Source organism: Pelmatolapia mariae, linkage group LG3_W (assembly GCF_036321145.2).
Source record: "Pelmatolapia mariae isolate MD_Pm_ZW linkage group LG3_W, Pm_UMD_F_2, whole genome shotgun sequence".
Lineage (NCBI taxonomy): Eukaryota > Metazoa > Chordata > Actinopteri > Cichliformes > Cichlidae > Pelmatolapia > Pelmatolapia mariae.
The window spans coordinates 26,339,236-26,483,414 of NC_086229.1; the positions used below are offsets into that span (position 1 = coordinate 26,339,236).

At 41.8% G+C, this 144,179-nt stretch overlaps 4 protein-coding genes across 7 annotated transcripts in view; 1 reads left to right on the forward strand and 3 right to left on the reverse strand.

The window, feature by feature from the left end:
- Window positions 1-624: 624 nt before the first annotated feature.
- LOC134624310 (protein NLRC3-like) lies at window positions 625-73,299 on the reverse strand. 3 transcript variants are annotated; one of them, XM_063469280.1, is made up of 14 exons: window positions 73,166-73,299; window positions 71,624-71,755; window positions 71,420-71,539; window positions 70,849-70,968; window positions 64,647-64,787; window positions 64,290-64,391; window positions 61,125-61,360; window positions 59,163-61,017; window positions 54,375-54,548; window positions 32,171-32,347; window positions 25,375-25,548; window positions 24,360-24,527; window positions 10,914-11,087; window positions 625-1,597 (listed from the first exon to the last, which is right to left on the reverse strand). In XM_063469280.1, exons 2-14 carry the CDS (start codon window positions 71,710-71,712, stop codon window positions 1,456-1,458), a joined length of 3,672 nt encoding a protein of 1,223 aa, XP_063325350.1. In that variant the 5' UTR covers window positions 71,713-71,755; window positions 73,166-73,299; the 3' UTR covers window positions 625-1,455. The 3 variants fall into 3 exon arrangements, with proteins under 3 accessions (XP_063325350.1, XP_063325349.1, XP_063325353.1); XM_063469279.1 differs by having other exon boundaries at window positions 59,163-61,020; XM_063469283.1 differs by lacking the exon at window positions 32,171-32,347 and having other exon boundaries at window positions 59,163-61,020; window positions 73,166-73,297.
- Window positions 73,300-89,291: 15,992 nt separating this feature from the next.
- LOC134624314 (protein NLRC3-like) overlaps window positions 89,292-144,179 on the reverse strand; it is a 55,911-nt gene continuing 1,023 nt past the window's right edge. Inside the window, exons 2-10 of one of the 2 annotated variants that reach the window (XM_063469289.1) lie at window positions 135,280-135,406; window positions 135,094-135,195; window positions 132,669-132,747; window positions 112,011-112,239; window positions 110,053-111,862; window positions 109,340-109,513; window positions 98,990-99,163; window positions 90,542-90,588; window positions 89,292-90,366 (exon numbers count right to left, since the gene is read on the reverse strand). In XM_063469289.1, coding sequence (XP_063325359.1) covers window positions 89,828-90,366; window positions 90,542-90,588; window positions 98,990-99,163; window positions 109,340-109,513; window positions 110,053-111,862; window positions 112,011-112,239; window positions 132,669-132,747; window positions 135,094-135,195; window positions 135,280-135,368 — 3,243 coding nt within the window. In that variant the 5' untranslated portion in view covers window positions 135,369-135,406 and the 3' untranslated portion in view covers window positions 89,292-89,827. The remainder of the gene's footprint in view (window positions 90,367-90,541; window positions 90,589-98,989; window positions 99,164-109,339; window positions 109,514-110,052; window positions 111,863-112,010; window positions 112,240-132,668; window positions 132,748-135,093; window positions 135,196-135,279; window positions 135,407-144,179) is intronic. The other variant, XM_063469290.1, reaches the window with a different exon arrangement.
- LOC134624333 (uncharacterized) lies at window positions 122,750-125,472 on the forward strand. The gene is made up of 6 exons (XM_063469315.1): window positions 122,750-123,237; window positions 123,500-123,628; window positions 123,835-124,028; window positions 124,525-124,672; window positions 124,768-124,972; window positions 125,054-125,472. Exons 1-6 carry the CDS (start codon window positions 123,028-123,030, stop codon window positions 125,356-125,358), a joined length of 1,191 nt encoding a protein of 396 aa, XP_063325385.1. The 5' UTR covers window positions 122,750-123,027; the 3' UTR covers window positions 125,359-125,472.
- Window positions 125,344-130,031, reverse strand: LOC134624336 (uncharacterized). The gene is made up of 6 exons (XM_063469318.1): window positions 127,805-130,031; window positions 127,233-127,495; window positions 126,847-127,037; window positions 126,620-126,713; window positions 126,245-126,438; window positions 125,344-125,624 (listed from the first exon to the last, which is right to left on the reverse strand). Exons 1-6 carry the CDS (start codon window positions 128,000-128,002, stop codon window positions 125,437-125,439), a joined length of 1,128 nt encoding a protein of 375 aa, XP_063325388.1. The 5' UTR covers window positions 128,003-130,031; the 3' UTR covers window positions 125,344-125,436.

Genomic DNA, 144,179 nt, shown 5'->3' on the forward strand with positions numbered 1-144,179 from the left:
ATTTAGGTCACCAGTTTAGCGGCTACATTTAACACATTCACTGTGGACTCTGATGTTTGCAGACAACACTGTGATCTGTAGTGAGAGTAGGGAGCAGGTGAAGCACAGCCTGCAAAGGTGGAGGTATGCTCTGGTGATAAGAAAAATGAACATCACTAGAAGTAAGACCGAACACACGTGTGAATGAGAGTTTGACCCCAGGTAAACTCATCCACCTTCACTGTTACACATTGAAAGCAACAGACAGTGCACAAGAGAGGTGGAGATGCTGGCAGGGTGGAGCGGGTGGAGGCGAGTGTCAAGGGTGTTTTTTTCACAGAAGGATAACAGTGAGAGTGAGACCTCCTATGATCTGTGGTTTGGAGACGGTGGCACTGACAAAAAGACAGAAAGCTGAGCTGAAGACCTGCAGATTTTTACTGGGAGTGACCAGGATGGACACAATTACAGCTCAGGTTTTACTGGTTTGGACAAAGTTAGAGAGGTGAGGCTCAGATGCTTTGGACATGTGCAGATATACTGGACACAGAATGATGAAGATGAAGCTACAAGACAGGAGGAAAAGAGGAAGACCACAGAAAAGATCCATAATGTAGTGAAGAAGGAGATGACAGTTTCTGTTTGTTAGTTTGTTTTTTATTTATTTGGAAAAAGATTCAGAAATAAAGACAGTGGCCACAACATTGGTCAAATCACATATCCTGTTATGTTTGATCATAATTTTAATGTTCTGTAAATATGTGGCGTAGCATAACTTAAGCAGCAAGGAAGGTGATAAGTAAATAGCATTAGCAGACGATTGAAGTTCTTTTAAGCATACTTCATTGCTGGCATCTCCATTTTACCATAAAATATTCAACCAGGTATGCAAAAATCCCACTTGCTTTATACAGGACTTTGCCCACACCTGACCTCGTTAGTCTCTACCATTGAAACAAATAGGTTAGACCAAACAATACAATTCTAAACAAAGAACAGGAATAAGATTATGCATGAAACTGACAAACCCATTTACTCAGCTAAATGTTTTGAAAAGTAAAATACTGCATACAATACAACTACTGCTACCACAAACAAAACCCAGGATAGTGTGTGTTAAGCAAAGTTACACCAGCAATGTCTAAATTAAAGCATTATGGCTGACTGTAAAATAACAAGGAAATAAATCATCAATTTGGTTAAGGGACAAGTGGTAAATGAGTTCATGCCTAACCACTTTGTCACAAAATACATGAAAAACCGAAGTAAAATATTTACAATGTCAGACAGAGACTGTGCAGAGACTGTAGAAGGACAGAGCAGCAGCAGAGCAGTCCAGATACACTGATGATCCTCTGTCAGATCCAGAGGGACACACAGGGATGATGCTGGACTCTACACGGTGTCTGACAGTGGACATGTTCTCAGAGCAGTTCTCTCTGCAGCACTGACAGTCATCTGCACTTCATTCCTCTGTCAGTCACTGCTGGATGAAGCTCTCCTCTCCACCTCCCAGTAACATGGCCCAGTCAGAGCATCTCTACACACAAGCTGCTGCTGCTTCAACCTCTCTGGATCATCAGGACACAGCTGCTCCTCTCTCAGCAAGCACACCGTCCTGTTTACCAAGGATTGGAAAAGCAGAGGAGACAAACGAGTGTTTCCAGAGACTCTTCTGCAAAAATACCATTTGGTTCCTCGTGGTTCAGTTAAATACAGGGTTCATACACATTTTTCAGGGTCAAATTCAAGCACTTTTTAAGCACTTTCAAGGTCCATTTTCATTAGATTAGAGAATTGTGGATCAATATGATTGTCATTGTGCAAGATGATCGGATCTTTAGCAAGAATGCTCACCTCTGTTTTCTACACAGACACACATACACATATCACTGAACACTAGGGCTGCCACAAACGATTATTTTGATAGCCGACTAGTCACTGATTATTTTTGTGATTAGTCCACTAATCAGATCATCATCCATTGGACATAAAACGTACAGCTTATTGGCACCAGCTCTTATATAACTATCGTTAGCTTACAGCTTTAAGTGTTTATGTGCTAACTAAAAATAAAGAAAAGGTGATAGTTTATTACATTTTAATGAAATTTGCAGATTGTTTCGGTGGACATTAATAATCTCAGCCGTCTGCTCCTTGCTATCTAAAATATAACAGGACACTGGAGTAAATTATCCAGCATCTCACACTTCTGCTAATCAGGTGTCTGCTTGACGTTTATTCGGCTGTGTAAAAACTTTAACTTCAATCTCAGCCAAACCGATTTACTCAGGAACAAATAAAATACTGGAAAAAGCCAAACAATAACATTTTCAAGTTATCTAAGTGACTTATTACGGAGCCCCGCAGGGGACATGGGAAAAAAAAAATTATGATGAACTTTGGCGAGATCTCGCAAAACTAACTCGGGATCTCGCAAAACTTTTGTGAGATCTTGCAAAACAAACTCGCGATGTCACAAAACTATTGCGAGATCTCGCAAAACAAACTCGGGATCTCGGAAAAGTTGAATTCCAACAATGGCGGCAGCTACTTAGTTGTAAATATTACTCTTTCTGGGTCACAAAATATTTTGAGGTGTGAATGTGAATGTATAAACGTCAAACATCTGCTCGGTTTACAAGACATCACATATTTGCAAAAGTGCTCCGACGTTTTCGGAGATCTGACACCCACCATCTCGAAGCTAACGGGAGGTCAAGACCTACTACAGCCGGGAGGAACACCGCTCTCCCGGCACATCGTGCCTCGACCTCCCAGTCGGCTTCGAGCTGGCGGCCTCCGAAGAATGCTGCTAAAACTTTTGCAAGATCTCGCAAAAGTTTTGCGAGATCCCGAGTTAGTTTTGCGAGATCTCACAAGTTTTGCGCGATCCCGAGTTAGTTTTGTGAGATCTCGCAAAAGTTCATCGTAATTTTTTTTTTCCCATGTCCCCTGCGGGGCTCCGTAACTTATATATCATGTTTAACCGGAGTAGCGAAAGACGGCGGTGGGTTTGAAAATGATTCCGGTGTCCGGTGTTCTCACCGGTTACAGTAAAGCCTTGAACAGAGGTCTCTGAAAACGTCGGAGCGCTTTTGAAAATATGTGGTGTCTTGATAAACTGAGCAGATATTTGAGGTTTACACAGCTACGTTTATTTTGTGACCCAGAAAGATTAATATGAGTAATATTAAAACTAACTAGCTGCCGCCATTGTTGGAAACTGAGCTGGGCTGCGCTATGAATTCTGGGACAGAGCTGCTACTTCTTCTTCTTCGGGGTTTAACGGCAGCTGGCATCCTTGTACATGCAGTGCTGCCATCTTCTGTTTCAGTCCGTTACTACACTCTTAAATCGTACTACTTATTCGTGCGTCTTTTGGGATCTTACAAAGCTTCAAACGATGCGTCGACTATTAAACCAGTCGTTGACGATTTTAATAGTCGACGTAATCATGACTAGGAACCCACCCGAGGGATTAATAAAGTTTCATCTAATCTAATCATGGCAGCCCTACTGAACACACACACGCATCACATGTTCACTGTTGTAGACAGACACGACACATGTTCACATGTGAGTGTTTTATCTGTTGCATGATTAATGAGATGTTTGTGTAAACTACTTAAGTTAATAAAAGGACTGTGAGAGGGGACCGGAGTTTGGAGTTGGCTGGGATCAGGTGCAGAACTTACAACTCTGAGACCCTGACCTATGGAACGCCAGGACTGCCATAATGAATTAATTAAATACACCATTAAATAATTAATTAAATGTGGCAATAATTACAAATCGGAAATAATTAATTACATAAATATTTACGACACGTGTAATTAATTATTGACATATTTAATCAATTAATGACACATTTAATTAATTATTGCCACATTTAAATAATGATTTAATGGTGTATTTAATTAATTCATTTTGGCACAGTTGACTCCTTCAGGTCTCACCATGAAATAATTTTATCTGTCAACCTCACCCATCAAACTCAGGGGACGGGGTTAATGCTGATCGAGTCAAAACCATTGCTTTGGCCTGGTGGCCACTGTTTTTAGCACACAACAACCGGCATGTGGAAACTAACAGAACTGAACTTTGAAAAAACCCTGTTTGTGTGTCACCAAATACCGTTTTAATATTTTTTTAGCCGAGAATGTAGCAGTTTAATCTTCATATGTCTGGTCGGTTTGTCAAGATACAGCCTCTTTACAAAAGTGCTTCGATGATTTCGGAGATGTCTGTCCAGTCTCACGGCAAAGCGTGGGATAGACCCGCTCGCCTCGCAAGCGATCAAGCTGTTATTACCACCGACAAAGCGCAGGCCCCGGTACACAGCTGTAATAACCCCCGCTGACACGGACTTCTTTTACTGAGGTTATATTTATCAGGGTTTTATTTCCTGATGTTCGTATGTGTCCTACGTGTTTCAGTCGCCAATTCTGAATTATAACAAACATTAAAAACACATTTAAGGAGGAGAGAGAGTAAATAAATTCGATTAACAGCTGATCTTTGGGTTTTTGTTAAATAATCAGCGTGACCTGTGTATAAACCCCATAAAAGAGATAACATTGGTGTTTCCGTCATGTAGTAGCTGCTGGCTTTAACTGTACAAAGGTTGTTCAACACTATGAAACACATACAGACTTCATGATGTTCGGCTAATATCTTTATTGTGAATATTAATCATGAGGGTAAACGGCCCTGTGCACCACGGAGCGAGGTCAGCATCTCCACGATATCTTCAGCTCTATGAGTTAACACAGAGTTTCCCAGCTGACTAATCAAATGGTCATCTACGAATATGTCACAGGTCATATCAATATGATTTTACAGAAAATCATCCTTATTACTGCCAACTATTCCAGAGACGTGAAAATCTACAGCATAAAGAACACAAAAATACAGCAGTCTAACGCAACAATGTAAAAGAGATGAACGTCCGTTTGTCGCAGATCAAAGTGGAATGAAAGTTGTAAATAAAACAGCGAAGTAAACGTGACCCGACAGACAGAACCTGAGTGAATTAAGTCCAGCGTTTAACCACTGAGAGCTAAAACTCAGGTGAGGTTTCAAAGCTGTGCGCCGGTGATTGGACATCAGCTGCTGATAAAGTGGGTTCGCCTATAAAGTGCTCTGTTGGGAAACAAGCTCCAGAAGCTCTGCGCTCGGGAAAAAAACTATATTTACTTATCTTGTGCAGAAAAATGCGCTGACATTGCGTTATATCGAGCACCGGCTGCCCAGTTAAACTGTGACTATCACCAGGTAACGTGGGCGTGTTTCTTGAATTAGCAGCAGGTGTTAAACAGCTGTCAGGTGAGGAGGAGGATGCATGCAGGTAAACTGAGGGCCTGTTGAGCTGATCGCTGGTGTCGTGGGAAACATGTCAGCTCGTTCTTTATGTTACAGAAGCACAGAGACACAAGACCAGGCGGAAAGAGACAATCGTTCGGTGAAAATGAGAATCTGCGAATGCAACATGTGGAACGTCTGGACTTCTTTAAGTTGCTTGAAGACGTTTCACCTCTCATCCGAGAAGCTTCTTCAGTTCTAAGGTCAAATGGCCGAGAGTCCCAGATTTAAACCCAGTGGGAGTATCCCCCCAAGGAGGGACAAAGGACCCCCTGGTGATCCTCTAATCACATGCGCCAAGATTAGAGGATCACCAGGGGGTCCTTTGTCCCTCCTTGGGGGGAAACTCCCACTGGGTTTAAATCTGGGACTCTCGGCCATTTGACCTTAGAACTGAAGAAGCTTCTCGGATGAGAGGTGAAACGTCTTCAAGCAACTTAAAGAAGTCCAGACGCTTTTCTTTGCAAACTCCTTTGACTACGATGACCTGGATGACTGAGAACCTTCACAGACAACATGTGGAACACAGAGAGTGGAATATGTAAACCAACCGGTTAACCCCCCTTTCCCCCCAAAGAAACCAAACAAACAAACAAACAAATAAACAGTTAAGGTGGAACACCGGGGCTGTGAGCTCGGTGCACTCTGTCAGCTGACTGTTAGCAGAGCGAGTGACATCTCTGAAAACATCTGAGCACTTTTGTAAACACGTTCTATGTTGACAACCTGACCAGACATGTGAAGATTACGGCGCGACATTCGCAGCTAAAACACTGTTAAAAGTGTAGTGTTTCAATAATTAATTAAATGTGTCAATAATTAATTAATTACATGTGACAGAAAAACGGGGTATTTTAAAACTACACCACCACCATTGCTGCCTGTGATTTGAAATGCATTCTGGGATACCTGGCTGCCCCAAGTCTACACAAGCAATCCATTATCTAGGATCGACCTGTCTTAACTTACTTTGCACGGCAACCAATCAAATGTTAGAGAAGTTGCATGGCAGCGTTAACCCCGCCCAATTAGTTTTACGGATAAAATGATTTCAAGGAGAGAGATGAAGGGCACAAAAGTGCCAAAATGAATTAAATAAATAAATCATTAAATAATTAATTAAAACTGTCAATAATTATTTAAATGTGTTATTAATTAATTAAATATGTCAAGAATTAATTAAATGTGTCAAGAATTAATTAAATATGTTAATAATTAATTAAATGTGTTGTAAATATTTATGTAATTAATTAATTTGGATTTCAATTGTTAATTATTTTTTTAATTAAATTATTATAATTTTTATATTTTAATTAATTTTAATTATTTTAATTCAATTCAATTCAATTCAATTTTATTTATATAGCGCCAAATCACAACAAAAGTCGCCTCAAGGCGCTTTATATTGTACAGTAGATAGCACAATAATAAATACAGAGAAAAACCCAACAATCATATCGTATGACCCCCTATGAGCAAGCACTTTGGCGACAGTGGGAAGGAAAAACTCCCTTTTAACAGGAAGAAACCTCCGGCAGAACCAGGCTCAGGGAGGGGCGGCCATCTGCTGCGACCGGTTGGGGTGAGAGAAGGAAAACAGGATGAAAGACATGCTGTGGACGAGAGACAGAGATTAATAACAGATATGATTCGATGCAGAGAGGTCTATTAACACATAGTGAGTGAGAAGGTGACTGGAAAGGAAAAACTCAATGCATCATGGGAATCCCCGGCAGCCTACGTCTATTGCAGCATAACTAAGGGAGGATTCAGGGTCACCTGGTCCAGCCCTAACTATATGCTTTAGCAAAAAGGAAAGTTTGAAGCCTAATCTTAAAAGTAGAGATAGTGTCTGTCTCCCGAATCCAAACTGGAAGCTGGTTCCACAGAAGAGGGGCCTGAAAACTGAAGGCTCTCCCTCCCATTCTACTTTTAAATACTCTAGGAACAACAAGTAAGCCTGCAGAGCGAGAGCGAAGTGCTCTAATAGGGTGATATGGCACTACAAGGTCATTAAGATAAGATGGGGCCTGATTATTTAAGACCTTGTAAGTGAGGAGCAGGATTTTGAATTCAATTCTGGATTTAACAGGAAGCCAATGAAGGGAAGCCAAAACAGGAGAAATATGCTCTCTCTTCCTAGTCCCTGTCAGGACTCTTGCTGCAGCATTTTGGATTAACTGAAGACTTTTCAGCGAGTTTTTAGGACATCCTGATAATAATGAATTACAGTAGTCCAGCCTGGAAGTAATGAAGGCATGAACTAGTTTTTCAGCATCACTCTGAGACAGGATATTTCTAATTTTAGAGATGTTGCGCAAATGGAAGAAAGCAGTCTTACATATTTGTTTAATATGTGCCTTGAAGGACATGTCCTGGTCAAAAATGACTCCAAGGTTCCTCACAGCATTACTGGAGGCCAAGGTAATGCCATCCAGAGTAAGGATCTGCTTAGATACCATATTTCTAAGATTTTCAGGGCCGAGTACAATAACCTCAGTTTTATCTGAATTAAGAAGCAGGAAGTTAGCGGCCATCCAGGTCTTTATGTCTTTAAGACATTCCTGCAGTTTAACTAATTGGTGTGTGTTACCTGGCTTCATGGATAGATAGAGCTGCGTATCATCTGCATAGCAGTGAAAATTTATGCTATGTCTTCTAATGATGCTGCCTAGGGGAAGCATGTATAATGTAAATAGAATTGGTCCTAGCACTGAACCCTGTGGAACACCATAATTGACCTTAGTGGGTGAAGAGGACTCTCCATTTACTTGAACAAATTGGAGTCTATTAGATAGATATGATACAAACCACTGCAGCACAGTACCTGTAATACCTACAGCGTTCTCTAATCGCTCTAATAGGATATTATGGTCAACAGTATCGAACGCTGCACTAAGGTCTAGCAGGACAAGCACAGAGATGAGTCCACTGTCAGAGGCCATAAGAAGATCATTTGTAACCTTCACTAAAGCTGTTTCTGTGCTGTGATGAGCTCTGAAACCTGACTGAAACTCTTCAAATAAGCCATTCCTCTGCAGATGATCTGTTAGCTGTTTGACAACTACTCTTTCAAGGATTTTTGATATGAAAGGAAGGTTGGAGATTGGCCTATAATTAGCTAAGACAGCTGGGTCTAGAGATTGCTTTTTAAGTAAGGGTTTAACTACAGCCACCTTGAAGGCCTGTGGTACATAGCCAATTATTAGAGATAGATTGATCATATTTAAGATTGAAGAATTAATTAATGGCAGGACTTCTTTGAGCAGTTTTGTAGGAATGGGGTCTAAAAGACACGTTGATGGTTTGGAGGAAGTAATTATTGAAGTTAACTCAGAAAGATCGATTGGAGAAAAAGAGTCTAACTTAACATCAATGGTACTAAAAGTAGCTGTAGATAATATTACATCTGTGGGATGATTATTGGTAATTTTTTCTCTAATGATAAAAATTTTATTTCTGAAGAAGTTCATGAAGTCATTACTAGTTAACGTTAAAGGGATGGTTGGCTCAGTAGAGCTCTGACTTTTTGTCAGCCTGGCTACAGTGCTGAAGAGAAACCTGGGGTTGTTCTTATTTTCTTCAATCAGTGACGAATAGTAAGATGTTCTGGCTTTGCGGAGGGCTTTCTTATAAAGCAGCAAACTATTTCTCCAGGCTAAATGATGATCCTCTAAATTTGTGACACGCCATTTCCTCTCCAGTTTACGAGTTATCTGCTTTAGGCTACGTGTTTGAGAATTATACCACGGAGTCAGGGACTTCGGATTTGAGGCCTTAGTTTTCACTGGAGCTACAGTATCCAGAGTCGTACGTAGTGAGGAGGTAAAATTATTAACAAGATAATCGACCTCTGTTGGAGTAGCGTTCAGATAGCTGCCCTGCTCTATGTTGGTACAGGGCATTGAAGATGATAACAGTGGGTGGATTATATTCTTAAACTTAGTTACAGCACTTTCAGAAAGACATCTACTTTGATAAAGTCTACTCTCCATTGCTGTGTAATCAATCATTGTAAATGTAAATGTTATCAGGAAATGATCAGACAGCAGAGGGTTTTCAGGAAACACTGTTAAATGTTCAGTTTCTATGCCATATGTTAAAACAAGATCTAGAGTGTGATTAAAGTGGTGGGTGGGTTCTTTTACATTTTGAGAGAAGCCAATTGAGTCTAATAACAGATTAAATGCAATGTTGAGGCTGTCATTTTTAGCATCTACATGGATGTTAAAATCACCCACAATAATTATTTTATCTGAGCTGAGCACTAAATCAGATAAAAAGTCTGAGAAATCAGAGAGAAACTCTGTGTAAGGCCCAGGTGGACGATAGATGATAACAAGTAAGGCTGGTTTCTGAGTTTTACAGCTGGGGTGGACAAGGCTAAGCATCAGGCTTTCAAATGAATTAAAAGTCTGTCTTGGTCTTTCGTTAATTAATAGACTGGTGTGAAAAATTGTTGCCACACCGCCCCCTCGGCCTGTGCTTCGAGGTTTCTGGTAGTTAGAATGATTTGGGGGTGTTGATTCATTTAAACTAACATAATCATCCTGCTGCAACCAGGTTTCTGTAAGGCAGAGTAAATCGATTTGTTGGTCAATTATTAAGTCATGTACTAACAGAGACTTGGAGGAGAGAGACCTAATATTTAATAATCCACATTTCACTGTTTTACTCTTTGGTTCAGATGTGGATTCTGTATTGTTCTTTCTTTTTGATTTTTTATGTTTAAGTTTTTTATTGCTGGTTTTTGGTTTGTTTTTTGTCTGTTTGGGAGCTGACACAGTCTCAATGGAGATGGGTTTTTGGGGGGGTAGCAGGAGGAGAGAAGCTGCAGAGAGGCGTGTAAGACTGCAACTCTGCTTCCTGGTCCCAACTCTGGATAGTCAGATTTTGGGGGGTTTAATAAATTGGTCCATATTTCTAGATTTTAACTATTTTAATTAATTAAATTATAATTAAATTATTTTAATTAAATAATTAAAACTCTTCATTTTATTTCTCTATCTAATAAGAAAACTATTCAATCAGATAGTTATTTGTAGTGAATAAAATACAGTTAAAGTTTCAAGCAGTTTCAAGCACTACATCTGAAATTCAAGCACTTTTACAAGAATTTCAAGCACCCATACGAACCCTGTAAATAACAGCCACTGCTTTGAATGCTTCAGTCAGGATGATCTCAGTGCTGTGACAAAGATGAAACCGATCAGCTGTTTAGATGAGTGGATAAAAGACTCTGAGATCAGCTTGATTTAATGTTTCCACAGTTGATGAATTAGGACCATGATCTATATATCTTGTAACACTCAGAAATAATCCAGCTTTATTTCCTGTAGACACGAACGTGACAGACATCATCACATCAGCTCAAACACATGATCGCAATCAGCTTCTAACTCATCTGATTGGTTGCCTGTGGTTGTGCCCAAGCCTGTTACCATTCTCCTCTCACAGCTTCACTGAGAAGCTGCAGCTTTACAGGAAACACTGGATCTTCGTTTCATACTGACTGTGTTTAGTACAATACTGCTGACAGCACCACCCACTCACTCCATCACTCTACTGACCTCAGAGTCTCCAGTCTGTAGTCTGGACTTTGCTGAAGATCAGACAGCTGCTCCACATCTGGATCAAGCAGGTTGTTTCCCCACAGGTCCAGCGCTCTCAGATGGGAGGGGTTGGACTTCAGCGCTGCTGCCAGATAATCACAGCTGATCTTTGACAAACCACAGCTCCACAATCTGTATAAAGAATGAAATGTGTAAGTTTATTAGACAAAGTGTATGCTTGAAATCATTCAGTGTTTCATAATCTGTTCAGAGCTGAAGAAGGTTCAGAATGTAGAAGTTTAGAAAATGGAAACTCCAAACAGCTGAAGCCAACAGGAAGCAGCTTCAAACAGGAAACTGTGCAGAGTTTTCAGACTATATGTCCTGATGCAGCCAGTTGGATTTTGGAGATTTGAATCTCTGTTCTGTGACTAAGTCCTTGAATCATTTCTTCCAGTTGGTCCAACAAGACAGACTAAGTATTGGACATGTGTTGTGGCTCCATTAGGGGAGCTTCTAAATGTGATGTGATGGCCCCTCTGGGCCTGTCAGGTATCAGGACTGAAGAGAGCTCAAATTGGGCACACAGTTGTTCCAGTCTGGACCAAAGACTCTATACTGGGACTGAGGGACTGCTTTGACTGCACCCACTGGGACTTTTTAAAGGCTCATGTTCTCACTTAGATCATCTGTTTCTACTTACATTTCTTTCTGGGAAAAATGGGGATTACTTTGGAAACAACAATTATTTTCCCCAATAAGCAGCCCTGGATTAGTAAATCACTCCAACATGTTCTCAGGCAGAAGAAGCTGTCTTCTTATGAGGGAGAGAAGAAAAAGATTGAGGCACATAAACTTGTTCAAAGAGAGATAAAGCAGCTAAAATAAGGTCTAAAAGTAAAGCAGAGGATGAGCTGAATAAAGGACAATGACCGTTTGTTTATATAGCAGTTTCATTACACAAAACACTGCCAGTGGCCAAGAGACTCAAGGAACCCCCACCCCCAGCAAAGGCCCGACAGAGCCAGGGGTCCAAGCCTTGCCTGTGTGTGAAGAGTGAGCCAGTACACAACTGAGCACCCAGTTCGAGAACCACCAATGCACCGGCGGGTGGGCACCAGAGCTTGTTACTGTTTGTCTCACTTCATAAGGGAATTTATAAGGGAAACAGTTCCTGAACTGTGTTTCAGAGAAGTGGTTGGGAAAAATGAACAGATTTTCTGTCTCAGAGTTTTTGGACCAACAAGTATTTCTGTCTTGTCTCTTTGATTTTAAAAAATCAAAGGAAAGTGAGAATTAGAAATGTTAGGATATGTCATGATTCTAAATGTCAGTACCAAGTAGGAGCATGTAAAGGTTAAACCAGACTGAGGACTGACCCTTGATTTTATCTTTATTTTTGCGGCTCTAAAGTTCTTAATTAAAAAATAAAATTCAATTAAAAATCCAGGAGATAAGCCAGGCAAGAGATATAACCTCTCCAGCATGTCCTGTGTCTGCCAACTGGCTCCTTTAGAGCCCCTCCTGGATGGCTAAACTTCTCACCCCATCTTTAAGGGAGAGGCCAGCCACCATCTGGAGGACGCACATTTCCGCCATTTGTATCCACGATCTCGTTCTTTCGGTCACTACCCACAGCTCGTTACCATCTGTGAGGGCAGGGACGTAGATAAACCGGTAAATTTAATGCTTAGCTTTTACACTCTTCACCACGATGGACCAGTACAGCGGCCGCATCACTGCAGCCACAGCACCGATCCGTCTGTCGATCTCCCGCTTCCTTCTCCCGTCACTCGTGAACAAGACCCTGAGATAACTAAACTCCTCCACTTGGAGCAGGAACTTTTCCCTGACCCGGAGTGGGCACTCCACCCTTTTCCAGCTGAGGACTATGGCCTCAGATTTGGAGGTGCTCATTCTAATTCCCACCACTTCACACTCAGCTGCGAACCATTGAGAGTTGAAGGCCATCACCCGATGAAGCCAACAGAACCACATCATCCATGAAAAGCAGACCAAGCCCTATAGGACTCCTTCTTCAGCCTGGTGGCTCATTTCTTCCTTTGGTGTCCACCATTTGAATGTTCCCAGTCTCCCTCCGAATGCTGTTCCCAGCGCACCCTCGCTATAAATTTAGGTGCGCCAGTTCTGTTCAGCATCCTCTCCGCCACCTATTCCAACTCACCACCAGGTGTTGATCAGTTGACAGCTCAGCCCCTCTCTTTACCTAAGTGTTCAGAACATATGGCTGCAGGTCTGGTGATATGATTACAAAATGGATCATCGACCTGCGGCCTAGAGCGTCCTGGTGCCACGTCCACTTATGGACAATCTCATGTTCAAACATGGTGCTTGTTATGGGCAAACTGTGGTTTGCACAGAAGTCCAACAACAAAACACTGCTCAGGTTCAGATTCGGGAGGCCGTTCCTCCCAATCGCGCCCCTCCAGGTCTCGCTGTCATTGCCCACGTGAGAATTAAAGTCTCCCAGTAGGACAACAAAAGTCCCCAGACAGAGCACCCTCAAGCACCCTGCCCAGGGACTCTAAGAAGGCTGGGTACTCTGAAGCACCACTCGGCGCATAAGCACAGATGACAGTCAGGACCTGTTCCCCAACTGGAAGGCGCAAGGAACAAACCCTCTGGTTCACCAAGAGAAACCCCAACGTACAGGCAGCAAGCCAAGAGGATACTAGGATACCCACCCCAGCTCGCCGCCTCTCACCAAGGGCAACTCCAGACTGAGACAGAGTCCAGCCCCTCTCCAGGAGACTGGTTCCAGAGCCCAAGCTGTGCATTGAGGTGAGTCCGACTATATCTAGCATGTACCTCTCAACCTCATGCACTAACTCAGGCTCCTTCCATCACACTTATTTGTTGAAAGAAATTCAGTCAGTGGTTTTTGAAGGATTAAACAGTTTATCAATGGATGAAAATAAAAAAGCAGAATTTGACTGTTTATTGTTGACCAGCTGAGAGATGTAGGATTGTCTGGCTGATTTGACTTCATTGTTGTAACATGTTACGATATAAATATTCTTAATGCTTATTTTCTGTTTATATTGTTTTATAGAGCCAAGTGTAGGAAAACGCCCTTGTGAGTTAGAACGTAGGCCAAAAGTCACAGAGTAGACTGCACGTCTTGTGCAGAAAACAGGAAGTATAGAAAAAGCGGAACTAAGTAAACTGAGTGTGTGTGTGACGTGCAGCAGAACTATATAACCATGCTGGCTTCTAATGCTTTCACACCTGAGTGTGTGTGTTCAGGCCTCCATTTCCAGAAATGTAAAATAAAGATCATTTTTTGAGCTTGACCAGTCTTTCTCGGTCGCCAAAAGAATTCAAAAGAACGGAATTTAATAAACAGTAGAGTGCATTATTGTTGCTTTCAAAATTAATTTGTAGTTAATTTTTTCGATATTTTCTCTCAGTTCTCCTGCCGTGTCTCTATGCCATCTTTACCTTTTCACTTTTTCTCCAGGGTGCTTTTGGTGGACTGCGTACATTGATATTTTGACAGGAACAATGTGGTCAATACTTTGAGAAATTACACTGGAGAAGTTGTGCATCATTTGATCTTCGATAACACTCACTGATTTATGTATCAGCCATAAATTTGTTTCTATTTGTTTTGACAGATGAAAATATGCAGTAATGATCAGACACAGCAACAACTAAAAGGTTTGTAATTATGACATCGAGGCCATAAAAAAGGTAAACTGTTTGTTGTCGGGAGTTTCTGCTGTTGTGAACGTGAATATTAAAATCCCCTGAAATGATTATACGGTCAAATGCTTTTGTAATTTTGGAAAAAATTCACCAATTTCTTCCAGTAAGCCATGTCTCAGTCTGGGAAGATGATATATAGTGAGTACTAACACAAGAGGAGAAATGAAGAATTAGAATTAATTACTAAACCTAAATATTGGAAACACACATAGTTCTCAAATAGCAAAGTTTTACAGTTAAAAATGTTTTTATATATCACAGTGATCCCACCACCCCTCCTGTGTTTACGGGTGCAAAATTATAATGAGTGGATGATGCTTTGACCAACTGTGTGTTTGTGTGTTTGCTGATGTTTGCTGAGTTGATAAAAACGCTGCATTTCAAATTACACTTAAAAAAAATGCTCCCTTTATGCTTGCTCATCTTAAGTACGGCTAGCTAGATGCTTCAGTACCGCAACCACGATTTAGACTTGCTACAAAAAATAAATTAATAAAAAAATTAAATAAACATTAGAGCACTTCACTCTCACACTGCAGGCTTACTTGTTGTTCCTAGAGTATTTAAAAGTAGAATGGGAGGCAGAGCCTTCAGTTTTCAGGCCCCTCTTCTGTGGAACCAGCTTCCAGTTTGGATTCAGGAGACAGACACTATCTCTACTTTTAAGATTAGGCTTTAAACTTTTCTTTTTGCTCAAGCATACAGTTAGGGCTGGGTCATGTAACCTGGGTTGTATTCAGTGGTTGAGAGGAGGCTGCAGAAACACTCAGGAGGACAGTCAAAAACTCACAACCACACTGGTACAGGGAATTCCACACTGCTTGTCCTTTAATAAACACCAACCTTACAAGGCCCGGTGGAACGGCTGCGGTCTTATGATACATTAAGCGAGCAGTGTTCATATAACCCGTAAGGTTACTTTGAGTCAGGGAGGTGAAGAGATGAGGTCCATCTCAGTCCATACATCCATGTGCAAGCATGGATTTTTTCCCCACACTCTACAGAATCAGGGGCGCATACGTGTGACATCATTAACCCTTTAAAGCCGGTCGGAGCGGGCACGCTCCGTTTTGCGTAACTATTTTTAAATCCCGGTAGCACTGCAACCACATAAGCTAGCGCAATAATTTTTTTTGCATATGAAACCGGAGGAGTTGTACTTACATCTTATGCCATCAGCTTGCCCTAGGTCACGGTTTCCTTCCACATATAGCTTTGCAAAAATTGCATAAAAAGCGCTTGCAGCAACAAAAACAAAATATTCCAGAAACACACTTTGCCGATCCGATCAGCTGTTCATAACACTTCCTACGCTGGAATAGACATCAGCGCGAACTATCGCATGTCCGCCATTACCTGTTCCAAACCGGAAGTGACGTCATATTCGCAGAAATGTAGTTTTTTACCATCATAGCCTTGTAAGCCTATACTGGTGTTTTTAAAAGTTATGTTTGACTTTATAACTTTCTGTGTGGTTTCTGGGATGCTTAGAAGTCAAATTGCACTGCTGGAAATAGTTTATTTTGATGCATATGCTGTTTTTTTGCAAATTTGCACTATAATATTTATTTTCGTTTTTCCTGCAGTATATAAAAATTGGTGTATTTCAAAAATAAAACTATGAAGACACTCAAAATAAATTTCCTGTGGTGGGAAACTATTTTGTGCAAACTACACGCCTTTGGAGCAGAGGATCGCAAGTTCGATTCCTGCCTGGGGCGTCGGTATCCAGTAAGGGTCCTAAGGCTAAACCGCCTATGCTAAGCGAGCCTACCGCAGACATGAGCGAGACAGATAAATATGAAGGCATGCCGGCTCGGACGTCGCCCGGATCAACAAGGTCCGCCTCAGGTGTTGAGGAACCAGGGCACCCTGACGACAAGTGGGCTACTGGAACAAGAAGGCATCGGTGGGCAAGAGACGAAAACAGGGCGTTGTTGGAATGCTACTACGCAAGTAACCCTGGCGGAAGGGGCTACATGAATAGGATGAGGGACCTATGGATTCTTCGATACCCAACATCCACAATGACGGTGAAACAACTAGTAGCTCAGTGTTCCAACATTTGAAAGAAGGGACTGCTCTCACAGCTAGAGATTGACGAGGTACAACATAAATACTACAGCAAGGAGGAGTCAGGACGCCAGGTCATCACCCCCACCCGAGATTGGGTACATAGCCCCAAGTGCAATAGGAGAAGGATCGTTGAGTGCGAGAGGAACTGACCTGAAAGATAGGATCATGGCCAAACTTGAAACCAAGCTAGCTGGTTACCAAGATTACGTGGAGTACCCCCAGAAGGTCTGCTAGATGATGTTAATGCAGCACTACGGACGATACCTACAACCACGATTACCGACACTAACAAGCTGATCTACACTACAGCAGCAGTGATCAGTGAGATGCTTGGCTACAAGTTGAACAGCCACAAGGGGCAGTACCCTCCATGGAGAAGGAGGCTAGAGGGCAAGATCAAAGTAGCACGAAGGGAGGTTAGCCAACTAACGGAGTTGCAGAAAGGTGCGACAAAGAAGGTGCATAAGAAATACAGCAAGCAGTCCATACCTGAGGCCTTGGAAACTGCCAAGCAACGACTTGGCCAGCCGCTTGAGGAGGTACACCAAAGAGATAGAAGGCAGGAGAACTCCACAGAACCAGCAAAGGTGTACTCTCAGTGGCAAGGGAACAATAAGAGAACAGCACCACCAAGGCTGGAGACGGAGCAATACTGGAAGAGCATATGGGAGAAGGACGCAACCCATAACGGCAATGCTCAGTGGCTAGTGGATCTGAGGGCAGACCATAGCGACCTCCCTGAACAGGGTCCAGTAACCATCACAGTGGCAGATATCCAAGAAAGGGTCTCCAGTATGAAGAGTTGGACAGCACCAGGGCCCGACATGGTTCACGCCTACTGGCTGAAGAAGCTGACTGCACTCCACGAGCGTCTGGCAGGACAAATGAACCAGCTGCTAGTTAACGAGAGACACCCGGAATGGCTAACTGAAGGTCGGACGGTCCTGATCCCCAAGGACCCCAAGAAGGGACCGGTCCCATCCAACTACCGACCAATAACCTGCCTCAGTACTACATGGAAGCTCCTGTCAGGCATCATATCGGCACATGGGTCAATACATGAGCGGGGTACAGAAAGGGATTGGCAAGAATACCAGAGGCGCAAAACACCAGCTACTGGTAAACAGAACAGTCAGCTGAGACTGCAAGACCAGACTGACCAACCTGTGCACTGCCTGGATTGATTACAAGAAGGCCTATGACTCAATGCCCCACAGCTGGATACTGGAATGCCTAGAATTGTACAGCATCAACAGGACCCTAAGAGCCTTCATCAGGAACTCAATGGGGATGTGGCGTACAACACTAGAGGGCAACTCTAAGCCCATAGCACAAGTCACCATCAAGTGCGGGATCTGCCAAGGAGATGCTCTGTCCCTACTGCTGTTCTGCATAGGCCTGAACCCCCTCAGTGAGATCATTAACAAGACTGGCTACGGATACCGACTACGGAACGGAGCAGTTGTCAGCCACCTCCTGTACATGGATGACATCAAGCTTTATGCCAAGAGTGAACGAGACATCGATTCACTGATCCACACTACCAGGCTATACAGCAATGACATTGGAATGTCGGATGGTAACAAAGAGAGGGAAGGTAGTCAGAACTGAGGGGATTGAACTACCAGAAGGCAACATTGCAGACATAGAGGACAGTTACAAGTACCTGGGGATCCTGCAGGCGAATGGGAACTATGAAGAGGCTGCTAGAAAAGCTGCAACCACCAAGTACCTGCAGAGGGTCAGGCAAGTCCTGAGGAGTCAGCTGAACAGTAATAACAAGATCCGGGCTATCAACACCTACGCCCTGCCCGTGATCAGGTACCCTGCTGGGGTAATAGGCTGGCCAAAGGAGGAGATAGAAGCCACCGACATAAAGACAAGAAAGCTCCTTACCATGGTAAGGAGCATGGAGGGTTTCACCCCAAGTCCAGCACCCTGAGGCTGTACGCTAAGCGGAAGGAAGGGGGCCGGGGACTGGTGAGTATCAGCACCACAGTCCAGGATGAGACAACGAACATCCAAGAATACATTGGGAAGATGGCCCCAACTGACCGAGTGCTCAGTGAATACCTCAGGCAGCAGAAACCCAAGAAAGAGGAGGGAGATGAGGAACCATCATGGAAGGACAGGCCCCTGCACGGTATGTACCACTGGCAGATAGAGGAGGTGGCTGAAAGAAGGAACACGAGAAGCTGGAGAAATACCAAGGGCTCAGAGAAGAGCTCGAGAGGATGTGGAGGGTGAAGGTAACGGTGGTCCCCGTGGTAATCGGAGCACTAGGTGCGGTGACTCCCAAGCTAGGCAAGTGGCTCCAGCAGATCCCGGGACGGGAACAACATCGGAGATCTCTGTCCAGAAGATGGCAGTCCTGGGAACAGCTAAGATACTGCGCAGGACCCTCAAGCTCCCAGGCCTCTGGTAGAGGACCCGAGCTTGAAGGATAAACCGCCCGCAGGGGCGAGATGGGTGTTTTTATATATATATATATATATATATATATATATATACATATATATATATATATATACATATATATACACATACATACATATATATATATATATTTGAGACACTGGAAATATTGCAGATTACTGCATTCTGTTTTTATTGGCATTTCAAGCCAGTTTTTAATTTAGGGCTTGTATGTTTTGTGTTGTACTGCTGTCTTTAAAGCACATCATATTCATCTCAGCACAACTAAATAATGACTTACGATAGGAGATCTAGTTGGCATTGTGGACTCTCCAGAAAACCACACTGATGCTTGTCAAAGGAGTTTGCAAAGAAAAGCGTCTGGACTTCTTTAAGTTGCTTGAAGACGTTTCATCTCTCATCCGAGAAGCTTCTTCAGTTCTAAGGTCAAATGGCCGAGAGTCCCAGATTTAAACCCAGACATTTGTCCCCCCAAAGAGGGACAAATGTCCACTGTGAGCGACCATCTTTGAACAGAGGCGGTGGTTTACGACACCAACTGTCTGCCATCTATAATCCAGTTTTGAGTTCCCTCCCCAGACGCTTTAACACCCACTCACATCCTGGGCCATCTGACCTCAGGAATTCACATGACAAGGTGGGGCCAGGTTTCACAATGAGCTCACCCGAAACCCTGGCTGATTAGGTCCCGCTTTCACACTTTGGATCATGTGATTAGAGGATCATCAGGGGGTCCTTTGTCCCTCTTTGGGGGGATACTTCCACTGGGTTTAAATCTGGGACTCTCGGCCATTTGACCTTAGAACTGAAGAAGCTTCTCGAATGAGAGGTGAAACGTCTTCAAGCAACTTAAAGAAGTCCAGACGCTTTTCTTTGCAAACTCCTTTGACTACGATGACCTGGATGACTGAGAACCTTCACAGACACACACAGATGCTTCACTCCTGAATCTTTCAGGTCATTACAGTCCAAGAACAGCGCTTGGAGCAGAGGATGAGCTGAATAAAGGACACTCAAGGCTGGGTTGGAAATGAATGAAGTCCATGGTGGGGATGCAGAACAAGGACCAAAGATGAATGTGATGCTGAATCAGCAGAAGACGTGGACTCATTTGATTCCAGCTTTGATATCATTGATTTCAATGAAGAGTTTTGTGATTGTAGCAAAGGGCTGGTAGCTCTGAGAGTCCCACTGATGAGGTGTTTGTGTGGAAATCTCTTAGTGGGACCAAAGAGAGAAAAAGCCCTGGTCCTAATGCTGTGGGAGGGAAATGATTAAAGTGTGCTGTGAGGAACTGACTGGGAGATTTTCACCCATTATCCAGTCCTCCTTGGAACAACAGGAAGTTCCCAGCATATGGAAACAAAGGTTAAGTGCAGAGGTGGGTAGTAACGAGTTACATTTACTCCGTTACATTTACTTAAATTTTTGGAAAAAAATGTACTTTTAAAGTACCTTTTTTGCACGATACTTCTTACTTTTACTTGAGTACATTTGTGAAGAAGAACCGGTACTTTTACTCCGCTACATTTGCAAAATTCGACTCGTTACTTTTTAAAAAACAATTAGTTTAACACATTAGATAACATGCCCCCAATGGAGTTTCCGGTAACTGTTTTACCAATGAGATGTGGCCATACAGTCACATGACCAGTTTGAAACCGTGGCGGGCAGAGCGGCCCAAGCGTTTCAAAGTAGCGGACACACGGAAAGAAGAAACATGAAAACATGGCAGAGTCTACGTTAGAGCTGAAGAGGATGAACACCTTTGGCCTCACATACAAAGAATGTTTCGCTTCAAAGCAGTACAAAAGAACAGCTATGTCTGCAGTGTCGGTGTCTTCAGGGAGAGCCAAAACAAAGCAACTTTTCAGCGTGAAACAACTCAACTCGTGTAACCTGAGGAAACGGTAAGTTTTCTCTAAATATCTTTTTAGCTGTGGTTAGCTGGATGTCAGTCTTATGTTACAGCAGCTGTGTCGAGCTGGAGCTGCGAGTCATATTTCCGGCGCTACGTTGTAGTGAGATAAGTTTGTGGGTGTTTTGTGCAGCTTCAGCTGTCTTTTAACTGCTCGCTGGTTAGCTAGCCTGGTTAATGACGCTAGAGCTCCACGAACATGCAAACAGCTCTTCTCTACTGCGGCTGACAGGGTTTATTATGTGAAACAGCAGTTTTAGCTTAAACAGTCTGCATTAAGCTTGGCAAACACTGTGCGATTTTTTTCAGTCACGTTATTCAGCTCCTGCTCAAACTGTACAATTAAATCGCAGAGGTTAGAAGTTCATAGGTCACGATGCAGGGTCTCACACTATACGGCCTGATGCTCTGATGCGACCTGAGTGCTCAAACTGTGCGTCCATAACATGAAGCTTATCATACAAAATCTGTCCCTCGCACTCCCTCTCTCTGTCTTTTACTCACACAGACACACACACACACCCCCACACCACCATCAACTTTGATAAATTACTAATGAAAAACACTGACCAGGCAGCTTTGATTGAGCAGCAATGTCCATCCAACTCTTTTCATGGTTGTTGTAGTCATGATAATTTTGTGAGGCCACATTGAAAAGCCTCGGATACGGAAGCGTAGAGCTGCCACCCAGGCAAAAGAAAAATAGAAAAGTGAAAAGTATATTGTTCTAACAATATACTTTTTATATGCACAATATAATTATCACGTTTGTACAATATAAATATTATATTGTACGAACGTGATAATTATATTGTACGAAAATGAAAGGTAAATTGCAGGAACATGAAAAGTATATTGTTAGAACAAACTTTTCACGTTATAAAGTGATATAGCTCTATTTTTCTTTTGCCTTGGTGGCAGCTCTACGCTTACGTACTTGGATGAGCTTTCCAAAGTTCTACAAGTTGTGCCTCCATCTCTTGTGTCCAGATCACACGCTGGACTGCCGTGCTGCTCCACCTTTTCACTTTCATTTCTGTGTTTGTGTGTGCGCAGTGTGAGAGGTGTTGAGGTGCGACAGGATTTCAAACAGGTTTGATTTTCTTGCGACCAAATGACTGATGATTGGGAGCTGGTCGTGAGGTGTTAACTGCTTTTCGTTACCCCATGTATACTACACTATGCACACACGATTAAGGCAAAACACGGGCCGATCCCCAAAACGGTTGTGCGACTGAAAAATCGGCTCATAATGGGCCAAGAATCGCACTGTATATGCCCAGCTTTTGGAGGCTAGCTTCATCCAACTCCCTCCCCTGTGGTTGGAAGGGGCATTTCATCTTTTTGCAGCCACCCAGACTGACGTGTTTGCCTTCTCAGGACAGCCATGGAGAGAATAGAGAATAGAGGCTACATAGCAGCTCCAGTCTTTTCCCAGAGTAACACCCAAACAGTGCAAGGAGAATCTATTGTGTAGCACTGCTTATCCTTGCACACGTTCTTATTTTAAACTTAATCTGGAATTCATTGCAAATTGTTTGTGCGGGATATGAATGACATGATTTTGTTTTTTAACAAGAGTTAGTAAAAATATCTCCAGTGGGATCAAATCTTGCCAAACATCTGCAGCTTGGCAGTGTATACAGCACTATAATGACCAGACCTAATTCTTACATCTTTCCACAGGTCTCCACTTCATCAGACATCACCTAGACACAGAGCTGGGTGAGGCCAGCACAAACAGCAGCCCATTCGACGAAGATGATGGATCCATGGGGTCAGGAAGGCCAGAAGCAGGGGAGCTGGAGAGATACCTTTCATGTCCATTCACTGGAGGTGTGGATCTATTGCATGGCGTTCCTCACATCAAGAAGCTGTCGATCAAAGTCAATACAGCTCTTCCTGCATCTGCAGCCTGTGAAGGACTTCTCAGTCATGCAGGACTCCTGTTCACTGCTAAACAGTCACAGCTTCACAGAAAGAAGAACCTTGAGACCAAACTGCTGCTGAAGCTTAACCATCACCTCACTGAGTGAAGAAATGGCACATTTTTGCTAAATATGCAGAAACAGATGCACACCCATACAACTTATGGTAAACTGAGCTGCCTTGTATGAACATATGTTGAAGATGCCTCGTTCTAATGTTTTCTCTGAGGCTGCTGTGCCATTTGGAGCAAAAATGAATATAAAGTTTACAGCATATCTTGTCACTGGAAATTGTTTGCACTGTTTATTTATATTATTTACTGTAGGTATTGGTTAAAAAAGCTTTATGTTGTGAAAAACTAAAATCTGGAAATTAGAATTGTTGTGCCTTATTTTGTTGATGTTTTTACATATATTCCTTTTAAAAATACTAACATTTGTATATTTATTTGTTTTTGTTTGTCTGATAACATTTATTTAATAAATAAATCGGATATTTCAAACAGTTACTCACTACTTGAATAGTCTTTTCACCAAGTACTTTTTTACTCTTACTTGAGTAACTTTTTTGACGACTACTTTTCACTTTTACTTGAGTAATAATATTTTAAAGTTATGCTACTTTTACTTGAGTACAATTTTTGGCTACTCGACCCACCTCTGGTTAAGTGTCCTATGGCACTCAGTAATGATGGTCCTGTGGACCCACCACGTCCACCTCTTTGTAAAGGAACTAACTGTAATTTGAAGCTTCATATGGAACTAAGACTTCCTCCACTAGGTGGCAGTGTCTGATGAGGAAGTGTTAGTGGAGCTGGCCTGGAGTCAGAAACAGGAAGATGCAGAATTTGGGCTGAAATTGGGAAAAGTGGTTAGCACTAGTGCCTTAAAGCAAGAAGGTTGTAGGTTGAAGTTTGTTGGTCAGCTGGGCCTTTCTGTGGAGGTTGGATGTTCTCCCACAGTCCAATGAAATGCTGCTTAGGTTCATTGGTGCTTCTAAATTGGCTGTAGGTGTGGATGTGAGAGAGTGCTTCTCTCTCTCTCTGTTGGCCCTGTGATGGACTGCTCACCCGTGCAGGTGGACCACGCCTCTTGCCCTATGACAGCTAGGGCACAGGCTGCAGCCCTGTGAGCCTAAGCTGAGTAAACAGTTAGTAAAAATGATTCATAGATGGCCTGAAATTCCCCAGCTAGCAGTTTGGTAGATAGCTATGACATGCTAATCCCATCCAGCAGCTGTATTCTACCTGTAAGCTGATCCCTGCTGAGCCAAAGCACTTTTTCATATACAAATTACAACCTTTAATAGAAACCTATTGGTCAGCATCTTATTAGCTTGCTTTTTATTGTTAGCACAACTAAAACGTGGTGACTGACCCCAGAATTTGAAGTCGACATTCTGGACTCTTCAGAAAATCCCACAGTGGCTTCACTCCTGAATCCTGTAGGTTGTTTCCACTCAGGTGCAGCTCTCTCAGATGGGAGGGGTTGGAGCTCAGTGCTGAGACAAAAGCGCTGATCTCTGACAGACTGCAATTTGTCAATCTGAATAAAGAATGAAAGATGTAAGTTTATTAGACGAAGTGTGTGCTTGAAATTATTCAGTGTTTCATCATCTGTTCAGAGCTGAAGAAGGTTCAGAATGTAGACATTCTCATTAATCTGAATGGTAATACGATAGTGTTTTAGGGCCACTGAACAAAAAAAAAAAGACATCTTGGGGATTGGTCAGGGGTGTAAAATTCTGAGGAAATTTGTAAAGAAGCTATCATATCTTAACTCTTGTGATCAAGTCATACAAAATGTTATCTCATCTCCAACACCTTTTTTAGATTGTGACGTAAAGGACCCATGGCACAGCTTTACATGCACTTGAATGTTTATTAAGTAGTTTAAGGGACCCCAGCTAGGCAGCTTTCTATTGTTTTAAAGTCTCTTTGTGCTGGTTTTCATCTTTGGTAAATGGACTTGTTTTTATATAGTGCTTTTTATACTCCAGCTGAGCACTCGAAGCACATTTATTCCACTTGCCTCATTCACTGACTCATCAAAGCACTTTTTTCTATGCTTTTCCTACAAAAATGCTTTTTATCTAACATTCACGGACATTCATACTGCGATGGATGCATCTTGCCCAATATTAGGTATGCAAACTGGAGCAGACGGGGATCGAACCACCAACCCTCTGATTAGTAGCTGCTCTACCTCCTGACACCTGAGCCTACGAGCTTTGCTTTGTGTTGTCAGGTTTGTGTTCACACCTAAATAGTAAGAGAAAGATCGTGTGTGTCCTCATTAGTATAGAATTTATGTTGGTGTGTGGGACTGTAGCCTCAGGCTTAAATTGTTAAATGGTAATTATGAGAAAGTGCCGCTGTTACTCTATACTGACCTCAGTATGTTCAATCTACAGTCTGGACTCTCTAGGAAAAGACTGAGCTGCTTCATATGCAAACCGCCCAGGTTGTTTTCACCCAGGTCCAGATGTGTCAGGTGGGAGGGGTTGGTCTTCAGAGCCGCAACCAGATCACCACAGATGGTTTCTGACAAACTGCATTCACACAATCTGAATAAAGAACAAAATATGAAGATAAATTCCTAATTCATTCACATCTGTACTCATCAGGGAGATTCTCTCAAACATTATCAGACACACTCATCATTCTGTTGTTGTAAAACAAGGTCAAAGTCAAGATAAACATTATTATTCCCAGGGGGCAGTTTGCCTTGCAGCCAGCAGCAAGTCACCTCCACACAACAAACAACCAAGAACACAGAATCACATAAAAGAATTGAAAAAGTTAGTAGCAGTAGGGGCAATTGAGAACTTAAATCTATTTGTTCATCATCACATCAGTCTTCTACTGACATCAAGTCAAATTAAAGTTTAGATACAAACAGCAGGCAGCTCAGACACTGAACATACTCCAAACAGCTGAACACATGATTGAATATTAGAGTTATCAGAATGTGTTTCTGACTGTCTTCCATTTAAAGTACAAAAATGTTTGACTCAGTCTGAATAAAGAAAATATAGTCTCAATAAAAATCTAATCCAAATGTTTTTCTGTAATCTCTGTTTAAAAGAAATTCAGAGATTTGTGAATACATCAAAGAGTCCTGCTTAATCTCACTGCTACCTTTAACTCGGTAGATGTCAACATCTTAAGTCAAAGACTTCATGATTCAGTTAGTTTAACAGATAAGGTTGTAGACTGGTTTCTATTATACCCAAAGGGGAGACATTTCTAAGTTTCAACTGGTCGTTTTAGATGTGCAGAAATGAAAAATACAATGAGAGGTTCCTTAAGGTTTTTTGGTCAGTTACTGTTTAACTTCTATTTGTTTCTGCTTATTGCTAGTTGTTAAAAAGTATTACGATCATAAAGAATCAACATAATCTGCCACTTAAATGAAGATGATACACAGTGATACTTATGACTTTCCTCTAACAATCTAACTCCTTTTTAGAAAATAATAAGGTGCACTGATAACATTACCTGATGAATCTCCAGAAACAAAAAACTTGTTGTCTGTCCAAAAAGTTACAGACAGAAACTTTGTTCATATCATCCCTGTCTGTGAAACAAATTTTAAATAATCATATTGAAATGGTTACCAGAACTGCTTTCTGCCAAGGAAAATATATCAAAAGTTTGAAAATTCTTGGAAAATGAGTCCATGCGTTTACACTGAGCAGGTAAGAGTACTGTAAAGATCTACTTGCAGGATTGTTCAAATCATAAGCAGGACGATTTTAATTCATTCAGTTTGCAGAGGTGTTACGGATTCAAAATATTGAGGAGGGATGTAGGAGGAAATCCAAAATAACCACACCGGTCCCAGAGGGTTAGGTCAAACGATGATTTTAATGAACACGCGTGGGGAGATGAACACTGTCACACAATCAGCCTCGATCTCCGCCCAATAACTACACAGGAAAGGTCTTATAACATCAGGGTATGTTTTCTGACGCCCCCTTCTTGCGTCAAACAGATACCAGACATGTATAAGTTCTGTTGACAACTTTGACACAGTTTGAAAAGAACATTCTCTCGTCTCCACGGCAGGTGCTTCCTGTTCATCTTCTGACTCTCGCTTATCTCCTGGAACATCAGACGCACATCGTACAACAAACTGTCCCTTATGCAGGCATAATTTTGCAATTTCAAGCTTTGCAAACTATGGTTTGAACTCTTACCTAAACATGAGCCTCACTATGGTGTGTGTGTGCATGTGTGTGTCTCTCAGACAGAGAGACAGAAGCCACTCTCATATGTGTAATAACCTAACTGAAACTATGTATATGTAATCTACTGAATAAATGTTTTAATCAAGAACCTCTACTAAAAGCTTAATCAAAAGATATAGATGAATAAAAGATAATAAAGAATAACCTGGTTATTCAAATAACATCCAAACAGCTGCTCAAAATAACTTGCACTCAGACTCTGCTTTCTGTTTCACTTCCTGCAAAGCATGGCGTTCCCTGTCAGCCTGCAACTCAGTCTTTCAAACACTGAAGTCTGGACTTCAGTGTAAGAGTATAAAAAAACATTCAAAAGCTTTTAAGATTATAAATTCAACTCAACAGTTTAAAGTGGTTCTTACTGGACCTGTAATAAAGACTAAGATGATACCAATATGTTTGAACATCTGAATGCAATATCAATACTGTTATTAATGGAATGGTAATGATGATTATAAAAATAGCAGCAAAAAATAGCAGCAAAATATATCCCTTTACTTTACACTGTTTCTCAGGTTAGCTTCAGGTTAGCCATTTAGCATTTCTCCAGTCCTTTTTTTTGTCGACTCTACACATTAAAGGAGGAACAGCTGTTAACCTTATCTTTACCTGTGTCACTCTCATCGCATTATTCTCATCCTGTGTGACTGGATTAATCTGATTTGGACTAACAACACAGACTTTACCATGAAGATCCTCAGTGTGGATCAGTATAATATCAGCCTGATGCCTGCAGTTTAGTGTCAGCACAACTTTCACATCATGCCAAAAGATGGCGCCGGCGTGTATGGCGGGTCGTCCTCATCCTCGTCTGCGCCTTGGCTTAGTACTCATTATTGTTTTGTTTTTGGTTTTATGCTCACTAGGTGGCTGTGCATTAATAACTTACGACAGACATATGCTTTTGAATCTCCGATTCTCTTACTCCCATCGCCCGGATCCATGTTGGACCCTGGGTGACGCCACCCCTCTATGGCCAGACTCCCTCACCAGTATGTCCTGCCTACCTCTCTCCAACCTGCTCAGGAAACGTTACAGGAAATGGGGTAAAAGGAGTGGTTTTTGCGTCCGTTTTAAGGCTTACCTCAAAGCCAAGGTTACGGATTATCCATATGCAAGCCGGGATATTCTACGCTTTATCCCCTCCTTCAGAGGCCGCCCTGATGCTAAACTGCTTAGCCACCGGTGGATCTGCCCCGCTGGTTTTCAAACCTACCCAGCCCTTCCAGTGGCTTGCCTCCCTGTTCGGTCCTGGATAACATCCTCCGGTCGTGGCGTCCATCACAACAACCTCAGCGTCCTGCGACATGCCACCACAGGTGACCTAGCTCCTCGGACACGGATGGCTTTAATGTCAGGTTGCTGGCGAACAAGGCTTTTCTTTTAAATGACTTTTTCCTCGCCGCGGGACTGGACGTTTTACTCCTGACGGAGACGTGGATTTCTCCCGGTGAGTTCATCCCCTTCTCTGAGCTTCTCCCCCCAGACTGTGTCTTTTTTAGCTCGCCGAGGCTCACTGGCAGAGGTGGTGGCTTAGCTTCGGTTTTTAAAAATAAACATAAAGTTTGGCTGCTACCCTCCCCTACCTACCCTAGCTTTGAAGCACAGCTACTGGAGATGACTGACTCTTTAACTACTCTGTGTGTTGTGTTCTATCGTCTGCCTAAATACAACAAGACTTTCATCTCTGAATTCGCTGACTTTTTAGGATCTGTTCTTTTTAAATATGGCTGTGTTCTTATTACTGGCGATTTTAATATACATGTCTGCTGTAAGGACGACCCATTAGCTAAAGATTTTCTTGCATTAACTGACTCTTTTAACCTCACTCAGTGGGTTAATGAACCAACCCATGCTAAAGGCCATGCCCTTGATCTGGTCTTTTCCTATGGCTTGGACATTTGCATCAAGGATATAAACAATGCTGGGTTCTCTGACCACTCCCCGGTCATCTTTGATGTTGACTTAGGTAATACTGAACTGCACCTTGAGGCCTTCCTTCGCCCTATGCGTACAGTTAATGCTGAAACTGTGGCAAATTTTTCTGCTTCTTTTTTGAATTCTGCATCCACTACGTTTGATTGCCTTACCTCTCATATGGTTGAGGACTTTGCCAACACGTTGTTAACCATATGCTCCTCTATCCCGTACCAGCAGCTCGAAATTCCAAACTGCTGCCAAAATGGCCAAAGCGGCTTTTCTATCAAAAATTATCCTAGCTAATGGTCACAACCCCAAACGCTATTTAAAATTTTTAATTCTGTGGTCAATCCCTGCCCTGTTATGCCACTGGCGTGCTCTCCGGCTCTTTGCGAACAATTTTTAAATCACTTCTTAGATAAAGTTTCATCTCTTAAGTCTTCAATTCCTTTAATGTCAAGCCCTGTTTTTACCCCTGGTTGCTCGTCTACTTTCCATCAGTTTGAGCCCGTGTCACTTCTTACTCTTAAGCGTTTAGTTGAACAACTGAACAATACTAATCCCATATATGATATTCTCCCATCTTGCATAGTTAAGGACTGCTTCAGTGTAATTGGACCCAGTATATTGTCGCTATTGAATTCTTCCTTACTCTCCGGCTGCGTCCCATCAACTTTTAAACATGCTATAGTTCAGCCTGTTCTTAAAAAAAGGAACCGTGATTATAATGATTATGTGAATTACAGGCCGATCTCTAAGCTCCCGTTCCTGTCCAAAATCCTTGAGAAGATAGTTCTTCTACAACTCCAGGCGTACCTGGATGAGAACGACATTAATGATAAATTCCAGTCTGCCTTCAAACCACATCATAGCACCGAAACAGCGTTGCTTAGAGTCCTTAACAATTTTCTTCTAATTGCTGATACTGGACGCTCTGTGGTCCTAGTTTTATTGGATTCATCCTCGGCCTTCGATATGGTAGATCACAACATCTTATTAGCGAGGCTTGAGCATACTGTAGGCATTAAAGGTGTTGCCCTTGATTGGTTTAAATCATACCTCTCCAATAGGTCCTTCTCGGTCAACCTGGGCACCTGCTCTTCCTCCGCTTCACCTGTCTGCTGTGGCGTGCCTCAAGGATCTGTGTTGGGCCCTATTCTTTTCTCACTATATATGCTCCCTCTAAGTGCAATCTTTGAGAAATACCGCACTGCTTTCCACTGCTATGCTGACGATATACAGATCTACTTTGAACTAAATGATGATCTTGCTTTGTCCTTGCACTGCTTTCAAGAGTGCTTTCAAGAATGGCTCTTAGCAAATTCTCTTATCCTAAATGATAAGAAAACTGAAATCGTGGTATTTGGCAGCAACGTTCCTCGTGGCCAACATCGTGATGCCTTTGGTTCCCTCACCAGCTCCCTTTCTGACACTGTTAGCAATCTGGTCGTGTTGCTTGACAGCTCGTTCAAACTCGATAAACAAGTGTCTGCTGTAGTTAGATCTAGTTTCTACCAACTCTGTCTCATCTCTAAGGCTAGGCAGTATGTTCCGCATAAGGACCTGGAGAAGCTCATCCACGCCTTTGTGACCTCAAGGCTGGATTACTGCAATTCACTTTATTTTGGTCTTCATTCTGCCCTCCTTCATAGACTGCAGACAGTCCAAAATGCTGCGGCACGCATTCTGACCAGAACTGGGAAGTTTGCCTGTATCACTCCTGTTCTAGCTGACCTGCATTGGCTACCCAATAAATACCGCATCCAATTAAAAATACTGCTGCTTACATTTAAAATTACCAACAACACAGCACCAAGCTACCTTAAGGAACTCCTTAAATCGTATGTTCCGGCCAGAGCATTAAGATCATCTACTCAGTTACTCTTGGTGCAGCCTAGATCTCGGCTGAAGTCTAGAGGTGACCGGGCATTTGCCCTGGCTGCACCAGAGTTGTGGAATAACCTTCCGATTGTGATCCGGGCGTCCAATTCTATCCAATCTTTTAAATCACGGTTAAAAACTTATTTGTTTAATCTCGCCTTTCTTGCTTGTTAATGCTCGCACCTGACTCTTAAACTTACTCTATTTTTCTTTATACATATTTTTTATGGCTTGTGATTTGTAGGAATGTTTAGCTTATTTTAGAGTTTAGGAATGTGTTAGATAGGATAGAACTATTGTAGAGACACTGACACTGCCCTGGATGTAATAAAGGCCTGACTGTGTCATAAACTTAGGAGTAGATTTTAGGAGACCCTCCCCCAGTTGAACTGTGAATGTAAGACCAAGAAGAGTTAATACTGAGTGGAAATTCCCCAGGAGATACCTGAGTGGGGGTCTCAATATTGTAACTGGATAACTGTGGTCTGGAAGGGAGATGGACTTTTATGACCCCCAGGAAGTCACGTATACAGAGACACACAAACAGTGCTTTAACTGTTACGCACCCTCACCCACATGCACATTCACTCACGTGCACACACATACACACAGGTATGCGCACATGTAGGCATTCACGTGCTCGTACACACACAAACATGTAAACATAGTGCTTAGTTTTATGGCACCTCGTAGAGGGATTAGAAGGGGGGTCACTCATACAAAACTGCATGTAACAGACAAAGGAGTTGAGATCTGCAGAGGAAGTCCGGGGTTCTGTACATCTCCCTTCTAGAAGGTATAATCAATAAGTGTGTATTAATAAAATATTGTTAATTGATTACTGAGTCCCGGTGTTCTTTCTGGAAGCCTGACGAATACACGAACCGGGGTGAAACTGCTTTTTGCAACAGCTTTTATTATGTTTTTATTTGATATGCATTTTATACTACCCCTCCGTATTAGTGGCATTGACCTGTGAGTATATTTGATACTTTGCTAAGGCCTTATAATACTCATGTTACTTCTCTGTCTTTTATGTTAAGCACTTTGGTATACCGCTGTTTTTTAAATGTGCTCTATACATAAAGATTGTTGTTGCTGTTATTCATCTCAGCACAACTAAAACATGCTGACTGACCTCAGAGTTTCAAGTTTGCATCTTGGACTCTCCAGGAAACCACACAGATGCTTCACTCCTGAATCCTGCAGGTTGTAGTTGGAGCTCAGGACCAGCTCTCTCAGATGGGAGGGGTTGGACTTCAGTGCTGCTGCCAGATAATCACAGCTGATCTCTGACAAACCACAGCTCATCAATCTGTATAAAGAATGAAAGACGTAAGTTTATTAGACAAAGTGTGCTTGAAATCATTCAGTGTTTCATCATCTGTTCAGAGCTGAAGAAGGTTCAGAATGTAGAAGTTTAAAAAATGGAAACTCCAAACAGCTGAAACCAACAGGAAGCAGCTTCAAACAAACACAACAAGAGAAAAAACTCTGAACATTAAAGTCGTACATTTATCATAAAAACAGGACAAAGACTTGAAAAAGTCGTGTTTTTCTTTAAAGGTGAAGTGTGAAGAAAAAAGAAACTTATTTGAAGTCCAACACCTTTTTCCAGTCACATTATTAAAGCAGACAAACTACAAGCTCATTTTCATTCCAACAAGTCATCTTCTGACCTGGACTAACAACACTGGTCTCTATGTGCAGCTGGCTGTGAGACCAGTGCTCAGGGACCGTCTACAAAGTGCAACACTGAAAGAACATCACACACTAATTTGCTTCCAGCACTTTCACACAAACATCTACTGTCATTATTGTCACCAAACTCTATGGATCCTTTATTGGAAATTCAAATGGGATTCAAATGGTCAGAGAAAAGAGGGTTATGAGGAAATAGGATGAAATGATGTGTTTTTGCAGGACGTTATTGAATCATTTTCCTCATAAACCAAACAAAATGATTGACAAACACGTTTTTACAAACTCAGTGTTGGACTTTGATCAGCAGGAATACCCTGATGTTCAGAGTGCTTTCTCTGACTGGGCTCTATGGAAACACTTGTTCTGGTCTCAGCTGCCTGCTTTCTGTAGTCATTCCAACAGAGTCCTTTTGCTTCTCCAGCTTCTGTTTGAAATCATATCACAGAGCCTGAATCCTGCTTTGTTGTCATGTTTGGGCCTGTGTTAAGCTGCTCTGTGTTCCTCTGCTTTAACACACACCTCCCCACAGCAGCTGTGTGTGTCATGTTTCGGCTGCGTGCAGGCAGGAATTGGACCCAAACGCAAACTCACTAGAAACGGGATTGAACTCAAAAAGCTGCTTTATTGCAGAATGGCACGAAAAATATAACAAAACTAAACTGGGACATGGATAACTAACACGCAGGGAAACACAGCCATGAGGGAGATCGCGACACTGACACAGAGAAACACAGGGCTTAAATACACTGGGAAATAACGAGGGGAATGAGACAGGAGAGCACAGCTGGGGGAAATCAGAACTGACGAGACAAGGAAGCAAAGTAGGATACACTCACATGAGACACAAGCTGTGTCCCAAAACGTCGGCTGCATCCTCCGGAGGCCACATTTGAAGGCCGATTACGTCACAGTCAGGCGACGAAGGCTGTCCCAATTCGTCGACTCCTTCAAATGCGACCGACAAATGCGTCCTTCATTTCCCCGAATTTGAAGGATGGGTCGGGTGTGTCCTTCGTGGCCCACCATATCCCAGAATTCATAGCGTGGCCCAGCCAAATTTCAGCTGCCAACAATGGCGGCCGCTACTAAGTTTTAAAATTAGTCTTATTAATCTTTCTGGGTCACAAAATAAACTTTTAACATATTTTCAGGCGAGAAAGTAGCTGTGTAAACCTCAAATATCTGCTCGCTTTATCAAGACATCGCATATTTGCAAAAGTGTGCCGACGTTTTCGGAGACGTCTGTTACCCACCAGCTTGATAGCAAGCCAAGGGGTTCAATGGTCGCTCCAGCCGGCGAGAGCAGCTGACTCCCAGCTTCATCGTTTTCAGACCCTCGCTCTTTCGCTACTCAGGTTAAATATGATATATAAGTCACTCGGATAACATAAAAATGTAATTGTTTGCCTTTTTTCTGTGTTTTATTTGTTCCGGAGTAAATCGGTTTGGCTGAGATCAAAGTTATTAGATTATTAGATTAAATAAAACTTTATTAATCCATCGGGTGGGTTCCTCCGGGATTTTCACACAGCTGAATAAACGTCAAACAGAAAACTGATAAACTGAAGTGTGAGACGGTCGAGAGTTTACGCCAGTGTCCTGTTATATTTTAGATAGCAAGGAGCAGACGGCCGAGTTTATTAAACTCCACCAAGACAGCGGTGACGCAAATCTGAAGGCTAGACCGTCCCATTTCACAACCTCGCACTTCCGGCCTTCTCTGTGTGGAATTACATGGATTATTTTACATAACCATCATCTTATCATTGCATTAATTATCATTTCATCAAAGTGTTTATTGAAGCTGCTGGCATTATGTTATAATTTATATTATAGGGGTTATCATAATCAAATATTAACATGTTTATTATAGGTGCAGTAATAACTACTTTAAAATGATTGAGTTAAATATATATGTATCATAACTCATATGCTGAGTATATTGGTACAGCAAAATAGTAGCTGAGCAAAGGCCTGAATGTATTCAGCTTCTTGTGGGATTTGAGTTTGCCTAGTTACAGGTGACGGAAGGATGTCCAGTCCATGGTGACCTCAAAGGCCTTAGATCATCACCATATTCTTAAGAGTATGCCGCAAGGAGGAACTTCTGTGTTTGCAGTTAATTCTTAAAATACATGAATGTTCTGTACATGCAAATTATGTGCTTGTAAACGCAAGAAGGGGCGTTACAATACCCTGATGTTATAAAAGCAATCTAGAGTGTATTTTGGGTAGAGATGTACAACTGTTTTGCAGTTTGCACCTCTCCACGCAGCGTGCATTCATTAAAATCAATTGTTTGAACGACCTCTTCTGGACTATCATTGTTTTGCTCTCATCCTCAATTTCGAACCCGTAACATTTGGTGCATTGGCCCGGGGTTGAGGGAGAAAGTTGAAGGTTGAGACTGAGAGGGTCCAAGGTGCTCAAACAGGCAGACACAAGTCAGTGGTCGAAGTGAGTGGACATAAGCCGGCTTATTCAAAGGTAAGGCACTACCTGTTGAATTATTTCCAAACAGTGCTGAATTGGATCTGAAAACAAATTGAAAGTCTACTCACTGAAAACTACTGGTAAAGGTCTGTTTTGATTTTGGTGAAAATCTCATGAGAAGTTGAAGTTGAAGTAATGATAAGAAAAAGAGTAAAAGTGAGTTAGAGTCTCACTGAAGGTACCGGGTTAAAGTCCCAAAGGAATAGAATAAAGAGGATTTAGAATAAAGAGGATTTAGAATAATAGGTAATTGGTGAAGTTTGTGACATTAAAGTCTCAATTGATTATAAAGCCGGGCTTGGACACCGATATGGTGGGTTTGTGATTGTTGGGGTGTCTTCAAAATAATTAAATTGTATAGAAAGGGACTCTGGGAGTCTAACAAGTGCATTTCTCGGAGGTGACGCTCCCTACTTCCTGAGGACGCTCAGGATTTTCCGTTGGACGGGATAGTCCGATTGGCGATCGTGGAGAACTTGGGAACCTCCAAAATAGCTACTGACTGGGTCAGTTTACCGTCCGGGACGGTGGTTTGCACTTTTTTGGTCAGTAGAAACCGGGTTTCGGGCGTGTAACTTTTAACTTAAAACTTCGGGGAAGCCTGGGATGTGAAATGTCCCCAAAACAGAGCTTTTCGGCAGGGGTTGAGTTGGTTGACGCTTTTAAATTGTGATAGAACATTAGATATGTGACCACGGCCCGGGGCCGAGAATGGCTAAATTGGTCGCAAAAACTCAGGGAGTTTTCCGCAGGGCGGTTATTATTAAATTTGTCGAAATTCGGTAGGTGTTTTAAAGGCCTAAAAATCTGTGCAGTTGTAAATATAAAGACGTCTGTAATATAAAATATGAGATCTATGAGTAAGATCAGTCTCTGGGTCAGTAATGCACAGCCGGATGTGCACTGATGGTGTGTGTAAATGCAAATGAGCAGTGGGGACGCGCAAAGAGGGTGGTTTCAGTTTCGACAGTATTGAGCGTTTTGCCAATTTTCCTGTATATAAGAGGTTGGTTTTGCTTATTATGAGAGTATGAATACAGTTTGAATATATTAGTGTGGATGTATAGTAAATGACTGGATTTTGATAGATGTATATTTCGTGAGCCATAAATGTTGGTGTGTTTTATTTTTCAGTTATGTGTGTGAGACGGGTCATGGCGTCTGAAAGAGGTTAGAATATTTAAAAGTATGTATGAAATATATTTCTTTTTTTTGATGTAAAGTAGGATGTTTTACGTCTGTATGTTATAATTTGTATGTTTGTGTTTCGGCTCTGTCTGTGACAGGCACTGCAGCAGCCTGGTTATTTTGAGAGTGTCTGTGTATATGTAAATGAGATGCTTGTGACTTATTGAGACTGACATTTCCTGTTTACTAATGAGTGGCTAATGACTGACTGCAGAGCCTGGGTTAAGGACGACTTCAATCTGGGTTTTAAGGGAAGAAATGCAGTTTATGTTTATTATATTTGTGTGATTGTTGTTGATTATGATAAGTATTCCATGATAACTGTAGAATATGAGTATGGGGTTTGCTTGACACGTGTCTGTACTAGGTAAAACTGTGTAAGACTGATAGGAAGTTTATAGAGACTGCTACACATGGCTGACGCCTGTATTTAAGACGCTGGTTTTATTTATTACAAGACTGTAAGTAAAGCTTTATTTCTTGCCATGACTGTATGACTTTTTGCGGGGTTTTGAGATAGGATACACAAACTGTTGATACTTAGGACCGTTATCTGGGTTCTGAGAACTGAAATTGAATTTGAGAGAATTTCATTAAAAAAGATGTCTGTAAGCGATGTGTGTTTTGGGGTGTCGAAGTAAGATGTTTTAGGATTTTTAGATGGGTTCTGTTTCAGTATGAGATAATATATACAGTTACATTTTCTGTGTGTGTTGTTGAGGGACAACATGCGCAGTTTAAATTGGGCGCTGTTCCTTCCTCTTTTTAGTTTCAAAACACAAAGGCTGTTAGATTAAAAATTACTGTGAGTAACGGTTTGACTTTTGACTAGGGGAATATGATGCTTACTTTTGGGTCGATGAAGATATCATAACATTTTGGTGGAGATGCCAGGGTAAAAATAGTGAGCTCAGACAAGGGAGTCTGAGAAAAAACACCGTGAGATGAGTAAGGTGTTTAACTGACTCAGGATTTCAGAGAATCGAGTCAGCGGCGATCTTGAGTTTTAATGGTAAGTTGATTGTAAGAGAAAAATCATTGTTTACCATGTTGAAGTAATTCTGATGATATTACTAGAGGTGTTGTGACACAAGTGAAGAACAAGTTGTAAATGGGGACTCACAATTATGCGGATATGGATAAAGGACAGAAACAGTTTCTGAATTTTGAGGAGAATTTTGAAGCACTGAGGTTGAATTTTCTCTGTGCTTGGTGCGCTGTGTGGACCTATGTCAGAGTTATAAGTCCAAAGGTTATGACCTGGAGGTCATTCATGGTCTTTAAAGAAGAACAGGAATTAGAAAACATATTTAATGTCATATTTTGTGTAAATTGAGGGGGACTCACCACATATGTGTTCACCTTTTTAATTTAAAGTGACGCAGACATTGACACATACATAAAATTGTTAGGGGTGAGTTACTTCCTCTTTTACTTTTAAACTGCAACACATGTGTGCATTGGACTAGAATTTCATTTGGGCTAGTTAAAGATAAAGATGACCTGTGTCAGCCCCACAGGTGGGAAATTTCTTTTGTTAAAGCAAAAGCGCAAAGTTATGCAGTAGAACTTAGAAAAACATTGGAATGCCATAAAATAAAATAGAACAGAATGATGTATACAATAGAATAAAATAAGAATACCAAGACTATATAAAACTCTTTTTCTTTTAAGAGGACAGACGCAGTTACGGAGGGTTGTCTACTTCCCCTTCCTGATTGTAAACAAGCATGTTTGATAGAGCTCTGCGCGCTTGATAAAACTCCCTCTAAAACTCCCTCTAAGACTCTTAGGAAAGCGTGGATGGAGTGATTATAAGTGTATGAATGTTGTACTGGATTTTAATGATTCTGTGTGAGTTGTACAAAGTAATAAAAGTAATAATAAGACTGCGTAGGTACATAGGAGAATGAGTGAAAAAGTGGAAGTCTGAGAGAAAAGGCAGTGTGTGTGAGGCGATTATGAAAGGATTGTGTGAATGAAGTAAAAAAATAAATAAATAAATAAATAAAAAAAAAAAACTAAACTAAATAGACAGATGAGTTAAATTCTGAGAAGATGAAGCGAATGCATGTTTAAGTAAAAGTAATAAAAAGACATTAATTACAGGTTTTAGAAAAGGGACATACCGAGAGAAATAAATACATGAACTAATAATTACATTAATGAATTAAAAACGCACGCACACAAACTGTTACATGTGAAATTATTGTTGGAAAGTTAATACACACATGAAATAAAGAACGCAGTTTACACTCCTTTGATTTACAGAACCAGTGTGTCCCCTAGATCTGGTAACACCCTTGCCCAGTTGGCCCCAGTATCAGGTGAGCATGGAAGGCTGGATAGCCCATGACGGGTAAGATCCCACCTCGAAACCCTGGGACAACCTAAGGCAGGCACAGTCACGATTGCTCGCTAAGTCCCTAAGTGAGCCCGGAGTCACTGGAGGAGATGGGACTAAAAGGTAAAGCTGCTGCGCAAAGGCAAGAGGGGAAAGGTCGTTAACAATGACCAGTGGTGAGCCAAAGACAGAAAACACACCCTGTCAAGAGGAGTCTGAAACACTGCAAAAGAAACATTTACAAGATCACAGGGATCACAAAGAAACATTGATAAAATTACACATACAAACAGAAAATGCACTAACCTTATAAAGATAAGCTCATGAAGATTAATGTGATTAAAACCTGGCTAAGAATACAAACATATGTAATTAAATAAGGTATACAAAAAAAAAAAAAAAAAAAAAAAAACGGTGATTAAAGCAGGTTAAAAAGAGTGACTTAGCAGTGCTTTTGCACTGAGTGATTAAAACAAGAGATTAGTATAGAAAGAAAATGAAAATAATTGAATAATGGCATGAGGTTTAAAAAAAAAAAAAAAAGGTATTTCTCTTGCCAAGTTAAATTGTTGAGATATGGCTGAGTATGCAAAAGTTTGAGAGCTTGTGTGAATGTCGACAGAGGAGCTGGCTGTGGGTGTGTGATTGAGGCCTTAAAGGAGGGGTAGATTGTTCAGAGGTACAAAAGTGGTTAAGAGGTTTTTAAATTAGTGTTGACATATTGTGAGAACGTGCTTATATGTTAAGGTTGAAGGTGAGTTTGGTAAAATGCTTAAAGGGGGATATTGTGTACGAAACGGTGTAGTTTTTTACGTTTTGGGTGTGTTCTATGGGTGAAATTTAAGATTGTTGAAGATATTTGAGGTTGTTGTTTTATTTTAAAGAGGGAGTTTTAATAAACATGGACATGCTTAAGGGGTTTTGTAACAGTGCACTTATAAAGAAAAAACCTGTCAGGTGATTTTGTTTTGTACTTTGATGAGCTAATACTCAGCTCTCTTTTTTCTCATTTTTGTTCTAAGCAGGCCTGCAAAAGAAAACAATGGATAACGGCGCCGACAATAGTCTCAGGAAAACAAAAAATAAGGTGACCTTTTTCTGATTACAATGGGCGAAGGAAAGAGGCCACGTGTGGGGATCTGATCAGATTGTGAGTCCCTGTCTAAAAGGATTGCAGCGAGCCAATCCAGTCCAAAAGTATAAAGAAATATGTTCCTAGAAACGACTAAAAAGAAAATAAATGATTATATAAATTAACTGAGTTTATTGAAAGTGGAAATCTGATTATTTGTGCGGACGTTTACCACTACCAGATGTTAATGCGTGCGAGTGAATGTGTGGGAATGGACAGGTGAATGGACGGACCAGGCAGACCAGAAGTTGGACCGACTGGACCCTGATAAAAGACTGGACTCAGGTTGAACACATGACTGATAATTGTTCTGTTTTAACTTTTGTTTTATAACACAGGTGGGATCATAAGTGGAGAATGTGTCACAAAAAGGGGGGTGTTAATATATGCGATTAGCTACATGAAATGTGCTGTTTTAGGGGTAATAAGCAAATGTCTATGTGACCTGTACCTAACAACCTTTGTGATGATAAACTTGTTTACCGACTTGCTCTCTTGTAGAACAGACAGACTTAGAAAAGGGGAACCTCAGCTCTGAGTTCTGAGAATAACTCTGTTAAGTTGACAGGAAACACGTCGAGACAGCAATATAGGGCAAATATGTTTGAGCTTGTAATTAAATGTGGGACTTGAAAAGAGGAAGCAAATTTGGTACAGGACGTACTTGAGATGATCAGACGAGAGAAGGAGAAGGTCAGGAATAGTTTAAATTAAGATTGAGAAATTAAATGGGGTAAAAGGGGGTGTAGCTTCAGGGCAGCTCACAGCCTGGCGTAAACGCAAGGTGCTGTCACACAGCTTAAGTTATTTGGTTGATTTATTTTATGACAAAATAATAAGGAAATATTAAAAATATACAACACGTTGAGAAGATCTCTTTTGTTATATTTTAGTGTTTAACATGGAAGATGCCTCTCTGGAGCTTCTCTCCTGATGCTACTCCACCAAAAGAAGTTCATTTATAGAGACTATGTCAGCTCCCAAACAGACAACAACAAACCAAGACTAGCAATAAACAATCTGAATATAAATAATCATAAATAAAGAACAATACAGAATCCAAATCTGAACCGAAGAACAAAATAGTGATATGTGGATTATTGGGTTTTTCTCTGTATATATGAAGCATTTGTAATGTGTATCTGCTATGAAGGCTTGTAGAGGCCAGTTTTTACTCACAAACAAGTGCTCAGCCAGACTGAAAAACAGGAAGCTTTAGTGCACAAGGCATATTAATAAATATAGACACAAAAAGAGGAACTCCCCATATAAACAACGTTCAAAAATGTGTGAAGTATAAAGTACCAAAATAACACTATATAAGTCACAGTTGATGATTATAATGTTAGAGAGCTTTTGCAACTGGCGTCTGAGCTGTGCAGAGGTCGATGTTGGTGATAACAGTGATGTCTTTATTTACAGGTTGAGTTCATTTTATACACAATGCATAACTGTGCTTGTTTAGACTTAATGTTCCATCCAAAAGGGTTTTAAGCTTCACTGGTGAGAGTGTCCAGGTGATACATGTTGAGGGAAGATGAGAACATAGCAGGTGAATTGCATGCACGCTTACAAACACACATGATTTATATATAGGCCAGGCCAGAGGCCTGGACTTGATGCAGCTTTCAACTTTACAGCTCCTAACTTGCAGGAATGGCGGGGAGTGTAAAGAATGAATGCAAAACATGCTTACAGACACAAACATGACAGGGGTTTATTTTACAGGGTAAAGGTGGACCATAGGTTGCTTTGTTTCTGCTTAGCAACTACTGAGGTAAAAGGTGTTAAAGATAAATATGCAATAAGCGAACAGGAAACATGTGAGGGTGAGCCGGGTGAAACAAAATGTTGTAGATAATGGAAACTTGTCTAACTGGCATTAATAGTAACTTTTGCATGTTATGTATATGCTTGAAGCCAAAAGAGGTGTAAATTCTGATAGAAACTTTGAAGTGTGCTTTTTAGCGGAGATTTAGGCTGACATGGGGATGGTGTGCATTTTACTTGGGCTGTGTTTAATGAAACTAAAAGCGTTGCTCACACACATAAAGAGTATTGAGATTGAATAAAGTTAATATAATGGATAGAGCCCAGAACATGATAATATATAAGTGAAATCAAATGCAATGTATGATTTCACTTTTATTGGGAAAATAATTAGCCAAGAAATGTGTATTGAATTCTCCACATACTTTGAAACTGCGCAACTCTGAGTGGGCCATGTAATGAAGCAACTGTTACATATTTGCATTAAACTAGCCAACATAGACTCACCACCACATGATGTTGCCCTGCAGCGGGGGCAGAAAATCATTTGCAAACCAGGGATCTTATGTTGAGTATCATATTCTTACTTATGTACACACACACACACACACACAGAAGGGAAAAATTTCAAAACAAAACAAAAAAACAACTTCGCTTAACCTGTCAAGCACAGGAGTAAAATAAAAATCTCTTTGGGCTAAGAAACTTATTAAAATGTTCCTTGCCACTACATGTTTATTGTATGCAATGATATCAACCATGGCTGTGTTGTATACTGTTTATATTTTGCAGGGTACTCCAGACCCTTGTCTGAACACGGAGGCCAGTCCAGTCCAGCACTTCCTGAGACTGTAGTTGCTAAAACGGGATCGGTAAAAAGACAGAAGCGCGAGGTGTCAGGTAAAGGTGATGAGTGTCTCAGCAGCAATAATGGCATAGAGTTGAATTATGTTAAAGGGTCTACCAGCTCATTCACGTTTGATTTGTGTAACGTCATTAAGTGTACAGGAGTTAATAGTAGTTGGAGAGCGTATGATGTACAGGTCTGCAATCACCCCATGATATGCTTAGGTAAATTTAGTTGATCCAAAGTCTAAGCCGCTCGCAGAAAGTTCTATCACCATTCTGACTGATCAGATGCTAATTTTGAGAGCAGTAGCTCAAAAGCAACAGGAGCCAAAAGGGAGAGTATTTCTGACCACAGATTACTCTAGACTGAGGCTTAAGGATTTAATTGAGCGTGTCACTGGTTTCAAGGACAGTAACCTCTGGCTTGATTGGGTGGCTCAAAATGCTAGAGAACAACATGTATCAGATTATGTTGCCTGTGCTTTAGCCAGGCCACGTTTGTCTACAGAGCGACTGGGAGCTCCACTCATGCTGATTAGAAACCAGGTAAAGACTATTCCATAACATAACTCGCGAACATTAGCTGCCAGACATAAGAGACAGATTTTGGCCAAAAGAGGGACCTGGGGTACACATGTTTATGATCCTGCCTAAACTCACCGACCTGGGTAGACTCCATAGGAGTGCCTAGGGGAGTTCCAGACGAGTACAAGCTGGTAAATCTGATAGCTGCAGGATTTGAGAGTATATTTCTTTGGGTAACGCCTAATCAAAATTTTGACCGCATTATGTTCACTAAAACCTGCTGAGACTCTCTAACCTCACCAGGGATGCCATGATGGGGTTGGAAGAACAATTGGGTCCGAGTTTGCTGATGGGAGTGTCAAATCAAATGACCCTTGACGTGAGAGGGGAGGCGTATGCGCCATGTTCGGAGACATGTGCGGCACTTTTATCCCTATTAATACTGCCCTAGATGGCTCAGTAACCTGAGCTCTGGTGGGTCTGAAGATTTTGTCTAAAACAATGCATGAGCACTCAGGTATCGAAAATCCGCTGGAGTCCTAGATGACATCTGTGTTTGGACAATAGAAAGCTGTGGCTATGTCAGTGATATGTTCATTGGCTGTAGTTTTGGGAATGTTGGTCATCGCTGGTTGTTGTATCATTCCTTGTGTAAGAGGACTGTTGGTAAAGGTAATGTGAACCCTGGCTGGGTTGAGGGCATCTATAGGATGAACTTAGAACCCATAGAGCCGAGCAGGGAGTGATGCAGCACGAAGTGTGGTGACATTCCTGATTGGAATGTCAAAAGAGGGAATTGTGGAATTACATGGATTATTTTACATAACCATCATCTTATCATTGCATTAATTATCATTTCATCAAAGTGTTTATTGAAGCTGCTGGCATTATGTTATAATTTATATTATAGGGGTTATCATAATCAAATATTAACATGTTTATTATAGGTGCAGTAATAACTACTTTAAAATGATTGAGTTAAATATATATGTATCATAACTCATATGCTGAGTATATTGGTACAGCAAAATAGTAGCTGAGCAAAGGCCTGAATGTATTCAGCTTCTTGTGGGATTTGAGTTTGCCTAGTTACAGGTGACGGAAGGATGTCCAGTCCATGGTGACCTCAAAGGCCTTAGATCATCACCATATTCTTAAGAGTATGCCGCAAGGAGGAACTTCTGTGTTTGCAGTTAATTCTTAAAATACATGAATGTTCTGTACATGCAAATTATGTGCTTGTAAACGCAAGAAGGGGCGTTACAATACCCTGATGTTATAAAAGCAATCTAGAGTGTATTTTGGGTAGAGATGTACAACTGTTTTGCAGTTTGCACCTCTCCACGCAGCGTGCATTCATTAAAATCAATTGTTTGAACGACCTCTTCTGGACTATCATTGTTTTGCTCTCATCCTCAATTTCGAACCCGTAACATCTGTCTTCGAAGGACCCGGCCCACGTAGACAGCGAAGACCGGGTCCTCTGAAGGATGCAGCCGACGTTTTGGGACACAGCTACAGACCTTCTAAGTAAAACAGGAAGTAGCACAGACTTGACTAGGGGAGACAGAGCAACTAAGAAACACAGAACAACAACAAAGAGACACAGAGGGCAGCTACTAAATACTCAGAGAACTAAACAGAATACAAGAAAGCCAAACTAAGACGCTAGACTATAGAATAAACTGGGGCAACAAAGAGATCATAATACAAAAACTCAGAGGCACAAGAAACTCAAAACACTGGGTCACCGACCCAGGCCCGTGATAATTCAATTCAATTCAATTCAATTCAATTTTATTTATATAGCGCCAAATCACAACAAAAGTCGCCTCAAGGCGCTTTATATTGTACAGTAGATAGCACAATAATAAATACAGAGAAAAACCCAACAATCATATGACCCCCTATGAGCAAGCACTTTGGCGACAGTGGGAAGGAAAAACTCCCTTTTAACAGGAAGAAACCTCCGGCAGAACCAGGCTCAGGGAGGGGCGGGGCCATCTGCTGTGACCGGTTGGGGTGAAAGAAGGAAAACAGGATGAAAGACGTGCTGTGGAAGAGAGACAGAGATTAATAACAGATATGATTCGATGCAGAGAGGTCTATTAACACATAGTGAGTGAGAAAGGTGACTGGAAAGGAAAAACTCAATGCATCATGGGAATCCCCGGCAGCCTACGTCTATTGCAGCATAACTAAGGGAGGATTCAGGGTCACCTGGTCCAGCCCTAACTATATGCTTTAGCAAAAAGGAAAGTTTGAAGCCTAATCTTGAAAGTAGAGATAGTGTCTGTCTCCCAAATCCAAACTGGAAGCTGGTTCCACAGAAGAGGGGCCTGAAAACTGAAGGCTCTGCCTCCCATTCTACTTTTAAATACTCTAGGAACAGCAAGTAGGCCTGCAGAGCGAGAGCGAAGTGCTCTAATAGGGTGATATGGCACTACAAGGTCATTAAGATAAGATGGGGCCTGATTATTTAAGACCTTGTATGTGAGGAGCAGGATTTTGAATTCAATTCTGGATTTAACAGGAAGCCAATGAAGGGAAGCCAAAACAGGAGAAATATGCTCTCTCTTTCTAGTCCCTGTCAGTACCCTTGCTGCAGCATTTTGGATCAGCTGAAGGCTTTTCAGCGAGTTTTTAGGACATCCTGATAATAAAGAATTACAGTAGTCCAGCCTGGAAGTAATAAATGCATGAACTAGTTTTTCAGCGTCACTCTGAGACAGGATATTTCTAATTTTAGAGATGTTGCGCAAATGGAAGAAAGCAGTCTTACATATTTGTTTAATATGTGCGTTGAAGGACATGTCCTGGTCAAAAATGACTCCAAGGTTCCTCACAGCATTACTGGAGGCCAAGGTAATGCCATCCAGAGTAAGAATCTGGTTAGATACCATATTTCTAAGATTTTCAGGGCCGAGTACAATAACCTCAGTTTTATCTGAATTAAGAAGCAGAAAGTTAGCGGCCATCCAGGTCTTTATGTCTTTAAGACATTCCTGCAGTTTAACTAATTGGTGTGTGTTACCTGGCTTCATGGACAGATAGAGCTGCGTGTCATCTGCATAGCAGTGAAAATTTATGCTATGTCTTCTAATGATGCTGCCTAAGGGAAGCATGTATAATGTAAATAGAATTGGTCCTAGCACTGAACCCTGTGGAACTCCATAATTGACCTTAGTGTGTGAAGAGGACTCTCCATTTACATGTAGAAATTGGAGTCTATTAGATAGATATGATACAAACCACTGCAGCACAGTACCTGTAATACCTACAGCATGTTCTAATCGCTCTAATAGGATATTATGGTCAACAGTATCGAACGCAGCACCAAGGTCTAGCAGGACAAGCACAGAGATGAGTCCACTGTCAGAGGCCATAAGAAGATCATTTGTAACCTTCACTAAAGCTGTTTCTGTGCTGTGATGAGCTCTGAAACCTGACTGAAACTCTTCAAATAAGCCATTCCTCTGCAGATGATCTGTTAGCTGTTTGACAACTACTCTTTCAAGGATTTTTGATATGAAAGGAAGGTTGGAGATTGGCCTATAATTAGCTAAGACAGCTGGGTTTAGGGATGGCTTTTTGAGTAAAGGTTTAACTACAGCCAGCTTGAAGGCCTGTAGTACATAGCCGATTATTAGAGATAGGTTGATCATATTTAAGATTGAAGAATTAATTAATGGCAGGACTTCTTTGAGCAGTTTTGTAGGAATGGGGTCTAAAAGACACGTTGATGGTTTGGAGAAAGTAATTATTGAAGTTAACTCAGAAAGATCAATTGGAGAAAAAGAGTCTAAATGAATATCAATGGTACTAAAAGTAGCTGTAGATAATATTACATCTGTGGGATGATTATTGGTATTTTTTTCTGTAATGATAAAAATTTTATTTGTGAAGAAGTTCATGAAGTCATTACTAGTTAACATTAAAGGGATTGTTGGCTCAGTAGAGCTCTGACTGTTTGTCAGCCTGGCTACAGTGCTGAAGAGAAACCTGGGGTTGTTCTTATTTTCTTCAATCAGTGACGAATAGTAAGATGTTCTGGCTTTGCGGAGGGCTTTCTTATAAAGCAGCAAACTATTTCTCCAGGCTAAATGATGATCCTCTAAATTTGTGACACGCCATTTCCTCTCCAGCTTACGAGTCATCTGCTTTAGGCTACGTGTTTGAGAATTATACCACGGAGTCAGGTACTTCTGATTTGAGACCTTAGTTTTCACTGGAGCTACAGTATCCAGAGTCGTACGTAGTGAGGAGGTAAAATTATTAACAAGATAATCGACCTCTGTTGGAGTAGCGTTCAGGTAGCTGCTCTGCTCTATGTTGGTACAGGGCATTGAAGATGATAACAGTGGGTGGATTATATTCTTAAACTTAGTTACAGCACTTTCAGAAAGACATCTACTTTGATCAAGTCTACTCTCCACTGCTGTGTAATCAATTATTGTAAATGTAAATGTTATCAGGAAATGATCAGACAGCAGAGGGTTTTCAGGAAACACTGTTAAATGTTCAGTTTCTATGCCATATGTTAAAACAACATCTAGAGTGTGATTAAAGTGGTGGGTGGGTTCTTTTACATTTTGAGAGAAGCCAATTGAGTCTAATAACAGATTAAATGCCATGTTGAGGCTGTCATTTTTAGCATCTACATGGATGTTAAAATCACCCACAATAATTATTTTATCTGAGCTGAGCACTAAATCAGATAAAAAAGTCTGAGAAATCAGACAGAAACTCTGTGTAAGGCCCAGGTGGACGATAGATAATAACAAGTAAGACTGGTTTCTGAGTTTTACAGCTGGGGTGGACGAGGCTAAGCATCAGGCTTTCAAATGAATTAAAAGTCTGTCTTGGTCTTTGGTTAATTAATAGGCTGGTGTGAAAAATTGCTGCCACACCGCCCCCTCGGCCTGTGCTTCGAGGTTTCTGGTAGTTAGAATGACTCGGGGGTGTTGATTCATTTAAACTAACATAATCATCCTGCTGCAACCAGGTTTCTGTAAGGCAGAGTAAATCGATTTGTTGATCAATTATTAAGTCATGTACTAACAGAGACTTGGAGGAGAGAGACCTAATATTTAATAATCCACATTTCACTGTTTTACTCTTTGGTTCAGATGTGGATACTGTACTGTTCTTTCTTTGTGAGTTTTTATGTTTAAGTTGTTTATTGCTGGTTTTTAGTTTGTTTTTAGTCGGTTTGGGAGCTGACACAGTCTCTATGGAGATGGGTTTTTGGGGGGGTAGCAGGAGGAGAGAAGCTGCAGAGAGGCGTGTAAGACTGCAACTCTGCTTCCTGGTCCCAACTCTGGATAGTCATATTTTGGGGGGTTTAATAAATTCGTCCATATTTCTAGAAATGAGAGCTGCTCCATCCAAAGTGGGATGGATGCCGTCTCTCCTAACAAGACCAGGTTTCCTCCAGAAGGTTTGCCAATTATCTATGAAGCCCACATCGTTTCTGGGACACCACTCAGACAGCCAGCAATTTAAGGAGAACATGCGGCTAAACATGTCACTCCTGGTCTGATTGGGGAGGGGACCAGAGAAAACTACAGAGTCCGACATTGTTTTGGCAAAGTTACACACCGATTCAGTATTGATTTTAGTGACCTCCGATTGGCATAACCGGGTGTCATTACCAAGGTTATTATCGTTAACTAAAACTAACGAAATAACGAAAACTAGAAGTGAAAAAACATTTTCTATGAAGCCCACATCATGACAGTGTGGGTAGTCTCTGTAGCAGCCATATCAGCTTCTGACACCGTGAACATCATCACAGCTCCTAACTTCACCTTTATTAGCTTTGACATTCATGTCTTTCTTTTCTCTCTCTCTGTTTCCACACAAGCTCAAAGTCTCTGCAGCCTGTTTTTATCTGCTATCATCAGATCTTCATCATCCTCATCCACATCCCTCACACACTCTACAGCCTCATCAGTGCTGACTTCAACTTCACTGACTGATGGAGCACAACATGAACCTGTGGATGCTGGAAAACTGTCCTGTCAAACATCTCTCCGTCACCACTTCACTTCTGTCAGCCTTTAAATGAACCCTGCTCAAGTCTGTCACTATTATTTGGAGCCAAAAGGAAAAACTGTTGTTCAGTCACAGTGTTGGGGAGGAATGGAATACATGTACCGTTACGTATTTTAAATAGAAAATATGAGTAACTGTATACCGTTTAAAAAGGTGATATTCAAAATACAGTTACTTTGTTAAAAGGCGGTCTTTTCCTGTTAATATGTTAGGCTATGCCGTCTCTATTTTTGGTAATTCCACGTCAGTGGAAACCCAAACAAAACACGCAGAGGCTCTAATGCCCGTGTCTCAATCTCACGGCCCATGTCACCTGTACTTGTGGCCCGCATAGTGACGTAAAGAAATATTTTCAAAAATTATTATTCAAAAAATGATTTACTATGAAGGCAATACGCAGAGTGTTACAGGCATAGCCCTAAGGAATGTAGGCTCATGGGTGGTGTAGTCCATAATGCAGGGAGAATGGATTGCCATGCCGTTATGTGTCTGTGAGCATGAGGGAGGGAGAAAAAGGAGAGTTGAAAAGTACGAGATGTCACTCATTTTTAAGATTTAAACATCTAGTTGGTGTTGGTATGGCGAGTAACCTTCAGTAATAATAATAAATCACACGGCAATAGTACATTCATGTAGTTGTAAAAAACTTGATAATATATTAAGTAATCCAAAGTATTCCAAATGCGCTACTCTCATTGAGTAACTTAACGAAATACATTACAATGTGGAGGTAAGCATCAACGACACAGAGCTCTCAGTTCACACTCCTTCTTTATTTGTCTCCAACATCAACTGCACATATCGCGCCACAAAACAGAAGAACACACTTCCTCAACACTGGGTGTGAGTGGAGCCCTCTAGTGGTCCACCACACATGCCCCCCCCGAACACCCAGCAGAACTAGTCCAGGACCCGGGGCCTAAGCAAACGGCCGGAACGGCTGAACCGGGGGGGTGGGGAACTGACAGAGGGCAACCCAGCCCGGAAGCGAGGCTGGCACTGGCGGTCAGAAAAAGCTGCAGACGACTCGGACTCCGGTGATTGTGGATCACTCCTGGGGGAAAAAACAGAATCCATCAGCCCGGTGGCAGGTGGGCGGCCGCGACGAGGGGCCTGGGCCGGGACCACCTGATCCTCTTGCATAACATGTGCAGGCTTAAGTCTGTCAACAGAGACAACCTCCTGCCGACCGCCAAAGTCCAAAATGAAATGTTTGTTGCCTGGTTTAAGAACCCTGTACGGCCCGTCATATGGTGGACGCAGCGGAGTCCTATGGGCATCGTGCCTGACGAAAACGAAACGAGCAGAGTCCAACGAACTCGGAACAAAAGTGTCAGGCAGGCAGTGGTGCACGGGACCAGGAACAGGAAACGGGCCTTTCGGGGGGCGAAAAGGCAACAAAGAGGGATCAAAACATGGGGGAGGGCTCTCAGGCAAGAATTCCCCGGGGACCCGGAGGGGCTGGCCGAGGACCAGTTCAGCCGGGGAAACCCCGAGGTCTTCTTTAACCGCGCTTCGCAATCCCAGCAAAACCCACGGAAGACGGTCGACCCAGTCGCCACCTGTTAAGGAAGCCCGGAGCGCGGCCTTAAGAGACCGGTGAAACCGTTCGCACATCCCGTTAGCTTGCGGGTGGTATGCTGTGGTGCGGTGGACCTTGACCCCCAGGCCGTCAGCCATAGCAGACCAAAGCTCGGAAACAAACTGTGGGCCCCTGTCCGAGGTAATGTCAGCAGGGGGACCGAAACGGGAAACCCACGTCGACAAAAACGCTCTGGCCACCGTCGCCGCTGTCGTGGACGCCAGTGGCACCACCTCCGGCCACCTGGTTGTGCGGTCCACCACAGTCAAAAGGTGCGTGAAACCCTGTGACTGCGGCAAGGGACCAACCAGGTCCACATGAACGTGATCGAAACGCCGACCGGGGATACGGAAAGGTTCGAGGGGTGCCTGCGTGTGCCGGTGGATTTTTGAGCGTTGGCATGGGACACAAACCGCCGCCCATTCTTTCACCGCCTTGCGAAGGCCCGGCCAAACGAACCTGGTGCTGACCAGCTTGACCGAGGCCCGGACGCCGGGATGAGAGAGGGCATGCACCGAGTCAAAAACACGACGACGCCACGAAAGGGGAACCACCGGGCGGGGGCGGCCGGTAGAAATGTCGCAAAGAAGGCGCGGACCGCCGTCCCACACCGGGGTGTCCTCCAGCACGAGGCCCGTTTTCATTGACTGAAGCGCCAGGATGTCCGGGTCAGCATGCTGCTCGGCGGCCATGGCAGCGTAGTCGACGCCGACATACACTGGAGAAACCAACACACGTGACAGACAGTCAGCGACGTGATTGGACTTACCAGCCACGTGCTGAATGTCTGTGGTAAACTCCGAAATGGCCGCCAACTGGCGCTGCTGGCGTGCGCTCCATGGGTCAGAGACCTTGGACATCGCAAACGTCAAAGGTTTGTGGTCAACGTACGCAGTAAAGTTGCGACCCTCGAGGAAAAAACGAAAATGCCGTGTCGCGAGGTGCAGGGCTAGCAACTCCCTGTCAAAAACACTGTACTTGCGTTCGGCATCCCGGAGCGTACGACTGAAAAAGGCGAGCGGTTGCCAGAGACCTGAAACCCGCTGTTCCAACACCCCACCCACTGCCACGTCGGACGCATCGGTGGTCAACGCGATCTCCGCCGACGGGAGCGGGTGTGCCAGCAGGGCGGCGTCAGCCAGCGCAGACTTGGCTGCGGAAAACGCATGGATGCGTTCCAGCAGCCAGTCAACCGGATCTTTGGCTGTTTTACCTTTTAAGGCAGCATAGAGTGGCTGTAGCAGGTGGGCAGCTCTGGGGAGAAAGCGGTTGTAAAAATTTATCATCCCCAAGAACTCCTGCAACGCTTTAACCGACGTGGGGCGTGGAAAAGCTGAAACGGCCTGGACTCTGTCGGGCAACGGAACCACACCTTCAGCGGAAATGCGGTGCCCGAGGAAATCCAGAACAGGCAACCCAAACTGGCACTTGGAAGGGTTGATGATCAGGCCGTGCGCTGCCAAACGCTGGAAAACCTGGCGCAGATGGGACTCGTGCTGGCTCGCTGAGCAGCTGGCCACCAATATATCGTCCAGATAAACAAAAACGAACGGCAGCCCACGCAAAACTGAGTCCATCAGCCGCTGAAAGGTCTGGGCGGCACCTTTCAGGCCAAACGGCATGCGCAAAAACTCGAACAAGCCGAAGGGGGTAATGACAGCGGTCTTAGGGACGTCTTCGGCGCGCACGGGAACCTGGTGATACCCCCGCACCAAGTCAATTTTAGAGAAAATCGACGTTCCGGCGAGGTTGGCAGAAAAATCCTGAATGTGGGGGATGGGGTAACGGTCATTCTCCGTGGCATTATTTAAACGGCGGAAATCTCCGCACGGCCGCCACCGACCGTCTGATTTGGGCACCATGTGAAGCGGAGAGGCCCATGCACTGTTCGAACGCTGTACAATGCCAAGGCGCTCCATGGCTGCAAACTCTTCCCGAGCGACGGACAGTTTCGCGGGGTCGAGGCGGCGCGCGCGCGCGAACACCGGGGGCCCGACCGTGGGAATATAATGCTCAACCCCATGCTTCGTTACCGCGCCAGAGAAATCAGGGACAGACAGCGATGGAAACTCTGAAAGCAAACGCTGAAAAGCATCCCCGGAGGTCACTACATTAGCCCGAATTAGGGGTTCGGCGGCCCGTGTAAAACATGGCAGCGAAGAAAACGAAAGAGCATCAATTAAACATCTGTTAGCAACATCGACAAGCAGTCCGTGAGCGCACAGAAAATCAGCACCTAAAATAGGTACAGAGCTAGCGGCAACAACAAAGTTCCACTGGAAATCCCGGCCATGAAAACAAACAGTCACCAACCTTTCCCCAAACGTTTTGATGGGAGAGCCATTAGCTGCCATGAGCTGCGGCCCACAGTTCGCTGCTAGTCCGTCGGCAGCGGTAGGGGGAAGGAGGCTCTTCTGGGAGCCGGAGTCCACGAGAAAACGTCTCCCGGAGCGCGAGTCCTCTATGAAGAGCAGCCTCTCTGTATTGCCAGCGGTCGCGGCTGCTACGGCGCGCTGGCGGGTCCGTTTCCCTGGGCCGTGAAAGCGCAAGGCGGCAGGCAGCGACGCGCTCTGTCGCCAAATCGCTGATGGTAGAAACATGTTCTTGCCGCCGTGCCGGCGTGTAGCAATCCCTGCCGTCAGCAAGGGGGCGGATGCTCCGGGGGAGGCAGGTGGTGGCGTGGAAGGCGTCGCCGGCGAGTCCGTAGCCACGGCGTGAACGTTGAAAGTGCGGCTAGCCAGGAGAATGCGATCCGCTTCTTCAGCCAGGGAGCGATAATCCTTCGCAGGGGAAGCGGGGAGTTTGCGAGGACGGCTCTCACGGCGGCCGGTAGCTGGCGGAGGAAGAGGTGGGCGAAGAGGAATCCCCCGTCATCCGGCCCGAGCAACGACAGCATGTTCTCCATGAGCTCGAGCGCGGTACCGCCACCCAAGCCTGACAGGTTGAGGAGCTTTTCGGCTCGTTCAGCGTCGGAGAGGGCATAGCGCCGAAGAAGCAGCTCTTTAAGGGCGGCGTATTTCCCTTGGGCGGGTGGGTCCCGGAGGAGCGGCATCGCGCGGCGGGTGGCCAGCGGGTCGAGTGAGGCCACCACATGGTGATACTTCGTGTCGTCAGCCAAGATGCCGCGAAGGGCGAACTGAGCCTCCACGTGCACGAACCATGACGGGGGGTCATGGAGCCAAAAGTCCGGCAGTTTCAGCGCCACAGCGAACGTAGCTGCAACAGGAGGCGGAGGTCCGGCGGCCGCCGATGCCTCCAAAGCGGAGTCTGCGTTATCTGCGGCCCGTTGCATGCTCGAGTCAGGGGTCACCAAAGTGGAGGTAAGCATCAACGACACAGAGCTCTCAGTTCACACTCCTTCTTTATTTGTCTCCAACATCAACTGCACATATCGCGCCACAAAACAGAAGAACACACTTCCTCAACACTGGGTGTGAGTGGAGCCCTCTAGTGGTCCACCACAACAAAACACATTTTGGGGCATGTATTCTGTAATCTGTACTGGAATACATTTTAAAAGTAACTTTCCCAACACTGTTCAGTTGTTTGGAAAGACACAACATTTCTGAAAGCACTCAAACTTCTGAACATTTGTCTTCAGACACAACCTGAATATGTAGGAACTAAAGAAAGTTTCAAACATCAGTCAAAGATCTGAAATACAGAAAAACAACAACAGCTGCAGTGAGTGAACTCACCTCAGAGTCTCCAGTCGACAGTTTGGACTCTCCAGTCCAGCACACAGAAGCTTCACTGCTGAATCCTGCAGCTTGTTGTAACTCATGTCCAGCTCTGTCAGATGGGAGGGGTTGGACTTCAGAGCTGAGGCCACAACTTCACAGTGAGACTCTGAGAGTCCACAATTACTCAGTCTGTGATTATAGAAATAATAAAATGTGTTATTATAAAAGCAGAAAATCTGTATTATAAACACAGACTGAATGTATATGAAGACAAAACAGAGTGAGGTCATAATCTGATGAACATCTGCTCTTCACATCAGCTCCTCTTACTGTGTTTGACATGACACAACGATTGAGTCTCTCTCAGACCTGCAGACTTTTAATGAGAATCTTTGTTTGGCTTAAATCTGCAGATGAAGGAGGAAGATGGTGTCACATTTAGGCTTCCATAATGTCCACAGTCTGTCAGTGAGATCTGATCCAGAGTCAGAGTGAAGACACACATTTGGACTGTTTCCTGTTTTGAATCTGACTCCAGAACATTTTGAATGAGTTCAGCTCAGTGAAGAGTTCCAGCTGGAAAGATGATCTCTGTTTGCTACCTGCTGCTAGGTACGACTGTTCACGTCCACACCCAGGAAAAACCTGCTGACTGTTACCAAACAGAGCAGAAATCTCATCACTGGACAATAATGATGAATGAACTCAGAGCTGCTGATATCAGATCTGATTTCAGGGGAACTAAACACAGAAATGATTGGCTCATTTTAAGCTTTCTGAGCCATTATCTGCTGGTGTGTCGCTAGTTGGCAGAAAATGATTTGTATTCCTGTTCAGGGCTTCGGTGTCTATGAGTCCAGATCCAGGTGACAGCAAGTCAAAATGATGTTACCTGTCTGTGTCCAGCAGCAGCCTGTATTCACTTTGAATATTGTTATAACCTGACATGGATCAGTTTGTCTTTGATTGGTTTGTAAATGTCACTGTTCCCATTGGACCTGAGTGATGGTACAAAGACAGAGAGGGAGAGAAAGGAGAGAGAGGATGGAGACAGCAAAGAGAGAGCAAACACAAACAGGTGAGAGTGGACAGGTGACCAAGATCAGCAACCAATCAGAAAGCTTCTGTTTGACCCACAGTCACTGATGATGACTGCACATGACCAAGCAGTGTGTTACTCTGATATCAAATATGGACTCTAGGGCTGTTCGATATAACGATATATATCGGATGACGATATAAAAACGTCTATCGTTTCATTTTACGCTATCGTTTGTTTCGTGGTGTCGCAAAATAAACTGCTTACGGCAATATTTTTTCATCGTTTTGATGGTCACTGTAGTGGCTATATTAATTTATTAAAGTTCTCTCTTTCTCTTATATTTAATATAACCACACTATGGACGGACAAGCGCCTGTTTTTATGCGTTGTCGTTAGCAACGACGACGGTAACACCATAGCATGTCCGCTTGTTTATTTTCCACATAAACCTTTCACAATAAAGCTCAAGATCCTGTTAAGACTTTTCAAAATAAATGGAATCACGTGAAAAAGTATGCAGAGTATTGACGGATTAGAAGTAAAAAAGAGCCACCAGGTGCTAAAAAATAAACCTTAGACTCAAACGTTAGAACAGGCTTTTCCCCGCAGCACGCCGTGCAATAAATACTCACAAAGAATCCGATATCGTTATCGGAACGATATACGTTTTATATCGGGATATGAGATTTTGGTCATATCTCACAGCCCTAATGGATCCTGTGTAAACTTGTTATTTTCTGTTATATCGCGAGAGTACTGTTGCTCGCAGTGAGCTTTTGTTGTGTGTGAGCGGTAAAACATGGCGTATATAAATAAAGCGCTTTGGATGAGACTACGACATCATGTCTTTTGATTTAACACCTGCTCTTATAATAATGAACATCAGATGATATTATTGTGTTATTTCGTAGCTGAATACGATGTTTGTGTGATTATCAGTGAAAGACGCAGTGAGGAGGATGGAGAGAGAGAGGACAGATGGTGAAGTTAGAAACACTAAAAGGATTTTTCATGGATTTCATGAATGATTTGAGTGATTTCCAGCAGGACACTTAAACATGTCAGTGGACATTCTAAAGAACATATTCACTGATATGAAACGTGTCATTGAACAGGATTAATATCAGTGGAAACATGGTGGAAACAGCTGTGACTACATGGATGTGACACACTTCAAATCTGTTCTCCACTCTTGGATTTGGGATCCATGGAGCTGCTGCTGAGTCTGTACAATGGTTACAACATGAACCTCACACTGTCTATAAAGCACTGATGACATCATGACGTTTGCCAGGAGGTTAGCTCGGGGATGTAAACAGCAGCCAAAAACACAGCAGTGAATTCCATCAGCAGAAAATAGGGCCGACATTCCAGCAGCAACAACTAAACATTGAACAATCAGCTCTGTGATTAATGAGGACATGAAGTCAGACATTGGTCATTAGGAGCAGCAGCAGGAATGAGAGTGAATCCATGTCCTGCTGTGACATCAGCGTTAGCTCACATATTGGACACATGTTCAGTCCAGATGTCAGCAGTGTCTTCTCACTCAGTTTGTCCCACTGTTGGCAGTAAGAGAGCACAGCTGGTTCACCTCTGAGCCTTCACTCTGAACCACAGCACTGTCACTCACCAGTACATCACACTGTAATCACACTAAACCAGAGTCTTCCTCAGCACCTTCATCCTCACTCACCATGTTTATGCCACTAAACTCTGTGTCTGTAGTTCTGTCTGTAGTCAGAGGAGAAGCTCAGACGGTGACTGCTCTGGATATCTGTCTCTGTTTGTAACATTAGAGTTCACTTCACAACAAAGAAGCTCTTCATAGATTCTTATTTCTGTCTTCTCTCTAACAGGAGCGTCTGAATGACCAACAACAGCAGCAGATTTAAAATACTGCCCCCTAATGACACCACACAGGTACTACATGTAGATGTGCGTCTACCACACACAGCATACGACTACCAATGCAGGATTATGCTAAGTGCACACCAGAGATGGGCAGTGTCAAAGAATCGTTTCAGCAAGCAAAGAAAGACACAACTCAAACATGTATATACATGGGTGATCTCAGTGGAGACTCACACTGAGACATCAGTTCCCTCTTTATTTATACACTGCTCCTTCCTAAAATATGTCGGGTCGGTGCCCCTTGTGTGTAAAACTAACTCCTTACAAGGTGATAAGCATGAAACATATGTTCAAACTGTTAAAAATAGTAACCGGCCAAGCTTATCTCAGCAAACTCAGCAAAGGTGGAGGCACCTGTGGTATTTCCTCATGCAAGCTTTGTCATGAAACACAGTGAAATAGGAGTTTTAAATGAAGCTAAACAACTAGGGATTTTTAACTACAATAAAGCAGAATACATATAAAAATCCTTTAACAGGCAGTAACGCGTTACTGTAACCTGATTACTTTTTTCAAGTAACGAGTAATGTAAGGGATTACTATTGCAAAAACAGTAATTAGATTACCGTTACTTTCACGTAGGAACGCTGCGTTACTAAAACCGTAATTTTTTGCGAGAATGTCTCATGACAGTGACGTAAGTGAGTGCGACGTTCGTGACAACAGCCCTGTGCAGATCAACAATGGATAATATATCGAGTGCGGGAGAGAGTATGAGAGTGCAGAGTTTAAAGCATGGAAGTACTGACCTTATTTTGAGTTTGATTCCATAAAAAGTGACAAAAACATTAGTGTCCGCTGTGCGTGGGAAGAAAACTTCTTTTTACAGCGAAAAAACCCCCCTAAACTTCCAAGCAAGCGCCGAGTGCGCTACGACGTAATGTGAAACTCACAGAGAAACTCGCAGAGTCTTCAACTGACCGCTGCGGCACACCTGCACCAGGGTAAACCTCCGCCTACCCCAGTCCTGCTTTACAGGTGAAAATAGAGCAACAGGACCGCTAGTCTTTGATTTTATTTATTTTCTGCTGTGTTTTACTTGCATCTATTTGAAAGAGTGAGTGTAAACACAAAAAAATATTTTATTTTATATGCTGGAATGTGCAGAAAATAGGTTTCAAGTCAAGTCAAGTCAAGTTGGCTTTATTGTCACTTCAACCATATACAGTTTGTACACAGTGAAGCGAAACAACGTTCCTCCAGGGCCAAGGTGCTACATGCAACATAAATTTACAATATAAATTAACAGAAAAACACTAAACTAGCTAACTCGAGACAGGACAGACTGACCTAACATAAATTACAACATAAATTAACAAAAACTAACTATCTAACTAAAACTAACTATCTAACTAGGTAGGTAGTGCTAAATGTTAAACAAATTTCTTCCAGTCAGAGAATGTTGCATATAATTAAGTTTTTGCTTGATGCATAAAGTTAAAAGATTTAAAGTTTAAAGTTTTAAAAAGAGACGTTTCCATTTGATTACATTTTGTATGATGGATTATGCAGAAAAAGTAGAATTGGGCTGAAAGATCTATCGCTTTATCACCTATTCAGGTTGTAAATTGTGTTTTTAAAAAGTAACTAAGTAACTTTTGAAAATAAGTAATCAGTAAAGTAACGGGATTACTTTCGGAGGGAAGTAATCAGTAATTAGTAACTGATTACTTTTTTCAAGTAACTTGACCAACACTGGTGCACACACACATTTCCTGATCAACACAAAATATCATTTTATCTGAGAAACTTAAACTAATGAGAGTTATTTAGTACTGTGTATATCTGAAGAACTAAACTACTAATCTACACTAATTCATGATGTTAATGATCACATCTGGACTCACCGAGCCTTTCTGCAGTTCCTCACAGCTGGAATCAGTCTCTGTCTTCCCTGCTTTGATGTGTTGTACTTGTGCAGGTCCAACTCATCCAGAACCTCCTCTGACATCTGCAGCATGAAGGCCAGAGCTGAGCAATGGATCTCAGAGAGTCTCTTCTCTGATCTGTTCTCTGACTTCAGGAACTCTTGGATCTCCTGATATACTGAGAGGTCTTTCATTTCCATCAGACAGTGGAAGATGTTGATGCTTCTGTCAGGAGAGATTTCATCACTGTTCATCTCCTTCAGGTTGTTGATGACTCTCTGGATGGTTCCTGGACTGATCTCTGTCTGACCCAGCAGACCTACTAAGAGTCTCTGGTTGGACTCCAGACAGAGGCCATGAAGGAAGCGAACAAACAGGTCCAGGTGGCCATTTTTACTTTGGAGGGATTTCTGCATGACTCTCTTCAGAAACTCATCCACAGAGTGTTTAAGCAGAGATGGTTTAATGTGGGGAAACCAACGTAGAAGCAAATTAGAATTAGAGTCAGAATCAGAGTATATACAAAAATCTCCCAGGAAGTTCTTCAGCACCTCAGTCTTCCTGTTGGTGTAACAGTGGAACCTGTAGACAGCAGCCAGAAACTCCTGAATGCTCAGATGAACAAAGCAGTAGACTGGTTTGTGGAAGATCACACACTCTCTTTTGAAGATCTCTGTACAAACTCCTGAGTACACCGAGGCCTCTGTCACATCCAGACCACACTGCTCCAGGTCTTCTTGGTAGAACATGATGTTTCCTTTCTCCAGATGTTCAAACGCCAGCCTCCCCAGCTTCAGAAGAACTTCCCTGTCAGCCTCCGTCAGCTCCTGTGGACTCGTCTCACCTCCCTCATGGTACTTGTTCTTCTTCCTCTTTGTCTGAACCAGCAGGAAGTGTGAGTACATGTCAGTCAGGCTCTTGGGCAGCTCTCCTCTCTGCTCTGTAGTCAACATGTGCTCCAGAACTGTAGCAGTGATCCAGCAGAAGACTGGGATACTACACATGATGTGGAGGCTCCTGGATGTCTTCATGTGGGAGATGATTCTGCTGGACAGCTCTTCATCACTGAATCTCCTCCTGAAGTACTCCTCCTTCTGGGCGTCAGTGAAGCCTTGTACTTCTGTTAGCCTGTCAACACATGTAGGAGGGATCTGATTGGCTGCTGCAGGTCGGGAAGTTATCCAGACGAGAGCCGAGGGAAGCAGATCCCCCTGGATGAGGTTTGTCAGCAGCTGGCTGACTGATGACTTCTGTGTGACATCAGACAGCAGCTTCCTGTTGGTGAAATCCAATGAAAGTCTGCTTTCATCCAGGCCGTCAAAGATGAACAAAAGCTGAGAGACAGCCAGCTTCTCTGCTGTGACCTTCTGTAATATTGGATGGAAAACATGGAGCAGCTCCAGAAGACTGTACTGCTCATCTCTGATCAGGTTCAGCTCCCTGAATGAAAGCAGAACCACCACACTGACATGTTGGTTCTCCAAGCCCTCTGCCCAGTCCAGAGTGAACTTCTGCACTGAGAAGGTTTTTCCAACACCAGCCACGCCGTTGGTCAGAACCACTCTGATGGGTCTCTGTTGGTCAGGTAAGGCTTTAAAGATGTCCTGGCACCTGATTGGAGCATCATGGAGGGCGTCCATCTTGGAAGCTGTCTCCAGCTGCCTCACCTCATGTTGGGTATGAACCTCTTCACTCTGTCCCTCTGTGATGTAGAGCTCAGTGTAGATACTGTTGAGGGTTCTACTTCCTGTTTCATCACTTCCTTCAGTCACACGTTCACATCTCCTCCTCAGACTGATCTTATGTTCATCTAAAACCTCCTGCAGACCAACATCTGCTGAAAGAAAGAAAAACAGAAAGAAAACTCTTCAATGTCTGAACAACAACAAGAAGTCCAGTTTTCAGAAATGAGTCCATCAGCAGACAGATGTTCAGTCTTACTTTGTACACAGCTGCTCTGACTGGCTGTCTGCAGTCCAGCTCTGGTTCTGGATCTTTCTCCACACTGGGGACAGGCGGAGTCTCCTGATGAAGCACACTGGTCCCAGTATGAGGAGATGCACTGTCTGCAGAACCAGTGTCCACAGCTGGTAGAGACTGGATCCTTCAGGACGTCCTGACACAAAGCACAGCAGGACAGCTGCTCCTCCTCACAAACACCACTCCTCTTCCTCTCTCTGTGAACACATTTCTTCATCACTAAAACTTTTGCTAAAAACTATTCAAATTTAAAAGATGGTGCAGAAGTTGTGATGGTCACAGAGTAAACGTGGAGATACTTTTCTGTTTGAAGGCAGCGTTCAGTCTGGAAACAAAGTGATGCTTCATTGATTTCATCAACACTAATGAGCTGCCTTTCCTGTCTGCCTGTTTTATTAAACACTCAGTGATCTGCCTGCAGTTTGCTATGAATACACACTTCCTGCAAATACTTCACAATAAAAGTCTTCCATCAGAGGGTGCTGCTTATATTCTTCATGTTTTCCAGTCAGTGTGCAGATTAGCTTGGCTTAGGTCATTTTCAAGAATTAACTGATTAGTTACAGAAACATATCCAAGATGAGCAGGTTCCCCTCCAGCATCAACTCTAAGCAGCTAAAACATGAATGAATGTAAAAAGTGTCCCAGCTGTCAGTCAGACTGTACTCTGTGTTACATTACAGATGTTGTTTCTGACAGCTGCTTGAGCTGCAGGAACAAACACACACAGGTCCAAACATCTTTGTCTTTGCTGCTTCTTTATTATTTAACACAACATGTAATCCTTGTTCCAGTATTAGTCATGCAGCGTTTAACATTAGCATTGTTAGCATGTCTGCAACAGAAACATGGTCAGAAACTGTTGAGAGGGGCCGACACAGGAGAAGTTATTACAATCAACCCACCGCTGACTCTGTCACAGTCAGGGGGTCATGCAGTGGGCCATCCCTCTCCCACTCAGTCTGAGGGCAACCCACACTGCACAGTGGTCCTAGTGTCAAATCAAACAACAATTACAAAGGAGGAGGAGGTAGGAAAGACTGAGGAAAGGAAGCAATCAAAGGAAACACTAACAGATCAGCTTCTGTAGTGTCTCTGGGTTCTCCTGGTGACTCTATGTCCACACTGACTCCAGTAGCTCCTCTTTATATATTTATTCATTATTATTAATGTGTGTGATTCTCCTGTTCTTTTCCCGCAACCTCATTTGGATCAGTAGAAGTTTTCCTCTGAGTTTAACTAATCAGACTTTTCTCTGTGTGCAGCAGCTGTGAGATGAAGGCTCCAGGACGTCTACATAGAGCTTAAATATTTCACAATATTTCCTAAGTTCAGTCTCAGGAGTGAAGCTTCACCACAATCATATTCACAGCTCTGGTCTCTGCTGATCAAACTACAACTCTTAGATGAGAACTACAGACTTTAAATGCTATTTTAGGAAACTTATTGTCACAGGACAACATGATGAGTCGTATCCAGGAAGAAAAAGAAAACCTGTTTCAGGTGATCATTCATTGCAGTATTCTCCATCTATAAGATCAAATAAATACGTGAAACATTGCTGACAGAATCTGCTGTGACGACTTTGTACAGCAACTAAACATTTTTTCAACTGCTGATCATTCCCGTCAGTTTGATGCTTCTAAAACATTTTCGTACTTTTCTTTGTCGTTCTTTGGAACAACGACTTGTTTGCTTTGTGTCTGTCTTACTTTCTCCAGACACTTACTTCATATACACAATATCCTCGTGAGAACCATCCTATTTATGTCCTCTGTAATGGACATTTGTTTTTGGTCTATATCTTTTGAGTTATTCGAGCTGCCCTACTAACTCCTGATGTGCTAGATAGAGGACATCCTGGGCTTTCCATTGATATCTAATGTTTGGTGGCCTCTTTGAGCTCTAAATAGGCAGGAAATCACAAGAAAAGTTTAATGGGAAGATTCTTTTTGCCTCAGTTTGCAGGAGGATACTGCCAACAGGATTCACTCACCATCCAAAACACTAAACTCAGGTGTTCCAGTCTCTCCCATGACTGTGTATGTACCAAATCAGCACCTGGGTATGCAGACTGCTTCTACAAATATCTGTGACAGAATGGCTCTCAGGAGCTCAGTGAAGTCCCACGTGGTGCTGTGACAGGATGCTACCAGTGCATCAAGTCCAGCTGTGAAATGACCTCACTACTAAATGTTCCACAGTCAGCTGTTAGTGGGATTATAACAGAGTGGAAGTGGCTGGGAATGACAGTAGCTCAGCCATGAAGTGGAAAACACAGAGTGGGCTCAGTGGATGATGAAGTGCAGAGTTTCTGCAGAGCCAATCATGACTTCATTTGGCCTTCAGATGAGCTCATGAACAGAGCTTCATTAAATGGGTTTCCATAGCGACTAGCTGCATCCAAGCCTTACATCACCAAGCACAATGGTGCAGTGTAGTGATGTGTCGGTCGCGAACGAAACGGCTCTTAGAGCCGACTCTTTGAAGTGAACGATGCAAGCCAGCTCCTTATTGGGAGCAGTGTTTTTTTTTTAACTTTCACTCACCCACTCTCTCTCTCTCGCACTTTCTGGTTTGGTGGTTGCCAGGGCGACAGTACTTGTATGACTACATTGCGCCAAAAAATAAAGCTGTCATCAACACTTGGGTGGGCTGACATCATATTAAACCCTGTGGATTCAGAATTGGATGCTACTCAAGTTTACATGTGTGAAGGCAGACGAGTCAGTACTTTTGGTAATCCAGTGTAAAGTTGCACTGATTGATTTCCATGAACAGCACTGTGGTTCAGTGTTGTCCTGATGGAGTCTGATTAACAGCAGCCAGTATGATCCAGGCTTTAGCTGCTGGGTCTCTGTGTGACCTCTCAGACTGTTTAACAGATCAGACACAAAGAGAATCAGAGCAGCTCTTTAAAGACAAACATGAACCCACTCAGGTCACACTTTCCCCACAGATATGAGCATCACTGCCCTCAAACAGCAAATGACCAAGTCTAACATTTGGATCTTTTCTCTTTCATTGTTTTCTTTTTAATGAATCTTTGTAACAATCTGAGGATGTTTCAGGTCAGATTTATCCAGGAAACACAAACATGTAAAGGAGTCATCACAGCTCTCTGACCTCGTTGGTCCAGGTTCATCACTGAAGAGTGGAGGTAGATCTTTGGACCGGTCACTCCTCACAGACGGACAGCTGGACCCTGCAGACTGTGACCTCTGACCTCTGCAGACACAAACATGATTGAAGCAGCTGTGATCACACAGACTGCAGATAATGCAGCTGTTTCCTGTCAGTAACATCCTCTTAGATTAGAGTTCAGCTGTTTACAGGAAAACTGGACAAAACTGATTTTTGTAACAAATTCATTTTCATTTCCTCTCAGCTCACAAACACAGTCAGAAAATCAACCAGAATCAACACTGATTATAATGTCAGTGCAGAATTATTTCTGTTACTCAGTGAGTTCAGCTCTCTGACCTCGTTGGTCCAGGTTCACCACTGAAGTCTGGATTTAGATCTTTGGACCGGTCACTCCTCACAGACGGACAGCTGGATCCTACAGACTCTGCTCTGTCCTCCTCTTCCTCCATCATCATCTTCTTGTGGACTTCAGTCAGTCTGTGAGGTAAACCACAAACACTCAGTGAGTTCACATTAACAGGAGTAACTGAGTTACAGTCGCTGACCTCTGACCTGTCATGTAACCTAGAAACCAGGTCACATGATCCACATCAGGGACACAGAAACCTGATCTCACCTGCAGACTCTGACATTTAAGACCTTCCAATAACAAAACACAAAAAGCAATAAATTGACAGAACATTAGGAACAGCTCTGAGTGTAATACAGTCAGCTCTCTGCAAACTCTGACCTCAGTTTGAATTAAAGCTCTTTTATGGCCACTCAGACACTTTAGGATCACATGATGTTAACACATGATATCTGTGACTGTCCTAGTGAACTTCATGTTGATGCAGATATCAGCTCCACATCAGCACTGCTGAATTATGTAAAGTTTCTCTGACATCAGGAATCAGACGCTTCCATGAACACACCTCCATGTTTCTGTTTCTCTGACACACTGAATTCAAACAGGAAACAAGGATGAACTTAAAGCTCCTGCAGGCTCTGACTTTATTCCTGGAGACGCATGAATCACATGGTTAATCCACATTTGGACTGTTTTATCTCCTCAGTTTGAATTGAAGATGTTTAATCATGAGTGAAACTAACACATCAGCTGACAGCTGTAATCAGCACCAATCAGCTGTCAGAGAGACTCATTCACATGCAGCTCAAACTCTTCTTTGCTGAATTGTAGAACTTTGTTTCTGTGACTGTGGGAAACTCTGATCCACAGCAGAAGAGTTCACCTGATGTCCACATGAAGTGGATCCACAGTGAAACTTCTCAGTGTAGAAACACTTTGGAGACCTGATCATTGTTCCCATGCTGTCCTGACTCAGACCATTGTCTTGTTGCTTAGTTTTAGCTGTTTCCCCATCGCACTGTCATTTGTGGCAAGTGGAATAATACCATACAAAAACTGTTACAACTGCACACATGTTTAGATCTTGGTTTGTAACAACACACACACTCATCACACTTTTTTCTGATCTAACCAATCAGATCATTGCATTTGGCAACCACTGTGGCACATGTGGCACTCATAGCTCAAATCAAACACCTGTATTAAATATACAACAACATGGAAATAGTAAAAAATGCTGTTTTACTCGGACACACAGCTGGAGCTGCTCTGGTTCACTCAGCTCTCTGAAAGGATTCCTCTGCCTCCTCAGATGTGATCCCAACTCTGCTAACAAGAGTTCAAACTAAAGTAAACTAAAGTAAACTAAAGTAAACGACATCCTGAAATTTTAACTCCTGGATCTAACCCTGGTATCCTCCCTGCTGCTGCTCTGAGAATCAGAATCTCTCTTTCTTTCTTTTCTCGTTCAGGAACATCAGGACCAGCTCATCATCATTTAATTTCAGTTTTTTTCACAGTCCAATTTCTGAGGAGAAATTTTCCATAAAAACGTGTTTCTGTGTTTGTAGGTTACACGATCAGTTCAGATCTGTAAAATTCTGAATTTCATGTCGTTTTCATGCAACGTGCTGAGTGTGTAACTTTAACTTTCGATCCAAGGCTACCGAACAAACATCTGGGACAGAGCCTCAAACACCGAGACTCTTTTCAAATCAAAGCGACAGCAGAGCGACAGATACAGAAACGTCCTTACAAACCAAATATTCACAGTAGGGCTGCACGATTAATCGTTAGAAAATCGCGATCTCGATTCATACTTATGTGCGATCTCATTTCCAAATGACAACGATTTAAAAAAAAAAAAAAAAAAAAAAAAAGACGACGACGATTGTACCGCATTTTGATCCGGGACGTAATCTGCATGAAAACAAGTGCTCCCTCTTCCTGCTCAACAAATGACAAGGGCGGAGCCTTATACCACGTGATACAGAAGCTGTGCCGTGATGCTCAAATTGGCAGGAAAAAACAACGGAGAACACGTCAGGGATGACGAGAAAGTGACAGGAGAAAATTCGTCCCGGTCAACCACCCAAACATCAATAACGGGAACCTTATACAGCGCTTCCCTATACCCGTCGAACTCCCGCAGGCACAAAGAAATTACGGAGGCTATTACTTATCACCTGACCAAAGATATATCAACACTGTGCAAAACGAGGGATTTAGGAAAATGATCAACACCCTAGACAAACGCTACACAGTGCCCTCCCGCAACTATTTTTCTATTGTTGCACTACCTGCTCTATACACGCAGTGTCGAGCAACGGTGGAGACGGAATTTCAAGCAGTACAACATTTTGTGGCAACCACAAAATGTGAGGCATTTATTGTTTTTATGTTTATTTATTGTTTTTATGTTCAGTTTCAACTGTTACGAAGTTGATGTGCAGTTAATAAGTGCAATAAATATTTATATTGGAAAAGAAAATCGTGAGAAAATCGTGATCTCAATTCTAAGCAAAAAAATCGTGATTCTCATTTTATGCAAAATCGTGCAGCCCTAATTCACAGCATATTTCTGTTTGTGGCAGAAACATCTGTTTCATGTACAGCGGCCTCACTCAGGGCGCCGTCGGTCTCTTGGTCCAGCTGTGAGTCCGTTAATGTGAACTATGGAGCGGCAGATTTGTGCTGTTTGTGCTCAAAGTAAGAAAGTAAAAGTAACTTGTTTCTACCACCTGTTTTGGTTCAAAGCTCACTGAACTTTGTGCTACAAAGAAAACTAAATCCAATTTGAGGGGGTAGGGACTAATAAGTGTATTGTGGAGAAAAGAGAGGTTATTTTTCCTGCTATTTTTATCAGTTCATTTTACTATTTTCAGTTTCATTATTTGGTTATTGTTATCTCATCATAATCATAAACAAGCATTTGCATTGATGCATTTATTGATAATACCTTAAAGCTTGGATTAGTTTTAAGTTTACTTTATTTACTTTTTATTTACTTTATTTACTTTATTTACAGGTGCCAGTATAATCATATGATAATTTGTCATTGCAGGTGCACCTATGATTATTTTACACACATTGCATTTGTGCCTTTAAAGGAGTTGTGACTCAAGAAGTTGTCTCTCGAGGGTTATAAACTTTTGGTTAGCGATAATGATTAGCCAATCTACTGTGAGAATGACCTGAGTTATTGCAGGATTGCACATGCTTACAATACATTTGTATTCTTGTTAGTATTTTTATTCATGTATTTGCTATATTACACACATAGTTTCAGTTGTGTACGTGTTGGCCTTCTGTGAAGAGGTTACAAGGTCTAGCTGGGGAGCAGAAAGGTGAAACAAAGTGCAAGCAGAAGTTGACACACACATACACCCACATACACACACATTGTAGGTAGACTCATTTAGTTAGGTAAAAGTTTAATCATGTTTTGCTTGCAACTGCAAAATTGTGCCTGCGTAAGTAACAGGTTGTGCAGAAAGTGTGCCTGATGTCCCAGACAGATAAGCGAACGTCCGGGGATGACAGGAAGACACCGGGGATCGAGACGAGAAAATGATCTTTTCAAACTGTGTTAAAAGTCATTGTGGTTTTGATTTGACGTATGTAAGTGTTGTATCTGCTTGAGTGCATGAAGGGGCGTTGTATAATCCCAAACCTATAAAATATTTGTTTTGGACATTGTCTGAGAGTTCCACCTCTGATGTTTTGCAGGGTGTAACTCCCACGCGTGTAATCATTAAAGATCTTCGTTTGACTTTATCTCGTTGGACCCAGCGTTGTTATTTTGAGTTATCTTCTATCTCCCTCCTTATAATATTTTGAATCCATAACAGTATACTTCTGCCTACTCCTTTTCAAACAAAAGAATGGAATTATATTTTGTAATGATTGTGAATGCACATGTTTGAAATAAAAATGAACTGAACATTAATATAATAAATAAATATCAGTAGATGTGAACACAAACTTTTAATTCTGATTGTTTTCAGCTTGAATCAAAACACAATTCGTCTGCCTCAGTTTTTTGTAGCACGTTTCACAATATGAAAAAAACATAATGTCACATGTACAGACCCGATATCTGATTTAAAAACATATGTGAGATTAACATTTCCAGTTTATCCAACACTACTGAGCAGTCTTCACCTTTAAATGTAAGCTCTCTTATCCCTGTCCTTATCTTTCTTCAGCTCTCTTTCTTTTTGTCTGATAGTTTGTCAGTTGATGTTTTTGAGCTGATAAAAATGCTGCATTTGAAATTACCTGGCAAAATAAATCCCTGTTCCACTTTTAACCCACGACTTTGACATACGTCGTCTGTTTTTATGTGACATCTCCTGGTGATAAATGAAGGAACAGAAGCCTTTCATATGTTTCTTTTTAGGCTTAGATGTTTGACGGCTCGTAGTGATGTGAAATAAGAACGCCCCAAAAATGTGTTAAACAGAAAGTAACTGTTATGGTCCTGGACCTCTGACCCAGTGTTTATGTGTTCTCTGGGTTAATTAATATTCTTTGATTTAGTGTTAATAATGGTTCTGTTTCCTCTCTTGTGTACAGTGGTGGTTTTTGATACAGGCGACATGAACCGCTGCTCAGGGCGGCATCGTGGTGGGGGCGGAGTCATGGGCATTGGCAAAAAAAGGTAGCTCACACCTATGCTCCCCCAACATCATGCCAGCACATTTTTGTGATTACATGGGCACCGATTGGTTTTCTATCGCTCACTGCGGGGAGTAAAGGCGCCCTCCATTTGTGAAGTACACCTGCTGCTTGCTGCACATGGGGGAGAGGGGCGGGGCGGCGGGGGGGATTCTCAGCATCTAATAACCAGCTTGCAAAATAAAACTGAATAAAAACAAACCAACAAACACAAAAACTGAAGACATCATGATATAGACCAGTCATTTGCACCGATGTGTTTTCTAAATTCTATACGTGAAAAGTGAGCAAGATCCCTCAGTGTACCTGCTACTGCTGAAGTCTCACACACAACCTGTCTAAAGGGGGGGGGGGGGGGGGGGGGGTTCTGCTTACAAAGAGAGCACATTTCATTCATGTATTAATGATTTGAATCCTGGGTTGTGTGAGATCCCAGAAATAAAAAACCCTATACAAACTGAATCTGTGCACTGAGGTGTGGGTCTGTTAGGTTGTGTTGTGGTGACTCTCAGGTTGGGGGATTTGTGTTGATGCTGGAGGGCAAATTAACGCCAATGGAAGATGGACAAGGTCAAAGGTCATCAGGTGCTCAGTTTAGAAAACAGAGAAAAGAAGAAATGTAAGCAGATGTGTGATTGGATACTGGCAGCTATTATGTATCCTGAAACAAGATAACATACATTAGTAGGAAAACTTCTGTCTACATTTGGCTCTGATAGTAAACAGCAGACACTGATGTGGCTCATTGAATCTTTTGGACTGTGTTCAGCATAATATTTATTAGCCATTAATTGGAAGAAGAGCTGTATCGTTGATTTGTCTCCTCTACTTAAAAGAACAAACTAATATAAGATATCGACTCACTACATGTAAAGTAAGATATTTCAATCCTTTGTTTTTTATAATTTTATTATAGCTTTTATTATTAGCTATGATTATAGCTTACAGCTTATGAAAACCCAAGATTCAGAATCTCTAATGTAGCTTTATGTGTGTGTAACTATTGTCTCTGTGTCCCTCTCTCTCTCCTGTCTGTCTCCTGCATCGTGTCAGTCTGTGTCTTTGTGTGTGTTTCAGTTTTATTCTGACAGTCTTGTGTCTCTACAGGATTTTGTTAAGTTGTGCGTTCTCCCTGTCTTGTTGTACCTGATTAGTTCCGGTTGTTTAACTGAATTTCTCAGAAGAACCAACTCGAGGGATTAATAAAGTTCTGTCTCTGTTTCTCCTCTTTAGCCTCGTTACAAACACTACAGCTAACAGTGGATTTTCCTGTTTTAGCTCAGCCAGCAAACAAAGCAGAACCACTTTCTGCTGAAGAGACAGTGAAAGTTTTACAATAAACTCATTGATGCAGCAAAGAGCAGCACAACAGTGAGACAGATTTTTAGCTTCAGTGTTCTTATTCTCCACTAAGTCATTGCTTCTGTCTCTAATTAGCTAACATAAACTAACTATGTCTGTTAGCAACCAACCAACCAACTCAAAGAGTTCATGTCACTAACAGCTCACCTCTCTGCAGCAGACACAGGCTGGACTTTAAAATTAACGATGGGGAAATCTTTAGACACGTCACTCTGTAAGGACACAGAGCTGGGTGGAGGTCCAGGTCCAGCAGGTCTCCCTTTGATCCTGCCAGAGAAGAAAAATGTGTTTTTCATTTGCAGCCACAGAAGCTGATGGAAACTTAGAATACCTGCATCACCCCAAAGAGAAACTTGTTTAAAGGCTGAGAATGAGCTGAAGGAAACTCCAAACTACTGTTTTACAGTGTAAGGACAGAGCGCCAACCAGGGGTCATTTACACTGTGCAGGACTAGTCCAAAATTTGACAATTGGTGCATCCCAAATATACAGTGATCCACAGATCCAACAGTAGCAGAGTTGACTACCTATCCTTGTTGCTACGGAGATCGGTCGTCAACGACCGATCTGTGAGCAGCAGGAGTTTAAATGTTGAACATGTTTTATAGAATAACTCAGTGACTTCATTTGAGATGCAGTTTAGAGACCAGAAAACATCAAACAGTTCATTTAAATTACATAAACTGACATCAAAGAGTTCGTCTTACTAACAGCTCACCTCTCTGCAGCAGACACAGGCTGGACTTTAAAATAAATGGGGAGATCTTTAGCCCAGTCACTCTTACAGGACACACAGCTGGGTTCAGGTTCATGTTTGCGTTTTCTTCCTTGTTGGTTCCTGTGAATAATGATGGAGCAGTGATGTGAGTGCTGAGCTGTGACATGGAGAAGAGTCATGGACAGTTAGAGATGGTCATCTCACCTCTGAGCTTTGGTCTGGCTCTCATGTTCCCCACACAGAGTGCTTTTAGAGGGAGGGACTCCCTGCTCTCTGTCCTCACACTGATCCATGCTGCTCAATTCACATCAGCTCACACACACTTTCTACCTTCACCTGCAGACGAAACACAAATCATTCATGTGCACATCAACTGAGAGCTGCAGAGGTCGTGTCTGATGTGTTGGACTAACATCCATCTGAGACACAGCTTTCATCAGTTCACTACAAAAAGTGTCACAGAGCCGAGTTCAGCCTCCAAATCCTCCATTACAAATCAGCAGGTCAAACATGGCTGCAGCTTTATGTCAGTAACAATGTCCAGGACCAAGCTGACTGCTTACAGAGTTCATACTCTAACTGCTAGCTGCTCTGCTAGCTAAGCTAACTCATGTTAATGCTGCTCACAAAATGTCTATAAAATATTAAAGAGTGCAAAGTAAAGCTTGGAGTCACAGGATGATGCTGATATAAGCAAACAGAGCACTGAGTTCTTCATCGTTGTTACAGTTCATTTGTTTTTCAGCAACAAGAAAAATCTTAAGGAAAAAACTGGAAATGTTGATCAATCTGTTTATTTGTAAGACAAACATAGTTTAGTTTGTGGAAAGCTGCATGAAGCTGACAGTGTGACATTTGTCTCAAAACTGCACGTGGATGTGATGTAGTATATTATAATATTTTAGATATTTGTGCACAGGAAGGTTTTTGATTTGTGAAGCTGAACATCATAAAGTGAGCATACATGGTGAGGATCTATTCAGGTGGGGATGTGTGGATTGAAGCACACACTTGTGAGTCCTCATATGAAACACACAAATCACTGCACACCTGTGTAAATGTGTGGAATGGTACCCAGTCGAGTTACTCTAGAGACACGTTCGTCTGTTAATGAGCTGAGTTCTTTTATTGGGACTCTTCATCCAAGAGAAGCCCTCCCTGTCACCTGTATCCATGGTTACTGACTGTCACCTGTGTGCACTGAGAGCAGAGAGGCTGTGCAGCACTGACGTCAGTGTGCGCAGCTGCAGGACGGAGTTTCTCGCTGTTCTCCACTCAGTGACGTAATGACGCTGGCCTGCGTGTTTCTGTTCCTAATTATTCAGAGAGATTCCAAACCATTTAGTGAACCTCACGTTACATGTTTCTGATGTGACTTCATCCCAGACACACGATGACAAACAGCTTTACATTAACTTTACATTTAAGTCCAGATTCCTACACAAACACTCAGAGTCTGAAACACCGAGACTAACTGAAAACGGTTTTTCCTCTTAAAATCAAAGCGACAGCAGAGCGAGCAGAGAAAGAAACAACAGAGCAAATATCCACAGTATATTTCTTTTTTTTCGGCAGAAACATGTTTCCACGTCACGTACAGCGGCCTCACTCAGAGCTCAGGGCGCGGTCAGCCTCTTGGTCCAGCTGTGAGTCCGTTACCGTGAACTGTGGAGCGGCAGATTTGTGCTGAACTAAGCTGCTCACAGCTGATGTTAGCCAGGAAACATTACACACTGCTAACGTTACCTTAACACGGAGCTTCACACGGAGACGATCAGCGTCAGACACAAAGTTCAGGAGAGAAAAACGTCGGGAAGGAAAAATCAGGGAGGGGCTTGTGGGACAGAGGGTCCACAGCCACAAACAATCACAGCACTCCATTTCACTCCGCTTTTGTTACGCCCCCCGCTTTTCCACAGCAGTAAACTGTGGCAGTAACAGAGAGGATGGAGTCAGTGAACTCAGCACATAAGATTTTCTATTGAACGTAGAAAAAGACAGAATAGATTAGTTTGAGTGAATAAACAGCACATGTTGCACAGACCATAATAATACTGACAGGCGGCTGTTTGTTCAGAGCTGATTTATTTCTGCTCATTTTCCTGTTTGAAACACAAACATCTGTCAACACTTTGTTTCAGCTCCACATTTATCCAAACATCCTCAGAGTCCTGACAGTCAAACATTCATGCTGAGAGTGATCATGGTCGAGTGTGAGGTACTAAACTACTGTAACACTTTACCTTCATCTGATGTCAGAATGACCATCAGCAGGATTCTAATGCAGGACTTTCACTGCAGTAAATACTCTGAATACTACAGACAGGCTGATCCCAACAGCAGCAATAACACCTGAAAATACATGAAACTAACATTAAAGCAGAGTTTCATCCTCACTGTGTGTTTAAACTCACTGATCCAGGATCAGATTCATGTTTCTGACCTGAGAGTTTACCTGTACACTAATGATGCATTCAGGGTCCTGCAGCAGACTGTTGGCTCTACAACGGGGGTTTATCCTTCAGTGACTGCAAAAATAAAATCTGCTAGAAAATAGAAGCTCTGAGGTCACACTGTCAATATGTCAGCACACGAGCTCACACATGACTGCTTCATCAACATGGAGCTCTGAGTGTTTATTAAAGGATCATTGTGTGAAAGACGCTCTAACACAGCTGACTGCAGCCTTTAGCTGTGAGCACACAGTGTCTCACGCTTACATTCACTTTACTGCCAAATATACTCAATAACTTTAAACAGCTGCTGTGGTTCCAGGGCTGAACCCCCAGTGTTTCCCCTGATCAGGTCTAAGATATCTGCCTGCACTGACTGCAGGGCCCAGCTATAAATAGACTACATGTTTTACAGGGACTGACAGCACTAAAGGAAAAGAGGACAAACTAAACAGGACACAAACAAACACACACAGTTTATTTATGAAGAAAAAATCAGTCAGTGAGTTTGATTCAAGCTGATCAATAATCTATAATCATGTGGATTTGTCTTCAAACACACGCGTGATTTGTCCTGAAATAAGAGCTGACCATGCTTTAGTGTTTAGAAGCTGTTGTTATTGCAGCACTCCCTGATGTTTGAAAGTGTCCATTTTAAAGTGGTCGTGTGTAGGATTGTGCTTCCTTCCTTTGTGCAGTTCTTACAGTAAACATGTTTGAATGTTTCCTGTTCCCCTGATGCTTCTTCCTGTTGGATAAAGTTGGTTTGAATAACATGTTCTTATAGGTTTCAATGAACTTCAAACTGGGATCCACTTACAAAACTGTCTCATTTTATTGGAACGATCCACATTTGCATCCATTCACGGTACATTTGACATCTGAACACGTTTGTACACATGATGAAAGGACAGATGGTGTTTGTGTGTCCTTCTTAAACTTAGTGTGAATGTTTCATCATGTAGAACTACTTAGAACAAAGTCTTTGGGAACATTTGGAGAACACGTTTAGGAAAGTAACATCCTGGTAGAACATTTTCTTAAAGCAAAGCAGAGCTGCAACATGACTGTGGGGATTCACAATAATAAAGTCAGAATACTTTATTATTATGAAGGCTAAAGTGCACCTTAATGCTGCCAATGAATACACATGTTCTTTGTGAAAGCATGAGCACAGCTGACATGCACCACACTGACCCCACTCGCCCCATTTCTTCATCCACTTCTTGCTCTTGTGCTTGAAATGAGACGCAGACGCAGTAAAAGTAAGAGGCTCTAAAATCCACAAAAAGGGGGCTTGTTAGATCAGGATATTGGATGTGATCCATAGAAAACATGGATAATACACCACTTTATTTGAAGACATCTGTAGCACTGCCTCAGTTCTGGATGTTTCCACAGACTCCTCTGTGCACCTAAAGAAAAGGTCAAAGGTCAGCAGCACATGTAGTTGGGACAATTCTTCATTTACAAACAACAGTCGCACAAACTACACAATTATTTTCCTCCAATTAGGACTTTCCACTTGCAGAAATGGTCCTGTGTGATTTCTAGGCTGTGATATAAAAACTAGTTCCTAATGGCAGCGATTCACTCAGTAAACATGTGTTTCCTTCACCAACCTCACACACAGATCCAATAAGATCAGGAAGTGGGCAGTATAGTACAATATGTGTTATTTTGTACTGTACTGCCCAAACTAAAGATCTGCTGAAGTGTTGGAAATGATTCAGATGTTTATTTTGGACGATACAGCAGAAGATCAGACATGAAAGTGGAGATAACACAGAAGACCTGCAGCAAAGGGTCAGAGGTCAGACTGGGCCACTGGATTCAACAATGAGCCAATGATCATCAAGTAGTGACTAAAGCAGAGCCCTGACGTTCTGACATTTATCACACAGTTAGAACAAATGTCTGCTGATGACTTCATCTCATGAAATGACTGATAGATGTCAATTCATTGATCAGCTGAGCTGCTGATCTTCATCGTGCACAGAAACATTCAGCTTGTTTCAATCAGTAAATAACTCCCACTACTCTCAGTTTGAACTGTTCCCACTCAAAATGCTGTCAGAACAATGATCATTGTAGAACTTCACAAACATCACGTGTTGTTTTCCACATGTAAGATCAGCAAACATACAGAAACTTCCTGTTGCCACACACGGCCTCTAAAATCTCTTCCACGCTTTCTGTCTGAAGTCCACTCTCTGTGTCGGATCCACAGGAAACAACAAGATCTTATTAACATGGTTTTCAACGTGTCTCCTTCCAAAAAGTCCAACCAATGAACAAATGTGTATATTTGTGGAGGCCGAACAAAAGCATGACACATTTGTCTGTTTCTATAAACTGGTGTCAAACACAAATATGAAGAGTTTCATTGACAGACTCCAAAATGCCCCCGCAGTGAATCACAGGGAAATCCTACAGTGTGGCAGAGAATCTTAATGGCTCCAACATCAACACATCCACAATGTTGGATCCAGTTCTACCTCACAGAGTTACTAAGACACACCCTCTGCCAGCATTACAACAGCTCCACCTGCTTCACCTGCCTCCTCAGCCTCTGTACACCTGAAGAGAAAAGAAAGGCTCCAAAAGCTCAAATCTACAAAGGATTCATGAAGTTTCATCCAACAATAACATGTTTGCCTTCCACAGTGTGCTGTTAGACACCACTGTACCTCTGCCATTTCAAAAAGAGCAGCTTGGGAACATTTTGGCTCCAAACACTTTGTGTTTAAGTTCCTAATCTTTGTTTTCTTTGTGAACAACATCTGGAGCTTTTTGACTCATAGAAACATCATGTTGTTCTTTAGATGACAGCAGACTGGGACTGAATAATCAATCACTATCAAACCAATAAAGATGCTGATTTTACAGGAACTTTGTTGGAGAAGCTGTAAAGACATGAAACTGGTGGAGATCCCAAACCAGTTGATAGTGCTGATTATTCCAAATAAAGCTGTTTTCCATTTGAGATGAAATGACTTTCTGTCCTGATATATAATAAAGATGTTAGTTGTTTTCGAGCCCCTGTATTAAAAGTAGATCCAGTTTAAAGTCAGCTTGAGTTTGATGTCTTTATGTCAAAGCTGCTCATGATGTTGAGCTGCTGATGGAATAAAAACAGTGAAAAATCTGCCTCAATATAAAAGCATGTAGTCCAGACTTAAATGTAGCCTATTGTTAGCTGAGGTCCACACACAGTGTTTGACAGTGTAAACTGTGTGAAAGGGCTGCTGGTGGAGCTCACTAGGATGAGCAGGTGACCATGTGCCACGAGGTGGAGAGCAGCTGGCCTGGCTTTGATTCTGACCCGCGCCACGCCCCCTTTCTCTCTCCCTCTGCTTTGCTGTCACTTATCTTCACTGCTCTGTCCAATAAAGCTGAAAAAGGCCCCAAATCAAAGAAATCTGCTGCAGCCTCTGAAATGTCTTCTGTTTCCTTCCAGAGGCCGACGGCTTTTTCACCGTCAGCCCATCAGACAGTCCAGTAGCATTTATGATGATGTCATGATGTTGAAGAGACTGCTATGGTGGCCTCCCATGACCCCCAGCCTCATCTACACTGAGATGCAGATATTTGAAAAGCAGACAACTGAATAATAGTCCAACACAACAGTCTGTGTACAGACACACACTGACCTTTCATAGAGTCAAAGGAGTCAATCAAACACAGCTAGTTGAGTCATTTCTTGTGTGAGTCTAAAGTGAATCTAGTATTTGAAAGTCCACTTCCTGTATTTGTTGTTGAAGACTTCTTCAGCTTCTTCTCAAGGACATCAGCTGCTTGTTTGGCAGCAGAGGCAGTTAAGAAGCTTCCTGAAAAACACTGAACAGTGAGTTCACTGTGGCATATGACAAATTCAGCTTTCTATGTGCAAATGTGTCTGTGTCAACCTTTCAAATGCTGTTGAATCCAAAACATCAGCGGCTCCTTGGCTGCTCACTTCATGCACTTCTGTCTTTGTGACAGTCCAATGACATCACAGCTGTTTCCACCCCCAGTGTCTCAGGACTGGACACCTTTAAACATGTGGAGGATCAAACAGCCGTCCAGCTAAACATACATGAAACTATCAAAGCTGACAATCATTCCAATAACATCTAATGGTGCATATATATAGACACAGGACTACAAGGAAATGGCTCTCAGCATCTGGCTGTGGGAACAAATGAGTCCCTGTTTGTCTTCAAATTGTGTGCATGTTTTAGACGTGTGTCACATGTAGAAACACAAAAATCCCACAATGACACAAAGATGTGTTTGACACAACTGTGCAGCTGTAAGTTGTTTCTAATGATTCATTGAAGCTCTTCTAACATTCTGGAGACAATCAGTACATGAATCTGTTCAACACGACAACAATTTGACTTCAATGTGAACGTTTGCCATTAAATAACCTTCTTCATCCAGCTGACAGCATCCTTCATTCTATGATATGAACAGTTCCTCCTGTTGATGACAAACCTCTGACATGATCTGCTTGAGGAGCTTTTTCATGTGAAGCTCTCTGAGCTCAGGGCTAAGTTGCTGTGTTTCATCTTTAAGAGCTGCTGCCTCCTCGCCGGACTTGTTCTTCTCTTCTTCTCCTAATGACACCATTTCTGCTTCAGATCTTTCACTGGGCCTAAAACAGATGAAGAGTAGATCTACTGCTGTTCACTGTTTGTGTCAATATGGAGAAATATGAAAGACAAACACAGCACATACAGTGAAATGTAGACAGAATGTGCAGCCAGTGCAGTAAATGGTCTAAATATCAGCTCTTTAGAAAATGATCCTGATGAACATGAAACTAACATCCAATGAGAAACACAGCTTCCTTGTTTCATGTCCAATAACAATAAATGAAGAGCTAATAAAGAGCTATTCTATTGTAAAATGCTGAGATGATCATTAGACAGAACCCAGCGGCTCACCAAAAGCCTGCATTGAAAATCTATATGAAAGTAATCTATGCTCATATATGGCAAAATCCTTTAACTGTCACTGTGTTTTTCATCTGTGCTCTTGTTGGTTGGACAAGTTTCTAAATGACAAAGAGCTCAGTGGACTTTGCATCCATCAAATCCTGTTAGATGTTTGTTTTTCCTTCACAGCTTTGTGATGAAGGCTAAAGAACAGAGATATGAACTATTGCCAATATGAATCCTGATGCATGACGTGGGCACAGACCCACCAAAGCTACACTCAGCTCACCTCATTCCAGGCGCTTGTCTGCTGGAGACCATGAGCCTTGTTAGTCACACATTAGCACCGTTGTAGGAAACAGCCTCCATCATTTCATTAGATCTGAATTTGGACTGTTTCCCTCTGGATGAGAACCAAGTCTGTCAAATCTATTGATCCAACACAAACTATCAAACACATTGGCTCACAGTCAGATTGGCTTTGTATGGATGGTGTAACAGGGGCTGGGAAAGGGTGCTGAAAGCTGAATATAATACAGAACAATAACAGGACATATAATCATGTAGCAAACATGATCTTCAACAGGCACACTTCTATTATTCATGATCACAAAGAACTTGTGCAGCCCTGATATCAGCCCTAATATATGAGTGTGTTTGCCCAAAGATTGAAACAGCATCAACATGACAGCTGTAAGAAATCTTCTCTCAGCCTTGTTTGGCAGAAGATCCCTGCAACAAAGATTGTAGCTGAATGATGACGTGTGTAAAGTTTGTCTTTGTTGAGGCTGTTTTTAGACCTTTGATAGTTTCCAATCCAGTTCTGAAAGACTGAAATAAAAACAACATCATTAAGATCAGATCATGGAGCTGTTTCCTGCCTTGTTTCTATCTTCACATTACAAGACTTTACTACAATAAAGATGCTAACATGTATCTGTAGGAACAACATAGTTGAATCTAGAACAACTGGAGCCAAACCAGTGGCTCTGCTGGGATCACTGGTGAGCCAACACTTCCTTGTTGGATGCAGATTTCAGGGCTTCCTGTTGCTCCTCCGTTATAACTGTTCTCTCTTCTCAACACATGATGACACAAAGGAATCAGCAGTGACGAAGATGATGCTGAAGAGAAGCACACATTTCACACATGTAACAGACCAGTCCAGTTACACACACCTCTGCTTGACATTAGGCCTCAAACAAAGACACAAAACACTAACTTGACTCTAAATAGAAGAAACTGGCAGCTTTTTCTGTTCTGTGCTTGTTAAGAGATTTTGCTTAATGTTTTGTCAAATTACATGCTTTCCCTAAATAGGTTTGCGAATGTACAATGATGTTCATATATTTTATACTACATGTATCTTGTCACTACACATGCATGTGAGCCTTGCTGACTTCTAAGAAAATGGCTTGCATGAGGAAGTTGCCACAGGAGACCTCACCCTTGCTGAGTTTGCTGAGTCTGCCGTTGGAGACAGAAACCAACTGGCTTCTGTTTCCCTTAAGATAGGCTTGACCAGTTCCTTACTGACAGTTGAACGTATATGTTTTATGCTTTGTAAGGAGTTGTATCGTTATCTCTTCCTACATGTGTCTGTGACGCAAACATGTTTGAGTATAAATAAAGCTGACTACAACGCCTCGGTGTGAGTATCACCCGATCACTCACCCGTGCACGTAGCGCTGCGAACTAACTCTGACTGTCTTTGTATTCTTTCAATGTGTTTTATAATGTCTTACCACTGACATTTAATTGGTCCTCCGAGCCGGATTGTTGATTGATATTATTATATCATCTAACTATTCACAGACGGAGCCATTGGATCCTGACGTCGTGACTACCTGCACTGCAACCACCGCTTCCAGCGAAGCGAGGAAAAGCCCAGAGTCGTAAATTTGCCTACTGGCCAGTGTCTTATGCAGGTACACGACGCCAGGACCCGGTGACGCCGGAAAAAAGAACACAGCGCAACATTGAAGGTGAATATAAAGCAGCCAGAAACACTTTGCGTTGAATAATCGATTTTTAGCTTGACACTGCTCAAAGTAGAACGGTCCTGTGTGGACCAAGAGGACAGACGTGTCCTATTGTAAAACGTCCTGTGTGGACCGGGTCCTGTGTGAACCCGCACATAAACGCTCGCCTACGTAAGACGGAATATTCATTCCGCAGTAAAAAAGAGAGGTTGGTAGCTCGTGGTTTTGTTTACACGTAAACGCTCGCCTGTGTAAGACGGAATATTTCACTCCGCAGCAAAAGAGAGGTTGGTAGCTCGTGGTTTTATTTTATGTAAAACGTCCTGTGTGGACCGGGTCCTCTGTGGACCTGCACGTAAACGCTCGCCTGTAAGACGGAATAATTTGTCCTGTGTGGCCTTATTCCGCAGCAAAAGAGAGGTTGGTAGCTCGTGGTTTCATTTCCCTCCGGGAGTGAAAGGTAACGAGAGTGTCAAAATAAAAATAGGATTTTTTTCTAAGCGCGCTGTATGTTTGTTGAGGAGTAAGTGCTTCATTGAATAGGAACTCTAGGCTCCTGCACTACTCCTAGTGTTTTCCTGTGAGTACTGAATGGTGAGAAGGAGAAGAGGTTGCGCGTCAACGCGTAAAATTATGTCCGCCCTGAATTTAGTTCAGGGTAGAAGGCTGACTTAATAACCTCCTCTGACTCTAGTACCAGAACGTCTCACAGTGTGTGTTGGTAGTATTAATAAATAAATAAAAAAAATATATATATAAATATTGCATCGACTAAATAAAATTAGAAATGGGTAACGAAGCTTCAAAACTCACTGCTGACGAGCAGTGGTTAGAGAAAAAATGTCCAGGCGCCGGACAAATTCGTGCATGTAGATGGAGAAATCCAAAAGAAAACTAAATGTCCCACATGGGAGGGAAAATGTAGCCCCTCCGCATTGACTAAATTAAAAGAAACCCTCCAAGCAGAAATAAATAATAAAAAAAAGAAAACAAAACGTATTCAAGAATTGCAATGTTTCAAAGCATGGAAAGAGGAAGAAGTAAGGAGTAGTGAAAATAGAATAAATGAAAGCAGAATAATTCACACGAAAGTATATCAAATAAAAAAAAAAAGACAGATGTATAAGGTATATTATGGCTGTGTCATTGTTCAGCCAAGGAAAGTGTGTCTCCAGCTTGGGTGGGGGTGAAACTGCAGATCACCCCCAGCCCTTGATGGATACATAATAAAATATATATATAAAAAAAGAGAAAATAATTATTATTAATAATAATATTAATAATGACATAATATTAATGAGAAGAAGCATGTTATTCAGTTATGATGTGAGGTGGATAACTGTTAAAAGTAGTCTGATTCAAGCTTGAGGTTTTCTCAAACTCAGTATAATGATATGTGAGATAAAGAAATTAAGGAAAATACCAAATCGAATCAAGTGCATAGAGACGCTTGACCTGCTTGTAAACCTGTCATCTTAGATGAGACTTTGTTAAGATGAAGAGCAAACCTATACTAACAACTAATAAGCCAAACCCTGTATACAAAAGCTAAAGCTACAGGTTTGAGAAGTTGAATTAAATATGTGGACACTACCAAGCTAATGAGCAAGTTACATATTCTTTATTTTTATTTAATTGTTTTTTGTAAGAGCAGAAGCTGCATGATATTAAAGCTCATACATGCAGCTGTCTGTGAGCTCAGTTTTTTCCTTACACTTCTGCTTTGTTTCTGACAGCAGCTTTTTCTTTCTCTTTATGTGTCCTGACTCATGTATGTTTTTTGTTTTTGTTTTGTTTGATTAGTTTGTTGGTTTGGGAACAAATTTGTGATCATACTTGTGGATCATAGTGACACATAATGATTAGGCATATGTTTTACTAATGCGTAGTTTTCGAGCTGTGAGCTTTGAGCTGTAAGCAATGCAAAGTTTTTCCCAACTTAGAGGTTTGACATATGTAACATGTGTGAGATACATGAATTCTTTTAAAACAAAAAGAGAATGAGTCCGCCTCTGACATCCTGGACAGGCTACGTCCAGTTTTTAGACAAAACTCAGGTCTAGAATGTGATGAGAGCCCAAATACCCCTTTCGAACAACAATTAAAAAACGCGTTTCTAAGAGGCCTCCTCCCAAAAGTCCGCGCCCACGTAGATAAACACTGGGTCACTCAAAACACCGGGAGCTTAGCTGATGCTCTGCAGCACGCAGAACACGCAGCAAAAGAAGCTGCACACCAAAAAAAACAAATGTTCTTACATTAACCTCGTGCTCCCTGATACCAATAGAAGTCCTCAAAGACGAACAAAAGGCGGCACCACAAAATGAAAAATCCTCGTGGTTAAAAGATGGCGCAATTTTGAAAGAGGATATCATGACATGTAATGGGAAACCTATTCTACCTAAATCCCTACATAAAACAGCAGCATTAGTGACATATGGGCATTGCCATTTGTCAACAGCAGGGAGGGTAGATAGATATTCTTTCTAAACAATTCTACACAAAAAATTTTGAAAACTCAGCTAAAGCATACATAAGAACATGCATGATATGCCAAAAACATAATGCACAGGGAAATTTAAGGCCAAAGAGAGGCCATTTCCCAACACCGCCACATCCTTTTCACACAAACTGCTGTGTGACTTTTCTCCAGTATCTTCCAGGTTGAAGGCAGGTGATTGGATCCTGATAAAAGTGCTCCAGAGGAAAAACTGGAGCTCCCCGAGGTGGGAAGGACCCTACCAAGTCCTCCTGGATCCACCAAAGCCACACGAAGAAGGTCGAACTACTCCAGGATTCATCGACGTCAGACTAAAGTGAGCAACAGCCTAGATTCCAGTCCTCCCTAACCTCTGGTGTTCGCTCGGTGGGGAGTAGGGTGATCAGTGGCAACACTTGGGATCCCACTCCTCTGGCTGAGGTCTACTCACCAGGGGCCCTGGGAGTGACAAGGGGTCAAGAAGAAACTCACTCACGAAACAAAGAACGTCTAAAGACACCAAAAGTGCTATAATGACACCTGTCATCACAGTACTATGTACACTCTTGTGGTTGGTGGCCATCAAAAGCCAGTATGGATTCCCCGGAACTCATTCCATATCGGAGGATACCTAGGGAGCTAGTGGCCTGGATATGACTGGTACCTGTCAAGCTCAGATGCCAATAACCCAGGCTGGGACACAGTCTTCACCTATACTGGAAACGATTGGACACCAACGCCAACACAAGGGTCTGCTAGACGTTTGTCTAAACAGCTGAATCTGACTAAGACAAACACACATCTGGTGGTCAACTTCCACACAACAAGCCACCCACTACTGAAAAACCCACCTAAATCGCAGAAGAGGACCTATGTGGTTCATATATAAGAGTGGAAAAGATCCCCACCATTTCTTATCTATATGTAACAACCTCACCAGGAATGAAGAAAGCAACGCCAATACGACCACCGTCACAAGCAGCGGCCCCGCCTTGACCAAGGGGCCACTCTCAATATCTATGACCACAGTAGTCATAGCCGGACCAGAACTGGAAGCCGACGACTGGTTTAAAATTACCACAGGCATCTCAGGATATTCCAATAACTGGCTATTGCTGGCAGAACAGGCAGCTCGAGATGCCAACGATAACTGCATGGTCTGCCTAGGGCCACGACCAACACTGAGAGTAGTGCCTGCGCCGATTGAAGAACAATGCCTGGTGGAGGTCATGAACTCCACCAACATAGAAGACATCAATTGCACGAAGTGGGATAAGATCTTTCCTTTAACAGGACCGGAGAAGAGAAAACCTATATTTGCACGAGACGTTACAGCAACCAACCACACCTGTATCAACATGACCGGACCAGGTGAACACATAGGTACGCTGAACGACTCAAGCTGCCTGACTCTCACAAACGTGGACCCCCTATTCAACCCAGTGAGCAGAGCTGACGTCTGGTGGTGGTGTGGAGATCCACAAATCTACGATCGACTGCCCAGGAATAAGACCGGAGTGTGTGGCCTGATATCACTCCTACTACCAGTTCAGGTTATAAAACTTTCAGTGACTGACATCACCATAAATGCTGAACGACAATGGTTTGCAAGCCGGAAGAAAAGATCGGCTCCAGTCCCAGCGCAACCTGAGCCCGACCCAACGTACATAGACTCCATAGGAGTCCCCAGAGGAGTACCAGATGAATACAAACTAGTAGACCAGGTGGCTGCTGGTGTCGAGTCATCAGTATGCTGGTGGTGCACTATCAACAAAAACGTGGACAGAATAAACTATATTCACTATAACGTGCAGCGATTAGGCAATCTGACCCAGTCCGGACTCCACGCAGTAGCTGAGCAACTGAGAGCCACATCCTTAATGTCGTTCCAGAATAGGATCGCACTGGACATGCTCCTGAGTGAAAAGAATGGGGTATGTTCAATGTTTGGAGAACAATGCTGCACATTCATACCCAACAATACAGCGGCGGATGGAAGCCTCACCAGAGCCCTGAAGGGTTTAAAGACCCTAAATGAGAAAATGAAAGAACATTCGGGAGTCGACACTTCGATGTGGGATAGCTGGATGGACATGTTCGGAAAGTACCGTACTCTGGTATCATCAATTCTGGTGTCCATGGCTGTATTTGCAGCAATACTCATTCTGTGTGGATGTTGTTGTATTCCCTGCATTAGAACATTAATCAACGGACTCATAGCCACTGCCATCACACCACATGTTACGTCTCATCAAGAGACGATGATGTTGCTTACACATCAGGACCGAAACACAGACTTTGAAGAAGAAGACGATTTTTAATTATTGTCAACAAAGTGAAAACAAACCTAAATGTTGATCATATTAATTTTGCTAAATGATACTCTGGTTGAAAATGTATACACAAGTGACTAGAAGTTGAAGTATGTAGAAAATATTTGAACAACAGCAGGGAATGTTAAGAGATTTTGCTTAATGTTTTGTCAAATTACATGCTTTCCCTAAATAGGTTTGCGAATGTACAATGATGTTCATATATTTTATACTACATGTATCTTGTCACTACACATGCATGTGAGCCTTGCTGACTTCTAAGAAAATGGCTTGCATGAGGAAGTTGCCACAGGAGACCTCACCCTTGCTGAGTTTGCTGAGTCTGCCGTTGGAGACAGGAACCAACTGGCTTCTGTTTCCCTTAAGATAGGCTTGACCAGTTCCTTACTGACAGTTGAACGTATATGTTTTATGCTTTGTAAGGAGTTGTATCGTTATCTCTTCCTACATGTGTCTGTGACGCAAACATGTTTGAGTATAAATAAAGCTGACTACAACGCCTCGGTGTGAGTATCACCCGATCACTCACCCGTGCACGTAGCGCTGCGAACTAACTCTGACTGTCTTTGTATTCTTTCAATGTGTTTTATAATGTCTTACCACTGACAGTGCTTATTTATATTTGACACACATGCTTCTCTTTGTGCAAACACACATTGCACTATAAGGGTAACCTAGCACACAATGATTGGACAGCACAGTGATGATGCTGGGAGATCCTATACGAAGCAACACAGAAACACTGAGAACTTTAAACATTGATTATATTGAGATAAGCAGCCGACCCAGTCTAGATAAAGGCGAGCAGCTGGGACCGCTGCTGCACCAAAAACAGGTTTCAGTGTTTCCATGTGTGTGTGTGTGTGATGTCTTTACTTATACTGGTCAATAGACTTTAGTCAACACATGATTGAAAGGTGTTACACATGAAATAAAAACAGTGTTTCATCTTTATTCCTCTGAAGCAGCTGCATTATAACCAATCTGCTCCTTTGTGGCCTTTAAAACAGCTTAAATAACTGTTGTTATATTTGTTTCTGCTCCTCTTGGACAGACGACTCTTGAAAAGACATTTTTGAATTTCAATGTGACTTTAGCTGGATAAATATGGGATATATAAACGTCTGCAACAAACTGATTCCAGCTTCTACCTCATGATAGGAATGTTTTTGTGGCTGAAGATGACCTGATATCTTTCATGATTGAGACATTTGACACATGTTTCACATATTATAGACCAACAAGTTATTCATAGCAGTTTAAATACGGGGGGTCACTTTTGGGCCCAGCAGATAAAACAGAGCCAATATTTCCTTCTTTATTTAAGTGACGTGTGTCACAGATGTGACCTAGTAAAGTGTAACTGAACATTAGTAACGTTATCAACACTCTCATCGCGTGCTTTGAAGATAGCGTCAGCTAAAGTAATATACTAGCAAAAAACTATTTCCAGGCTCAACTTCCATCATACAGATGATGCTCGTGGCAAAAGAGTGACATTCAGAACCCTTTTCATTATGAAACCTGTTTCTGTTCATGAGGAAATTATATTGAAACTGATTAAATAGACATTTTTCAGTATTTAACTGCTATGCACCCGTCTCAGTGTGAAGTGAACTGGAGTCTGTCTGCACTGGATCTGGATTTATCGTCGTCTCTCCAACAGAGACACAGCGATCCAGCTCACCGATTGGAGAAAACGACCTACTGAGCCTGCTAGCAGGTGCAGGAGGGTCAATCTGAGCCACAGTTATGGGGCTGATAACTGCTATTTACGCCCATTGATGGACTGATAACATGAATATCAAATGTCAGCTCCCTCCGAAATAAATTTTTAAAAAACTGAGACTGAGGTCCTATTTTGAAAGCCAGAGTTTTGTTGAAGCTGTTTCCTGGTGCAGGACCCTGAACAATTAGAAAAAGCAGATTTAAAAACACTGTTTCTTTGATTGGATCAGATTTTAACAGCAGCTGTTTTTATAGAATGAGAGAAACATGAGAGATGCTGAATGTCTTTTTTTATAAGCTTTATTTTAATTTCATTTTCATTTAAATTGGGAAACAGACAAAAAAAAAAAAAACAAACAAAAACAAAACAAAACCAAACAAACAAAAAACTTACAACCATGGGCCTGTTCTTCGTACCTCGCTTACTACATCCAAGATCAAATGACACATCCAAGATCAAATCATCGCGCTAACCGTGAGTTCGCTAATCCGGTTCTCCGAACACACCTGTTGTTGACGATTAGTACAGCTGGATGAAGTCATGCGAGATCACTGGGTGGCTTAAAAGGGGCCACGCATCGATAGTAGAAACATTGATCGGCAACCCTGTGATTGGTCGGCGAAGATGTCGAAGGCGCGCGCTCAGTATTTTACGGCAGCAGAGCAAGAACTCTTGATTGAGGGATTTCAGGAGTTTCAGAGTTTAATTAAAACGCAAGGGAACACCGCAAAGGCTGCAAAAGCAAGGAGAGAGGGCTGGCAGAAAGTTGCTGACAAATTAAACTCGTAAATAATTTATATCATATTCCATTATATCCTCTTTCACATTAGAGCCACAACAGGACCCACTAGAACATGGGAACAAGTAAAAGTGAAATATAAGAATATTCTACAGAATGGTAATAGTTATCACTTATATTGCTTTTAGTCTCTTGAAAAGAGACCCTGAAATAATCTGTTTGTTTGTTTATAACAGCAACCAAGAAAAGGGCAGAGCAAATAAAGACAGGTGGTGGTCCTGCACCCCCTCGTGTGTGTATGCATATGTATGTATGTATGTATATATATATATATATATATACACACATATAAGGAGGAGGAAGGACAGGAAGGATCCTATCTATCCCATCTATCCCGCAATATACGCTGAATTCTGAAAACTCTCCTTATCAATCTTGCACCTTCCACAATGGGTTGCTCGCGTACAAACAGACAGGATATGGCTGCGACAGACTTCCCAAATCCACCTTCGCTTTTATAGCCGTGGTCTCTCATCTTGATTACACGAAGTAATTTACTATTACTACTCTAAAATATGAATTACATCTGAAATAATCAAATACATGTAATAGAATGATTACTAGTACATTTCCCTTTTTTAGGAAATGACCTGTATGTATCTGTATGCAATCAATAAAAGAATCAACTACTGCATTATCTTTAGTTACATTGATAATATTTATTTATGGGGAAACAGTGGTGAAATATCGCTGTTGCTTTCGTGTACATGCAGCGGACATACCTGAGTGGCCGCGATCTAATCCTGTTTACATAAAGTAAACCTGCTCCCGAGCAGGTTTACGCTTACGGATCTGTTGCTATGACAGCAAGTCCCAGATGAGCTTCGGAGAACCGAACGATCCAAGATCACGCAAAATCGTCAACATTCAAATCCGGCTAACTTACTTAGCGAGGTACGAAGAACAGGCCCCATGGCACAGAGCAAACATCTACAACTAACCACGACATGGCAGGCCATTGCGACCACAGAAGCACTCCCAGGTGCACAGTCTTGTATCCATGCCTTTCAAGGATAACCTCAGACATCCGAAAACCAAACAAAGTAATAACATAATAATAATAATGATAATAATAATAATAATAATAATAATATAATAATAACAACAACAACAACATAATGACATTGGTAATTACAGAAAGAATTTGGACAAGGAAAAAAACCCCAAAAACAACAACAAACAAACCAAGAACTCAAAAAAGTGAGCAAAACAAAAAACACAGAACATGTCATACGAACCTTTCCCACCATCCCTTTACCGCTGTATGGCTCTGAATGTCTTTAATATTTGATACACTGGGTGCTATTGGATGTCCACTTATTCAGCCATGATGGAAACATCCCATTAAGAAAGAGAAATCAACCATTTGGATTCATTTTAATGAGCTCAGACTTGTTGAAAATGCAGAGGAGCTGGTTGTGAACTGATCTTCAGAGAAACACAACATACTGATATTCACTGTGAAGCTTTGAGTGGAAAAAAGACAGAAAAGAAACATGTGGATCCTGGAATAATGGGAGCTTCCATCTTTAAAGGACTGAAGAGGCAGAAGTTTACAAGGAATCATTAAGAACAGTTTAAAACATCAACTGATTGAATCCATGAATCTGAAAACATGTTTCTGAGTGAAAGAGACAAACATGTACAGACTGAACTATCTGTTCAACAGTCAGAGTGTTTCTCAAACAGGAGGACGCTCTTTACAATCAACTCAGCACAGAGTCACTGAGGATCCAGGAGGATCAGACCATATTGAAAACCCAGGATAAAGAGTTTCAGTGAATGTGGTGTTGAAGGTGTGGAGGTGGATCAGAGTGTCAGAGGAGACTCTGTAGAAGGACAGAGTGCCAGCAGGAGGATCCACATACACTGCTATTCTGTTAGAGACAGAGGAAGAGGAGGAGGAGGAGATGGATTCTTTTTTACTATTGTGCCAGACAGAATGAGCACCACCATTGCAGCACCTCACACTCCAGGACTGATCATTCCATCCAAACATACAGTCATCACTGTCTCCTTTCCTTCTGATTTTTCTGTAGCTCACTGATATATAAACCTTTCCTCTCCACTCGACCTCCCAGTAACAGCGACCAGTCAGACCATTTCTACACAGCAGCTGAGGATGAACATCAAATCTGTCTGGATGATCAGGATATGACTGAACCTCCGCACGTGTCACCTTCCTGTTGTTGTCAGACAGTTGGAGGTTTGTGTGTACTGTGTTTGTGTCGATTGTGAGTTGACAGGAATCTGATGGAGAGAACAAACACAATCCAGCTGCAGTTATTGATCCATCATCTGTTCATTGATTGACACTTTGATGATGACTCCTGACATCAGAGATATGAATGAGTGATGTGACAGTTTTAAGATGGTTGAATGTGTGCTGCTTTGTTTTCATGAATCACATTAAAAACACACTTACACTTCCTCAGACCTGGTGTCAGCCATTGGCCCCCAGCAGGCTCCACCCTGAAAGGAGGAGGGGGGTCAGACCAGCACAGTCTCTTTCAGCATGCACACATGGACATTACATGGCTCTCATACACAGACTGTTAGACACCGATAAAGGAACAGTCCAATATTTTCACAAATACACTTCAATCCCTACGTGGATCAAACTGCTGATGATTTGCACTGATCCTGGATCTGTCAGTACACCACTGTGATGAATGAAATGTGACTGATTCAAACTGTCACCTTCATTATCTATATATTCCTCTTCTGTTTAGCTGGAAAGGACACCTCCCTGCCTTTGCTGCCAGATATGATTCTCCTATTGGTGTCAGTGTGGTTACTGTACATGACCTCTGACCTCTGAGTGAGTGGAGCCTTGTTTTCATGTGCTTTAATGCCACCTGAAACCTGTTTATGTTCTGATTTAACAGCAGATTTCTTCACATGCACACAGAGAAATTTCTGCCTCTGTCACACAAAAAGTGGACAATATATTTGTTTTTGAATATTTCATGTTGAAACTATTAAGCGACCAGTGTATTTCCTCAGCAAAGACTCTGATCCTCATGTTAGTGCACTGAATCATTCTGCTGTCAGCTGACATCACTGAGAGTCACCTGTCAGTCTCCTTCTGTCCTCTGAAAATCTGAAAGTTCATTTGTCAGAATCAGAAGATTACTTCCAGTCTGACAACTCAATGAAGACAAACTGGGAAATAGAAAATCATTCATGTTATAATATTTAATCTATTCCATCACAACAAAACAATAAATATTAAGCGGTGACTTCTGTTTGTTAGCATACAATGTTGCATATAATCAAATGAACAACAGCAGCATCTCTGACTTTGGTAATACAAACTTAAATATGTGAACAAGGCAGGTAACACTGATCCTTGAATATTTGATTTATATTTACAGACTTAACTACATAAACTTCACTGTGGTATAAAACTATTGTAGATTTATTGACTAACGGTGCGTTCACACCGAACGCGATAGAGGCGGCCAGAGCGTCAGGTTTACATGTAAAGTCAATGGAAAGAGCGCGATGACACGCAATTGCGCGTCCGGCGAAAATTCGGAAGCAGATTTGCGTCGCGAAAACGCGAAAACGCCTGAAACGCGCGTCAGTGTAGCGCGTGGGGCGCGTTTGACTCGCGAAGAAAACCACGCGTGTCAGATTGTGTGTTGCATTTTGTGCACACGCGCGTATCGCGCCAACCGCTCGAGTTGGAAAATCTGAACTCCGGCGTCAATTCGCACCGCGACAACCAATCAGGAGGTTGGTGATGTGGCTCTGACCTAGGTACTGACGCGTACTGTCCCGCTATTTTCCCACTGATGTACAAATACCTTTCCGCTAACAAGATAATGTGTTTATTCAGAGGACATCTGCAGGAGAAAGTGGAAGAGCCTCAGGGACACATATAATAAGGAGAAGAGGACAGAGAAGGAGAAGAGGAGTGGGTCTGCAGCAGGATCGGGGAAGAGATGGAAGTTCTTCGCGGTCATGGGGTTTCTGGACCCCTTCCTCACCTCGCGGGAGACTAGCGGCAATATGGTGCGGACCGTGGAGAACTTCTCCCCCCCCCCCCCCGAGGACCAGGGACAGCCCGGAGAGGCAGCAGGGGAGTGTCAGTCAGAAGGACAAGGTTTACAGTGAATTAATGTAGGCAGTTAATTTATGCGTGTTGTCATATAGGAATATATTTTGTTTATTAATAAAACAGTATACAGTGGTCCCGCTGTTCACCCGTCACATTTCGCTGATTTTTGTTATTGCACCGTACAGCTTTCAACAATGCGCATTGCATTCTGCAGCCTGATTGACAAATCTCCTCCGTGTCGTGTCTCCTGCGCTTGCCAAACTTATCATGTTTGGTTTTGATAACCATCACGTCCAATAGAAAAAACACTCATAACTATGACCCTCATTCGGAGATACACACCTGCACCGCGAGGGGAAAAGGCGCACGAAAGTGGCGCGCAGACGGAGAAAAAGCACGGCATAATAAAACTTCCTCCCACATTTCCGGTTCACGCGCGTCAAAATATGCAATTTTGACGCTTGATGGATTTTGAGGTGCGAATGTGCACGCGTCAAATTAGGGGCGTTTGGGGCGTTTTCGCTCGCACCTATCGCGTTCGGTGTGAACATACCGGTGTTCACACCGAACGCGATAGAGGCGGCCAGAGCGTCAGGTTTACATGTAAAGTCAATGGAAAGAGCGCGATGACACGCGATTGCGCGTCCGGCGAAAATTCGGAAGCAGATTTGCGTCGCGAAAACGCCAAAACTCGTGAAACGCGCGTCAGTGTCCCGCGTCTGGCGCGTTTGACTCGCGAAAAAAAAATATTGCATTCTGCAGCCTGTTTGACAAATCTCCTCCGTGCTGTGTCTCCTGTGCTTGCCAAATTTATCATGTTTTGTTTTTATAACCATCACGTCCAATAGATAAAACGGCACAAAAACACCCATAACTATGAGCCTCATTCGGAAATAGACACCTGCACCGCGAGGGAAAAAGGCGCACGAAAGTGGCAGGCAGATGAAGACAAAACACGGCATAATAATACTTTTACGTTTTGCAATCTACAAAAGTTTGCACTTTGAGAAACAACTTGTGAGAACTGTGACTAATGTTCATGTGTGTGGGGAAAAAAGTGTATAGAGTGCATGGCGGGGCTAGTTATTCTGACAACCCCTGCTGCAATAAATGAGGGACCACTGTAAATACTTTCTCTATTGTATTCAACCTGTTAACATTTAATATTGTCTTGATAGAACCAGCTGATTCTGCAGCAGAGCATCCCCTGTTGCTTCTCTTTGCTCCCCAGTCCCTGAGCTCCTGCTGCTGCACCCACAGGTATGTACAGCAAGCACTGATAGCTTTTTACTCGGTGGGATTCCCTTGTGATCACCTTTACTAAATATCTACAACTACTCTGATTATATCCTGTTGTTTTTTTTTCCAATGTTGAAATTAAAATCTAGTAGCAGCCTTCTTTCTTTGTGTTTTGTGCTGTTTTACAGGCCCAGAGAGGAGGACAGCCCCGAGGCAGATGAGGGACTGGTCCCAGGACGGTCCATCGGTGGTGGAGCTGGCCATCCTGGTGTCCCTGAAGAGGCCACGCCAGTCTCTAATGGAGCATTTCCTCCTCAGCCTTGTTCCTGCTCTGGAGAGCAGCTGGGTCCTTTTTATTCCTGTCTCTCTGTAAATACTTATATTTTATATATTTATGTTTAATGTTTTTCTCTGTGAGAATTTTAATATTATTTCAAATAAATTTTTATAATGACTAATGTCTCAGTTCTACTACACAGCAAATGTTGGCACACGACTTGACACATGTAGAATTTATTTCATATTATACTAATGACAAAATATACTAATACAGTGGGATGCAAAAGTTTGGGCAACCTTGTTAATAGCCATTATTTTCCTGTTACAAAAAAAATGTCAGTTAAATATATCATACAGCAGACACACACAGTGATATTTGAGAAGTGAAAAGAAGTTTACTGGATTTACAAAAAGTGTGCAATAATTGTTTAAACAAAATCAAGCTGGTGCATAAATTTGGGCACCACAAAAAAAAGAAATGGAATAAATATTTAGTGCATGTCAATGTGTGTGTCTCCTATGTGATATATGGGGTTCCTTTGTCTGGACGTGCTTCCCATCCAGAGCTCCACAGCAGAGAGGGAAGTTCCAGCGCTCCTGGAATCCCTCTGTGATGGACCGCCAGTCTCCAGGTGAAGGCACAGCCATGAAGTCATCCACTAGACAGTCCCAGATGGCCGTCGCTACCTGGGGGGTGATCTGGCACACCGTGGACCCACCGACTCTGAAACTGAACGATGGTCCTGAAGGAGTCCCCGGTGGCAAGGAACCTGGACAAAATTGTTCAAAATTAGTATTTATGTGTACTGCAGTTACAAAATACATTATTCAAATTCCAAAATACTTTTGTGATGTCAGATTTAAATTACAAAACGTAAATCTTACATAAAACATTTTGTAATTATAAGGATAATTACATAACATGTATTAGATATAATACAAAACAGTCAGTTGTGTTTTGTTTTAACTTTACCATATCATAATTTGATTGGTAGCAACTTTTACCACTACAGTGTGTCAATCACTCATAATTCCTAGACATGTCAATCAGGTAGGAATGAAGTAAGACATTGATAGAAATAAAGAGTTGTATGTTGACATGTAGCCCTTTCCTTGCTTAAATCATTGTTAATATTTCTGAAAAATTAACCTGTGATAAGACAGCTTATCAAGATAGAATATACTAGATAGAACCATATAACTAAAGATGAACCAAACTGTTCACAATTTTATCTAACTATCAGTTTAAAGAAAGGCTGGTGACCCCTGTTATAGAGTCTGACAGCTGCGGGGATTATATACAAATATTCAACTATACCAGAATTAAACCAGGTGTAAATAAAAAAAAAGGAGTGAGTATCACTACAAAGATTACCAACAGTGGTTTGATATCAGCAAACACTGAGAGCATACATTGATAGACACCACAGCCATGCTATCAATGCTAACACTGATAACATAGCATAAATTGAATTAAATCGGGACTTGATGAGAACTGTCGAGTATCACTAGAAATATTATAAACATTCGTCTCCGTACCACAGTTTGCTATCAGTAAACACCGACGGCATTCACTGTTAGCATACCACATCCATGTTAGCAGTGTATAAACGATAGTTTAGCATATATTAGCACAGGTATCAATAAAGGACTACCGTATTAAACACTTTTACTAACCTCAGGCAGATGGACAGGCGCTCTGCAGGTGGGATCGAGCGCCTTTAGTTAGTGTCTAGGCGGTCCTCAAACTGGGCAAGTGAAAGACGGTGATATCGCTGAAATCGGCCGTCATCCAGGCGCAGCTCCTCGAGCAAGTGGTGAAACTCACCAAACTGCTCACGCCTCTGGAGGACCTGATGGACCCAGATACGGCGAGGACGTCCTTAACGCCGCTGCTCTGCTCTCCACAGTAAATAGAGGAGGGAGACTCTCTCTTCACGCTCTAGCTCGACAGCTGCCATCTAGCAAAGATACTGTCTGGCACAACTTCCTCCCACATCCCTCCCACATTTCCGGTTCACGCGCGTCAAAATATGCAATTTTGACGCGCGATGGATTTTTCTTGGACACGCGTTGAGGTGCGAATGTGCACGCGTCAAATTAGGGGCGTTTGGGGCGTTTTCGCTCGCGCCTATCGCGTTCGGTGTGAACACACCGTAACAATGACCTGAAAACACAGCTCTCTCTCTCTATGTTCACATATTCCAATCAGCACTTCAGGAACTATCTGGAGTCTGCATGAACCACGTGACCTTCCCGCATTCTGAAACTCCACTGACACAACTTTCCATTCAATGGCTGTGCTTTCTGAGCTCAGGTAACCATGGTAACACAGCCAATGATAGTTGTGAACTGATTCATTTGGACATTATCTTCTGACTGATTTGAATCTCTTCTCTCTCTCTCTCTCTCCCTCCCTCTGTGACAGACCACAGTCATGCTCGCTCATTTTTAGCTAACAGCAGGCTAACAACAGGTTAATTGTAGTGCTGTGGATGATTAGCAGCAAAGCATATGTTGCCCCCCGCCCCCCAAAAAAAAATCACTCTCAGTTTAACTGTAGGGTTTATTTACGGGGCCATGCAAGGGACATGGGAGAAAAAAAACATTAAGATTAACCTTTGCGAGATCTCGCAAAAGTTGAATTCCAACAATGGCGGCAGCTACTTAGTTGTAATATTACTCTTTCTGGGTCACAAAATAAACTTTTAAGATATTTTGAGGCGTGAATGTAGCTGTGTAAACGTCAAATATCTGCTCGGTTTACAAGACATCACATATTTCCAAAAGTGCTCCGACGTTTTTGGAAACACCCACCACCTCTAAGCTAACGGGAGGTCGAAACCTACTACAGCTGGGGGGAATACCGCCATGCCTCGACCTCTCGGTCGGCTTCGAGCTGGCGGCCTCCGAAGAATGCAGCTAAAACTTTTGCGAGATCTTGAGTTACCTTTGCGAGATCTCGCAAAAGTTTTGCGAGATCCCGAGTTTGTTTTGCGAGATCTCGCAAAAGTTCATCTTAATTTTTTTTCTCCCATGTAGGGGCTCCGTATTTATTTGATGTGTTCTCAGGGCTAAAGTTACTGTGGGACATCTCTTTGTGGCCATTAGCAGGGTTAACTGCTGGTAAGTGCCGTTAGTGGCTAATGCTAATTTGAGATGAATTAGCATTTACACTAATGCTAATGCCATTTACTCTTGCTTTTGAGCTGAGTTAGGAGCTAATGTTCAGTATTCCAGTATTCTTTCATAATATGAAAGAATACTGGATAATATGAATAATATGGATTTTGTGGTGGATTCTGTGGTGGGGGTCTAGTAAGGAAGTTTTGGGAAGCAGACAACTCCACAGGAAGAATCTTTTGTCTCTTCTCTGACTCTGGGAGGTAGCAAGGGAGTGTGAACCTTAACCCTTTAAAACCGGTCAGAGTGGGCACGCTCCGTTTTGTGCAACTACATTTAAATCCCTGTACAACTGCAACCACGTAAGCTAGCAATATTTTTTTTTGCATATGAAACCGGAGGAGTTGTACTTACATCTTATGCCATCAGCTTGTCCTCGGTCACGGTTTCCTTCCACATATAGCCTTGCAAACACTGCATAAAAAGCGCTTGCAGCAACAAAAACATAATATTCCAGAAACACGCTTTGCCGATCCGATCAGCTGTTCATAACACTTCCTACGTTGGAATAGACGTCAGCGCGAACTATTGCATGTCCGCCATTACCTGTCCGAAACCGGAAGTGACATCATTTTTGTGGAAATTTAGTTTTTTTTTTAAATCAGGGCCTTATGAGCCTATACTGGTGGGTTTTTTTTAAGTTAAGTTTGACTTTATGACTCTCTGTGTCGTTTCTGAGATCCTTAGAACTCATATTGCACTGCTGGAAATAGTTTATTTTGATGCATATGCTGCTTTTTTGCAAATTTGCACTATAATGTTTATTTTCCTTTTTCCTGCAGTATATAAAAATTGGTGCATTTCAAAAATAAAATTACGAAGACACTCAAAATAAATTTCCTGTGGTGGGAAACTATTTTGTGCAACTTTTTTGTATTTACAGTTTTGAGGGATAAGCCTCTTTAATTTCTCTAACTAGAAATATATGTTAAAAAAAACAAAAACAATTTTAAATTTTTTGTAGTTTATTGCACTTTTTTGCAATTTATGTAATCACTATGCACTTAATGCATACATATTAGTAAAATTTGGGCTATAATGGTTGTATTGATGTATAGCAACTTGAAATGCTCCCAAAAATGGCACTACAGCATGTAAAAATATAATATAAGCTCTGGCGGACTTGGTTCTATGGTAGGTCTTAAAGGGTTAAGGTGTGAAACAGCTGTGTACTGCCTTTTGTTCCTGAAGAAGGTATTTATCTGAGAGCCATGTTAGGCTCAGTGAGACTCTGCTGACCGTCTGCCCCGCGGTCATGCAGACTCTCCACCAACTTGGTTGTCTTTTCTTTGTGTTTTGATTAAAAAATGCTATCTACCACTCACTGCTCGTCTGCAGGCTTTATTTAATGGGAAACTTCCACAACACATCTTAAATTGGTCATGAAATTGGTTTACTTTATTCTTCCTCAGCCAATCAAGAACACTTGTGTGATTGCCCCCCCCATTAAGCTGAAGGCAGCTTCAACCATCTGTGTGTTGAAAAACAGCAAGGATTTTCTTGTTAGTAACGGTGATGTAACTACAGAAGTCACTAGTTACTGAAAAAAGTAACGGCCGTTATTCCCATCACTCATAATGACACTACTCATAAACCAGTGACAGTATTTAATGATCAATATCCACAAATGAAAATTGTAAATAAATGACACTAGATGAGCACAAATCTGTGTTTAAGTAAAGTATGATAGAGGAACCCAGAGGAGAATACATCAGCCACACCGCTTTGCTAGCTAAAACACTGGTGTCGGCACATAAGGACGCTGTCATAGCCTGTCAACAACATTGATCAGCTGCATAAATAGGAATGTGAATCGGATCATTGGCTGGAGCAGCCAGTCACTAGTCACTCTCTGACTCACACTGCAAAATAACACCGAATGAATCCTTATGTATATATTTAATTTCAGCAGCTTTTCTGTGCCAGCAGTGCGTAATTGCGCAGGCTCGCAGCGTAGCAGGAACCTAAGATAACTAAATTTTTCCTGGAGATGTTCTCCCTAGAGACCTTAAACATGAATCATGTCACATAAATCAACAGATAGTGAGTGAAGGACACAGGAAATGTTTCCAGCTCTTCTTCCTCTATCAGACATTCTCTCCATACCTGAGAATGTCGAGTCCCCAGCCTGGATCCTTCAGTGCATCCGACAGCAGCTTAATTCCTGAGTCCCCTGGATGATTGTAGCTCAGGTCCAGCTCTCTCAGATGGGAGGGGTTGGAGCTCAGAGCTGAGGCCAGAGAAATACAGCCTTCCTCTGTGATCAGACAGCCTGATAGACTGCAGACACACAAAACAACAATCCATCTGTCAACAATCATCTTCCATTTGTCACTTATAATAACATCTATCCATTTACATCCATTCAATTTAACGTTATTTATAAAGGACAATTCCCAACAGACAACAACAGTCATCTGAAGCTGTTTAACAGTGTAAGGTAACAGCCGACAATATTAGAGAGAGAGCATGGCACATAAACGCATCAGGAGTGAAAAGAGGGGAGCATAACAAAGGGATGGTCTAGGGTCACCTGATCCAGCTCTAACTATAAGCTTTATCAAAAAGGAAAGATCCCACAAAAAGATGTAAACACAAAGCAATGATCTCCCCTGTTCACCTAACGGGACATAGACCTACATGCTTTTGGGTGCTGAAAGTCGACATCTCACAGATTCTGAAGCTGCAGGTTTTGTCACTCTCCTATGGGCTCAAATTCACTGAACCAGTTAAATGAAGTCAAAATGGTTATTTCATATTTTCAGCTAGAGACAGTGCATTTGTACATATTAAGTTCGTAAAATGATTTATAAATCAAACAAACAGCTCTGTAAAACCCTTAAGAATATTTCAGGTGGAAAAGCTGCTAAAATAAAGATTTTTCATCAGAGTATCAGAGGGTAAACAGCTTTAAAATACTTAAATTACAGACTTTTAACTGTAAAGGAATGAATGGCTGTGTGTTTTTGTTTTATGTGCTGAAAAGCTAGAGAATATGGTCAGCATTAGTCCACAACCTCCATCACACTGCTCTCCAGATAGCCTGAAACATCTGTGTATCAGTGCCCCAGGGCGAGTGAGTAATGAGCTGCGATGCAGCACTCCTGTTTCAAAAGACCTGCTTATCATTAGTCTTACTACCTTAATTGGTCTTTTTATTTTTTACATTCTGTGAATTAGATGAACTTTACAGTTTGAACAAACCTTTCAGGATGAAAGCCACGACTCTGAGGCCAAAGAAAGCAGGAATGTGTATTTTTCTTAATCTTTTCCTTAAATTAAATCACAAGTTTTAAATCACAGAGGGCATGGTCTTTTACTACAAGTCAAACATGTTAATTATATATAAGACAAGGCAATAAAACACAGATCCAGCTAAACTGTCAACTGTAAACTTTTCAATATTTATAAAACAAACTATAACTTCACAGCACACACAGCACTAAATTTATTATTCTTTTTTTCTTTTTCCACTTTAAGCATTGAGGCAGGGTTAACTAACAATGTGAAGCATTTTATGCTTTTATGTGATGCACTGGAGCAGCTACAAACCTATCTATAAATTACCGTTAATTGCTAAGCTTCTAGAAAAGGTTGTGGCTAAGCAACTTATAGCGGCTCTAGACAAACATAGAATTTGCAATAACTCCACAAAAACAGCCCTTCTTAGGGTCTCAAGTGACATTTTGATGAATAATGATGCAGGAAAATGCTCGGTCCTACTTATGTTGGACCTAACATCGGCTTTTGACACTGTTGATCACCACATCCTCCTTTAAAGTCTTAAACATTGGGTTGGTGTATCGGGTACTGCCTTGGAGTGGTTCTCCTCTTCTCTACATAACCGATCTTTTTCTGTGGTGGTCTCTGATTTTAGGTCATCCTCTACCTCCCTTACTTGTGGTGTCCCTCAGGGTTTGGTTTTAAAGGCCTTTATTGTTCTTAATATATCTTCTCCCCCTCCAGCATATAATGGGCTCTTTTGAGGACATTAATTATCACTGTTATGCTGATGATATTCAGTTGTACATCTCTTTTAAGCCCCAGGATTCATCTAAGCTTCAGCTTTTAAATGACTGCTTGGATTCCATCAAACGTTGGATGGCTGTAAATTTCCTCCAACTCAACAAGGGGAAAACTGAAGTCCTTGTATGTGCTCCGGACAGATTTGTATCCCAGATAGTGAAAGCCCTTAGTCCTCTTTCTGTGCATGTTAAATCCTCTATCAGGAATCTAGGTGTCACTTTTGACTCGACTTTCACATTGGATGGGCATGAGAAATCTCTGGTCCGGTGTTGTTTTTATCATTTAAGAAATGTGGCTAAGTTAAGCCCTATTTTATCTCGCCCTGAACTGGAGATTGCTATACATGCATTTATTTCCTCACACTTGGAATATTGTAACTCGCTGTTTATGTGTCGAAGCAAAGGTTCTCTGGATCGTCTGCAGGTTGTGCAAAACGGTGCAGCTAGGATGCTGACCAAATCCTGAGTGGAGAGTGCTTTGGAGCGCTTTCCTTATAAAACGCCACATTTACCATCTCTGCCCATGGTAAACATAAAAATGTCTCCGAAAAAACATCACATATATATTTTTTTAATCATAAGTCTGGGTTTACGTAGCCTATCAACACAATTTAAAAACTGCTATATAGTTTGAAGTCCACACTTTTAACATAAAAAGGGAGACTCAGGTTGTCTTGGGTTGACATAACATCTTGTTTTTATGTCATCTTAAATTGGTCATGAAATCGGTTTACTTTATTCTTCCTCAGCCAATCAGGAACACTTGTGTGAGAACTTAACTCAAAAACTCAGCTTTCTTGCCAAACTCCAAAAGAAGACAACAAACTTGGATACACATTAACTAAATAGGCTGGAAGAACACACAGCAGGGAATGAGGGAGATCATGATGCAGGACATGGAACATGCAGACATGAAACACATGACAGACTGGGGAGAAAGGATGAAACACAAGGAGAGGAACATGGCAACAGGCAAGGGGGGAAAGCACAGACACTACTAAGAGGGCAAGGGAGAGTGAGAGGGAAAGACAAGGGCAAAGGACAGAGAGAGAGGAGAGGAAGTGTCAATAGAAAATTGTATTTTTTAGTCAGTATAAGCTTTTAATGATATAAGTTTGCTTGTGATAGAATGCTGCATGATGATCATTTCCTTGCTTAGGACTGATTGTTCTTTTCATTGTTCAGGACTGATTGTTCTTCACAAAACGTGTTCTGATTATTTGTATCTGAGTCTTCTCACAGCGATAGTAAGAAGTCAAACAAGCAGTTCTGACCTCACTAACACACACACACACACACACACACACACACGCACGCACACACACTCACACATACGCACATGCCCACGTCAAATGTATTCATTTTTCTTGTGTATAAATAAAGACAAGTGCAAGAACAGAGCGCGCATCACAGGGCCCCCACTCTGGTGTGAGCGTTCTGTGATCGCCCTTGTATACAAGTAAATGCTGCAGCGTCTGTGTGTGTTTCTCCTCTTAGACTCTTAGCTGAAGAAGTGTCATTTAGAATAAATCTCTTGACAGGAAGGAACCTAGAGGTTGAGACAGCACAAGATAGAGACAATGCAGACAGGGAAAACATGGAATGAAACACAAGGAGATGAACATGGGAACAGATAGGGCTGGGCGATATGACCCAAAATTCATATCTCGATATGGCGATATACAATATATCTCTCGATATTTTTTTTAAAGCCATAAAGTAAGAACAAATAGAGAGTTCTTAGTCAAAGCTGTGTCCCAGATGTCACACAGGCACTTTTATTAACATACAGCATAGATGTACATGAAGAAATTACTCAAAAATAAATTATCAGCATTTATTAAATAATGATGCTCTATAAATAAAAGAAAACAATGTTGTTTTTGTGCATAACAAAAAGCTCACAATTGTGCAGTCAAAATGTAAACTAAAAGACACTGAGCATAATAACATAGACAGACAGATTTCACAGCTGCTCTGTTCCCAACTTCTACTGCGTGACTGACAGCCTGGAGTTTGAAATCCGCTTCGTAACCATGTCTTTGAACAGGTGCCATTTATGGTCCTTATACACACACAATACGGTAATATTATGTTGAAGCACAGTACATACTACTCCGCCAGGCTCTTGACTACGGTAGCCGTAGTGCTCCAACAATCCATCAAGCGGTGCAGCTCCGTAGCTTACCAAAGTCGAACTAAAACATTTTTTGACAGATTGCTGTGCGCTGCGTACCACATAAAATCGGTTCTCGGTCAGTAAGCACAACCAGAATTCATACCTAAGGCGCGCTGTCGATTTTTGAGAAAATGAAAGGATTTTAGGCCATGCAGCCGTTAGCGCGGTTAGCTTACTAACACGTTGACGCCATTCAGTCCCACGCACGGGGTGATCCGCGGTAACTCGTTAACAGAGATTTGCCGTGTCCATCTTGTCGCTGCCTGCAGGTGAAGCTATGGGGGAGGGGAAGTTGTGTTCAGTGAAGGAGAGGCGAGGCAGAGTAACCTTGCATAGAGACAAAAGTGGACGAAAGAGAGGCAAACTTGCGGCTCCATAAGTAGAATTATAACGTAACATAAACTATATCGATATAAACAATATTGTCACATCTTATATCTCTTATGAAAATATATTGATATTTTTTTTAAAAACTCAATATATCGCCCAGCCCTAGTAATAGAAAAGGAAAACAAGGCACAAGGACACACTAACGTACACCAAACACACAGAGAGGGAGACAGAGGACAAAGACATAGGGGGACCTAAATGTACAAGAAACTAACATGGAATAAACTCAGGACTAATTAAATGAACCTTAAAAAAATAAACCATAATACAAAATGTCACCAAAACACAAGAAACTCAAAAAGCTGGCTAAAAATGACCCAAAACAATGACACCAGCCAACCGAGCCAACCGAGCCTGACTGGGTCGACAAAGCTCTGGACTGAAATCCCACGGTCCCATAAAACTCCATCTGGTGACAAGCAGCCCCAGGAACCAACTTTTGAGCACCACGACAAGACAGATATCATTTTTGCAAACAGCAGTTTTGGAGCTGACCAAACACACCCTAAGCTCAGTTGTAAATGCAATTATCGAGCAGCACCACCAAGATATCTGTGTGAAGTCCCAGATAAATAAAATTCCAGCCCCTACTGAAAGGAAACAGTCACATTTTTCTCCGCTTGAAAGATATTACTGTGGAATGGGCATTTTATACCTACACTACAGAATATTTTGAATTTGGAGGGCTTCACTCCAAATGTGGGACGTGTTAGAGGAGCGCCAGAAGCCTACTTGTTTTTGTTAAACGAAAACTGTGGATTTTAAACCAAACAAATCCACACATTCAAATCTTACACGCTGGTGTGCAGACTTGGTGCTTTTTTGTCCTCTTGGTTAGCTGACAGAACGTATTCATGAACAAATATCTTACTAAAATGTTGCTAATGTGTAAATAGGGCATAACTTCTCTCATAAATGTCAGATGAAGTTTCTACCAAATTTCAGTAAAATGTGTCTAGCCGATGACTTTAAAAACGAAAGAAGAAAGGTTAGCACATTCAAAGTTATTACCATGCAATTAACAAAGTAATAACAGCTTCATGTCCAAGAAATATATCATTGTAGCAACAGTGGTTACAGCTGATTATTATTACTCTGAAATTTATGTAATAAGATAATAAAAGCCCCAACACTGGGGAGTAATAATATGGAAATACAGCTTGGTAATGAAGTGGTAATAGTAGGGTAACAAGGAAGAAACAAGAATGTAATAATGTGGTAATTTTTAAGTTATTACCACTCAATTACCACTATAATTAGTAGTTTCTGTGTAATAAGCAGGAAACAGAACTGCAAAATGCAGTTTAATAGCATATTAATAACGTATTTTAGTAAACTTAAAAAGTGTGTGATTATTACCCGGAAACACCTGTGGTAAGTTCTGTGTAATAAGCATAAATAGAAACAGCCTGCAAAGAGCTGGCTGCCAGTAGATGGCAGACTGCTACTTACTGCACTTTCACCTTTTTCCCTGGATAAATACAAAAAAGAAATTGGGCACCAACTGCTAACTTTAGCCGCCATTTGCCTCTTTTTTGGCTTGTCTCGTAGATAAATGTTTGCATAAACCAATAGATTATAACAATATATTTGGAATCAAACCCCCATTCTAGCTACTGCTGTAGGACTGTAAAGTAAGTAAAATCTTTTTTTATTATTCCTAAAGTTATATTTAGGATCATGTCTCTTGTAGTTATTAACTTATGCCACATACTATCAAGTTACACCACTAACACAGTAACCACAATGTTATAGTTTTTTCATGGATATGAGAGGTTTACAGGTTTACCGTCTACAGTTCAGCATGCTGCGTGTTTTATTGCCTCAGCTTACATAATATTAACATGTTTGTGAAAGATCATTCTTAGTGTCCTGCGTTATTTAAAAATTAAGAAAAAAAATAACAAAATACATGAAAAATAAATTCTACTTCATAGAATGGGGATGAAGAAATTCTTTGTCTTACTGATGTAAAAATGATGGGTATCAAAATCCTTTGATGAGCAGGTCTTTTGAAGCAGGAGTGCTTCAACGCAATTCAATAAACCTCGCCCTGGGGCACTGATACTCAGATACGACAGAAAAGCATATAACATCTACTACTACTGTATTCTTATTATGCGTTTTATACTGTGTTAGAGTGGATTGTTAAATGTTTGTCATTTTTATGCTTGCCAACTCTGATGAAAGGGATTCAACTGTCCTTCCCCCCCAGATTCTCGGGGTTCTGGGTAGGGGGCTGTAATGTTATTTGTAGATACATCCTATCTGAAAGATGTAAGCTTCCTGCCCAGCAGGAGGTCTCTCTTACACACACACACACACACACACACACACACACACACACATACATACAGTGCCTCGTCTTTGTAACCAAGAGGGGTTAAGAGGGGAGGTACGTGTGGTAAACTATTGTTTGAAGTTTGTCAATAAATAGCTGCGAGGGAAGCTGCTCTTTGAAGGACTTTGGGCTGGAGACAGGTTAGGAGCGTGAGCTCCAAGAGCTGGTTCTTGACCAAGGACTTCCCTTGCTAGCAAGTAAAGGATGTTCGCCTTGTTTTTCTTTCATGGGAATAAGTCCTGGATACAGCGGGGTCTGAGTTCAGACCCAACATACTGTAAGAGCAACCAGTCAGACTCTTTATCAGTTACTGTGCAGAACTAATTATTAAATATCTGCAAATCCCACCATGTTTCTGCCTCTCTCCTAACCTGTATGGATAGTAACACTAAAACACTATTTTAAAAAGTGGTGACTTTAAGGACGCCTCATTAATGGTAGATTTGATACAGAATTGACTGAAGATGAACTGAAGCCAGAATAAGTGTGTTGATTAAATATAAAATAATTTATTAAAAGAGACGTAGAATAGAGACAGTGTGTAACACTCCACATTTAATTTGAGGCGAGTGTAACAGGAGGACAAAAACTGCAGCGAGGTATAATATTACATGTGAGTGAAGTTGCCCCCCCCCCACCTTCTTCAAATCCAACAAAAGTGGTATTAAATGTTTGTGCTACGTTTGTGCTGGTTTGTGTTGCAAAAATTTTCTTTTGTGCTGCTATCATTTTAAAGATATTCAAGAAAATTTCCAGAGGTCATCAGAGGTCAACCAGCCCCCCCACATTAATGGAATCAAACAAAACTGGTGTCAATCAACTGTGCTATGTTTGTGCTGGTTTGTGCTGCTAAAATTGTCGTTTGTGCTGCCTGTTTTAAAGATATTAACAAAAATGTAAAGGTCAAAAGGTCAACCAGCCCCCCCACATTACCCAAATCAAAGAAAAACTGATATCAAACATTTGTGCTACGTTTGTGCTGGTTTGTGCTGCAAAAATTTTCGTTTGTGCTGCTATCATTTCAAAAACATTAATAAAATAATGTCTTGATGCGTGCTCAATCATCTAGGTAAATAAATTCCAATAGGTTGATTCTGTTCATCTGGACATTTTCAGTGGGAGAAACGTTTCATCACTCATTGAAGTGACTTCTTGAGTCTCACCTGACTGCAGGTTTCCCCAACCTTATAAACAGTAGATGGTAAATGGACTGATTCTTATATAGCGCTTTTCTACTCTCTCGGAGTACTCAAAGCGCTCTATACAACATATCACATTCACCCAATCACACCCATTCACACAAGCACTTTATCTGTACTGAGTGCTGTATCTAACTACATTCACACACATTCATACTCCGATGGATGCATCGGAGAGCAACTTGGGGTTAGTATCTTGCCCAAGGATACTTGACATGCAGACTGGAGGAGCCAAGGATCAAACCACCAACCTTCCGATTAATAGGTGACCTGCTCTGCCTCCTGAGCTACAGCCACCCAGTACATTTGCACAGCGAAGGAAACTAGCACCACTGAATGAACAATGTGCTGGGGGGTTAGTTCCATGATTGTTAGCATGCAAATTCTTATGACCATTGATCATCGACTACTAATCAAAGACACAGATTCTCGAATGGCCATGAGTACCATTCACAGAAAGTTGGGGGAATGGCTGCGATCACAGCATTGAAAGATACCACTTTTGTTGGATTTGAAGAAGGTGGGGGGGCCAACTTCACTCACATTAATATTAAAACTCTGCTTCTGCATCCCAACTATGCGTAGTCATATGTTGGAGTGTTAATGAATTCAACCATATCTCTTGAACTAAGAGCTTCTCCATGCAAAGGTGGAGTGGATGCCATCTCTCGTAACGAGACCAGGTTTTCCCAGAAACTCTATCGAATTTCTATTATCAGGGGTGCACATAAGTGGTCCGCAGGTGCGCATTCGCTGTCAAAATAAAAGACGCGCACCAGATAAGAAGTTGCAACATTGTTTGTGTAGATACAATTTTATGGAGGAGGACAGACATTTGTTTAGAACTATTAAAGATGTCGAAGAAGCAAGCTCCTTTAAGAAATTACTTTGGTGTTCCTCCAACTCCAAAGAAATGTCAGAAGAAGTCAAAAGAAGAATGCAAAAGAAGCAGTATATGTACGCAAATGCGCGTTGCAACTTCTTATCTGGTGCGCGTCTTTTATTTTGACAGCGAATGCGCACCTGCGGCCCCTGTCTATTAAGGCAATGTTGCAGTTTCAAATTTGTTTCAGTGTCACCTGATCTTGCCCCAGGAATATAATAAACTATCATCAGTGTTGGGAAGGTTACTTTTAAAATGTATTCCACTACAGAATACTGAATACATGCCCCAAAATGTATTCTGTAACGTATTCCGTTACGTTACTCAATGAGAGTAACGTATTCTAAAAACTTTGGATTACTTAATATATTATTGTGCTGTTTACAACTACGTGAATGTACTATTGCTGTGATTTATTACTGTTACTGAAGGTCCGCGGCTCCGAACAGTAGTAAAGGGACCTCTGGCTAATACGGTGGGTTCTGTGTCGGGCTGGTAGCCGAAAAATATCTTTACTTTGTTGTCTGGGTCAACTTTGCTTGCCAGAGACAGAGAGAGGCGTTGAAAGGCTGCTCCAACGGAACTTATTTTTTCCGGAGGAAAACACGAACACAGTGTACAGTTGAGTCTTAACAGCTTACTTACAGCTGGGCTCGTCAGGCACTCTTCTTGGCTGCAGTGGTTATTATTATATTTACATGCTTCCAGCTCCCGTTTTTGCTCCGTGACAGATCGGACTTTTCCTTTCTCTCCCTCCCTCGCTCACAGACACATAACGTGTATGGTAGTCCATTCTCCCTGCGGCACGGAATGCTACAGGCATGGCCCTAAAGAATGTAGCCTCATGGGCAGTCCATGGGGCTACATTCTTTAGGGCCATGCCTGTAGCATTCTGCCTTTTAGCTTAGCACAACAACAACAACAAAAAAGCGCTCTCTCACCCAGGAAACACACAGAGAGAGAGCGTCACTCTGTAACCATGGCAACCGTAACGCTGCCGCCTGGAACAACATTACGTAGCTGTCAAACAAAACCCAAACAGTCCTGACCCGCGACATTATGAAACAGGGAAGTACCGCCGTGTAATCCATTTATTTCAACAAAGTAACTGTATTCTGAATACCACCTTTTTAAAGGGTAACTGTAACGGAATACAGTTACTCATATTTTGTATTCTAAATACGTAACGGCGGTACATGTATTCCGTTACTCCCCAACACCGACTATCATTGCTGGAGTGTCCAAATTCACATTTTTAAAAACAGAGTGACCAATATGCAAGAATAAATTGAAAAAACAAAAAAACAAATAGTAATTCAGAGGCTGGTGATACAAAAATGTAAATAAAAGTTCAATTTAGAATTCAATAAGGTTTTTGTTTATGCCATGATATAATACAGTTTTTAAATTTACATCAATGAACAAGGCTGAATCCTGACCTCAGTTTTTTAAGTGGACAATCTTGACTCTTTAATCCAGCAGACAGAAGTTTTACTCCTGCATCACGCAGGTCATTGTTACTTAGGTCCAGTTCCATCACAGTAGAGGTATGGGAGATGAGAAAAGGGCACAGAGCCTCACAGCTTCTCTCTGAGAGATTACAGCCAGACAATCTGAAAATCAATTATATTTGTGATTAAATGAAATTACCTTTTGTTTCAACCTACTACGGGATAAACAAATATTTCCACGTGGACGTAATTAATATAAATACACCTTCAAATTCAAGTCTGGAAATAATATATAGATGACATTTTTTAATTTGCTTAACAACACAATTATACCTCTATATCTAGATGTGCAACATTTAGTAAAAGACCGGTATCCTCTGTCACAGGTATACATACTTTTCAAATTAGAATTTATATGATTGTTGTTGCCAGATATAGTTCAAAATAATCCTTACTTATCCCATTCTCAACCTTGATGAGACCCCACATTCATCTTCTGTTTGAAACAGGCTGTTTTAGCTCTGCTTTGTATTCATTTTTGAGTAGTTAATGAAAAGCTGTAGGTCCAATGTAGAACAGGTCTGGAAAGCACTTTTATAAAGGCTACACTCAAAAAAGTTTCAGAAACGCTAACAATTTATGCTACTATAAACAATACATTGCACTGATAACAACAAAGATATGAGTAAATATTTACTCACAGAGCTTTATTGGAGGCTTTGACCACTGGCAGCAGCTTCAAAAGAGCTTCCTGAGAAGCAGAGTATTTCTTCAGGTCAAACACATCCAGATCTTTTTCTGATGAGAGCAAGATGAAGACCAGAGCTGACCACTGAGCAGGAGTCAGTTCATCTGTGGAGAGACTTCCTGATCTCAGGGACTGTTGGATCTCCTCCTCTAGAGAACGATCCTTCAGTTCACTCAGACAGTGGAACAGATTGATGCTTTTCTCTGCAGACAGATTCTCACTGAGCTTCCACTTGATGTACTGGACTGTTTCCTGATTGCTCTGTGAGCTACTTCCTGTCTGTGTCAGCAGGCCTCGTAGGAGAGTCTGATTGGACTGCAGTGAAAGACCCAGGAGGAAGCGGAGGAACAAGTCCAGGTGTCCATTTGAACTCTGTAAGGCCTTGTTCACAGCACTCTGAAATAAAGTCAGCCTCTCTAAAGAATTACTACGCTTAAACTTCTTGGAAGCCAATTGCTGCTCTTCCAGCAGATTGAGTCCAGTGTTGATGAAGGTCAGATGGACATGAAGAGCAGCCAGAAACTCCTGAACACTCAGATGGATGAAGCAGAACACCTTGTCCTGGTACAGTCCTCTCACCTCTTTGAAGACCTGTGTGAACACTCCTGAGTACACTGAGGCTGCTCTGATATTGATGCCACACTCTGTCAGGTCTGATTCATAGAAGATCAGGTTTCCTTTCTGCAGATGATCAAAAGCCAGTTTTCCCAGAGACTCAATCATCTTCCTGCTGTCTGGACTCCAGTGTGGATCTGTCTCAGCTCCTCCATCATACTTGACCTTCTTCACTTTGGCCTGAACCACCAGGAAGTGGATGTACATCTCAGTCAGGGTCTTGGGCAGCTGTCCTCCCTCTCTGGTTTTCAGCACATCCTCCAGAACTGTAGCAGTGATCCAGCAGAAGACTGGGATACTACACATGATGTGGAGGCTTCGTGATGTCTTGATGTGGAAGATGATCCTGCTGATCTGCTCCTTATCTCTGAATCTCTTCCTGAAGTACTCCTCCTTCTGTGGGTCAGTGAACCCTCTGACCTCTGTCACCCTGCCAACACAGTCAGGAGGGATCTGATTGGCTGCTGCAGGACGTGTGGTTATCCAGAGGCGAGCAGAGGGAAGCAGTTTCCCCCTGATGAGGTTTGTCAGCAGCACATCCACTGAGGTGGACTTTCTAGGGTCAGTCAGGATTGTAGTTTTGTGGAAGTCCAGTGGAAGTCGACACTCATCTAGACCATCAAAGATGAACACAACCTGGAAGTCTTCAAAGCTGCAGATTCCTGCTTCTTTGGTTTCAGTAAAGAAATGATGAACAAGTTCCACCAAGCTGAACTTTTCCTCTTTCAGCACATTCAGCTCTCTGAAAGTGAATGGAAATATGAACTGGATGTCCTGGTTGGCTCTGTCTTCAACCCAGTCCAGGGTGTATTTCTGTGTTAAGACTGTTTTCCCAATGCCAGCCACTCCCTTTGTCAGCACTGTTCTGATTGGTTTATTTCTTCCAGGTGAGGCTTTAAAGATGTCTTCTTTTGTGGTTATTGCTTCTAGACCATCTAGTTTCTTGGATGCTGTTTCAATCTGTCTGACCTCATGTTCATTGTTGACCTCTGAAGTCCCTCCATCTGTCATGTAGAGCTCTGTGTAGATCTGATTCAGAAGGGTTGGGTTTCCTGCTTTAGCGAACCCCTCAAACACACACTGGAACTTCTTCTTCAGTGCAGATTTAAATTCATGCTGACACCATTGGAAGTTTCTAGGCGAGGTTCCTAAATGAACCAATAGACAAAATACAACAATCAAGGATTTATTAACTGCACATACTGTAAATGTAATTTTGTCTGTTCCTTCAGACAGAATAAATTTTTCCTTTACTGAGCACTATAAATATTTAGAGCAGTAGCTAATATTTCTCACTTCTCAGCAGACACTCAGCGAACTCCTTCTGCTTCATTATCTTCAGGAAATCCAATGTGATCTTCACAAATGCTTCTCTGCTGCTTTCACTAGGCTCCTCATGTTCACCCTGCAATAAATTGCCATCCTTGCATTGACTCATTAAGCATCTTAGGTCATCTGGAGTCAGAACCTCCTGGATCTTCTTCAACTCACTCTTCACAAATGTGACGATGTTATCCTCCAGCAGCTGGAATAGAATACTTAATGAATGACCCAATCACACCACAACAAAGCCAGTTGTATCACAAATGCTTTAAGTCACACAAAGTAGATAACAGGCTGACATCTGCTAAATGGGTCAAACAAGGCAGAAATGACAGAAACACATGAGATCCTTCTAAAATATGATGTAACACTATAAATTAAGTGTCTTTCATAGTATTTGAATGTGTAAAGAAAGCTGAATTTTGAGCTTAATACAGGTGAAGAAGCTAAAACTTCTGCTAAAAAGAGGTGAAGAAAACAAACAGAGATACACAAAAGTACACACACAAGGACATACAAAGACAGACACACAGCAAAACATAAACACGGACATACAAAGAAACACACAGAGAGCCTGGAGTGTTCTGTGTGTTTCTATGGCAGCCAATCAGTCTAATAGTCTGAATCATTGAATAAAAGAATAAAAATTGGGTTGTACAAACACACACACTCACACTCACACACACACACACACACACTCAGACACATGGAACGTCTGCAGACCAAAGAGAGGCAAAAACCGCAGTTTTTTGGTGATACAAAATGTTGTGTAAATCAAAAAGTAGGTCGGATAGGACCGCAGTTCTTGTATTAAGTGAATCAGCAGGCTTTTGTGAACTTTCAAGGCAATTTTCAGGGCTCTCTGACACTCCATCATGGAGATATGACGAGAGAAGAAACAGCTTCATTTTCAGAGCTTGACTAGTTAAGCAGCAAAAAACAGACAGAAGCAACTAGAAAAAGAAAAAGAAAGAATAAAGAGAAACAGGATCTCAAATAGTGTCAATCCCTGTGAGGCATTCACACAACACAAGCCCCAATGTTTTCTATTTTTCACTTATTTTTTACCTGAAACAAATAATAAATAGATTTTTACTGATCCGCTGATAACATCCAGCTCTCTTTGTTCACTAATCCAATCCAACTTTATTTATAGAGCACTTTAAAGAACAACATGGTTGACCAAAGTGCTTTCCAATAAAAAAAAATACAGAAATAAAAGTTAAAAACAATACATTAAACAGACAAAGATAACAACAACAACAACAACAATAATAATAATAATAATAATAATAATGTAAAACTATTTTTAAGTCACAAAAAGAGATAAAACCACACGTAGCGATAATACAGGGAAAAGAAGTTTCATACAAAACAGGTATATGATCAGAAAAGACGTCATCATAAATTTTAAGGTTATAAACAGGCAAACCATGTGGGGAAAAAAAAAAAAAACAGATCCAGAGTATGTCCACGTTTATGTGTGGGACCAGTGACAGACTGCAAAACATTAAAAGCATCAAGTAGGTTTAGCACAGGGGTGTCCAAACTCTGGCCCGCAGACCCATTTTTAATGGGCCCGCAAGTAATTTTATACATAGATTAGAATATGGCCCGCACTTCAACTTTTGCTTGAGTGTATTGCACTTCTTAGTTTTAACACCAGGGGGAGCTACTGTTGATCAAAGCAGTTGCGCCACCAAAAAGGACAATCACAGAAGAAATTTACCCCAAGTTACTAAACATGGCAGAGCCAAAGAAGCGAAAGGTAGAAAGTGAGTGCAGAAAATTTCAGACACGGTGGGAGAGTGAATATTTGCCTGACCCTGGGTGGCGCTGTCACTTGGTGTTCGCTCGCTCTATGGTAGAGTATCGCTTCTAGGGCTGGGCGATATATTGAGTTTTTTTTAAAAATATCGATATATTTTTATACGAGATACAAGATGTGACAATATCCTTTATATCGATATAGTCTACGTTACGTTATAATTATAGTTGTGGAGCCACAAGTTTGCCTCTCTTTCGTCCACTTTTGTCTTTACGCAACGTTACTCGACCGCGCCTCTCCTTCACTGAACACAACTCCCCCTCCTCTCCCACTGCTTCACCTCAGGGCAGTGACAAGATGGACACGGCAAATCTCCGTTAACGAGTTACTGCGCATCGCCCCGTGCGTGGGGCTGGACGGCATCAACATGTTAACAAGCTAACCACGCTAACCACGATAACGCCATGCAGCCCATAGGGGCTGCAAAGCCTAAGATCCTTTCATTCTCTCAAAAGTTGACAGTGTGCCTTTTGTTAATTCTGGTTGTGCTTGATGACCGCGAACCGATTTTATGTGGTACGCAGCGCTCAGCAATCTGTCAAAAAATGTTTTAGTCCGACTTTGCTAAGCTACGGAGCTGCACCGCTTGATGGATTGTCAGAGCATTACGGCTACCGAGGAGCCTCGCGGAGTGATACGTACTGTGCTTCAACATAATATTACCGTACTGTGTGTGTATAAGGACCATAAATGGCACCTGTAAAGAGACATAGTTATGAAGCGGATTTCAAACTCCAGGCTGTCAGTCACGCAGTAGAACTTGGGAACAGAGCAGCTGTGAAATCTGTCTATGTTATTATGCTCAGTGTCTTTTAGTTTACATTTTGACTGCACAATTGTGAGCTTTTTTGTTATGCACAAAAACAACAGTTTTATTTATGGAGCATTATTATTTAATAAATGCTGATAATTTCTTTTTGAGAAGTTTTTTTCATGTACATCTAAGCTGTATGTTAATAAAAGTGCCTCTGTGAAATCTGGGACACAGTTTGACTAAGAACTCTTTTTGTTCTTACTTTATGGCTTTAAAAAAAATATCGAGATATATATCTTATATCGCCATCCAGCTAATAAATATCGAGATATGAATTTTGGGTCATATCGCCCAGCCCTGATGCTTAGCCTTGTCCACCCCAGCTGTAAAACTCAGAAACCAGTCTTACTTGTTATCATCTATCGTCCACCTGGGCCTTACACAGAGTTTCTGTCTGATTTCTCAGACTTTTTATCTGATTTAGTGCTCAGCTCAGATAAAATAATTATTGTGGGTGATTTTAACATCCATGTAGATGCTAAAAATGACAACATCAACATGGCATTTAATCTGTTATTAGACTCAATTGGCTTCTCTCAAAATGTAAAAGAACCCACCCACCACTTTAATCACACTCTAGATCTTGTTTTAACATATGGCATAGAAACTGAACATTTAACAGTGTTTCCTGAAAACCCTCTGCTGTCTGATCATTTCCTGATAACATTTACATTTACAATAACTGATTACACAGCAGTGGAGAGTAGACTTTATCACAGTAGATGTCTTTTTGAAAGCGCTGTAACTAAGTTTAAGAATATAATCCACCCAGTGTTATCATCTTCAATGGCCTGTACCAACATAGAGCAGAGCAGCTATCTGAACGCTACACCAACAGAGGTCGATTATCTTGTTAATAATTTTACCTCCTCACTACGTACGACTCTGGATACTGTAGCTCCTGTGAAAACTAAGGTCTCAAATCAGAAGTACCTGACTCTGTGGTATAATTCTCAAACACGTAGCCTAAAGCAGATAACTCGTAAGCTGGAGAGGAAATGGCGTGTCACAAATTTAGAGGATCATCATTTAGCCTGGAGAAATAGTTTGCTGCTTTATAAGAAAGCCCTCCACAAAGCCAGAACATCTTACTATTCGTCACTGATTGAAGAAAATAAGAACAACCCCAGGTTTCTCTTCAGCACTGTAGCCAGGCTGACAAAAAGTCAGAGCTCTACTGAGCCAACCATCCCTTTAACGTTAACTAGTAATGACTTCATGAACTTCTTCACAAATAAGATTTCTATCAGTAGAGAAAAAATTACCAATAATCATCCCACAGATGTAATATTATCTACAGCTACTTTTAGTACCATTGATGTTAAGTTAGACTCTTTTTCTCCAATTGATCTTTCTGAGTTAACTTCAATAATTAATTCCTCCAAACCATCAATGTGTCTTTTAGATCCCATTCCTACTAAACTGCTCTAAGAAGTCCTGCCATTAATTAATGCTTCAATCTTAAATATGATCAACCTATCTCTAATAATCGGCTATGTACCTTCATATGCCTTCAAGCTGGCTGTAGTTAAACCTTTACTTAAAAAGCCATCTCTAGACCCAGCTGTCTTAGCTAATTATAGGCCAATCTCCAACCTTCCTTTCATATCAAACATCCTTGAAAGAGTAGTTGTCAAACAGCTAACAGATCATCTGCAGAGGAATGGCTTATTTGAAGCGTTTCAGTCAGGTTTCAGAGCTCATCACAGCACAGAAACAGCTTTAGTGAAGGTTACAAATGATCTTCTTATGGCCTCTGACAGTGGACTCATCTCTGTGCTTGTCCTGCTAGACCTCAGTGCTGCGTTTGATACTGTTGATCATAATATCCTATTAGAGCGATTAGAACATGCTGTAGGTATTACAGGTACTGCACTGCAGTGGTTTGTATCATATCTATCTAATAGACTCCAATTTGTACATGTAAATGGAGAGTCCTCTTCACACACTAAGGTCAATTATGGAGTTCCACAGGGTTCAGTGCTAGGACCAATTCTGTTTACATTATACATGCTTCCCCTAGCCAGCATCATTAGAAGACATTGCATAGCAGTGAAAATGTATGCTGACTCTGGATGGCATTAACTTGGCCTCCAGTAACACTGTGAGGAACCTTGGAGTCATTTTTGACCAGGACATGTGCTTCAACGCACATATTAAGTAAGACTGCTTTCTTCCATTTGCGCAACATCTCTAAAGTTAGAAATATCCTGTCTCAGAGTGACGCTGAAAAACTAGTTCATGCATTTATTACTTCCAGGCTGGACTATTGTAATTCATTATTATCAGGATGTCCTAAAAACTCGCAGAAAAGCCTTCAGTTAATCCAAAATGCTGCCGCAAGAGTCCTGACAGGGACTAGAAAGAGAGAGCAGATTTCTCCTGTTTTGGCTTCCCTTCATTGGCTCCCTGTTAAATCCAGAATTGAATTCAAAATCCTGCTTCTCACATACAAGGTCTTAAATCAGGGGTCGGCAACCCTAGGCATGCGTGCCACCGTTGGCACGCGAAGGGTTAACTGATGGCACGCACGACCATAGCTGGACTGGCCATCGGGCATAAGGGCATTTGCTCGGTGGCCCGATTTTTTTTAAAAATTTTTTGGTGGTGGATTGGCCAGACGCTGGTCGGTGTGTAAAAATAACTCAGTTGTTTGGTGGTGGCTATGGCGGAGCTTCCACAGATTCAGTAAAATTAACAAGTGGTGGAGGCCAGCAGGTGGATGAGGGAAGGGGAGGCAGGAGGAGGAGAGACCCGAGGCAGCCGCCGGTCGGAGCGTCAGGTGAACTGAACTTCAGGTAAGAAGTTATGACCTGCAGTCTATCTGGGTCAGATATAAACCAAGTTTAGGTGGAGTTTATTTTCGTTGTGCTGACTTTTTACAGTCAGTTACAATAACTCGTACTGCGTACTAGCTAGCATGAACTTTATTTTATTCAAAAGGTTAGTTAGTAGAGTTGCCAACCGTCCCGTACAAACGGAATCGTCCCACATTCAGAGAAATTATTACGCGCTTCGTGTTGAGCTGAGAAGGAACACAGTTTGTCCCGGACTTCAGCCAGGATGGAAAAAGACACAAAGCTGGAGTTATTGTGTCTTTGCTACACAGCTGCATCTTCTTCTCCTCTCATTCTCTCCCCCTCCCTCTCCTGTTGCTACTTTAATCATGAAACTGATCAATGATCAGCTGATCAGCTTTTCTCTCTTGTTTATATATCGCCCACTTTGCGCCAGAAAGAGGAAACCGCCGGATGTCGCGCTAAACAACAGCAGCAAAGCTGCTGGTCATGATATCGGTTTGTATATCTGGTGAGAGGGAAACATGAAGATGAAACCAGGAGATGTCCTTACTGAATCACCAGAGCTGAACAGGTGATGGAGAAACAGGTTTACCTTTTAGGTGACATGGATGAGTTGAAGGGAAGTTATGAACAGTTTCTGAGAGACAAATAACACCAGGATCCTTTTCTCAGTAGCTGACAGCTGGTAACTGTGCAGGGGCGGCTCTAGCAGAGTTTTGCCAGGGGGCCAGGTAGGGTATTAACAGGGAAAGGGGGGCACAAAGAAATACTTTCTTATTCTCATTTAAAATGTCTGGCTGTTATTAAATAATTATCTGAAGCTCACAACCAAAGTTTTTATCTGACGTAAAATGTATAGAAATCATACATTTACCAACAAGACAGTGTACATCACTGTCACAGCAGCGTTTGTTTTCATTCAAAGGCTTTATGGCTTTAATATCTGGGGGGCCGGTCTTTAGTCAAAATGCATCCATAGACTCGAGACACAATGCATTTTTGGGACTTTCAGGTGTATGGACCAATGTTTTATTTTCTGATCAAACCAGAAATCTTTAATGAGCAGCTAGATTTGTCTCGCATTAACTGGCTGAGTTAATGCCAGTTAATGCGACATCGAAGCAGCTGGAATCTACAGCTGTGTGTGTTCATGGAGCTTGCATTTTCACCTGCTGAACATCACTACCTGACAAGTTTAACTGTCTTCAGAACATTGCAGAGGCCTTATTGACAGTATTTGGCTCTACATATCTGTGTGAGCAGATTTTCTCTCACATGAGTGTCCTCAGGTAGCCGTCTGAATGCTGGACACTCGGAGACCTGTGTCTCTGAGTGGGAGACCAGAGATCACATTAACATGTGTGTCTCTGTATTAACAGACATACCATATTGGCCCAGTTTATTTTTCTTATCATTGTTGTGAGGAGACCATAAATAGCATTTGTATTTTCTGTTGTACAGTTCATTTGCTGTTATGGATAAAAAGTGTCTTTTTTTGTTTCAAAATAGCTGATAACTATTCGCCGATAGCTGCCAACATCTGCGAACAAATATAATTCTATAAAGTGGTTCTATATAATGTGTAGCTGTTAATATAGAGCGTTATTAAATTTATTGCTAATGCAATCATATGGCACACTGACTTCTGAGGAAATTTTAAATGGCACTCGCCATCAGAAAGGTTGCCTACCCCTGTCTTAAATAATCAGGCCCCATCTTATCTTAATGACCTTGTAGTACCATATCACCCTATTAGAGCACTTCGCTCTCACACTGCAGGCCTACTTCTTGTCCCTAGAGTATTTAAAAGTAGAATGGGAGGGAGAGCCTTCAGTTTTCAGGCCCCTCTTACGGTGGCCCTGAAGTGCAAACCACAAAAACAAATCACAAAACGCAAAAACAAATTGAAAAGCACAGAAACAAATTGAAAAGCGCAAAAACAAATCTCTTAACGCAAAAACAAATTGAAAAGCGCAAAAACAAATTCACTTAACACAAAAACAAATTCACTTAACGCAAAAACAAATTGAAAAGCGCAAAAACAAATCACAAAATGCACAACAAATTGAAAAGCGCAAAAACAAATTGAAAAGCGCAAAAACAAATTCACTTAACGCAAAAACAAATTCACTTAACGCAAAAACAAATTCACTTAAATTGAAAAGCGCAAAAACAAAAACCAAACCGGAAGAGGTAGGTACCAATGCTGCAACAACAGGCATCACTGATTGGATGATGGATCCGGTAGCCTTTTGAACCGGAAGTTGTTCTGTTCGGAAGTTTGGTGACTGCTCTACCAACTTTTTTCCACAACTCGGACAAAACATGTTGGCTGTATCCAAATTCAGGGTCTGCAGCCTTAAAGGCTGCATTTTAAGGCCGATTACGTCACAGCGGCGCGCCGAAGGCTGTCCCAATTCAAAGGCTGCTCGAAACGCGGCCCTCAAATTCGGCCTTCATTTCCATGAATTTTAAGGCTGTGGCGGTGTAGACTTCGTGGCCCAACATATCTCACAATTCATAGCGCGGCAGTCACGCGGCAGACGGCAGAAGCATAGCGGCCGAAGAGTAAACTGTTAAACGTAAGTACTGAATATGATGTCACTTTTTTATGTGCAAATGTTTAATAATGAGGAACATTAAAACATTACTGTTGGCCACATGTCGACAAAGTTATTTGCCATTAGCGATGTTTGTACTTTCAGCGTTTACTTTGTTTTAAAGCATTTAAAATACAATAGTTGACCTTAATCTTACAGAGAATGTGATGATTTTATGGATAATTAAAGTCAGTCATATATCCACAAACACAACAAGCTGAAAGTCAGTGATGCTGCTCGGTTTGCAGTCCTGAATATCACGGCACAAGCAGCATTCACTGCACTGTTAATGTTAGCTATGTTATATTGCTGCCTCTGTTCGGTGGTGTCGAGCCAAACGGACTTTAACGTGTGTTTGAACGAGCTGACGGTTCACTCGTTAAGCTGAAAGAAAGATGCTTTAATCACAGGAGTAACACATGTGTCCACTGCACCATCTGGGAACTCTTCTTGTTTAGCACTCGTAATAACACAAACACTAAATCCTACTGTTTGTAGCAGTGTGTACAAATGAGACTGTCACCTGTCTGTCTGTCCTGCACTCTCTCTCTGTTTCTTTCTCTCTGATTGTGGAATAAAAGTATGAACATGTATTTATAAGTTACACTTGTGTTTGAATCCTGCAGCTTATCACACATTTGATTTCCATGTGTGACAACTGGAAGTGTCCAGAGTGAGGACAGACTGAGGGACCCACTGCTGCACATCATCTGTGAGGCTTTGCACCCCTGATGATCCACCAGGACAAACTCAGCAGTGTGTGAGGAAGAGGAGGAGGAAGAGCCAGCAGCAGCTGACAGATGGAGAGAAAAGACAGACTGTTCCCTGTTTGTGAAGGACTGCTAGGAAAGTTTAAAAAAAAAACTAATTATCTGTCCTGAATCATTATTAGGTAATGTTCAGATAATTTGATCATTCCAGGGTTTTCAGTGTGGGAGAAAGTACTCAGGGCCTTCAAGTTACACACTATGAAAGGCAGCAACAAGTTTAATATTCAGAAACCTAAAGTATGTATCAGCAGCAGAATGGAGCTAAAAATAAATGTTTGTTTCAGTTCTATGAAGCTTTGAGTATTTTGGATTAGTAGCACTGCTGTGTTTGTTGCATCATATTGTTATGATATAGTCTGAGGTAAGTTGATCTATAGTGTTACATCATATTCTATAAGGATGTTATGTGTTTGTAGACTTTCTGCCCAGTTTGACCCATTTAGCAGAAGTCAGCCTGTTTAAGGCTCTGATATCTATTCTGTATGACTTAAATCAGTTATGACATGGTCTGATTTTCTCACCCAATAAAGGAATATTTCATATATCAGTCTACTCTTTGTTTATCAGAAACAGTTTTCACAGCTCGTACATTTTCTTTTTACACATACATGTAAGCATTGAGCCAAATTTAGTAATGCCAACATATTACACGGACAATATTTGTCTCTTATATATAATACATCTATATATACACTGTCAAAGATACTTGAGTGTCTTTGAGTGAAGATTTAAGGTGATAGGACATATAAATAACTGCAACTTGAATCTTTACTGAAGCTCAGTATTAGACACAGAGTTCACTCATGAATTTCACTCACATGTGCTGTACCAGTGTACCTGCACATGTGATGTGACAATAGAAGTGATTTGATTTGAGAGTTCAAACTCACTGCTGTGATAACTTATGATTAATATAATAACTATAATATTGGCCATATCATATTTACACTGACTTTAGTCTCATGAACAACATTAGCTAATTGCTATTTACTAGCTAATCTTAAATGACTCTTCAGTACAGATATGAAGGCCAGCAATCATATTTTACAGTCCTGTGGTCTCAGCCTCAGATACTTATTAAATCACACAAAGATCGTGTAGAAACAAACACACGAACAAAATATGTTCTCCTTCATTTCCGTCAAAGCTGTATGAAACGTTTCCAGCGGTTGGTGTTATGGTTGCTAGGCAACCTGGGCAGCGCGACGGAGGCTAGACCGTCCCATTTCACAAGCCTCGCACTTCTGGCCTTAGCGGTCTTTAAGTACGCGGCCCTTGAGGATCGTTGAGGCTGCGTACTTTAAGGCTGCAGACCCTGAATTGGGATACAGCCAACATGTTTTGTCCGAGTTGTGGAAAAAAGTTGGTAGAGCAGTCACCAAACTTCCGAACAGAACAACTTCCGGTTCAAAAGGCTACCGGATCCATCATCCAATCAGTGATGCCTGTTGTTGCAGCATTGGTACCTACCTCTTCCGGTTTGGTTTTTGTTTTTGCGCTTTTCAATTTGTTGTGCGTTTTGTGATTTGTTTTTGCGCTTTTCAATTTGTTGTGCGTTAAGTGAATTTGTTTTTGCGTTAAGTGAATTTGTTTTTGCGCTTTTCAATTTGTTGTGCATTTTGTGATTTGTTTTTGCGCTTTTCAATTTGTTTTTGCGTTAAGTGAATTTGTTTTTGTGTTAAGTGAATTTGTTTTTGCACTTTTCAATTTGTTTTTGCGCTTTTCAATTTGTTGTGCATTTTGTGATTTGTTTTTGCGCTTTTCAATTTGTTTTTGCGTTAAGTGAATTTGTTTTTGTGTTAAGTGAATTTGTTTTTGCGCTTTTCAATTTGTTTTTGCGTTATGAGATTTGTTTTTGCGCTTTTCAATTTGTTTTTGCGTTAAGAGATTTGTTTTTGGTCCGTGTACTTTTCGGTATTTGAAGTTTCGTTTCAGAAAGTATAATTTAAAAAAGAAAATGAGACACTTATTTAATTCTCAACTTAAAAAGCTAAAATGAAAAACGTAAAACAATTGTTTTTTTCATTTTGTCCTTTCGCACATCAGAAACGAAAAACCCAAGAAAAAAGAACGAGAAAGGGCCCTTTATTTATTTTGTCTGAACCGGAAGTTTTAGTAGGTCAACAACCTGTACAAGTGATGCGCAAACTTATGGCAAACACTGTAGTGTGGACATCATGACGTTGGAAAAATACTCAGACGTGATCATGGAGATGGCAAAACAAGGCCTGTCATCGGAAATTATATCAGAGCGTCTGTCATATGAACACGGGGAAGTGAGAGGATTTTCTGCGAGAAATGTTAGAAAGTTTTGTGCTGAGCAAATCACTAGCTGTCGACTCTCGGACACACGGTTGGAGCTTGAGGTGACACAAGCTATAAATGAGGTAAGGTACTTTCTTCCTTCACCTTATGACTGTGTATGGTTGTCTTAACTGGGTTGTAAGGGGGTTAGTCTAGACTGTGTGCGCGCGCCCGCGCGTTTTAGCGTCTTGCGGGTGGTGGGTAACGTTAGTTATTTTAAAGATGTCTCTCACTGGTATTTGTACAGTTAATTAGCACAATACTTTAGCTTTACACATTTGCTTTCAGAATAAGCTACTTTACATTTGTTGTTCTAGTAGTAGCATGATCTTTTATTTTAAACAGGTGGGCCCAACATATGGCCGCAAAATGATGAAGGGCTATCTGTCCACAAAAGGGGTACATGCTGCAGAGGGACGAATTGGGTCAATTTTAAGAGAGGTGCATCAACCTTATCATGAAGCAAGACGCCAGGTAGCCTATGTTATTTAATCTTCCACTAGAACTGTATTCCAATGTTCTTTGTCATATTTGTGATATACATCATGTAATGGTAGGGCCTAATTCTGTTTAACAGATGTACGCCCTGCTTTAACAGTTACTTGACTCTTCCTCAAACGTATGATCAAATCTGCCTTTATCCAGTCAGCTGTCATTTATTTTTGTGATTTTTTTGTAAGGGAGCTCGGAATCTTAATCCCACACCGTACCATGCTGAATGCATGGGGCACAAGGTTCACCTGGACCAAAACGAGAAACTTGTAATGTTTGGAGTCACCCATGTTTTAGCTGTAGATGGATTCAGTAAAAAGATTGTGAGTCATTCCACAATGCCAATCAAAAACAACTTGAGCATCTATGAATATGTTTTCAGGTAATACAACCTCTCAAACCATTTATTTCATCTTAAGTGTTTTGATGGACATGTTAGTCATATTGGACATGAGCTGCACCCAAATTTACAATATTTGAATTTAAATTAGACATGCAACAGATGGGTCTGGTTATGTTCCTGAATATAATATATTAAGAACTTACCAAACATTTTGATCAACATTTTCTATTAATGTAAAAATAAATAAAATGGAATTGCACATGAATCATTTAACTACTTTATTGCAATTAATCAGTGTTCATTTATGAATGGAACAAGGTTCTTGGATTTCCACATATCTTTCAATTGTTCTGACATACATCTAAAGTCTGAGCATGACAGTGACATTGCAAAGAAACTTAAGAAATATATGTTGTCCTACTACAACTAAAATATTACCCAAAAAAAACATGAATGAATACATTCAAAATAATAACACCTTTGCTGGTCTTAAAGCAAAATAGTTAATAAATGTTCTTTATTTTTCCTGTACCAGACCTGCAGTGATCACCTATGGTATGTGGGACCAGGTGCGAGTAGACCATGGAAAGGAATTTTATTTAACACTGTTCATGCAAGAGATGCTGTCACATCATCGCTTCAATCAGGAGAGACTGCCTTATTTACAGACCTCATCCACAAGAGTAAGATTTAAGTACCATTAACATCAGCTGAAATTCTTATACTATTACGTGTACTACTACGTACATTTAAGACATGTTTCTTTTAACTCTTTTAGAACCACACAGTTGAAAGGATTTGGCCTGAAATCAACAACCGTGTCAACTACCCACTAAAAACTGCCCTACTCCAGCTGATGGACCAGGAGGAGATAGATATGGAGGATAACCTTGTGCGATACTGTGTGTCCAATCTAACCTGTCAGCTGTGTAACATTGGTCTTGCAAGTGTGGTAGAATCATGGAATGCTCATAGAATCCCAGGTAAAAAAAAAAAAAAAAAAAAAGTCAGATTGCTTACAACCCTGATAATGAACATTTAAACACCTCCTCTATTTTTTACAGGAAAAGGCATACCAAATCACTTTGCAGAACATGGGTGTAAAAGAAGAATTTCTCCAGAGCTCTTGCCAAATGCACTTGAAGCAGCAGACCTTTACAGGCAGCACTTGGGATCTGCACTCAAAGAATATTCGACTTTTGGAGTTGATCCCTTCACAACCGAACAGGACAAACTTAGAACAGAGAGTCATTTTGCAGAAAAATATCCTGATATTTCACATTTGTTTTTTAGAGCCGTAAATGGTGACTTTATGCCATACAAAGAAGCTCTGCTCTGTCTCATAAACATAACTCAGAGAAATGTATGAACCACTGCATCTGTAAACTGTACAGAACAGACAAAAAAAAAATCAACTGACTGTAAACATTTGTGTGTACACACTACATTACTCCTCTGCAAAAAAAGATTTCAATACAGAAAATGCAGCTGTTAGACCAGTAATTTGTAGAACTCCGTTGTTACTCTCCCTGCATTTTGCACAGTGCTGTGATGTCTCTTGCCACTGTTCCACACATGTCTTGCAGCCAATAATGCTTCTGCAGCACAGTGAGAACACTGGATCCTCAATGATGTCTGCAAAAGTAAATCAGATAAGTGAGACTGTTATCCATTTATGTTGAATTTAGTTCAAACTATAGGTTCAAAGTCAGTCTTGACATAAATTTACAGACAGCATGCAGAATATTTTTGGTTATTCTGTAATTACTCTTGTTCACGCTGTTCTGAGAAAGTCCCTGTCTATATTTTTGTCTATAATTGATGAGGGGCAAAATCAGTACATTTTCTCAATTAGCAAGCAAGAAAAATGAAAAAGTTACAGGTACTTGATTCAATATATGCAACTACAGTCCCATTTTAAATGTGAACTTTTTAGTTTTGCATTACTGTGAACAGTGTACCGTCACCCATACTGACATTGTAATCAATTTGAAAAGCTATACTTTCATAGTCAAGATTGCAAGGAGAACCCAAATTAAATGTGCATGTAAACTTTTGAATGTTATGTTACAGTAGACCTGCATCTTGATTGTCTGTGCCTAAGTATTTAAATGGACACTGCTGAATAAAGAGCCTATGTTTGGTAAAAAAATGTTTGTCCAAAGTAATGATTGAATGTGGTTTGACATTGTTTTAATTGTAATTAAAATGTTAGTGTAGATGTAATGTATTTACTAAGCAACATTTGAACATACTCATACAAACCACGCAGCTAAATCCCTCCTTGAGTGTCTGCAGCTTGGGGGTTGTGACTTTCTGGGCAACTGCAAGATCAGTGAGCTCTTTGATTGCTGCTGTGACAGCTGGCAGACTTTGAGATGCCAACACCAACTCTTCTATTTTGTCACTCACTTCTCCCAAACTGGCACTGTCATCATCTTTACGGCTGCTACAAATAAAAATGGATAATCAGATGTCAAAGCTACTTACTGGCTTAAAGAAACATCACATCACTTACTGATAGATGATGATTTATGTAGTGATGTCTTACTGCTATTATAGGATTTAAATCAAATTAATTCTTCTATATTGATGTTCATCCTATAGTATATACATATTTATTCACATACCTCAGTTTCTTCCTCTTTGTTCCCTGGAGGCAATTAAAGTCTTGTTCAGGCACAGCAAGAATTTTTCGTGCATTTTGTCTCCAGTACTGTGACCCTACAGATGAAAAACAAAACCAAAGAAACCTGTTTAGAAGCCAATACCATATTACCCAATAAATATTACAAAGAGTCTGGTAAGACATGTCTCTCCATAAGATATGGGCTTTAGCTGTAATATTATGGCTCACCTGTTGTGCCCTCCGACTCCAGAATTGCATTGCCCTGTGCATCTGTCAAAATTATTGGGTTGTAATTACCAATGGCATCTTGCACTTTTCCTACTATCCCTTGAAGCGTAGCCTCAGACTCCAGGAATCGTACAACCACCATTCTATTGGGAATCAACCTCCCACCAACTACATCTGCAAAGTACACTGATCTGTAAAACAAAACATAATAATTTTACATATCTTGTAAAAGACAGCAGGCCACAAATCCATTCAGTGATTGCTATAGGCAAATTGTACTAAAACAGCTTTGCTATTCTTAACAATTCAACTATCCATGCACCTTATGTTTCTTTTTATTTTGCCTGTTCTGTAATTTAATATTCAAGAACACAGACTCATCCTACCTCTGAAATGTTTTGGAGGACATAGGGGAACTTGAAGTAGCCTGCTGTGAACGTGAAGGTGCAGACGCTGCCACAGCTGGTGCTCGCATAAATGCAAAACGCTGCCCGCTGGAACCTGCTGTTGGAATTGACTCCATGTCTTCTCCGTGGACTTCATAGTGACCTCTGGGTGTAAGGTCTAATGCGCTGAAAACACCAGAGACCGCACCGGGGAACATAGCCACGTTTGAATCATCCGTGATGTACAGAGTATGCGCGGATACCTGTTTAAGAAAAGTTTCCGTAAATCACGTTGCTCTGCTAACGTGTTACTCCTGTGCACACGGTTAATAGGCTCTAAAGGCTTACTTATTAGCTAGTAGCCGGTAAAAGTCAATGAATAACTATTTACACATTAGCACATGTGCACAATTCACATATTAGCACAATGAAGACGGCTAGACATAGTATTAGTAAAAGTAGGCCTACATGAAATCACCAAATGTTAACGTTAGCCGTTCCGCAGTAAGGAAGAACAATAACGTTCATAAAAAAACTGCTGAAAGCAAAGTTTGCGAAGTTTACATATCTACCTGAAAGATGCGACCCAGTTTTTCTGCAGTCATGTCTTCGTCCCGGAGTGTCACTCTCTTAGTTTTCCTAAAAACAACGTAATGGTCCATCCTCTGTTTATTCCAGTGTAACTTTAAGGCCGTCGATCTCTTGTGTGGGGGACGGTGTGCGCGCGCCATAAAAAAACGCGCAGAAGAAGTACTTCCCGTTTCAGACATTGAAAATGCGTCTATTTTTTTGTTTTTGCGCTAGTATACTTTCATTATTTGAATCACGAAGAAATCCAAAAAAGCACGTCTAATTTTAAGTGTATGACGGCTATTTGTTACCACCGAATGAAAAAACAAGTTATTTTCGCCCATTTTATTCTTTATCAAAAATTAAAAAAATGAAAATTCTTTTAAATATCGTTTTTTCGTTTTGGTTTCTGAAACAAAACTTCAAATACCGAAAAGTACACGGACCGTTTTTGCGCTTTTCAATTTGTTTTTGCGCTTTTCAATTTGTTTTTACGTTTTGTGATTTGTTTTTGTGGTTTGCACTTCAGGGCCACCGTACCCTCTTCTGTGGAACCAGCTTCCAGTTTGGATTTGGGAGACAGACACTATCTCTACTTTCAAGATTAGGCTTCTAACTTTCCTTTTTGCTAAAGCATATAGTTAGGGCTGGACCAGGTGACCCTGAATCCTCCCTTAGTTATGCTGCAATAGACGTAGGCTGCCGGGGATTCCCATGATGCATTGAGTTTTTCCTTTCCAGTCACCTTTCTCACTCACTATGTGTTAATAGACCTCTCTGCATTGAATCATATCTGTTATTAACCTCTGTCTCTCTTCCACAGCATGTCTTTATCCTGTTTTCCTTCTCTCACCCCAACCGGTTGCAGCAGATGGCCCCGCCCCTCCCTGAGCCTGGTTCTGCCGGAGGTTTCTTCCTGTTAAAAGGGAGTTTTTCCTTCCCACTGTCGCCACTGCTTGCTCATAGGGGGTCATATGATTGTTGGGTTTTTCTCTGTACCTCTGAAGCGCCTTGAGGCGACTTTTGTTGTGATTTGGCGCTATATATAGCGATATAAAGAAAAATGAATTGGACTGAATATTTCTTCAAAGAATTAAAGGGGAAGTGTGTGTGTTTGATCTGCACTGAAACTGTGGCAGTTATGAAAGAGTATTATGTACGACGTCATTATGAAACCAAACATCAGGCCTATGCATCCTACACTGGTGCTGAGCGAGAGCAGAAATTAAAGCAAAGGGTAGCTGTCCTGCGGGGTCAGCAACAGTATTTTTTTCGTGCTCAAATTGTCCAGAAAAAGGCTCCAATAGCAGCTATGAGGTCGCCCAACTCATCGCAAGACATGGCAAGCCTTTTTCAGATGGAGACCTCATAAAACTCTGCCTCGTTAAAGTCACCGAAATAATGTGCCTGTAAAAAGTGCAGGACTTCAACAACGTCAGCATGTCCAGAAATACAGTTGTGTGACGCATTGAAGACTTGTCAGCCAACATTAAACTGCAACTGTCTGATAAAGCTGTGCTTTTGATTTTTACTCCATCGCATGCGATGAGAGCACCGATGCCACAGACGCCGCACAGCTGCTAATTTTTTTGCGGGGAGTGGACGAGAGCACGAGCGCTTTAGGTGAGTAAAAAATATATTCCACAGTACACGTGTGTTAATAAGCATGCATGTGCAGGTACACATGCTTCAAATATCAATAATGCGCATCAATTCTGTCACTACCCTGCTTTTGCGCACCACTTTCTTATATGCGTTTTTCTTGTTAACACACAGAGTACACACCGCTGTGCGCAGCGCACGCACACGCAAAGTCAGCTGATTTCATCTGATGCAGATTTGCTCCTTGATCAAGTGACATTTGTCCGAATTTTTGGCACGAGTGGCGTACGATCAGCACCGCAGCTAGATGGCCCGATTTACATACCCAGCGCAGCTGATACTCACCAGAATAATTTACTAAAATTATATGCACTCCTGTTATTAAGTCCAGTTCAGTCTATTAATATTGATAACGGTTTCAAATGAACGTTAATAGATGTTTTGCTAAGCCTAATAACTTAAATAACAAGCTTGAAATTTACCCATCCCATTTTCCCCTTTATTGTTTTTCTCTGTGCTGTAAATCTTCTGTCTAAGAAGAAATGTGCTGCTGTTCTGAGAATGAGCTACCAAACCTTTTTCTGAATAAATCAATAAAGATCCATTTATGGAAAGCTCTGATGAAGGCAGTTTTGTCTTTAATTATATTCAACAATATAACACATTTGACCACTTTTAAGTGATTTTTCTAACTTTAATACGTTAAGGTTATATACCTTATATAACCTATATATGCCCAGCCCCTCCTATATTTTTATGTATGTGGCCCTCAGTGAAAAACGTTTGGACACCCCTGGTTTAGTAGGACAACAACACATAAATATTCATATCGCCAAGGATTAAAACCTTGTCATACTTTGGCATTATTTCAGCCAAGAACTCAGACGAGTCATTAATAAAGTTCCTGTTATATTTAGGTGGACAGTAAATCGCCGCACAAGGAACAGAATGACTGCTACCAAGCTCAAACATATTCAATTCAGAACTGGAGAAAATGACAGGTGACGACAGTGAAAATTATTTTTATACTTTTCACTGTTACTTTCGTCTAATTTGACTCTCGCAAATGGATGTTTGTGTCTGTGTGTGCCTCCCAGGCAACTCCCAGGGCCTCCAAAGTATGGAGGCCTATCTCCTCTCACCACACTCCCTGCCGGTGACTGATGCCCTCAGGGGTCGGTGCATTAGTGGTTCTTGGTGTCCGGGGCTGGGCGCTCAGGCATGTACCAGCTCACTCCCGGTGGCTACTTGGCGGGGCCTGGTGCCTGTTGCTCGGTCAGGCCTCTTCTGGGGCGTAGGGGACCCTCCGGCCTCCGGACTCTGGGCCTGCGGCTCTGTTCACTCTGGCACAGCTGGCTGCCGGCAGAGCCGGCGGGCACGCCAGTGCAGCCCCCTCTGGCTTCTGCTCCGTGGCTACTGGGTGACCCCCTTGTCTGGGGATCTACTCAGCCCTTCCCAGGAGGGTGGCATGGATGCCCCTCCGGTGGTCCTCCTTGGGCTCTCGCACTCTGGGGCCTCTGGATGTCTGGAGCCCGGATCTCCTCCATGCCTGCTTCAGGCCCTGGGGGACGGGGCTATGGGCCTCCACACCCTCTAGCAGACCGTTACATGTGGAAACCTTTTGAATACAAGCGCGTTGATCCACACAGGTGTGCACACGGGTGTTCACTGTTCATAGACATAAACTACACCTTTCTTAGCTGCTACTTCAAAGCACATTGTGCGCTGTCGGTCCTGCGTGCTGCACAACAACATTCAATATTTAGTATTTACTGCTGTGTACACTTAGCTAGATTAATGTGATGGTGTTGTGTTTATTATGTTGCTTTGTTTTTTTGCTTGTTTTCTCTTCTTTTTCTCTCAACAGGTGATCCAGGAGATTTTTTTAAGCGCCCTTTCTCACTGTCCCTCTTCCCTTCTGAGGGTTTTCTTTTCCTTCATCTTTCTTTCTCCCTTTCCTATCCCCCAGTCATGTCTGTCCCGTGTGTAACAACTGAAAATAAAATAAAATAAAAAATAACAACAAAGGTCGATCAAATAGACCAATACGGCAAGGCCTTGATAATCCACTTGGTAAAGTAAATCCATTTGGTATCCTTGTTGGCCTTCAGACAACAAGGATATCTGACGGCTAAAGAACCAAATGGGATAGGCAAAAAAAAAAAAGAAAAGAAAAAAATCTCACTCAGTTATGTATGGTATATGTGGTATATGTCCACCTACATAACAGCAGCTGGCTACACCCTGTAATGGCTACACCCTTTATTTTATGTATTGATCACATTAGTAATAATAACATCACTTTGTCACTTAGTTATATACATGTCAGATAGCACCACAAGTATGTCTTTATGCTCTATTACACCATACAATGCCCTACTGTGTGTGTGTGTAAGTTCATGTTAAACAGATGGTGAAAAACAAAGGTGCCTCCCTCATCAGACCGTAGGAAGGATTCGAGAGGTAAATCTCCAGGTGATGGATAAGTTAAAAACAAAGGTGTCTCTCTCTCTCTCTCGAAGGAAAGGTTTCAAGGATAATTTGAGTTGAAGGTATAAAACCACATGATGTGCTGTCAAATGCCTTTTGTCTCTGTGTTTCTGTGTGTGTGTATAAGATATGAGGGCGGCAGCCATCGTGACACAGCATTTTGGCATTGGACCTGAATGCTCTCTCCACTGCAATGTATATAATAAACTCCACTTTAAAAAGGCGCTCACCAAGTGTTTACAGTTTATTTAAAACTTCCATAACAACCCTTCTACACAGCTAACAATACGACTATTCTTGTTCATTTTCTGGTTCATTCTCCCATGTTAATTAATATAATTCTATCCTTTCTAGATTACCACTCAAACTTCTCCATAGACTTCACCCAGTGCAAAATGCAGCTACCTATGTCATTGCCAGAATACCTTCTATTTAGCATATTGCTCCTGTCCTTCAAACACTTCACTGGATTCCTGTAAAGTATGACATTAATTTTACTCTAAGATCCTACTTCACTGCTACTGTTACCATTTGCTCACATCATGGGCTTTGGAGCTTTCAGCTGAGTGGACAGTTGTGTTTAAAACTACCTGCTGCACCACATTCACAAATTTTAATTTTCACCCTAGTTCTAAAGCCAGACTTAAAACCATTTTTTTTAAACTTGCGTATTCTGATTTGTGCTTAATATTTATAATTTTATGATGTATTCACTTCACAACATGGAAATAACTGTGAATAGAATAGATGTAAAAGTAGTTGTTGTACATGTACCTTAAATAAGGAGTCCAGGTGTGTTTGACGCTGCTGAGCAGACTGACCACTGGGAACCTCTGAGCTCTCCTGGTCCACTCTGTGGAGGAATTAGAGTCAGAACAATACAACAAAACATTGTAATCGAAATGCAACCTAAGATGCTGGTGGTCCTCCACATTATACAAAACAACAAATAAACAAAACAACAACAAAAACGCACAAGTGGGAGCTGACACTATTTGAACATTAACAATATACAATTCCAGAACAAAAGTTCACTAGCAATATTTATCTTTGTTAAAAGTATTTTTTGTGAATCCAATGAAGATATTACAAATATTACGGAGTCTTTGAACCTTGATTGCCATCCAGGACGGGTGCAAATGTTTGAATTGACTTATCAGTTGTAACATAGTCTGCACAGCACGTATAAAAGTGGACAGTCCTCCAGGTCCCCTTAATCAAATAAACCTCAGCATGTATTCTCAGAGCTGTACTGCAGTTTTGTTAGAGCACACACTGACTTTTGATTATGTTTTGTTTTTTTCATTATAGTGGGCTAAGTACTAAAATGATCAAAACTTGATCCAAGACTTTTATTATACACGGAATTCTGTAAAGCAGCAGCTTATGTACATATCTTTCTTGTGTAAGTGTAAATATGTCTGTGTTATTGTGTAAATACTTATGCTATCGTGTACTTCACACACATGGAGAAATGCCAAACTGCCTTTCATTGTTCTTGTAACAGCGACAATAAAGAGCTATTCTATTCTGATGACTGTTTTGCAATTCTTTCTTTTCTCTAGGAGTTTACTCCTAGAGAAGATCTTATAAACTTAATTTTTATTATGTGGAAACTGAAAGCAGAAATCCATATCAGGGTAGGCTTGATAAAGTGACCCTGAATGGGAAGAGCAGACAAGTAGAAAAGAATGGATGGATGAATGAAGGGATGGACATATTTAATTTAGGGATATTTGTTGGATAATGAAGCTGTAACAGATGGGAGACTTTTTAAATACATTCTTGAGAACAAACAATCCTGCTTCTTCCCTTTTTGGCTGCTCCTTTCAGCTGTCCTCCTGATATACTCATTTGAAATCTTGTCCATAGTCAACTTAGTGCCACCACATCCAAGCCCTATAACATGGTCTCACTATCATCTTGTAAAGTTTCCCTTTCACTCCTCCTGCGATCCTTCTGTCACAAATCACTCTTGACATTTATAATCACCCCCTCCACCAGGGCTGGACTGGGACAAAAAATGGGCCCAGGCATGTTGACTAGAGACCGGCCCACCAGGTATTATAGGAAAAGCCATAAAGCCTTTGAATGAAAACAAACGCTGTTGTGACAGTGATGTACAGTCTTCTTGGTATATGTATGATTTCTATACATTTGACATCAGATGAAAACTTTGGTTGTAAGATACGGATAATTATTTGTTGAAAGCTAGAAATTTTAAATGAGAATAAGAAAGAAAAGTATTTTTTGTGCCCCCCTTTTCTTGTTAATGCCCCACATGGCCCCCTGGCAAAACTTTGCTAGACCCGCCCCTGCACAGTTACCAGCTGTCAGCTACTTAGAAAAGGATCCTGGTGTTATTTGTCTCTCAGAAGCAGTTCATAACTTCCCTTCAACTCATTCATGTCACCTAAAAGGTAAACCTGTTTCTCCATCACCTGTTCAGCTCTGATGATTCAGTAAGGACATCTCCTGGTTTCATCTTCATGTTTCCCTCTCACCACATATACAAACCGATATCACGACCAGCAGCTTTACAGCTGTGGCTCCAGCAAACATCAGCTGATACTAGAAATTAATATTAAATAAATTCTAACAGCTGATCAAGCTTAAAGGTGCTGCTGTTGTTTAGCCTGACAAACGCTGGTTTCCTCTTTCTGGCTCAAAGTGAGCGATAAACAAACAAGAGAAAAGCCGATCAGCTGATCATTGATCAGTTTCATGATTGAAGTAGCAACAGGAGAGGGAGGGGGAGAGAATGAGAGAAGAAGTGGCAGCTGTGCAGCGTAACAGCAAAATAACTCCAGCTTTGTGTCTTTTTCCATTCTAGCTGAAGTCCGGGACAAACTGTGTTCCTTTTCGCCTCAATACGAAAGGCGTAATATTTTCTCTGAATACGAGACAATTCCGTTTTTTAACTGGATGGTTGCCAACTCTACTAACCAACCTCATGAATAAAATAAAGTTCGCTATCAGTAACAACATAGCACCCACAGAAACTCCGTCATGCTAGCTAGCACGCAGAACGAGTTATTGTAACTGTTTGCTGAAGTGGATTTTCAGCTGTTTAGAAACCAAAGGCTTGTTTTAAAGACACAGTTTAAATGGGATTGAGGGAATGACATGTTTGAACTGCAGTTTATATTCAACAACATCAAACAGTTAAAACAAAGAGTTCATGTTACTAACAGCTCACCTCTCTGCAGCAGACAGAGGCTGGGATTTAAATTGAATGATGAAATGTTTAGACTCATCACTCTGTAAGGACACAGAGCTGGGTGGAGGTCCAGGCTGGTTCCTGTGAATAATGATGGAGCAGTGATGTGAGTGCTGAGCTGTGACATGGAGAAGAGTCATGGACAGTTAGAGATGGTCATCTCACCTCTGAGCTTTGGTCTGGCTCTCATGTTCCCCACACAGAGTGCTTTTAGAGGGAGGGACTCCCTCCTCTCTGTCCTCACACTGATCCATGCTGCTCAATTCAGCTCACACACACTTTCTACCTTCACCTGCAGAGGAAACACAAATCATTCATGTGCACATCAACTGAAATCCTCCTTTCCTTCATGTGTGCTGTCCAAATATCAGCTGCTTCTTTCCTGCTTCATCTCAGTGTCAGCTGAATGCAGTCAGACAGCAGTGTGAGGCAGAGGAAGCTGCCATCAGCTGCTCTACTATCAGTCCACTAGATGGAGCCGTGAAGCACACAAGATGCATTCACTGACACACACTGATAATAAGAAGGGACAGTTTGACAGAAAACAAAAGGAAGGTGGACGAGGCAGATTTTAACAACACGAGTTTGTTTTGATTTTCTGTTGTTTGTTGTTTTTTTCCTGTGTAGTTTTAATTTAAAAAGGAGGAGCATTTTAAGAGTTACAGCTCTGTGTTAAGCAATCTCCGCCCTAAAAGCTGAAGGTAACAGAGTTAAATATCCTAAGATTCTTATTAAGAGTGACCAACAGGGACACCATTAGAAATTAGTATATTACTGGGACAGCTGAGGTCAAACACTTTGGGCACAGACAGTGAGACTGACATATGCTCTTTGAGTTAAATCATGTCTGTGTACAAACAGAAATTGATAAATATTATTTGGTATTATTTCATAGGAACATAGCATTTTAGAGTACAAGTAATTATGACTTTTTATATTAAATCTGATTAAAACATTCTGAAAATAAATACTACATTCATCAATGTTTTATTTCGAACACGATTCTTCTGTCTCAACATCTCACTGCCTGGGACATACCTGATAACTAATATCTAATTATCTGTTAATGTTTTCACTAATTTAATATAATAATTTTATTTGGTCTAATGAAGTCACGGTGAATAAACAATGCAAAAACTTTTGTGTTGTTGTAATTACTTCCTGTTGAAGTAGATTCAATATTTGTAACAAAGGATTTTTAAACAGACAGAAGCCAACAGGTTTAATTCAATTCTTTACCACATCTATACATCCACCTGCACTGTAATTATAAAGGCCTCTGACCTTCAAAAGTTGTTTACACTATACCTGCTTATGGCAGTGGTTCTTAACTTGGGTTCGATCGAACCCTGGGGGTTCGGTGAGTCGGTCTCAGGGGTTTGGCAGAGCCTCCACCGCGGAGGTCGCGGAGGTCCAGACATACCCGAATCATCGTGTAAATTTGTGATGACATGCCCCCTTTTGGCCATCACTGGCTGCAGATGATCATGCTACACTGCTTGGCCAATCAGTGCTGCAGGGAACATAGCGCACGCAGTAGTCAAATGAATGTCGTGGAAGTACTTCGTGTGATTTTTTTTGTTAATATTTTAATCCATACTAAGTATGTCGGGCAAAAGAAGAAAGTGGTTGGACGAATATGTACAATATGGATTCACATGTATCACGGAACGTGATGGGAGTGAGCGTCCTATCTGCATGATTTGCAACGCCGAGTTGAGGAACTCTAGTCTCGCACCGGCAAAACTAAAGGAACACTTCTTGAAGCTGCATGGAGACGGGGAATACAAGAACACAATACTTGCTGAATTCAAAGTGAAGAGAGCCAGATTCGATGAAAGGCCCACTCTGCCTGCTCTTGGATTTGTACCCGTTAACAAACCGATCCTCACAGCATCGTACGAAGTTGTTTACCTGATCGCAAAGCAAGGCAAGCCACAAACCATTGGTGAAACACTCGTGAAACCAGCGGCGTTAAAGATGGCGAATCTGATACTCGTAACAGTCGCCGAAGGTAAATTATCCCAAATTCCTCTTTCAAATGACACCGTCAGTGACAGAATAGAAGACATGAGTAAAGACATCTTGGCTCAAGTAGTCGCGGATCTGATTTCAAGCCCGGCAAAATTCAGCCTTCAACTCGATGAGAACACAGACGTTGCTAATCTAAGCCAGTTTACTGTTTTTGTGCGCTATAAGATAAGATCATCTGCACACTCTACAGAAGCCCAGAGTTACTGTTAATATCAAAAATATCATGCTGTCCTTTGAGATTTTAACATAAGACTGTGAGTGTAATGGATCTAAAACTGTTTAAATCTTCAGAGCTGTCTACATCCTGGTAACATGGAGACTTTAAAAACAGCAGCAGAACGTTTCAGTAGTGTTGTCTAATCTGTCCTTTTCATTTAATAATAGAGTCCTTATTATATCAACAGCTACATTCACCCTGGAGAGAAACTAGTGAGGGAGATTATCAGGACCAAGCTGGGTTTCTGGGTCCAGAGGTTTGGAGAAACTTCTTCCTTTTCTTTCATCACAGCTGTCCTGTGCCAGATGTTCTGTTGACCGACTGAGAGAGGCATCATTTAAGAAACACCAGGAAGACTGAAGCTCATCGCATTGATCAAGCAGGACTCCTGATCTTCACCAGCAGCTCCCTCACAGGGAAATCTTCAGCACTCCTCCGTAGGCCTTATCCAGGAGATGGATACACCCAGCATTTCATGAACACTGTGATGGAGACCTTTAGTTTGTGTAATGTTATAAATACTCGGATACTCCCCAGAGGCTCCAGACTATTACATAAAGATATTATATTCAGTCCTGTAGAAAGTTATATATTTAAAAATATATGATCCTCTCTGGTTACTCTGGTATGACTAACTCTGCATCACTTTATGGTAAATAACACACAATCTGCAAAAAACTGTGAAAGAATTCCAGATGACAAGTTTGTAGTTCAACATACAAGTGACGACCTTTGACCTTCATCAGGTTTTATTTAATTGTGTTAGAGAAAATCTCATATGCTCTTCATGCAGCTGAGTACATCAAGTGTTTAAAACGGAAGCTGTGCAGGTCTGAGATCAGCAGCTTTGTGAAACACCAAACTGAGGTCCTGTTAATGCTGATATATAGTGACACAGTTACATGAGTGATTAATCCTTTTGTTTTTTTGTCTTTAACTTTATCAATAAAGCTGCAGCTTTCACTACAGCACGTGTAGTACTTTAACCTTTGCACTATTTTCATCAGTTCATTTTGCAGTTAACATGTGAACATGTTGGATGATCTGTCTGCTGTCACTGGGTGGTGCTGAGGTCTGAATCTGAGGGCAGCTCCTGTAATCACAAAGAGAACAGAACCATCAAACTCAAATATAAATTTTATCCCTCAAAACTGAAATAAAGCTGATTCTTCTGTCCTCACACACTCAGGATCTGAAGTTCTTCTCTTACATTTTTTCAGTATTACACTACAGTACTTTAATCCATAGTTCCTGATTAATGAGGAGTTACTGAAGTACAAGCTTTTAAAAAAGATGTTACTGTCTTTACAGATGTGGCAAGAGACTGAAAACATGCTGTTGTTTGCATATATTTGATATTCAGCTCTGCACAGCAGCTGCAGCAGGGTGCAGCCTGTTGTTTTTAAAGTATAATACTTGTAATAAAAGTACAGTAACAGTAATTAGTGACTGATTAGCCCGGGGCGTTTCTCTTGATTTCTTTAGTAAGTTCACCTGCACAGATTAGCTGAACGAACCCCGATAGCCGAGTGCTCATCTTAGCTAGCTAGGTCTCAGGACCTAGCTAAGGCCGGTAGTTACGGATTAGCTTACAAACACGATTAACTTACCGAAAAAGTGCAGCGGGGCCTCGGGTCCTTCTGTCGGGTAGTCCAGTTTACTGAAGAACACCTCAGGCTGTCAGGTTAAAACACTCGGTCGTGTTTTCGTAACGTAAACGCTGGCCCTCCTCTCAGAGCCTACGCTCTATCTGCTATTCCCGAACAGAGATACGCAAGTTTCTCCGTGACTGCAGCTGTCAGTCAAAGCTGTTATGATGACGTTTCACCCCAATTTAACATCACCGCGGTAGGAATTAGAATCAAACTTATGGGAGAGGAGACCCCCTGGACATCAATCAGCATGATGAGAACTATTGGTAACAAAAGAAAGAATCTTTGGAAAAAAATTATCTGAGGAGAATAAATTTATTTTAGTCTGACCCCAGTCCCATCCGCTAACATGGAGGAGGCGGGGTTTATGACCTATACTGCAGCCAGACACCAGGGGGCGATAGAGACGTTTTGGCTTCATTTTTGGGGAGCTGTGGCGTCGTCCATGTTTTCTACAGTCAATGATGTATACAATACAACCTATACGACCAAGATGGCGGCGCGTGAACAACGCGAGGCTCAGTGTCTCTCCAGAATCTGCTATTTAGCGGTTTTTTATCTACTTTTAACCGGATTATTCATCCAGAATTGCTGTGCGTTGCTGACCTACAGCAGACAAGAGATTCTGGACATCTGGACTCATAACTCCTACAGTTTTATCGCCGATCTCCGACTCATCCCAGAGATCTCCAGAACACCGGAGGCTGCCCACTCTCCCCGGCCGGGCGGAAGTGCACGCAGACGGCGCCGAGAACATTAACAAAGGCGAGGTAGGCGCAGAGGGCTACGGGCTAAGCTAAAGCTAACACCACATCGGCTGCCTTTACCCAGTATTTTCCTCGCCAATGTCCGTTCTCTGGCAAACAAAATGGATGAGATACGACTCTCCATCACTAACAACAGACGGATGATGGACTCAAATGTCATGTTTTTCACCGAAACATGGTTGAACAACAGCTGCCCGGACAATGCTATCGAGTTAGCAGGACGCCACACACACCGAGCCGACAGGCTAGCAGATGACTCCGGCAAGACCAGAGGTGGAGGTTTGTGCACTTATATTAACAATGCTTGGTGCATGAACTCCACCACTACTGAGAGTCACTGCTCACCTAATGCGGAGTTTTTAATGGTCAAATGCAGACCTTATTATCTCCCCAGAGAGCTCACTTCGATCATACTCACTGCAGTATATATCCCCCCCGACGCTAATGCTAGGTTGGCCATGAAAGAACTTTCTGCAGCCATTAACAAACACCAGAATAAACATCCCGAGGCTGCTTTTATTGTTGCTGGTGACTTCAACCACACCAACTTAAAGACAGTCCTCCCCAGATTCCACCAACATGTGTATTCCAACTTGGCTGGAGCCTACAAAGCAACACCCCTCCCCCACATTGGACAATCGGACCATCTCTCCCTGTTCCTCACACCTAGGTATTCACCACTCATCCAACGTGTGAAGCCTGCTGTGAGGACGATCAAAGTGTGGCCCAGAGGGGACAGACGTAGTGCTCCAGGACAGATTTAAAAACACAGACTGGAATATGTTCACCCACACAGACCTGGACCAGTACGCCTCATCTGTACTGGATTACATCTCCAAAACCACAGACAGTGTCACCACCCAGAAACGGATCACCATGTACCCCAACCAGAAGCCTTGGATGAACCGGGATGTTCGTCTCCTCCTGAAGGCCCGCAACACTGCTTTTAGGTCAGCAGATGCACACGCCTACAGTACAGCCAGGGCTAATCTAAAGAAGGGCATCAAAAAAGCCAAACACCATTACAAAAAGAAGGTAGAAGAACACTTCTCCAACTCCAACCCCCGACGCATGTGGCAAGGACTCCAGACCATTACAGACTACAGGACCACCAAACCCTCCCCCGCATCCTCTGATGTCTCCTTCCTCAATGAGCTCAACAACTTTTATGCTCGTTTTGAGCGAGGGAACCCCACAACCACAACCAAAACAGACACGACGCCAGACCACCAACCTCTGACTCTCTCCCCCACCGATGTAGGAGCGGTGCTGAGCAGGATCAACGTCCACAAGGCTGCAGGTCCTGATGGCATACCCGGGCGTGTTCTCAGAGCGTGTTCTGGGGAGCTTGCAGGAGTCCTGACAGACATATTCAATCTGTCCGTGGCCCACGCTGTGGTACCGGCCTGCTTCAAATCCACCTCCATCGTCCCGATACCCAAAAACTCCAACCCATCTAGCCTCAATGACTACCGCCCAGTAGCACTCACCCCCATCATCACTAAGTGCTTAGAGCAGCTGGTCTTAGCACACTTCAAATCCTGTCTCCCCCCCACCCTGGACCCCCACCAATTCGCATACCGCCAGAACAAGAGCACAGAGGATGCAGTCTCCATCGCACTGCACTCTGTCCTCTCACACCTGGACAACAACAACACCTACGCCAGAATGCTGTTTATAGACTTCAGTTCAGCATTCAATACAATCCACCCCTCACAACTCATCAGGAAACTGACAGACCTGGGCATCAGTTCCCTCATCTGCAAATGGTTACTGGACTTCCTGACCAACCGCCCTCAACATGTCCGACTGGATAATCGCTGCTCATCAACAATTACAATGAACACCGGTGTACCACAAGGCTGTGTGATGAGCCCCTTCCTCTACTCCCTCTTCACCCACGACTGCAGACCTGCTGATGGTTCCAACACCATCATTAAGTTTGGAGATGACACCACGGTGATTGGCCTCATCAGCGACAACGATGAGACCGCCTACAGGGAGGAGGTGGATCGTCTGGCTGAGTGGTGCGACAGAAACAACCTGCTGCTTAACACTGAGAAGACTAAGGAGCTCATTGTGGACTACAGGAGGAATGCTGACCCACATCCACCCATCCACATTAAGGGGACGGCTGTGGAGCGTGTGAGCAGCTTCAAGTTCCTGGGAGTCCACATCTCCGAGGATCTCATCTGGATGACCAACTGCTCCAAGCTGGTCAAGAAGGCTCACCAGCGCCTCTTCTTCTTGAGGACTCTGAGGAAGAACCACCTGTCCTCAGACATCCTGGTGAACTTCTACCGCTGCACCATCGAGAGCATCCTGACCAACTGTATAACAGTCTGGTACGGGAACTTCTCTGCCTCGGACCGGAAGGCGTTGCAGAGGGTCGTGAAAACTGCCCAGCGCATCGCCGGAGCACCACTTCCTGCCATAAAGGACATCTACAGGAAGCGGTGTCTGAAAAGGGCTGGAAAAATCATCAAAGACCCCAGTCACCCATCACATAGACTCTTCACCCTCCTGCCCTCTGGGAGGCGCTACAGGAGCCTCCGGACTAAGACCACCAAGTACCGGAACAGCTTCTTCCCCGCAGCTGTCAGACTCCTGAACTCTGTCTCCTGACATCTGACCCACGTTAAACACATGGACTGAACATACACACACCCACAACCACTAGCACTTTATCACTATCACAATTATCCACATATCTCACTTATCTTAACTGCACTACTGTATAGTTCTGTGTAAATATCATTCTGTACATACGATAATTTTTAATCCTACAACTGTTTATAACTTGCATAGTTCACATTTCTGTATAACTGTATATCTCAGATTTCTGTATAGTTTTTATTTCATATTTATATCCTGTTCATATCCTGTACATAGCTTGTATTCACTACAGCCTGTACATACTTATAGAATATTCATAACATACTTCACACCGTGTACATTATAACATACCATAATAGACCCATTTCTGTAATATACTTACATATCTATATTATTGCTAATATATATTGTAATATATCTATATCACGACTAAAGCACTTCTGGATGGATGCAAACTGCATTTCGTTGCCCTGTACCTGTGCATGTGCAATGACAATAAAGTTGAATTCTATTCTATTCTATTCTATCAACTTGAAATGCTCCCAAAAATGGCACTACAGCATGTAAAAATATAAAGTAAGCTCTGGAGGACTTGGTTCTATGGTAGGTCTTAAAGGGTTAAACACTAAAATCTGCTTATTGGCTCTAGTTGAGCAGGATATCACTGGTCAATTGAGCTGTTTTAAATATGCTAGAGAAACAAACTTTGACTTGAGTTTTTCAATTCAGATATGTTGTGACATCCAAATGTTAAAAACTTATTTTTATTCTGGGACTACAGGAATCATTTTATAATTTTAAAACAAGCCTCTCTATCCTCTCATTTAACCCACAGAACAAAGATCACAGCAGGATATATCTGTTTGGGAAATGGCCTGCATTTGTATAGCGCTTTACTTAGACCCAAAAGCGCTTTACACTACATTCAGTCACATTCACACACTGGTGATGGCAAGCTACATTGGAGCCACAGCTGCTCTGGGGCGCACTGACAGACGCCACCAGTAGGGGATTAGTATCTTAGGATATTTGGCATGCAGCCAGGAGGCAGCCTGGGATCGAGCCACCGACCTTCTGATTAGTGGCTGACATGCTCTGCCACCTGAGCTACAGCCAGAAATACTCCACTTATTCCCCTGAACCTGAATCAGTGCTTTCTCCATCGATTCTTCAGATACTAACATGAACACTGACTTTTGCTGTTTTGCTTCCACCACGATAAAAATCACACTTCATGCACAGCTCCCTCTCTCTCTCTCTCTCTCTCTGTACTTCAAGAACAGTTTCCCGTCTCAAATCTCTGTTTTCTGCATTATTCATTCGCTTATTACCCACCAGTTTACCGTTGTTTACAGCGCTGTCAGCCGCTGTCTTTTTCTTTCTTTTTCTCACTTAAATGTCCTCGGACAAGAACACCTAATTTCTGCTGTTCAATACTAAAGAAATTTAGACTTTTTAAAATTATGCAAAATTACAGAATATTGCAGAATATTTTTAAGGTTATCTGCTATAAAAAGCCAGACCAGGAAAATCTCCTTCATGTTTTTCTGTGTTTTATTCACAGTTACTTTCACACAAAGGCATCTGCTGTGGTGTTCACATCTCTGATGAAGTCTCACATGTATCAGTACTGATAAATGATCAGAATTATAATATTTCTGACTGTCTGAGGCTAAATTTAATCAAATCAGGACTTTGAGAACCGGAATCGAATGGATTATAGAAATCAGTGATGATACTCAGCCCTAGTGAGCAGCCTAGGCCCGACAGAAGTGGATG

Excerpts from the sequence above, each read along its gene's own strand:
- LOC134624310 (XM_063469279.1), bottom strand. The coding sequence starts at position 71,712 with ATGGATCAGTGTGAGGACAGAGAGCAGGGAGTCCCTCCCTCTAAAAGC. Across the intron at positions 61,361-64,289 it reads GATGAACCTGGACCAACGAG|AGAGAGGAAGAGGAGTGGTG; the intron begins GTCAGAGAGCTG and ends ATGTGTTCACAG. Across the intron at positions 1,598-10,913 it reads TACAGACTGGAGACTCTGAG|GACGGTGTGCTTGCTGAGAG; the intron begins GTCAGTAGAGTG and ends CTTGGTAAACAG.
- LOC134624333 (XM_063469315.1), top strand. The coding sequence starts at position 123,028 with ATGACGTTGGAAAAATACTCAGACGTGATCATGGAGATGGCAAAACAA. Across the intron at positions 123,238-123,499 it reads TGACACAAGCTATAAATGAG|GTGGGCCCAACATATGGCCG; the intron begins GTAAGGTACTTT and ends TATTTTAAACAG. Across the intron at positions 124,029-124,524 it reads ATCTATGAATATGTTTTCAG|ACCTGCAGTGATCACCTATG; the intron begins GTAATACAACCT and ends TTCCTGTACCAG.
- LOC134624336 (XM_063469318.1), bottom strand. The coding sequence starts at position 128,002 with ATGTCTGAAACGGGAAGTACTTCTTCTGCGCGTTTTTTTATGGCGCGC. Across the intron at positions 127,038-127,232 it reads TCCTCCAAAACATTTCAGAG|ATCAGTGTACTTTGCAGATG; the intron begins GTAGGATGAGTC and ends TTTGTTTTACAG. Across the intron at positions 126,439-126,619 it reads ACAAAGAGGAAGAAACTGAG|CAGCCGTAAAGATGATGACA; the intron begins GTATGTGAATAA and ends TTTTATTTGTAG.